The sequence below is a fragment of the Mya arenaria genome, chromosome 3 (assembly GCF_026914265.1).
Source record: "Mya arenaria isolate MELC-2E11 chromosome 3, ASM2691426v1".
In the NCBI taxonomy this organism is placed as follows: domain Eukaryota; kingdom Metazoa; phylum Mollusca; class Bivalvia; order Myida; family Myidae; genus Mya; species Mya arenaria.
The window spans coordinates 15731327-15849549 of NC_069124.1; the positions used below are offsets into that span (position 1 = coordinate 15731327).

At 33.3% G+C, this 118223-nt stretch overlaps 5 protein-coding genes and 1 long non-coding RNA gene across 10 annotated transcripts; all 6 read left to right on the forward strand.

The window, feature by feature from the left end:
• The first annotated feature begins 554 nt into the window (after positions 1-554).
• On the forward strand, positions 555-8674 carry LOC128228394 (uncharacterized). 3 transcript variants are annotated; one of them, XM_052939693.1, is made up of 4 exons: positions 555-582; positions 5106-5189; positions 6119-6404; positions 7068-8674. In XM_052939693.1, exons 2-4 carry the CDS (start codon positions 5139-5141, stop codon positions 8390-8392), a joined length of 1662 nt encoding a protein of 553 aa, XP_052795653.1. In that variant the 5' UTR covers positions 555-582; positions 5106-5138; the 3' UTR covers positions 8393-8674. The 3 variants fall into 3 exon arrangements, with proteins under 3 accessions (XP_052795653.1, XP_052795651.1, XP_052795652.1); XM_052939691.1 differs by lacking the exon at positions 555-582 and adding an exon at positions 609-670; XM_052939692.1 differs by lacking the exon at positions 555-582 and having other exon boundaries at positions 4410-5189.
• Positions 8675-10757: 2083 nt separating this feature from the next.
• On the forward strand, positions 10758-17032 carry LOC128226879 (uncharacterized). 2 transcript variants are annotated; one of them, XM_052936981.1, is made up of 4 exons: positions 10789-10883; positions 14268-14321; positions 14534-14673; positions 15036-17032. In XM_052936981.1, coding segments are annotated over exons 2-4 (558 nt in total). In that variant the 5' UTR covers positions 10789-10883; positions 14268-14319; the 3' UTR covers positions 15452-17032. The 2 variants fall into 2 exon arrangements, with proteins under 2 accessions (XP_052792942.1, XP_052792941.1); XM_052936982.1 differs by lacking the exon at positions 14268-14321 and having other exon boundaries at positions 10758-10883.
• A 9280-nt stretch (positions 17033-26312) lies between these two features.
• Positions 26313-60425, forward strand: LOC128227246 (uncharacterized). The gene is made up of 3 exons (XM_052937596.1): positions 26313-26428; positions 56989-57124; positions 57330-60425. The coding sequence occupies exons 1-3, from the start codon at positions 26363-26365 to the stop codon at positions 58649-58651; spliced, it is 1524 nt and encodes a 507-aa protein (XP_052793556.1). The 5' UTR covers positions 26313-26362; the 3' UTR covers positions 58652-60425.
• LOC128227247 (uncharacterized) lies at positions 31403-47979 on the forward strand. The gene is made up of 3 exons (XR_008259787.1): positions 31403-31586; positions 44084-44190; positions 45089-47979. It is a non-coding gene; the product is annotated as an uncharacterized LOC128227247 (long non-coding RNA).
• Positions 60426-73278: 12853 nt separating the features above from the next.
• LOC128225733 (uncharacterized) lies at positions 73279-76893 on the forward strand. The gene is made up of 3 exons (XM_052935641.1): positions 73279-73329; positions 75721-75841; positions 76598-76893. The coding sequence occupies exons 1-3, from the start codon at positions 73279-73281 to the stop codon at positions 76891-76893; spliced, it is 468 nt and encodes a 155-aa protein (XP_052791601.1).
• An 8462-nt stretch (positions 76894-85355) lies between these two features.
• LOC128227686 (acetylcholine receptor subunit alpha-like 1) lies at positions 85356-95079 on the forward strand. Of its 2 annotated transcripts, XM_052938449.1 has the most exons (7): positions 85356-85704; positions 89160-89204; positions 91078-91187; positions 91725-92676; positions 93006-93186; positions 93398-93470; positions 94250-95079. In XM_052938449.1, exons 1-6 carry the CDS (start codon positions 85489-85491, stop codon positions 93454-93456), a joined length of 1563 nt encoding a protein of 520 aa, XP_052794409.1. In that variant the 5' UTR covers positions 85356-85488; the 3' UTR covers positions 93457-93470; positions 94250-95079. The 2 variants fall into 2 exon arrangements, with proteins under 2 accessions (XP_052794409.1, XP_052794408.1); XM_052938448.1 differs by lacking the exon at positions 94250-95079 and having other exon boundaries at positions 93398-94224.
• Positions 95080-118223: the final 23144 nt, after the last annotated feature.

Sequence of the window (118223 nt, forward strand, 5' to 3'; positions counted from 1 at the left end):
AAATATTTTACACAAATCAGTCTGGCGTTTCATTGCGGCATCATTTTTGATATATATCGGCTGTTTTTTTTGCGTTCAAATGTAGTATGTGGAATTCGACCCAAAATAAACATTGTTTACACTTCTGACCTTGTAAGTTGAATGCGGGGATTACGTCATCACGCGCGCGCTCATTTGCATGAGACCCTGTAAGGATTTTTTATTTTTCATTATGCCTTGCACTATCGGACGACATTATTCATCTGTCACTATAAAGTATAAAACCGGTGTTAAATTATACAAATAGTTTAGAGAGAAATATATGTGAAACAACCTAAGAACAGCGAATTTATGGGGTGTGCGATTAATTGGTACAGTAGGGTGCTTATTTTAGCGAAATTATAGGGGTACTTTGCACGTGGGAATATTCGGAATCCCTATCTATTCTTAAGAACAAATTACACAGTTTTTGTCGGAAGAGCCAACCTGTCTGAGTGTAAAGTTTTATCGTAATACGTAGCTATCTTGTGTCAAAAGTAACATAGGAAAAACCTCCGTTTCCGGCCGAAATGGGGTAGCTAACCAGTACAGTTGTATTTCTCGGTAAGAGTTTCTTTTAAGTAACTTCCCTAGGTCAAAGAAGGTATGCGAGTTACAATCTAAATAAAACATACACGTATTATGCAGAAAGGTATGTCTTAGTTCATTATATTTAACATGTTTTAATTACTTTATGAATGAACAATATCGTTAAAGAAGCCGTGAAATATCGGTCATAATTGCAGTTACACTGATTGCGACTAATATAATTTATGCACAAAATACAGAAACAAGCTCAGTAGCAAAACTTGAAACATATACCCGGTTTAATGGCACTAAGCCTAGAAAGCTTGTTTTCAATACCTTAAAGAAATAATGCCAATACAATCTTATGTATACTGTATGCGAAATATAGAACGTCTGAAATCAACAACCATGCATGTACAATAAGGATATGAATATTGACAATGTGTCACGAAACTGCACAAAGGTTAGCAGTTTTTCTCAGCCATTGCATTTGTTCTTACAATGGAATGCTGGGTCACAACATACTCCATATAGATGTAATAATGATGTTAGTTCATATGCCTTATATTTCTAGGAGTGAAATGAAAACACAAATTTAAATTCTGTAATATTGTTTTAGACTATGGAATGTTTGTAATCATCTGTTGGCAAACCAATTTCGTATTAGGCCACACCAAATTAATAACTTGTTCATCGGATTTTCCGCACCTATATCTTCAGAAAAGCATTTTTTTTTCCTCTCTTGCGCCTGCACCATCTAAAAAACAGTTATTTTTTACGAGCGCTAATTTGTTTAGTAGAATGTAGCCTTTTACCGTGTAAGCACCGGCTAGTCTCAATCATGCAGCCGCTCTAATAAGAGTCAATAAACGATACATTCGGAACTCCTCCATTTTATCGAAAATAACCTCGGATGTATGCCGGTACATCAGTTGAAGTAGTTCGTAAATTTTTGAATAATATCATTCATTAAATGAAGAGTTTAAGAGTTGTATCTATTGATCTCAGTTTAAATTGATTGCCAGTGAAGTGTTTTATTGCAAACAGAGTTAAGTCAAAGTTTAACTGCTAAATAAGATTACTACCCGATCTATTTGCAGCGGACTTAAACGTACCACTTTTTGAGTATGTAAACCGTCCAAATAAATCCGAGGTTGTTTTTGGAAAAAATGGCCGAGGAGCTCCGAATGTGAACGATATATACCCAGATACAAGCGTCTAGATGATCCGCCCGGTTAGCTCAGTCGGTAGAGCGTTGGACTGTTAATCGGACAACCCGGGTTCGATTCCCGGGCGGACCAGGTCACTTCTGTTGTGATTGGTTATGAAATCCTTTCTACGACCATTCGCACTGTACCACTGCCCCTGGCATGTACAGAAGCTGGCAGTTCCTTGCAGTAGTGAAGGCACCTAGTACTGGTTCACCGCCCAGGATAGGTGTGGGTGGTTGAACTGTCACTCCGGGACCCTTCAATGTGCTCACGCCGGGACCCGGAGTATAAACTACTAACACCACCACTCTAGATGATCGAGACTAAGTTGGCAACATGATTATTTCACATCCTGATTCTTGAAAATTACGTGAACAAATGTCAATTCTACCACCATTTTAAATTTGATTAAATTTTGGACAAATGTGTTTGTTTTAATTTGGCTTCAACTTAAAGTAAACGTATATATACTGGGCAAGAATTGTTGAATTTCATCTAGAATGACAGTGATTATCCAAAGTTTGAATTTGGTTCGGACATGTTTGACGGGAATTCGGATGACCGTTACATTGAAAAGACAGTTTCCAATCGGTCATCTATACCTACTACACCTGTCAAGTTAAAAACTTCAGGTCTGTATTTTAACTTCTTTGTTGTTAGCAAATATGATGTATTTTTTGTATAAGATCAGAGTGGTATTTATTTAATGCATATACTATGCATGTACAGTAAAAGAAAAATAAAGTTTGGCCAAAAAAAGCACTACGTTTCTTGTGTTATCATCAAACTGTTTCAGTAATGCATACTACATTATACTACAATGCACATTTATGTATACCCGGTAATATTGCTTATTAAAATTTCAGATTCCTCCAATGCAGCGGATCATGAAATTCCTGTCCCTATGAGGCATCGAGGGCGTGCTCATGGTGGAGGCCGTGCTGGTGGAGGCCTTGATCGCCGATGAGTCAATGTTCATGGACAGTAGGATGACGCTAAAAATTAACCTGACTGACATTCCTATGTGCTTCATGCAATCCAATAAGTTTTACCATTCACAAAAAAAAAACATTAAACAAGCCGGATTGTGTATATTTTTTAAATATTAGTCAAAAAGGATAAAGTAAATGGTGTCAGAATGTGTGATTGGAAAAAAAGGTATTAATCACACTTTGTGTTGCGAAGAAATGTTTGTAGATTTTTTGGATGTTCATGTGTGTATTTAAACTATATATGGAAATCGTTCAAGTGTTAAATATTTATGCAGATTGGTTTTTGTCGATGAAAAAATATTGCATATTCTTGTATTTTCTTGAAATATGTTTGCTATATAAAAACGCAATCAGTAGTTGCCGTACAAAAGAAGTAAAAGTGTCTTTTGTATTTGTATTACTTGTCTAAATTTGAACAAGATATCTAAAAAATTAAGGTTAATCTGCAAGTTTAAAAAAGATAGGCGTTAAATTCTGAGAAAGCCTAGAATCAATCTGGCGCTGACTGGAATTTTCTATGACATATTTGGTGCTGAAATGGTTTACAATACGGTGTAGGATTTTTGTAAAATCTCTTCCAGAACTAAGATGGCTACCAAGGCCAATCGTGTAGTCATTGCAAGAGTGATAGCTGTAGTTTATATTTGATTGCAAATGCCTATATTTATTTTGTGAGTTAAGTCACCTTGTCTAGTCATTTCCATGACATGAGACATGACAGTGTATTTTAATAGAGACTTATTTTTAACCAAGTTGTCCTAAGGAAAAGTGGAAAACCTAGTTAATAGATTTGGATATACCATTGGGCAAGCAGGTGGCTGTGGCCATTGGTGCTTGAGTCCAGGCTTTAACTTAGCCATGCATCTACCGGGTATAGGGTTTTTTGAAAAAAAAATTCAAAAAGGTTTAAAAAACTGGAAAACTGTGGTTTTGAGTTCTTTCATTTATTAAATATTTTAAGGAAATACATTTGCTTGATCTCAAATAGCATTTGTTTGATCTCAAAACTAATATTTGTATAGAATTATCTTTTAGTGTTATCATTTTTTCACTGAATGTTATCCTTGTACTGTTTACAATATCATTGTTTAGTTAATAAGTGAATAAAATGTGAGCAACAGTGAGTTAAATGACTATATATATTTGTTCGCTCTTCGCTCGCTCCTCTTTTTTGCTAAGTGCAAAACAAATATTTTTATTATTATTTCGCTCCCTCGCCCCATTATTTTTTGGAAAAAATCCGATAAACAAGTTATCAATTTGGTGTGGCCTTACTACAGTAGATACAAACTACAAAGTTTGAGGATGATTAATATGGACCGAAGTGAATCCTTTATGTAGCATACTTAGTCCTCACGCCCAGTCCGTAAACCTGCGCTAGGTATTTTTGTCAGTAAGGTTTACATTACATTGCATAAAAGATGTGTTTATTGGTACTTTAAATGGCAGAAGTGTTGAACAGGGGGTAAAAGCATGATTTCTTTTAATGCATTTTATGCAATGTTTTATGTCTGAAATCATCATGTATTATATCCATGTATAATGTACATAGCATATCAGAATATGAGTTCAATAGAGATAGTATACTATGTTAACACATTAAACACAATGACCTTTTTTGATATTTCCAAATGTTTTCATTGTATTAATGAATGTACATATACACTTGCACTGGGCCTGAACAGTTTGGATTGATCAATGCATATCAACAAAGAAAACACGAACATTGGCACAATCTAGTATTACTAGTCACCGTGTGCACATGATGCATAGAGATGCCAAATTTACAAAATACCTGGGTAATAATTATCGTCAAAATGTCTTGTTTATATGAACATTCCGAGGAGTAAGATGCGAAATAAACTTCGCTGTGTCTCGTCTTCGTGTCCTGATTGACAGCAAAAAGTAGATGTGGGAAACAGGATAACGTAGATATCCGTTTGAAACAATATATTGCGCTTAATTTGCCAGTCTGAATAACTGAATTTTGGAAAACGTTTGGTAAATGCTCAATTTATTTTAGTAAATTGTTTATTTTGTAAGAGAGTATAACATTCGAATAATTTTCTGATTATGTACACCAAATTTGGGTAAAAACCAACATCGACAAAATAACGCCAGTTTTATGTTCGTACATATATAACTTCCGTTCAGATTTTAGCCTTTTAATTATATTTAACTCGTTCTATAAAAGTTTAATCCAGGCCTACATTTACTTTAACAATAAACGTGAATATACTTTCATCGAATTATTATTCTAAACTTGCTCAACCGTTTTTTTAAACCACAAACGATTAAAGGAAAGTATGCGATATAACAATAATTGCATGTTAACACTTTTCATGTCAATATTCAGGTTTCCTAGGGTGCATACAGCAGTCCTATAAAGATGTCTGGTGTAACCTATAAAGACATCAAGAAGGCGAATCAATTTTTAGAGGTAAATAACCGTAATCCATGTTATCTTATAATATCCTTCAATCTATGTTTTACTCGTTATTGTACGGTTTCCAGTGTTTATAATGACATATCGCCATGTTCACAGTATTTTAAGTCGTATATTGTTTTTGATGTTAAACGTAAATATATCACAAGTTTTTATGCATTTTTTGTTAAAATTGATGTGATGTTATAACTTGATTCATTGTATTTGTAATTGTTCTTCCCATATGCTAAAAAACCTTATGCTGTTGCATTTGAAAAAACGAGATATTTTCATTCAAAAATACCTATAGATCTATCAATAACATCAGATTGTTCGAGATGAACATTTCTGTGTAGGAAAGTTATTTGAAAAAAAAGTAAGAGTATGTGCAAAAGAAAAAGATGGGTAGTGTATATACAATTAATGTAAATATAAATTGTCAATCTTGTTTAAACATCACCAAAATCAGTAGTGTCCGTGACGCACTATGTATACTACATACTACCGTAATTATTTAAGACTATCAAATGTTTCATCTTGAAAAAAATATTACCGTGTTTAAAGAACATCTTTGAATATTCATTTCATTAAACTATTCACATATTTTTTTCTGTCAGTGATAGTCAAAATACTGATGCAAAACCAGTATGTAGTGTCCGTGACCGTGTGGTGTCCGTGCCACAGCCAACGGCCTTTCGTTCTTATTTTTTTTTTAAGTTTTCAATGTGATATTCAAGGTCTTCGCCAAGTGATCACAAAAAGAACTATTTTTACGAGTGTCACAGATACGTGTGAAAAGATAATTTTCTGTGATCATGAGCACTGTATTATTATAAAGAAACTACGTGTATTTTGCAACATTTAAGACAATCGTATCCAAGATAATTTTGTGTACCTTTTTGTCAAATGAATTTTAAAATTAACACATAATACTCTTTTCAAAGGATGCCCTTAGAACACACATCGTGCTTGATAGAAATTTAGAGTCGGCGCAAAAGGTGTTTCCCGAAACCAAGGGGAGAGAGGGATATATCGCAGCCACGGGTCAAGAGGGATTTCTCTTTGCAAAAGATCAAGAGGGATATGTCACAGACATAGTGCGAGGTAGAGTCCAAGGCTATAGGAAAACACCTGTTGGTAGATACCAAAACCAATGGCAAGAGCCCATCACGATTTACGGAAGAAACAACCCGGATTGGGAGGTGAAGCTCAAGGCTTCCTCATTTGTTGGTAAGTAACCATTTCTGGGCGATAATCCGATGTTTTAAGGATGAAGTTATAATGACATTAAACTGTGATCTATACAAAGTGTTTTCCTGTATTAAAGTCATGTGCGATGTAAAGGAGTTGATAAAACTTTAATATTCATGCAGATAGAATAAACACTTTAGAGGAATATCTAACGTTTTGTAAGGTAAGTGTTCAACAGTTTAAGGATCAAACAAGTTGTAAGAGAAATGATTTGTGTACAGATAAAAAAAAGTAAGGCTTTACCAAAAGAAATCCAATAATACCTGCGTATTGACAATATTTGCATTAAAATGTTTGTGCCCCTTTAAAAAAATTACAAGAAGGCAAAAACTGCCTCGTTACCTTAGTCGAGCAACTCGAGATCAGAAACGCATTACACATAACAAAACTCATATAACCCAAGGGCTTTTCACTCAAAAATGTTGAAATAGGAATTTCATCTATCTTTTTAACATTTGGAACTTAATCTTTAGCGCTTATTTTTCAATACCGAAAGAAATTTTATGATCCGGGAAATAAAAGTTTAAAACGTACAAATGCTGTTTTGAAATTTGCGTTTAATGATCTTTAGCGTTTTTTTTATTGTATATTTTCGATTTAGCTTTGCAAATATCATCTGAAACCAAATTAAACCTATTTCAGGAGACATAGACGTTGATAATATGGACTGGTTTGAGTCTCGGGTAGTAGTCGATTTGGTAATGGACTTACTTCAGATAGAACTGCGCAGTCAGGCTAAAAAATATGAAGGTCTCGTTATCAACTGGTACGTTCGACAGGGTAGCTCTCGAGAGGGATTGAAAGTTGTCAAAGCTGACGAATTTGACGTAATGCTTGAATTCCACTTTGACGGGCTCGACGATCGTATTAAACAAATATATGTCATAGATGGGGATAAACGGATGTTCATTCCGGGTCATTGCTATTTGGAACTGCGTGATGTAACAATCGAATTATTGAGAAAAAATTACGCAAAGTTGTATAAGAAAGGAGTATTTATAGAAAAGGAAGGAAAAATCTTCCTAAGCTCCAAACATCTTCACGTGCAGATTTTCGAATCAATGGTAGATTCGGCTGTAGAGAAAATGAATACAGAGATAAAAATTCACGATATATTAGAAATGAAAAAATGCAAGTTTGCTTTGAAAAGAAAAATGAATCCTCCCTCAATCAATTTGGCTATAACATTTAAAGCGGCTGAACAAGTTTTCGACATTGGACCGCTTAAAGACAAAGACATGGACTTAGATTTTGTTCCTGCCTTTTTGCTACGACATGATCAAACTACCAGCTATGAAGGTGAACTTCTAAAATGTCCGATACATGCGGTGTGCAAGTGGGCAGAAGAAAACAGCTTGAAAGCGCTCGAAATTGCAGATCAAACCCGCATTTGGGATGTCAAATCAACAGGGTACGAGAAACACATACTAGATGTAGCTCGTGAAGATGAAAGGAAACTGTATATTCTGACCGCGCTCAGAATCTTGAAAACTTATTTTGTAAAAACGAAAAAGTATGCGAAAGAATCGGGTTGCGCACCTCCACAGATTGTTACAGTGCTGAAGTCCTACCACCTCAAACAGTTGGCCTTCTACCTTCTCAACTATCTCTGCCACAAATACCCACATTTCGTAGTAGACGGTGTGCAAAAAGCGCTGATGTATTTCATAGACGCCATACGCGTCGCTCTGAAGGAAAAGCACCTGCCTCACTTATTTTTCTCGGATAACAACGTAATTGAAACAATGCTGCCGGGATACCCACTGCTGCCTGGTCCAAAGCTGAGGTTTGATCTATTCAGAAAAATACCAAACGATTCTCTTATACAAGCATTGTTTTCACTGGAGAAACACCTCATACCTAATTTGGGCTTTTCAACAGGAGGTGACAGTGATTATCACGATCATGAGAGGGCACGAGTTCATCAGGACTTCAAAAGCACAGTGTCAGGATCTGATTACTTCTAGGCATTGTCGTTATCTTATGTACGGCGTGCTGCAGCTAAACAAACAACGTTTTAACGTTCGGCACTAAGATGAATGACTGCCTGTTATTTTCTGATATTACCTCATTAGAAGTTTTTTTTATGGAATTTTATGTTAATGATGATTAACATAATATACTACTAAAAAACTTGTTGATGAGAAGTACAATTTGCGTTTACAATTACATTCAGTTATAGCAATTCATTATAATTCAAATCATTATGTTAATATGAAAATATTGTATAAAGTTTGTAACAATACAAATGTTGTTTAGATAGAACTGTTTTTACTAGCCCTTAAGAAACCTCTTAAAGATGCACACTTACTCCCAAACATGATTTACAACAATTTATAGTATTGTTTTGATATTCCAAAACAAATGAAAACATGTCAAAAACAATGATTCTTATGATACCACGTTTAATTTGAAAGAAATGAGCATAAAATATGGTATTTCTACCTTATGAGACTATAGTTAACCCCAGTAAATTTTTAAGCATTTACTAATCATTTAATATTTTTGTTTTTTCTGTTATTAAATACACAGTTACAATCGTGTTATAAGTAATTAATATTTTCCATAAATGCATTTTTTAGTTAGTAGTAAAAGGTTGATCTGTCAAAATTGATGTTTGTTATACTTGTGTATGTATTGATTTTGAATAAGTGTGTCACTTTTACATTTTGAACACTCGCTTTCAATAATTCAATCTATCTTTCTAAGGCAGATTACAAATTAATAATTCTGATTGTGATTAACTATAAAGAAGTTAAATTCAAAGATGTCAAAAGGAATTACTCGCGATGAAAAAAACCCGAATCAATGATGAAAAGCTGATATATATTTATTACTAGCTAGGGATATTAGATTCATAACTGAGCCTTGTATATTACATAAACAACATATTATGGGACATAAAGGTATTTATGTAACTTGCTAGGAAACTGAATTCATTTTTTGGTTAAGTCAATTGTTTCGTGTAAACGACACGCATAGCAATTATTTGTTTCGCGGTCTTTCTTCACTTTCTTTAAACTAGTAGGGGAACCAATCAAACTGTTAGGTGGACATCACGTGCTCTTAACAAACTTAATTGAAATCGCAATCGTCAGTATATCCCTTATATATTAACATTGAAAAAATATTGTACTTGTTAAAGAGCATTATCGAAGGTCGTGGGTTCTAGCCTCACTAGGCACATGTTTTTAGTTTATTTCATGCATATTGCTGAAAGAATAGAAATTATTTGTGAATGATTACTTGATCCTTTCACTCTGATTATTTTTACAGCAGACAACTCGAGACTACTTTTTCCATTTTTGTTAGATTTGCGTCCCTTGTCTTGAAAAAGTACAGGTAGAGTATACATGTTTGTTATTGTCTTAAATGCAGCAATATTATGAAAATAATTATGTAAACAACATTCAGAACGCCAGAGAATAATAACCAACTGGAAATAAACAACAATAGAAAGAAAACGAGGTAGAGCAATTAGGTTTAAACCGTAGATATGGACATTAGCAAGAACACATTATGATTAAAAAGAACAAACAGCGATAGAAAAGTAGTTTATGAGTTTTTATTGTCAGAAAAAATATTCAAGAAATATTTCATTCATATCACCAACTGAGTTTAATGAATGAGTGTGTCAGTTTCTCTTATCTCGTGTTAACACCTCTCGTGAAAATACTTTTTCTGTGACCACGATCTTACACTGAAAACAGCAAATATCCGCTATGTCTCTCAAATGGACAAAACAGATATTTTTACCATTTTACTATTTCAGAACGATTTAGGCCAGTAGCAAGTCTCGAAGGCAACACATTGTGCTATCAATTAATATATACAGTATATAGTCTTCAAGATACAAGTTTATCATACATGATTGCTTTATTTCTAACTAACGGGACAAGTACACTTTATAAATAGTAGATATGCATGGTACCCTTTTGTTTCACAATGCACTAGGGCCTTCAGCTGATGGACGGGACGGAATATTAGTTTTAATATATTTATAGTTGACACTTGTTTGACTTTAACCCGCGCACCAATACGACAGACGCGTAAATTGGAATCAATTCTTTATTTATAACCTGTCCATTTAACCTATCATTTTCAAAATTGAGCCTTAAAGCAACTTTTGTACATATCGATGTAATGTTGATATACTTGTGATTTTATTTTGTAAAAAAGTAAATACAATATAAATGTGTCATTTTTTCTCTAAAAATATAACACAAAATGTATCGGTTTTTTAAAAATATAGTCGAGTTTCGATTTCTAAAAATATCATTCAAAAACGTAATAACGGCGATAAATATAGCAATGGTATAATACGTCAATATTATTGGATGTCGGCTGTATAAAGCATAATTATCAATATTCAGTGTTTGATGAAAATTGACTATTATTTCAACAATGTCTACCGGAGTAAATTGCGAGGACATCATACGGGCCAATGATGAAATAACGGTATGATTTATTGTATATGATGACGATATAACATAATTGAATCCTTAGTGAATTGGGTGTGTTCCAATACTTTTTACGGACATTGACTAGACAAAAAACGTTATAACTTATATTGAATACATTGAATACAAAAATGGTGGTGGTGGAGGCATATTGATGTGTCTTTGTCCATCAGAGCGTACGTGTGTCGTGCGTTCGCTTGTTAAATTGTGTCGCTCAAAATACTAAAACTATTTCACTACAGTTAAGAAACTTTGGTGGACTGTTTTTTAGGTCATTACGTTGTGAACCTAGGGTATCGTTTCCTGCTGCACTTAGAACATCAGGAATTATAACTCTTGATGTAGCAAATATTGGCACTTATATACTTGTGTCCCTTAAAACTCACTAAATTATCTAAAATCATAAAGCCTTTGAGGAATGTTAATGGGCTGATACATGTAGAATTCGTTTCCTGCTGCATTTAATAAAACCAAAGTTACTTCCTTGAATATTCAGTTTTGGACTTATGGTAGCTCAAAATTCCATATATTTCACCTAGAGTATTACAACCCACTGATGTAACGTAATTAAGGTAATGAAGTCGTGCACCTGGGGTTTTGTTACGCGTTGTATTTCATAAAACCAGAGTTTTGGCCTTTGAACTAACAAAAAATGCCATTTCTGGACGTCTGACGCTTAAAAGTCCTACATTACATGACCAAAGAAATGAAAGCTAAGAGGAATATTGTTGTAGTGATAAGGTTGTGCACCTGAAGCTTTGTTTGCCGCTGCACATATATCTAGTTCTAGAGTTATGGTCCCTGAATAAGCATAACATGCATTTGTGGGCTTGAGTGGCTCAAAAAGACAATTTGTGTAACCTACAGTCATATATTCTTTGGGTAATATTGTTTAGGCGATAAAGTTGTGAACATTTAGTTTTGTTTCTCCAAAAATATTTTAATGACCAAAATAGAAAGCATTCTTTATTTCTAACATTTTCACTTAACCTTTCATTTCTTAAATTGGACCTTTGAGCATGATTTTAAATATGGCTGCAAAGTTCATATAAAAGTTATACTATTTGTACAACTACAATATAAATGTGTAACTGTATTCTAAAATTATCACATAAAATGTGTCAGTGAATTTAAAAAATACAATTGGGTCACGATTTCTGAAAATCTATTTCAAAAACGCAATAGTAGCGTTAAGTACAGCAGTGATATCATATCATTATAATCAGCAATATTCAGTGTTTAATGAAAATTAATACTTATATCAACAATGTCTACCGGAGTAACTCGCGAGGACATCAGACGGGCCAATGATGAAATAGGGGTATGATTTATTGTATTTTATAACGATAAAACATAAGTGTATCAATATAAATAATCTTCTTTCCTGAGTGCATTGGGTGTGTTCCAATATTTGTGATACGGACAATAAATAGACAAACAACGTTATGACTTATACTGAGTACATTGAATTAAAAATGGGGTTGGTGGAGGCATATAGATTTGAACTTGAATTGGCAAAAATGGCACTTCTGTACTTGCGTCTCTTAAAAACACTCTATATTACCTAGAGTCATGAAGCCTAATTGTAAATGGGGTGATATAGTTGTGCACATGGGGTTTCGTTTCCCGCTGCACTTTTTAAAACCAGAGTTATGATCCTTGGTTTGTCTAAAAGTAGCATTTCTAGACTTGTGGTAGCTCAATATTCCATAAACTTTTTCACCTAGAGTCGAAAAACATTGGAGGAACGTTTTTTGGCTAATGAAATCATGCACCTGGGATTTTGTTTTCCGGTGCGCTTAATAAAACCAGAGCGCTCGGCCAGTATTCAATATTGAGCGTACCCTTATCCTTAGACATGCCTCAGTGATTCCATTCAGCCTATTGGTCAGCTAAATATATAGGCCAATCAAAACATTTCGTTTCTTATCTTAAATGTAATCAAGAAAAGTTGCTTATTGAATACGGCCCCTGGCCATTGGAATAGCAAACATTGGCATTTCTTGAATTGCGGAAAAATCCAAAACTATAGGACCAAGAGTCATGAAAGGTAAAGTAAATGATGTTTGGGTGATGAAATTGTGTATCTAGGGTATCCTTTCCCGCTCCGCTTAGTAATACTCGAGTTATAGCCTTTCAATTAGCAAAAAATGGAATTTTGGGACATTGTCGATCAAAACTCAAAAACTATTTCACCTAGTCATGAAATTGTGAGAATGTTGTTCATGCGATGAAGTTGTAAACTTTAGGTTTTGTTTTCCGCGTCATATAGTACAACAATAGTTTTGGCCCCTGCACTAGCAAACATTGGACGGTTTGAACTTGTGTGGCTCATGACTTCAAAATTATTAGTCATACACTCGTTTGATCTTTCAAGGAATATTATAATTTGGTGTTTTTTTAACTTGTGGAACTCATTATTTTGATGTACATTTGGTGAGAATGGACAACCAAATGGCCCTTGCTTTTGTAACAAACGCCAACGCCAACTTTCTTTTTCAAAGAGATCTGAAATCTCTTTTTTTTTGTCAAAAACATTCAAAGCAAAACTCGCTTTACCTGGACATTTTCTTTATAAATGTTAATAAAGGAGTTTTATAATAAAAATAAAAATAATGAATTATCTTCAAACCAAAAGACACTTATTCGAAATTAATTGCTCAGTGGATCTTTTGTGTTATTTTAACATTTTCACCCTTATTATTTGTTTTTGTACTCGATATGACCACTTAAATGAACACACAGTGGTTACGTTCAACAACTTGTAATTTCTTATAAGAAACGTTATTTTTTAACCTTGTCGTATGTCAGGTATACAAACGGGGCCTTCTCCCCGTATATGATGATTAGGGTCTTGAAGTAATTTAGTGGTGTCAGACCTTATATTGTACCAGTTATTTTATATTACTATTCAATATAGTTTAAACACTTTTTATTAACAATATTTTAAACGCTTTTTTTTAAATACAGTGATATCCGGACCGATCGACCTTATAAACAAAGCAACACATTAAAGTGTTGAAAGATAGAAAATGACCAAATAGTCCATGCCAGTATAATTATAAACCCTGAAGGGTCTTTTATAAATCAGATTTTGATATTATTTTGATTCTTAAATATGGAAATAAACTTATGGATTGGAAATAATTTTCTTCATTGAATGAATGCAATAAGCTAACACTCATCAACTGTTAACACTAATGGGCTGATTGTTTAGATGTTTGTTTAAGTATAAACGTTGTAAACTTTTATTTGCTTTAACATGTTTATTTCCAAAACAATAGTAGAAATCACGTTTGATTGTCTATGCTGTGAACCCTTTTCTGTTAGAAGCTCATAACAATACAGTATTCGTTATATATTAAAACAGCTTTAATTGCAGTGAAAATGCCCCTGGTGTTTGACTTGATCCAACGACCGTCGGTTTATTGGCAATGTGCTTTACAAACCAAGTTTACTTGTTATTCAAGTCCGAATCTAGAAATGTTAAATCATTCAATACCATTTCAATCATCGAGATAAACAAAATATTTCGTATAATACACCTAGTAAACCATGGTTTTTCACTTCCTTTCATAAACCAGCATCAGTCGTTAAGCCGTATTGGATCATCGTTTATAAATGTGTTTATGATATTGTTTGAGCAAGGGCTACACAGTCAAAGCCAGCAAGAAGCAAGCCCTGTTTGCAACAACCAGAACCAATGGCAGAAACCAATCACCGAATATGGGTGGAACGACTCCCAATGGTTGGACAAACTGAAGGCTTCGCCTTAAAGGGAAAATCTAGTAAGTTTTTTTTTTATCTTAATAGCAAATATGTACGTTCATGAAGGGCTGGTGAACACGTTTTTGCCGGTAAAACTATCTTCTTTTACATGTAAAATGCTTCATTATATGTTTGAAAATTACATAATTTTAATAATTGTGTATAAGTAAGAATATTTACTTTCTATGTGAAATACTTGTTTACTGGTGCGGTGCTTTTATTTAGTTGTTAGCATACAGGTCCGGCCATTCAGAGATCCTTGTTTGATTAACTGCGATTGTTTGCCTCATTTTCTATTAACGTATATTTGATATCGACAAATAACTAAATCCCTGGGATAAACCAAGTTAAGACCAACTAATGTTGATTATGTTTCGTTTAGGAAAAATCGATTTTGACCCAGCTGATTGGGCAGAATCGCGACATGTGGTTGACGCAGTGATGGAACTCCTCCTGACAGAACTGAGGAGTCAGGCAGAAGCGAACTATAAAGGCCTTCGTATCGACTCGTACGTTAGACAGGGTAGCTCGCGAGAGGGAATGAAAGTCATAAAAGCCGATGAATTCGACGCAATGCTTGAGTTTCATTTTGATGGGTTGGAAAGTAAAATTGAACAAACGGAAATCAAGAACAGCGAAGGCTTTAACATTCAGGGACATTGCTTTTTGGAAATTCGGGACGTTGATATGGCTTATCTGAGAGGAAGATATCCAACATTATACGCTAAAAGCGTATTTGTCCAATTTCCTGGAAAAAAATACTTGAGCTCCAAAAATCTTCACACTAAAATCTTTTAGTCAATGCTTGATACAGCAATCGAAAACATCAATACAGCGATCGACCATCACAACAGAATCACAAGTCAAATGCCAAAATTCGGTTTGCGAAGAAAAATGAATCCACCGTCTGTCAACGTTAAAATCAATTTAAAAGGGGGTGTGACGTACGACGAATGGGGCGGTATTAAAACATCCAAGAATAGGGAAATTGATTTAGATTTTGTCCCTGCCTTTCTGATGCGTCGTGACCAAACCACTAGGTACGAAGGGGCATTGCTGCAATGCCCGATACACGCCATATGCAAATGGGCAGAAGAGGACAGTCACAAAGCGCTTGAATTTGTCGACCAGGACCTCAAATGGGATGTTAAGTCCATTTGATACGAACGAAATATCCTAGATGTTGCTCGAACAGATCGGAAAATGCTGATTATTCTGACTGCGCTCAGAATCATGAAAACCTGTTTTGTGAAGACAAAGGACGACGCAAGAGACTCGGGGCGTTCTCCTCCGCAGATAGTTACAGTGCTGAAGTCATACTATCTCAAACAAGTGGCCTTCTATCTGATCATGTATCTTTGTCATAAATACCCACACTTCGAAGTACACGGTGTGCAAAAAGCCTTGCTATATTTTCTTGACTTGATTCGCATCGCCTTGAGAGAAAAGCATCTGCCGCATTTCTTTTTCTCCGACAACTGCAAAACTGAAACAATGCTTCCGGGGTACCCAATGCTGCCTGCTCCTAGGCTGAGGTTTGATTTGTTCAGAAAAATACCCAATGATTCACTCACACAAGCTCTTACATCTTTGGACAACAATATCGTACCGAAACTTTTCTTCACGTTCGGGATAGATGACGATATTGAAAGAGACCAAGTTCGTCAAAACTTCAAACGCACAGTTACCGGGTCGGATTTCTTCTAAACATTGGAGTTAACTATATGTGAGTCAAAGGCTGAATAGAATGACTGCATGAATTTTCATTGGAAAGGTAGAACTGCTCTTGCTGTGATCGATGGTTTTGTGTTTGATATAAATTGTGTAAATTATTACATAAAGCTAAAGACGTTATTATTTCGCACTGATGCATTGATTACTGTACCTGTTTTTGTGATTTCATATTCCCCTGATATTTCAATGTTATGAATTTCTGCATGTTGCACTGAAATTTCTTTCAACAAATGTTATGTACATTTTTAGCCTTTATACAGGTTCATTTATATTGCAAAAGTCGCCGGCCTAGTATAACATGTATATAGTGACATGTTTGTTGCCCGGTGTCTTTGCCTGTTCCGTTACATTTTTATGTCCGCTCTCTGTCTTAAGCATTTCACATGTAATATTTTCCAAACCTGATTATAATTTTTTGGGCATACTATCTAAAACAATACGATCAACAGCCAGACGCACTACCAAGTGAAGTGTTATGTACCTCGATTGGTGAACAATTTACCAAAATCACCAGGAATTGCCAGAATCATCCTTTCCCGCTCGTTCGTTTAAAAGAAAACAAATTTCATTTAAGGTATAGTGGTTATGTTGTGATTCTTACTTATATCGACGTGATATCATTTCCGTATTAATTTTACTTGAAAATAAATTTAAAATAATTTGGTATTATTGTTTTAAATTATTCCGGATATTACATTTATGCAATGCATGTAGCGCAGGAAATGGAAATTACTTGCTGTATTCGGCTCGTCACCGCAAATGAAACGGAAACGTCATATGCATAATACATAATAAAAGACTTCAATAAATTACGTAGTTTTTCACAGCGAATAATACGTCAGTATGAATCATACATGTTACATAATAACAGTCTACAATAAGGTACGCTGTTTCTCACAACGAATAATACGTCAATATGAATCATACATGTTGCATAATAACAGTCTACAATAAGGTACGCTGTTTCTCACAACGAATAATACGTCAGTATGAATCATACATGTTGCATAATAACAGTCTACAATAAGATACGCTGTTTTTCACAACGAACAATACGTCAGTGGGAATCATACATGTTGTATAACAATAGTCTTCAATGAGATACATGTTGCATAATAAAATTCTACAATCTTCAACTAATTGTGTCTTATGTTATGCTGTATATCAGATGCATATTTAAAACATATATATCTCTTAATAAATAACCGCTCACCTGTTAATTAGTTTCATGTAATTGTAAATATTTATAGTTTAATCGATCATGTTTCAATAATAAAAGTCTACATTATAATATGTTTGTTTTGCAGTTAAAGAAAATGCCATTTAAACCATACATATTTCACCAGTATTAAACTAGACTAGTCTAACCGTCAACAAGAAATAACTTGAAACAAAAGTACAGGCCAAACAATTGTTACACCAATTTCCATACACAGCAGGTGGTGCAGTTGTTTTTAAAATTTCTTTAAATAATAACACACGGTAATTGTTTTATTTCTCAAATACCATGATGACAGTCTCGAACCTTTGTTTATGTTATACCAAGATCAAAAACACGGAATTAAGTGTTTTGCTTCGTTCATGGGGACTTATTACTGCTATCCTCAATGTCAGTGCGCAAACGTCTTATTGTTATTGCACTTTGTTGTTTCACTTCTCCAAATACTTAGCTGCAACAAATGAAAATATTCTGTTAATACACAAGCATTCATATTAAATCACCGTAAAATATGTTAAAATATGCCATTGTTTCTCTTTAAAATATGAGTAATATATAATATGAACGATACATTTCTATAGTATGTATAATGATACAAGTCATACATTTTTTATTATTTTTTTAATAAAATATTTTGTAAATATATTGTAATTGTAACATTTAAGACTTAATTATTGATTAAGTGTAAAAAAACACCATCCGGATTAAGTTTGCAAATCCGGATTTTTTGCAAACCTATTTTCTTTGTTTTCCAACCAATGTTTTATTGTTTTGTATCATTGAGATGGGCTCCGTCATACACATACAACACATTTTTGAATTACTCATATTTTATTTAGAAATATGATATTTTGGTATTTATATCCAACCTTTTCAATGGGAATCAAATTGCATGGCATTTAATCTTTCTTTAAAAAAGGCATGAGAGGCAGTGCATCTAAACAACCCGATGGGAAACTGTTTGTTGACCGAGGTTGTTGCCAAAGTAAACAGTATTCCTGTTGGTTGGCTTGATAGATGTATCCGGTATGGTCAATATCATTGGGTATTTATAATCATACATATAACAAGGAAAGTGTCCTTCTAACCTATACACCTTCATCTTTTTAAGAAAAAAGAAGATTTTGACGTTATAATAATGATTTTACTGTGGAGCATTGCTATTACTGATATTGTTGATAACAAAGATGATTTTGTTGTCGACCTATAAGAATGCTAGATAAGTTACTAAAATTTATGATCAAATGAAAATAACATCATTGGTGAAAGTCATCTTAAAGTTAAAATTGCATGAATTGTTTGCACCTTTAACGTGAACAGTAATGTACGAAAGACTTGTATCTATTTTAATTTATCATATGGGAATAAATGTTGAAAAATTAATCATATCAACACATACTTATAACCTTAACGATTTATATATGAAGGTTGCTTTGCTGTTAGCAAACATACATCAAATTATGCAATATAACAAGCTGAGTAGTTATCTAAACATTGTAAACCATTGATATTTTGTTTAGCACAATCATTACCCCTACAACGAAGGTTCGACGGGAAATGAACGTACAAAACAATGAAATAATTAGTAGTGCAACAGTTGATCCGCATAGGAGTCTCACTCAAGGAGACCAAGAAAAAAATCCGAACACAAATCCGGCCATCACAACACCCTCCTTTATCCTTGTTGTGGGCAAGTCCACCAATCATGGATTAAAATTCGTAAAAGCGCGCCAAGAAAATAAGGTAAAAAGTTCGCCGAACGTCTTGCATGGAAACTGCCATTTTTGATTAGCTTTATACCAAAAGTAATCACAATCAGTTTCTAGATCGGCAGCAACTCCTCTTTAACAAATTAGATCACTTGTAATAGTTCCATTTTTTACAGGTTTAACAATTTGATAGGTAAGTCGTCCATCCACAATGCCCTTATCTATATTTGTTTAGCAATGCTGGCTTATATGACCACCGATCATTATGCAAAGAGTGACATAGCGACGTCTAAATTCTTATACTAAATGAACATCAGTCAATAGGGAAACGACTGGTAATGTAACAAATAGGTTCTTATATTAATGTGTCTTGAAAATCAAAATATTGCTCATCTATAACATTCCCTTTTCTATGTTATTATTTCCAAGTTACATATCATCTTATGCACGTGGCCTAGATAGGATATGTGAAGTACTTGACCTTTGTCCCTTTTAAAACGTTAAATTGTAACCAATTTCAAAATTTCATCTAAAGAATTGCCAATACACACGTTATACAGTTACGGGAGTTTGGAACCTTATAAGAAATAAAGTGAAGTTATGGGTATAAGTAACTTATATCCATTTTTCGCCCATTATTTTCAGGTTTAAAAAAACAAACTCATTTCACATATTGGTGAATTTCAAAATTGTTGAATGTAAGAATTTCGACATTATCTCGACTGTAATTCGAAATACCTGTGGAGACAATTATCTTGTCGCTTATAGGACCTCCAGCATTTATACTGTTGCCAGAGCAAACACTCGACATTAGCAGTATCAGAGATGCTTTAAAACCTTCTGCAAGTTTTTGTCAGGTTTTTTATTAACGGGGCTAACAGCGTATACTCGATGTGACAGAGCGGTCTGGGAGTTACTTTTGGGGCTTGTTTCTCGTGTATTTCGCCTGTGTGTGGCAAAAAAAACCCCCACTTCGCTCGATGTCCGAAGTGTTCGTTCTTAAAATGGCGAAAAACATTCAGAACATGTATGAACTGTTGTAGACATCAATATACATATATGAGGAAATGTGATTTGCATTAATTCTGAGGTTTTTAATCTTAATGTGAATTTGATCCATGAGCTAGGGACACTGAAAGTCCTCGTGAATAGTATCAGGCCTCAAATGTTGTGGATTTTCGTTTTAATATAAGTTACATTTTGGAACGGTCTTAAAACTCTTTCGGGTGCTGATTGGCCAATTCTTATTTAAAATGTCATATGAGCTTTAGTGGTGTTCTATATCTTGGAAAAAAATTAATATGAAACAATTAGGCCCGAAGCAGAGTCAAGGGACTTCGGAGCATGTTTAAATTATTGCCAAACTCATTTATGTCCATACTTTTTTTTTAATATGAATGCGTAGCAAATAGCTTACTTCACAAGAGAACAATAGGTGAACGTTTCCAATCCTGATTTCATAATTAAGACTATCCTCCGTTTAAAATAAACAACGATAGGTTTGGCACACTTACTAAAAAATGAGTGCAGACGATATATCAGTATATCAGATGTCTTAATAAAGCGTTACTACATTCAATAATATCATTCTTTGATCTAATAACCAGCTATTTACAAGAGTTACTCAGTCCACAATTATTATTTGACAAACGATAACGCGAAAGACAGACAATTTTTGTTTTAATATTGCGTCTTAAAGTATTTAGATCAGCTACAATAACGAATGTATAAAATAAAAAATAGCATGTAAACAGATGTTCCTAGCCAACTATTGAAATATAATCTTTCCTGCAATGCATTAAGTGTACTACTTATTTTCTGCTGCATATTGCCAAGTGGCTATTGGTGAAAGCATGTCACCAATTAACGAAGGAATCTGTATTTATGCAGTATTATCAGCAGTCTATTCGGATCAGTTAATTAACACCAAATTTCTTCCAAATAACTGAGCTCAAATCTGTTAAATAACATTTTGAAGTAACATTAGACACAGGAATTTAAGATGGACAAAAATATAAGAAAATGCTAATGCTATTCATTTTAAAAATATACATGTACTTTGTGTCCATGTTGTAAATTTTGTTTGTAGATTACTATTATAAAGGTATCTTCTGCATTGTTTAATATTATATCCAATAGTTTGCAATCTGCATTTACATATAACTGCCAAAATAAGTTCCCTCTTTATTGTGAAACAATAAAAACTTCCATACTTAGACTGAAGAGAGATATATTATGATATCAGAAAAGTATATGTAAGAATCTTTTCCAGAAAATAACCATACACAGATTTGTACATAAAGAAAGTCTTAAATAATGAGTTTCAAATTTATTTTATAACTTAATATCGTACGTCATCAGGTTAATTACTTATTGCAAGAGTAATGAAAAAAGAACATTATAGCGGCTATCAATATTATAAATAATCATTAAACGTTGACTTCCTCTTTTAGTCTAAGCTATTGGTCAAACCAATGAAAACATTGATTACATTATAACCGTTTTTATACTTCATTTCTTTAGTCTTACAGAGTTTTGTTGCGATATAGTTTATAGGTTGCCTAAGGGCTTTCAAATTCCATAGAAAGGCAGTGAATAGCACAGTCTAGTTTATTTGCAATTTGTTCTGTATTATTTGTGCACGCATTATATTTTATGATTAATAATGTTCACTTACTCTTAAGTGAATATCACTGAAAATTATAAATTTTTCAGACAATCTCTCATATGAAAATAAAACTACAATAACATTATACATGACATGATTTTGAAAAGCCCGATCTAGTATCTTGATATTAAAAGTAACATACTCATAAATAAACTTGAATGTTTACAAATGGTTATTAATTAGCACGCCGATCTTAAGTTACACATGGACATCAAATGAAATGTTTACAAAGTTCATCAATTATTGATTGACATGGTGTGTAAGCTTTGGTATTGAATTACTCCTATTAGAACCCGAACAATGCTGTTAAACGAAATTCTGTAATGAATACTGGTTATTAGAGCAGTTTACTTCATAACATTCGCATTTTGAAAACGATCCTACTTATTACATAATAAAGTAGCTTTTTAAAGTACAAATATCTTAAAACCTTTGATCTCTCATAGTCATTTACACAAGTTTACAGATCAGTGTGATTTGTTATTCCTTTTCATTGAAAGCAAAAGTAAGATTCAATGGACACACAGAAGATGAGTATCATTCATTGTTTTCTGATAAAACAATATTAAAAGGAATATAACATGGAAAATATAATAGGTAAAGGGAGGCTACCATTAAAACATGTCACAATATGGCCTCCTCGATCTTTGTCTCCTAACGGAGTATGGAGCTTTGATAGCAGAATAGTAATCTTACCACATATATGAAGTATATATGCCTTAGTTGACATTGTATATGTTAAGTTGCTAACTGAAAACCGTTATTAATCATCAATACATTTTCAGACCGATATAAGTAATGTTATCATATAATAAACAACTCAGCATTTCACATTGAACTTACATTTATGCCCTTTAATGTGTGTCATTATACATCCAGTGAAACGACAGGCAAAGCAAAAAAAAACTGGTCGTGATTATGAGCAAATACGTTGTTGGCTTTATTCCCACCAGGATATTGTTCTCTTAGTCCCTAAAAGACGTTATCAGAACTGGTTTAACCCAGGAAACGGGCTCTCATATGTGCTTAAGCTGTCTTCATAATTGAGCTCAAATAGCTAAGTATAACTTAATGAGAGTTCACTTCTTTGAAGCAGCTGTCAAGTTCCATGTAAACATTATTGTAGTTTAAAAGTGACGTAAGATATTATTGTGAAAAACAGTCGAGAACATTTCTAACAAAACGTTGCATTGTCCCCTATCAATGATTGTTGATAGTACGTTTCCAGGAGCTGAACTAAATTAAGCATTTATGTTGATCGAATGTGAAATCTTCTATGTGTATTGGACAGTTTGTTGTGTAGATTGCCGGGGGTTCCTAGACAATAAGTTTGGTATGAAAGAGACCTTTGCAATCGTAGGCAAAGTCACAACAAAGTCACCGTCAGCTCTAGTTATCAGAAAGGAATCATGTTTTAAAGAAAAGGATGTGTCTGGGTATAAGACGAATATGTATTGAATGAGTTTCAATTAAAATAGGTTTGAAGTAATCAAAATCAAATAAAATTCTTAAACAAATACAATGCTAGATCTTACAAATATTATTTAAGAATTAAACTACTAAAATAAGGATTAACTTATATTAAAACGGTCTTATTATTACAGTTTAATGATAGATACAAGTGTAATCCTGTTAATGCCCCTAGCACTGGTTTAAGCGATATTCTATTATCAACAACATACTCAACAGTCGCGAAGGTCCAGATTATACATTGAACATCAGGTCCTACTAGTTTAATAGGATGATGTCTTTCACACTCTAAGTCTCGTCGAGGTGTTAAAGACGAAAGTTAAGTATTGACAAATGCACTTGTCCCTACATTTTCCGTTTTATTAGTAGGCTGGTACTTCTCGTCAAAATAACATTATCAACGCAAGATAATATTCACTTTTTGAATCAAAAATAAGAATACATGTGCGTTGTTGCCGCCATTTGTTTAATTCTTCCCGCTTGTGGAAAAGAAAATGATTGTACCAGTCTATGTATTCCAGTAATGTTTCAAACGTTAACAATCCCTTCCTTATTTCTTCTAAAGCGGATCAGTTGAAATATAAATATAAACAAGATTTCAGTACTTTATTTATGCACAGCACACTTAGGTCAAAAATAACGTTAACAAACCTTCGTGACTTTCCCAACGTAGAGTCTAAGTTACATCCGGTAGCGGACAGAAGCGGGACAGAGGCGGTGCTTATCATATCCGTATTTCGGATTATGGCTAGTTCGGGTTAGTAAGGGTATCGTAGTGGCGTATAGGCGCCGTTTTATATAAACATCAATATAAGAAGGCGTGTCATTTTCGCCTGCTATTACATCTTATGTAGACACCACCCTTTCCTTATAATCAACGACGTTTAAAATACCCGTCGCTGTTTTCCCCAGACGAATTTTGCTAAAAATTTCCTTAATTAAAAATAACAGATATTTATTAAATATTGTAAAAATAAATTATAAAAGACAATGTAACTATAAGTGTAACAGTTTGGCGAAAATGCAGTCATGAGTGGATCTAGGATGTTAATTTCGGGGGCGTTTGCCACATTCCTCGTGAACAGCCAAACCTTGTTGTTGAGGATTATGGGTCCTACACCGAGTATTAATCTATATTTTCCCACACTGACATGAATTTTTACTTGGACAATATGTTTACGGAAGGGCGCACCTCCCCACTCCCGCTCATGTTCAAATCCACTATATGGAAACATCTTGAAAAAAGGTCACTTTATGGATTTCGCGGCAACATCTGGCCCTAACGTGCACATTGCATGTACGCATACAAAAAAGAAGCAATTCTCAATCATAACCTTCTTTTGTTTACAATCTTTTCTAAAATTGAGGCTTACATTACATTAGGATGCAAAGACGTGCATTTAGAGTAATGACATCGAGATCATGTTTATGTTGAATCACGCTACTATTATGATAAACGAGATATTAAGGGAAGTTATAAATCAAAACTTACCATGATTATACAGCGATTTTATTATTTCCTTCTTAGATAACATAATGGTTATATAAAAAACTCTTAGTGAAAACGTTACTTAACCTTATGTAACTTTAAAATGAAAATTTACCAATATAATTTTGTTTCTATAAATGATGGATGGACTACCTTAAATCACCATTTGTACCAATACATATAGCTGCAAATCACAGAATGATGCCACTGTTTTCTGAAAATATTATCTAAGTTGTTACGGTTTTCTAAAATTTGGTTATATCACAATTTTCTAAAAGTCAAAGTAAAAACGCAATAGCAGGAGCGTTAATTATAGCAATGCTATATATGTCAAGGCGGAATTCGGCTGTATATTAACTATTTCACAAAGAAAACTATCAAAGCTTATAGCAATTAATATTCAGTGTTTTATGACACTTGACATTTTTGCAATGTTTACCCGAGTTACTTGACTGATCAATGATGAAATAGGGGTATGATTTCTTGTGTTTGATGGCGATATAACAAAATTGTATCAATACGAATCATAAACTTTGCTCTGACTCTGAGCCATGGGTGTACCAGTGTAAACTGTCACAAATTAAAGATATTTGTAAATTGTGAACAGAAACATGCTGAAAATATTCATTTTCCATAAATAACGAAATTATATGTATCATAATTTATTTAAACACTCCAATAAAATAAGCAGAGTATATTTGAATAATTTTAAACATTGTTTCTATTTCTCTTACATTAATAGTTTGCATGTACATGGATTTCGGTCGCGTCGTTGCAGGAAAGAATCCAAATAGGAAGCAATTTCGAGTTCATTCCATAATTTTTCAGGTTAAACATTTAAATTACTTATTCATCGAGGTATAAAGCTCTTATGTACATAAGCACTAGAATACAACCATGTCATTATATTATAAAAAAAACTATTCATATACGCATAGCCAATATAGCCTTGTTATCATAACGCAAACATTTTCTGAAAGTGAAAATTTATACTTGAAAAATCAACTCGTTTTTCTACGATGCCTACCTGAGTAACTCACGCAAAGGGGCAATGATGCAACAGGGATACGAGTTTTTGGATTTGATAGAAATATAACAGTAGTGTAACCATACGAGTCATGTACTTTGCAGAGAGAGTGATACGATGTACACATTCGAAATAGGAAACATTTCTTACTAGTATTTGTTTTTATTGATACTTCAACTTTTCAAGTCGAACATAACAACGTCTTTTTCATCGATATATAAAACCTTTAAGTTCATAAGCACTGGAAACGCAATCATGTCACTATTTTGTAAAAACTGAATTCACAGGCGATAGCCGAGATAAATATAGCCATGCTATCATTACGTCAGTATTTTCTGAAAATCAGCTGTATCACTATATATATCAGAACTCTTTGCAATACTTCCGTATTTTATGTTTTTTACAATGTCTACCGGAGTAACTCGCGCGGATATCAGCGGAGCGAACTATGAAATAGGGGTATGATTTTTTATATTTGATGAAAATTTAACTTAATTGTATTAATACGAGTCATGCACTTTGCTAAGAGATTGATACGAATATCTTCTAAACTAACTACGTTGTAATTTGAACCTGAGAAAACCCTACTATTGATACATTTTATGATTTAATGTCTAGTACAAATGCTTTGAATATACATAATTTAGCAATGTTTATTTATTATGAATTTGAGGAGAGAAAATATTTTAATTTTATATTTTGTGTTTGATATCATAACATGTCATTATCACTATATATCATGCTTGTTTGATATATGTATGCTTTTGTTTCTGTGTATGGGCAGGAGGCCTTTTGTACAATAAACTTTGAAACTTGAACTGAATATTTTAACTTGATGCGTATAATAGTTAACTGTTCGCATTATCGAGACTTTCAGATATATTTAAACTCTTTGCACTTCCTGTTCATTTGTTGTGTATAGACTATTATTAACTTAGACAAGGTATCGATCTAGATAAAATCATGTACTTGCTTATAGTTATAGTTCAACCTTAACCAATATGTAGTAAATAACTTATATTCTTATTTATTCATAATGCTGATTTAGGTAACATACCGGAAATGTATAACTTTATTGAAAAAAAATTGGACTTTATTATTGCATTTTATATGCATGCAGATTTTTTTATTATCATATCATCCTCTACTCACTATGAAGATAATTGCAGTATCGTTAGGTGTTAATTTAATCAAGATGCGAGCGTATGGCGTCTACTTGAGAGATTAAATGTATACTCCAAATGAACTTTAAGGGAAGATATATAAATAAACATGAATCGGTATGAATCGGTATCCCGCGGCTGAGAGATTTAGCTTTGGAAGAAATGTTTAATTGAATAATGTATATTAGTGGGTTTTTTTCTTTCATGCTTTACGATGAAATATGGGGTTTAAACAGTGAAATAACAACAGTGAAAATATCAATTTGATATTTTCACTGCAAAATAAGGAGTGAAAATATCAATTTTCAGAACTACTTTTAAAATCCTTTGTTGTTACATGTACTTGCCTTGGACAAAACAGAACACTGGACTTCAGTAAATTATGTCAAAAAATGTTTAAAAAAATAAAGAAATATTTTATAAATTTAAATAAATATATAATTGGAAATTAACAACTTACCGTTTATTACCGGGTATCCCGTTTATCAAACATTTTACTGATCTTTGAAGCCGAATGTTCGAACATTTGCTTTCATTCCAAACAAATTACAGACAAAAACAACTGTTCGAACATAAATAAAATTTTATATCATCGTTCAAATGTATTTTGAACTGTTAACCGTTGTAGTACGTAAAATGAGCTTCCTGGAGAATTCACACAACAATTTACAGATAGATCTGATATTTTTTACCCCACCCACATCTCAAAATGTGTCAACAAACTAGCGTGGCATTTACTCTTCCGGAAAACAAACATTTTAAAGCGAAACAGACTGGTCTCTGACAGTAAGTTGACTGAATATTAACTTACTTTAAAAATACACGTATATCCAGTCTTAAATTAAGAAGAATGGTTAAAATCCAATGAGTATCCACATTTGTTTTGCTAACACATTTGACCTTCCAAATTTTCATTCTATAAATAGCGGCGTAGTAATTTGGTTAAAATAAAAAGTGTTTTCATTATTTTTTGGAACAATAGTGCACTAATAATACTTCATGTTTACTTTTCATAAAGCTTTGCAATAAAAAACGAGCGAAAATTAAGCAATAAGAATGAATAGCAGAGAACTATTTCTCAGCAAACCGAAAGTAGAAAAGTTGACAGCTATAATTATGCATGAGGGGCGCCCCACGGGTAGCGGCGTAAAGCCCACCCTTTTCAAAAAAGGGGGTAATTCATAAATAAATAAAAAACAAATAAAACTCCGAAAATAAACATAAAAGAAACAGAAAATTTGTTTATTTCAGTGTAAGATCGTATTTAATTTCACTCGTGATCATAAAAAACTAAATTTTCACTCGTGGCTTCGCCACTCGTGAAAATATGTTTTTCTATGACACTCGTGAAATAAAATACGATCTTACACTGAAATAAACAAATATCCTCTATTTCTTATTGCTTTGTTTGAATCAGGTCAACTGCATTTATCAATACGTTGATATTTGTGTTTTATCAAGTATTGGTTTCGTGATCAGTGATTTCCTTTTGTGAAATATGGATATGTATATAATGTGTCAAAGACTCTACATCTTTCGATTAACCTCAAACCTGATAGATAAACAATGGTTATATTTATGTTATATGCACTGTCTGTATTAATTTGCTCTTTTATATTACATTTTTATTTTTTTTATTTGGTGCAAACTTTTAACAGTGTGTTTATTAGCTAGTTCCGCTAAACACTGAAAGTTTTTTTATGCCAACCAAAATAGATAAACTGTCCCTTTCGATTTTTTTATTTATAATACACATAATCAAGCAGGATGTGTATGCCCCTTTTAAAAAAGAGGTATAGCAGTTTGCAGTGGGCAGTAGGTCAATCGGTCGGTTTGTCTGTTGGTCTTTCTATCGGTCGACAGATAATATCTCGTTCGCTTAATAACTTCAGAACGGGTTTATGTTAAATCAGAAACTTCAGTGATAAGTTCACCAGTTTTATGAAAACATATATCGCTCAATAACATAAGAAATGTTTTGCCTGGGCCTATGAAACTTTGGTTGCCTTTGACCAGTAGACCAAATTATTATAATATTATTGTTATTATAATTCAAATGTAACCAAACACTAAACTAAAAACAGCATCCGGTATAAGTTTGCAAATCCGGTTTACTTGCAAACTTAGTTTTTTTATTATCTTAGATATCAACTTCAAAAGCGACACATAGAAAGTTTGCCCATTAAATAAGAAATATTTTAAGTAAAATTAAAAAAAAAGTGTTAAGAAATATGAAAATTTTAATTCCAAAATTGATTTCTCCCGTTGGCCACCAATTGGATTTTAGGTCCCCCGCGGGGTTTTGGCAAACTCCAATTGGAGAATTTTCGATATGAGCCGAAACGGGGGAAAAAATCAGCAATTTGAAAAAAATCAAATATTACAATTTGGAACAGAAAATTACATTTCTATGTATGTCTGTAGTACTAGATTCATAAACATAATTAAAATCTAATAAATAATCAAAAATTATGATTTTGTAAAAACGGCTCTCCAATTGGGGAAAATTCCAATTGGAGAATTCCACAGTCAATTTCTATAGATAAAAGCCACCAATTGGAGTTCACAGAAGTTGGTGATCACAGAAGTTGGAGGAATCACCAGTTGGAGACTTTCACCGTATAACATCTGCTGGGGAGAAATAAAGTTGTGATACATACATGTCATGATATTATTGCTCATTAATTTAATATTGTAGATTATTCAAGAAAATAACATTGCAAGATGTTACCTGATTTCGAGTATTACATCGGTGTTTTCACTTGTGACGTTGTGTGCAATCTAAAACAGTGATCTTAAATACAACTGCGTCAGATTTGCGAATTATTTATCCTTTTCTGAAGCCTTCTGGTCCTAGATGCTCGAAAATATTAAATACTTTTAAAAAGAATAACTTGCTAATTTTCATTTCCTGGTGGGCTCAATTTGTGTCTTTCAGTTAATCGAATAGGTTAGAGAACACCATCTTATATTGTCAGTAGGTACATTAAACTATGTTGACTTAGTGACAAACTTAATTTGATCACTCCAATTTAAAGAAAAAAAACTTTCGATGTGTATCTTTTATCCTATGCAAAAGTGGCTTCTTTTTATTATTTCGTTTCCATCACTCACGGTATGTTATTTTTCTTGTCATATGAAATGGGTACATATATGTATGATAGCACTATCACGAACATATTATAGGTTAAACAATTATTTGTTATGTCAGTGATATTATTCATAAATGTTCTATAACATTGTGTATTGACTTAATACTTCGTAAAAAAATAAGCTCAACAATCATTCTTTGTTTCAGAATTCATCCATTTCAAATGATTCTTTGAAAAGGAGCCATTATCTCGGTTCACTTATTGTCAGGGTTTAGGAGCTGTAGCTAAAAGCAGTGACGAAATTCGTTTACACTCTTAAATTGTGCTCAGTTAAATTGAACACCTGCCATAACTGAATGATAGCTTTACATTGATAAATAAGAAGTAAATATATCCAAATACTATTGCAAGGGGTATTGTTTTTGCAAAAGTGTATAGCCCTTCACGCAATTCATGATAGTTTAAAAACTCATGTCTTGAATGACATTATCTTTGATCAAGTATACGTTCTAAGCATTAGGAATGATATTGTTCATATTGTTTCATCCTGCTACCTGTTTGCATGTTTTTGTTCGTTTATCAAATATACGCATGTACTTTGCTTATCAATATCATGTCCACGTGTTTGTGAATGGAGGATAAAGATACTGTAATAATGTTTCAAAGATGAATATCGTTAAACACGTTGATTAAATATTAACATATTTTTAAATCACATTTATGAGAGTTAGGCGAAGATTTTGTGATGGATTTTATATTTGCTACTGTACAATAGGGGAGGTTACTGCGTAGGAGACGAACATTTTCTTAAACCGGTTTAGCATCAAATCAAGTAGGACCTACTCCGGTGACCTCAGACGAACATTCGTGTAAAAAATGGATTGAAATGGACAATCATAAAATTTTGGGCTATGGACTTATTGAAGACAACTGTATGGTAAGTCTAAATGCCGTTTGTTTTCATGATGGTTTAAATGATAAGAATTGTTTGTTATTTTTGATCACGCACAGGTATGCCCCCCCCCCCCACATAGTGACATTACTCCGCAAAGCTTTGTCTGCTTTTTCCCCGCAAAATTTCCTCGGGAATGGGCGTAACCTAGGTTCCCTTTGGTGCGAGGACATTTTACCATCAGTTCATTTCTGCAGGGAAGGAATTTAAGCGGGGGTTAGTCCACCTAAATGGCCTTCAGTCTTTTGAAGATTTTTAGACTATGGCAGACTCGAGACAGGGATACATAATGTAGTTAGTGTCGGTTAGAACCAGCCGCCCACCCGGGTAGCCCAGTTGGTTAGAGCGCCATGCTAGTGTTCCGGCGGTCGTGGGTTCGAGCCCCACACCGGGCGCACTTTTCCTCCCAGGTTAACTTTAATAACAAATGTCAAAATAATAAAAAAGTATCCCTGACTGCTAATTATTGTAGCTTTATAAAGCCGGGGTTGGCTGAACTGAAAATCCCACTATTCCTCGGACCTGGGGAGTTCATGGTTACAATTGACTGCAATCATTTTTTTGAAAAAAAAAGGTAAAAAAGTGTTATTGTTTATCCTTCAAACTAAATTCAATTGACGCCAAGTCTATTGCTAACTATTGCACCAGTCAATTGTACATAGAAACAGTGATTCTTCACAATCATGTGCTTATTTGTTTGTCATACTGTACCAAATTATTTGGGAATATTGTTAGCACATGTTTTAATAATACCATTTTACCTCAGGACAATTTTTCAATAAGAACTCAGTCAAGTATGAAATATTTCCATTTTGGAAGAATGCTGTAGATCTTTTACATTTGAAGATTTGGAAATTATTATTGGTTATTCTTTAAAAAGTGTCAAGATTTGAGTAGATCTATGGTAATGCAATTAGTAGCTCAAAATTTTAATCCTTCAATTGTTATTTTAAAAACTGTTTTACTTAATGATAAAGGAAAATTATTCATTTTATTAAACAGATGTACACAAGAAGGTATGCAATTCTAATTTTGTTAATTTTATCCAAAATTGAAAACTTATGGCTAAGTATCTGTAGATGTTGATATATATTATATATATACAATTGACTGTTTTTATTGCTTATTAGTGTTGGGAATCGGACTGAAATATTACTATAGATAATCGGTTTATGAAAACAATCAATGATCGATTATTAATCGTTTTAATCATTATTTAACTATCTTAGGTCATCATATATAAGGCATATAGATAAACTACATGAACCAGTTTAAGAAAAAATGTTCCCTTACAATATTATTTGTACATTTATTTGTATAAATTACATTATTTATTCAGAACGCAACTATACTTTAGTGTTTACAAGTTACTATTACAGATCATGAGACTGCAGGCTCTAAATTTTGTGTACGGTATTGAATACATGTGTAAAGTAAACACAAAGAAAAATATCAATTTCGTTTTGATAATCAGTCAGTAACAAGTAAAACAAACAGTTGAATATTCTGTGTTTTACAAGAACATTTTCTTTCAGAAAACTGAGAAAACTAAATTATTACATGATTTAAGAAGTAAACAATACCGGTAACATTTTAAAACCACAAAAGTGTGATGTTGAGAACCAATCCTTTTGCAGTTAAATTACAAAGAAAATTTGTAATAAGGTACTGTAGTGAGCTACTGACATGATAATATGACTAGATAACACAACATAGTACCACATGAACATTTCAACATTAACATGTATTGACCAGAAACAAAATATATTTTCAAGACAATCTTTTAACTGGTAGTCGGTAGTGGTTACGTCTCTTGTTTCTATAATCGATTGTTCAAATTTCACTATCGATTGTCGCTGATGAAGGCCTTTCCGATCAATTGTCGATTATAACTGATCTTCGGCACAACACTATTGCTTATACTTCAGCCTTTTGAGATTTCATTAAGTTTCAAGTAATATTTTTCATATACTATATCAATATAATTTCCATGTTCTTTTTTTTTAATAATGATATAGATAGACTATACTAATTAGTGATGTTCTGATGATCAATTATAATGAAAAAATAACTGGTATGTTCCTGAAATCAGTTTTTCTTCTTTCATCTTGTCAATTTTGTTCAGTTGTAATCATTAACAATATGGCTAAAGCAACAACAACATTAATAGTGGGGTTTTTTGGTGAAATTTACTGCCTTACTGCCTTCTTCCCTAGTGAAAACTTGTCCATTTTTCACCATATTTTATGTTTTCCAAATTTGATAAGTGGAGATTTCATAACATTAATGAAAAAAAATCTTGAAAAGACTTACTATAAATTAACAAAATAATATATGCATAAAAATCTTTAAAACATGTAGTATATAGAATATTTTAGCACAAGCCCACAATCATGCACTGGTGAAAATTATGTCATCGGGGCTTGTTCTAATTCTGAATTTAATATAGCAGGGCTTGAAAAAAAAAATATGCCAAGCAATAGAGTAATAATTCAGGCTTGTTCATCCCGAACTCCAATTTCGATGATATATTTTGCCATTAAAATCTAAATTAGATATTTAAGCCTGATTTTGTATTTTTCCCAATGTCAACTTTTTTTCCCAAATTGTATTGTACAGGTGGTAAAAAAAATTCCATAAAATACACTAACTAGATATTTTCAATCCTTTACCTAACATAAGTAGAGTAAAGGATGATGAGTTTTTGTACAAGAATAAAATTACAAGTACGGTACCAGGTATTGTCAAAAAATATTTCTTCTATTAATAAACAGCAATGTCAGTGGAACTGATTACCAATAGTCAAACCAGTGTGTGTATACCACGTGATAAATTACGTCATATATGCTACATCGGAAGGCAACATTTTGCTTAAAATGAACACTTAAATTAAAGATACCTTTTCTTTTACACCACCATTATAAATGAAACAAAGGGCAGTCTATGCCGCTTAAAGAGCCCCGCATTTGTTTTATTACCGACATTTGATAAAGTCATTAGTTTCATCAAACGCTTCGCCCGTTTTCAAAATCATGTTTTGACAGTGCTCCGTCTGACGGCCGTATTGTGAAAAGGTTTGTCGAAGTGTTTAAAGCAATTAAACTCGCAATCAAACTCTGGTAAATGGCCGAAAGCAAGGCTCCGTAGGTGGCGTAGACTGCGCTTTGTTTCATTTAAAATGGTGAAGAAATAGTAAAGTTATCTTTGTTTAAAGTCTTTTTAGCTCACCTGTCATTTTGTGACAAGGTGAGCTTTAGTGATCGCCTTTTGTCCGGCATGCATCGTGCGTCGTCCGTCAACAATTTACTTAAAAGACATCTCCTCCTTAACCGCTTGGCCAATATTAATAAAACTTCATAGGGATGTCCCTTGGGTGGTCTTCTATCAAAGTTGTTCAAAGAATTCAATTCCATGCAGAACTCTGGTTGCCATGGCAACCAAAAGGAAAAACTTTAAAAATCTTCTTCTCCTAAACCACAAAGCTTAGGCCGTTGATATTTGGTAGTTAGGATCACCAAATAGTCCTCTACCAAGATTGTTCAAATTATGGCCCTTGGGTCAAAATTGGCCACGCCCCGGGGGGTCATGGGTTTTCTCTATATGTTTATAGTGAAAACTTAAGAAATCTTCTCCTCTGAACTTACTTGGTCTAGAGATTAGATATTTGGCATGATTCATCGTCTAGTGGACCTCTACAAAGTTTGTTCAAATTATGGCCCTGGGGTCAAAATTGGCCCCACCTCGGGGGGTCATGGGTATTTTCTATATGTTTATAGTTAAAACTTCAAAAATCTTCTCCTCTGAACTTACTTGGACTAGAGCTTAGATATTTGGCATGATTCATCGTCTAGTGGACCTTTACAAAAATTGTTCAAATTATGGCCTTGGGGTCAAAATTGGCCACGCCCCGGGGGGTCATGGGTTTTCTCTATATGTTTATAGTGAAAACTTCAAAAATCTTCTCTTTTGAACTTACTTGGACTAGAGCTTAGATATTTGGCATGATTCATCGTCTAGTGGACCTCTACAATGACTGTTCAAATTATGGCCTTGGGGTCAAAATTGGCCCCGCCCCCGGGAGGTCATGGGTTTTCTCTATATGTTTATAGTAAAAAAAATCAAAAATCTCCTCTGAACTTACGTGGCTTAGAGCTTAGATATTTGGCATGATTCATCGTCTAGTGGACCTCTACAAAGTTTGTTCAAATTTTGGCCCTGGGGTCAAAATTGGCCACACCCTGGGGCTGATGGGTTTTCTCTATATGTGTTATCAGGGTTCGACACTAACAGTAGTCCGGTAGTCCGAGACTACCAGATTTATGGTCGGACTACAAGAAATTTTAAGTCAATAGTCCGTCGGACTACTAGAAGAAAGTAAATATCACATCAGTTAATTGAGCATAAAATCTTTATTACGCTTAAACTTGCGTAAAACGTGATGTCAAGAAGCCGATTATCACCGGTAAACACTCATTGTAAAGCTTGCCGAAGATGGCCGAGCAGTTCCGGACAACATGGACTGTTAACCGAATTCCGCGCGCATTTCGTTTAGCCTTTGGATTAATGTTTAAACCAGTCAGTAGAATGTCTTTATTTAGAAAGGGAAAAACCATTTTCACACTCTATGGTGTGTTTTAATCGTCAGACATGTGCACCTCTGCTTAAATGTAGATTTGGGTCCAAGTGGCAGATTTTCTAAATCCCTTGCATTTTCAGTCAAAAACAATGAAAGATACGATGCAGATAAACACTTGACGGTTGTTACTATTTTTAGATTTTCTGAAAATACGTCATGATTATTATGGTTTAGGGTATTGCCAAATGTCGGTGTTTATTTAAAGCAAACAGAAGGAACATTATGTCTGGCTTATGAAATCTTTTAAACTGGCTTTTAGAAGAACAGCTGATAAATTAATCATACTGCCAAAACAGGTATAATGCAGTGTAAGTGCAGACGATGACAGAGTTGTGTGCTTTAATTTTCGCGCCAAAATGTAACATTTTATACATTGAAGCTAGGGCCAATAACAATTAACACCACGCCGATAGCGATAAGGCAACACCTACAGTGTCACATGACCTCTTAATTAAGGACCTCCGACAAATACCCAGAAGCAGACGATAATAATACAAAAGTTATAAATGACAATAAGATAAAAAATGCATGGAACATCGTAAAACAAAGCAATAAAACCAAGTATAACATTAAATAAGTTCATTGTTATTAATTGTATGCAATGTATAATTCAGGTAGAAAAATGTCTAGTCTTTAAAATAATTTATTTCTAAATAACATCGGAATTTTGTTATGTGGTACAATAACAGTCTCTATTTTAAAACTCAAATAAAGGGAAACAAAACATGTATTAATTTCCTATCCGAAAATCAACAAAAAAAGATGTTTGTATAGATCCATTGTCAAACTCAATGGATTTCGCTGTTTTTCTTCCTTTTTCGATTCAGAATCACCTGTTTTATACAAGTGTAATGCATTATTATCATTATTTATATAACTACCTTATTGTTTCTCTCAATGAATAAATTTCCGTTTTAAATGAAATGCAAAACTGTTCTAACAATCAGCATAGAAATTTTGAAACGACCATAGTCATTATACATGTAAAGGTTTTTACTTTGATTTGCATCATTTTAAAATATGATTTTATTTTATCTATACGTATATACTTTTTGTGACCTTAAGCTATATATCAGATATTTAATTGAATTTAATAAAAAATGTAACTCACATAAATTGAGGTGTCTTTTTCACTAATATGTCAAACAAACTCAAATGCAAATGTATATGCCTCGGTTTTAAAACTTTTTGCACAATAAGGAGACAAATTTCAAAATCAAACTAAATCGCAAGATATCATCAATATTGTACACTAATTCTCATAATGACATTTCTTATGCTATTAAAACGGAAATATACATATATTATGTACGTTTACATTAAGACATTTTGAGATTTGAATTAGTCTACTAAACAGTCCCTTGTTATCAATTATAATTTTAGCAGCATAAAGGGAAAATGTCAGTATTTCGGATTTCTTAAACTGTCTTTACTATCTCTCAATTATGAAACATAATTTGTGTTAAATATATATAACAGCGTAATTACACTACTGTTGATATGTGAGGATTGTCGGAGGTCATGGCGGATAGCAACGGCAACTGATAAGCCCTGCCTAATCTGGACGCTAGTTTGAGTGACAGGCAGCATCATGTTAATTGTTATCTTACACCCATACAAAAAATAATTAATAACACTTTCGGAATTTATTTCATCATGTTTTTTTTAAGTATTATATGATATGTTGTTTAGATTAACAAAGAATACTGAATAGTAGGATGCCAATAATCAAATATTGCTTATCAGTAGGATGTCTGTCATTTGTGCCATAACTTAGCAACGATCTCAGTCGAGGTGTTTTAGTGTCAAGTGATTTATTGCAACATTTTCCTGAAAGTGACAGATTATGGGGTATTTTAGCATGGTTTTTATATTTTTAATCTGAGGTATTTTAGCATAAACATAGTTTTTAGCATTTTTTTGGTTTTAAAATTAAATTTAAAGGCCAAAAATTGTTTTGAAGAATGTGGAAATTTTAAGATTGAGACAGATAAAAATCATGACCAATCAAAGGGTTATACTGACAATGTTCTAAGAAGGCTAAGTCTCACAAAACACTGAAGGAATCCGTTGCCGGCTTGCATTTTTATGGACTACCAGAGTTTTTTGCTGGACTACCCAGATTTGGGATCCAGTAGTCCGAGGGACTACCTTGTGAAAAATGTTAGTGTCTAACCCTGGTTATAGTGAAAACTTAAAAAATCTGTGCAATATATGACAGGTGAGCTATGACAGGTGAGCAATTCAGGGCCATTTGGCCCTCTTGTTTTAAATCAAAATATTGCCTTCTGACGTAGCATTTATGACGCAATTTATCACGTGGTTTACACACACTGCAAACAGGAACTGATTCCCAACACTTTAGTTCTTTAAGCATTCTGTGCAACTCTCCAAACTTGCCCCAGGGTCTGAAGTAAAAAAAAAAATGACCTCATAAATATTCTGCTTTGTGGCATGTTATTAAATGCTTGATCAACACATATCCACTGAATATTATATATATCTTAAAATGTCTGACCTCATCAAATGCAAAAGAATCAGTTACTACAATTCAAAAAAAGATTTTGGTATTAATTTTCTGTCACATAGCTTAGACTTTAAAATTCTAATTAGCTCTTAAAACATGATTTAACATAAGTCATATATGCACTTGCCACTTGACCATTACAAGTTAAAAGGCCATAAATCACTGACTGTGTAAATCACTGATGGTGCAATCAATTGGAAACAAATGGAAATATTACTAGATTTTGATTGGATGCCTCCATTCAGAGTTTATTATATATCAGGATTTTGATCCAATCACATTGTGTGTTATACCTAATCTGATGACAAAACAATTTTTAGGCGGAGCTAAATTAGTCCCACCCAATCAAGAAAGGAACATTACTTTGAATTTGTGTCATTAAGAAACAAAACTCTTCCATATTTCTGTATATTTTCTAAGCATTCTCGTTCATTTAGAATGTCAAGTGTCATCTTTGATCCCATTTCTAAATGTAAATAAAATCCCATATTGCTGTTAGCATTTCTTATTACATCATCATATCATTTTATTATGCCCCCTTTTGAAAAAAGTGGGGTATATTGTTTTGCACATGTCGGTCGGTCTGTCTGTCTGTCTGTCTGTCTGTCTGTCGGTCGGTCGGAATACCAAATGGTTTCCGATCAATAACTTGAGAACGCTTTGACCGAGGGACCTCATACTTGGTATGTGTATTGGTCATCACCAGCAGATGAACCCTATTGATTTTGAGGTCAGTGGGTCAAAGGTCAAGGTCAGTGTGACCTTTACATGAAAAACGGTTTCCGATCAATAACTTGAGAACGCTTTGACCCAGGAACCTCATACTTGGTAGGTGTATTGGTCATGACCAGCAGATGAACCCTATTGATTTTGAGGTCAGTGGGTCAAAGGTCAAGGTCAGTGTGACCTTAACATGAAAAACGGTTTCCGATCAATAACTTGAGAACGCTTTGACCCAGGGACCTCATACTAGGTAGGCTTATTGGTCATGACCAGCAGATGAACCCTATTGATTTTGAGGTCAGTGGGTCAAAGGTCAAGGTCAGTGTGACTGTAAGCTGAAAAAAGGTTTTCTGATTGTCCATATTTTTTTTATCTTGTATTTGAGTAGTTTAGATTTAATTTTGTGAATATGTTTTCTCTTGTTATGCCCCCCTTCGAAGAAGAGGGGTATATTGCTTTGCACAGGCATGTCGGTATGTCGGTCGGTCCGTCGGTAGACCAAAGCTTGTCCGAGTGATAACTCAACAATTTCTGGTCGTATGGTCATCAAACTTCACATGAAGGTTGGGCCTGACCAGTAGATGACCCCTATTGATTTTGGGAGTCATCGGGTTAAAGGTCAAGGTCACAGTGACCTTTAATGGTAAAATAATTGAAAAGCTTGTCTGAGTGATAACTCAACAATGCCTGCACCCATGGCCCTCAAACTTGACATGGAGGTTGGGCCTGACCAGTAGATGACCCCTATTGTTTTTGGGGGTCATCAGGCCAAAGGTCAAGGTCACAGTGACCTTCAATGGTAAAAGGTTGTCCGAGTGATAACGTGACAATGCCTGCACCCATGGCCCTCAAACTTGACTTGGAGGTAAGGCCTGACCAGTAGCTGACCCCTATTGTTTTTTGGGCTCAATGGGTCAAAGGTCAAGGTCACAGTGATCTTGAATGGTAAAAGGTTGTCCGAGTGATAACTCAACAATGCCTGAACCCATGGCCTTCTAATTGACTTGGAGTTGCATCTGACTTGTAGATGACCCCTTATGATTTAAGGGGTCATCGGGTCAAAGGTCAAGGTCACAGTGACCTTGAACGAACAAAACTTGTCTTTTGATAACTTGACAATGCCTGCACCCATGGCCCTCAAACTTGACATTTAGGTTTCTGGTGACCAGCTAATGACTCTTGATTTTGAGTTCATACAGTCAAAGGTCATGACGGTCATAACAAACTTTATCCTCACACTTTAATGGTCATAATCTTAAAACAGCAACAAATCAGCGGTCATTTCGGTCCATGATTTCATTCAATTGTCCATATAATCCTGACAACTTGGCGCTCAGGGGGGCATAATGTTTGACAAACATCTCTTGTGTTTAAATAATTGCTTTGCTTATTTATTAGACTAGTTAATAGTGAAACAGACAGTGTTTCTGTAATGAATATGGAATTCTTTACAATTGGAGATTTTGGAAATGGAAATTTAAGGGGTTTGCTTTAAGAATGAAGGCAATGAAAAATAATACATTTTACATAAAAAAGTTGTTAAAATTCAAATCTAAATCATACTCTTTACCTGAAAAAGATTTTATTTATTTATGTTTTTATTCTTGAAGTACAGATATATATATGTCATATTTTCCATTTTAGAATTTTTAAAGAAAGTTGAAGAACTTGAGAAAAAGAAATTTTAGAAAGAAAATTTTCAGTCATATGATTAAGTGAATGTATCAGTTAGTCAGAGACCTAATGTTCTACTTTGCTTTGCAAATGCTTTGTCTTTTTAATTGTAGTGCAGTGAAAGTTGTGTTTCTTTTATGAATATATATGGTACTCTTTATAATAGGAGATTTTACTTAATCATACCCTCATTAAACAATTTCTTATAATATAAGGGAATGGTTTCTGGAGGAAAAATAATTAAAGTAATAGATTTTATAGTATCAAAAAGGCTATTGATTGAAAGTATTAAATTAAATCTTTATCAAACTCTTCACTTTGATAATAATTTAAAAATTGAATGATTCTAAAAATATCGAGCTATATGTAATAATTTAAACAAATTTGAAGAGCTTGAGAACCAGAAATTTACAACTTTTAATATTTAGTGTAGCATCTGTACTAGGTAGTGTCAAGGTTTTTTCTGCAGTCCTACTGTGGGGACATTTAAAAGTGTCTGACAAGTTTATGATATACACAGAATGGTGTCACTGTTTCCCACAAGGATCATAAAAACAATGAAAAGGCCTTTTTTCAAAGAACGAAGTCATTCAATACATAGGAAAAGCAATAAATAAGGCCATTTCATAGTAACTTAAATTTAGACTTAGAAAAAGAAAACTTACAAGTATGGTGGTGCCTAGAATTATGCTATTTAAATGACTTATCAGTATGTGGAAAATGCAGCTATTATAATTTCAACAACTTTAAGGTTTAAATGACAGTATATTAATTATAAATTATTATTCACAAGTAGTTTTAAGGTCAATATGTTTTAAATTTTATTGGGACTTTCCTTAGTGGCGGTGGGGGACAATATTGTGCGAGTGTTCTTCAGGGTTGGAGCTGTGGAGGATGGTATATTAACGTTGACACACTTTAATAATTGTTGACACTCAAATAGGATTATCAAATATATATTTTGATATTTAAAATATCCAATCAAGTTCCATTTCTTGAAACACATATATGCTATGTAAACGTGAATTAATCGCCAAATTATAATAAATTAAAGCTGCACTCTCACAGATTTACCAATATTACAACTGTTTTTTTTATTTTTGTCTTGGAAAAAGCAAATTTTTGGTAAATATAGATCTGCAAATCAATGATTGAAGATTGCTGACAAAAGCTAACATCAAAGATTGGCATATTTCGGTCAGAAATTAATAATTAATGGCTTAAGCCTTACTAACGATTTAAGAAAACTGCATAAAACATTAATATATATGTGTGGCATGTTAGTATTAAAAGTTTAGCAACTATAAAAGAACACAAGTCATGCATTCAGTGACATATAAAACAATAAAATTGTATTGTTCAGAATTTAAGATATAAAGAAGAATATATAGTAAAATTAATGTACATTTTTATTTATTTTTAATTCAATATACATAAATCACAGACCTATAAACCATTGTTTATAGGTCCATGACAATATATCATTGAAGGCTACTGACCCTGATCAAATTTTGATAAGAAATTTTTCAGTAGCAACTCTCTGACTGTTATCTTTGCCTTCATCTAAAAGCACCAAGTATTGTCATGGTAACTGTCTTTACTGTGTATAATTAAGATCTTAGTTGGTCATTTTCCTACTGATATTTATTAAATATAGTCAATTTGCCTGCTAATAGTTTAAATGATCTTATTGACAAAATAAATTGGAATGGTTGAAAAAAGCATATCATTAAAATTTGCTGTTGGAATATATTCTGTGGAATAAATAATAGAATTATATAGAGATATATATAGTTACTTTAAATAAGTTTTGTTTTTAACTAAATTACATAAAAAAATGAATTGAACTGTTGTTTTTTCACACAAAAAATATTTGTTCATTCCTAGATCTTTTGATGAAAAAAATATGTTTTAGATCACCTGCATCATTGTCATAAAAAAACATTAGCCTATTCAGATCACTAAAATTCAAAACATGTTCAAGAAGTGAAAGCCCAAAATTGGCAAATACTGAGACAAATGAACTTGGTTTTGTTATATATCAGTGTGTGTATATCACATGATATGTGCAGTCACAAATGCTGCAACAGTAGGCAATATTCCTTTGAATGACTTAAAAGTTAAAACAGAAGACAACTTTTATTTTTCTTCACCATTTTGAATTAACTAAAGGACAGACTATACAGCTGCAAAGAGCCCTGTATTTGTTTTCTTACCGGTGTTGATAAGATGATTACTTTTCTCAAACACTTTAAAGCTGCACTCTCACGGATTTACCATTTTGACAAATCTTTTATTTTTTGTCTTTGAATGAGCCAATTTTTGCCAAAATATCTGCTATAAGTGATATAAGACTGCTGACATAAGATCTGACTAAACTAATTTTAATGGCATAAAGCATTACTAACAGTTTAAGAAAAATGCACAAGTATCCATTTTTTAAATTAAAATCGGTGATCTGATTTTTTGTCAGCACTCTTATATCACTGGTTTCCATTCATTTTCGCATAAAGTGGCTCATTCCAAGATAAAAAAAAAACTTTTTCAAAACGATCAATCTGTGAGAGTGCAGCTTTAATATACCTGTAAAGACTTGTCATAGTGTGCCAAGAAACTAAACTCTCAATCAAACTTTGGTAAAAGATCAAATGCGGGGCTCTGTGTGTGCGGCATAGACTGTGCTAATTTTTATTTAATATGATGAAGAGCTAGTTAAGTTATCTTCATATGAAGCAAAAAAAATGTTTCAATACCCTGTATGAATTTTCTTCACCGGATATTGATTCATAAAAAAACTTGCTGTAGGGTGCGGAGCTACTTTTCGCTATATGTCTAAATGGAAAAATCTTCTCCTCAGATCCTGCTGGCCTGTTTTCAAAATAATGTCACAGAAATGTTCCTAAGGTTACCATCTGTCAAATTCCTTTACCATATGTTGATCCATAAAAAATATGGTTTCAGAAGGGGGGGATTAGTGGGTGTGGTAGTGGATCTTCACCAAAAGTGTTCAAATGTCCCTAAAGTGAAATATAGCCCTGAGTTATTTACACCCCATAAAGTAGTAGTCTTACACATTTATTTGTTCATGTTCTGTCAACAACTATGCCGTGTTATTTCAATTTTTATATAAATTATATTGTATTATGAAATATCATTGATAATATAATTATGTAGGATTTGAAAAAACAACAACTGCATACTGTTATAAATAAAATATGTATATTTTACCAATATATTATCGATGTTGGCCTGTCCAATGTGAAAGGCACAAGCGGTGAAAATAATTCCAATAAAAGTCACTAATTATTATTATTGTTATTATTATTAATAAACTATTACTGTTTCAGGAGATAAACAGAAACACAGAGGTGCTATACTTTCTGATGGAAAAGACAACAAAAGCATCTCCCATCATTTTGGCGTGGCTCAGATCAAGAGGAGAAATTTAAAAAAGGTAATAACTGAGCAACTAAGAACATGCAAGTTGCACTGGTTAGAGTGTAAGACCCATCTCGCTTCATGAGAATTGATAATCATCAATGTATTAAATCAAGAAATTGAATGTAAGTGTCTTGTCTTTTGCAGTGTTTTTGAAATAGAATTTATTAAAAAAAAAAAACTAAATTATTTTTTAATATGATTGTGAATGTGTGATGTTTTCTTCTGATCATTCTCTCTCAAAACCAGATATAGCAAACATATTTCAAGTTGTAGATGTTTTTGTTTTACTTGTAAATATAGTTCTGAGGTTGTATTTTAGGCAAAGCCTTTTTATTCTGCTCAATACAAACTTATTTTGTAAGAATTATGGCCCTTTGTAATTTTTAAACAAATACATTTTTTTTTATGTTTTTGTAAGCCCATTATAAAGGGACATTTAATATTCACCAGCTGCATTATAAAGTCAGACCGAAAGTGTCCAGTAAGTGTTCAAACAATAACTAATTTAGAATCCTTTCTCAAATCAGGTGAGCAATATATATAGGGCCATCTCTGTGTTTGTCTGACAAAAAAACAAAAATCAATATTTGAGTTAAATTGACAAATATTGTTGTAAAATGTTTTGTGAAGACATACAATTGGATTACTTTTGGGTTAATAGGATTATGGTTTCTGCACATAAAAATATTTAGAATAATATTTGGGTCAGTCGGTTCATGTTCAATATTACTGATAGTATAAGTGGAAGCAGTGACTTAAAATAAATTACCAAACAGTTTATGCTCAATTGCTTTGAGTTAACATACAAGATATGACACTTGGAATACTAGATCTTGGTGGCATAAATAAAAGACCTTGTTTTGTCACATTAACTTGTAATCAAGCACTAACTTCCTCTAAATTCTCTTCAGGTGATGGTTGGGCACAAACAAGAAGACATAGATCACAGGCGTATAGCATATGAGTAGACAGGAGTTTCACACTCTGCCAGACTTACTTCCTCAGACGAGCAGATTTAGGCTTCTCAAGATCACGCACTGCACACTAAGACATAGTCTTTGACTACAACAAGGCCTTAGGGGATGAAAGTACAGAGAGGTCCAATTGAAATCAATTCTGTGCTGCGTCATTTCTTTATTCTAGAGGTTGATGGACATGATTTATGGCATCAAGTGTGCAGTTTGTCAACTAACTATCAACACAGCAGTCTTGTTCACCAGCTGCTCAACTTGAGCTTTTAGCTTTATTGCTTGAAGCCACTGTATAAGAGAAGGGAAGGTGCAGACTCATCAAAAAGTCTCAAGGTTGAAACTAGGAAGAGAAGTTTGTCAAGAGTGTGAATATTTGCTTTGAAAACAATTGTTACAATGATTTGGTTTCCTTTGAAACTTGATACATACTATGTGTATGTTGAATGAATTGAGATGCTTAAATAAAGAACCACTATTCAAATATCAGGAAACTGCATTTTTCATACTAAATTGGTAAATGATGTCACCATTTCCTGTATGTATTTAGATAAGATATGTTTCCACAATTAATATTTTTAGGGACTATTTCTCAACGTAATGAAATAGATTAAATTTGTACAGCGTTATATGAGCTTAATATGTGTTTTCTGTTTCCTTAAAATTGATGAAAAATTGTCAGAAGGTAATGAGACCAGTATCCATTACTGCAATCATACAATAAAAAATACAGGGACAAGCCCACTGCTCATATAATATGATTAAACCTTGTTTAGGGACATGAGGCAAACAGAGTTACTTTCAAATGTTAAAGATGCACTCTCACACTTTGGATGTTTTGACAACTGTTTTCATTTTTAGCTTTACTGGCCAAAGGCCAGAAGAGCTTATGCGATGGTAATGTGTACGTAGTATGTGCGTCTGTAAACAATCCTCGTTTACATGATACAGCCTACAGTTCCTTTCGAAAACCAGCCAGATCCGCCCATGTATGCCTAGTTTATGGGCCTTGATAGTATACAAAAATCAGTGTGTCAGTAGGCAATTGCTCGTTAACATGATACAGCCTTTTTGATTGTATCTCAATGAAACTTGTACAGTATCTACATATCCATATGAGCTCGGTTCCTTTCGAAAACCAGCCAGATCCGCCCATGCATGCCAAGATTATGGGCCTTGATAATAAAAAAAAATAGTGTGTCAGTAAACAATTGCTCGGTAACACGATACAGTCTTCAGTTTTGATTGTATCTTGATGAAACTTGTCCAGTATATCCATTAGAGCTCAGTTCCTTTCAAAAACCTGATCTGCCCAGGTTTCCTGGATTATTGGCCTTGAAATTATTAGATGATGGGCCTTGATAGTATAAAAAATGCTATTTTGTAATAAATGCTTGCGAATATGATACAGTCTTCAGTTTTGAGTATTCAGATACCCATAAGGGGTTGGTTCTTTTCGAAAACAGTGATGTTGACCACACAAACCCAGCCAGTAGAGCATAGGCCCTTTTGGGCCTCTTGTTTGTTTTGGATTGGTACCATCCAGTCTTTGCGAAAAATGCATGGAAACCAGTAATATAAGACTACTGACAAAAAATTCAATTGCAGACTTTTTTATTTAAGTTAAAACATTGATGTTTTATGCACTTTTCTTAAACCGTTAGTAACATTAATCTTTGAAGGAAATATGAAATCTGGGATTTGATGTTTTGTCAGCAATCTTTTACCATTGGTTTGCTGATATTTACGCAAAAATTTGCTCATTCCAAGACAAAACAAAAGTTGTTAAAACGGTATATCTGTGAGAATGCAGCTCTAAATGTTTTGGCAAACATGTTTTTGATTTGGCAGCACAATCAGTCTTGAACATTGCTTGATTTTACTGCTGTATTAGAAATTACAGGGGTAATGGGGGATTTTTTTTAGTGTTTTTATTGCTTTTTGTGATTCATACAGTCATACTTCATTCCCCAGGGCACAACTTACAAATAGACAGAACAGGAAAATGGTCATTTTAAAAGGTCAAGGACAATGCAAGTTGAACAATCATATTGTTCATGGCTTGTATTTTTGGTATATTTTGTTGCATATATGCTATAAAAAAGTTGAAAGTTAAAAATAACTTCATAGTTGAAATGATGGCTTTGAATGGTTTTGTCAGTTGAGAAACAGCACTATTAAGAAATATGTTAATGGTACTTTATTATTTTAATCAATTTTAGATATTTGTATGAAAATTATTATCTTATTTTGTACATGAGACCTTTTAAACAGTTATTTATAATTTAACAAAGTGTAAATGATCAAAACTTAAAGCTGCACTTTCACAGATTGTCATTTTAGACACTTTAAAAAATTTGTCTCAAAAGCTGATTTGGTTATCATTCCTTTAATTCAGTCATATTAGATAATTCACAATAGAACCAATCAAAAATGTTTGGTAAGACTGCCGAAAAGTTCATTTACATTAAATTGTTCGTAATGCTACTATACCCATAAAACATCATTTTAGCCATAAATATGACAAAATGCAATCTGATCTTATTTCAGAAGTCTTATATCACTTAAAATTGGGTCTATGCAAAAAATGGTCTATTTATAGACCAACAATAAAAGAGTGCCGGTAGTCAAAAAGATCAATTAGTGAGATTGCAGCTTTAAATACACCGCTGTAAAGTCCGCTGTAAAATTCCAATGGTTTGCCTCAATCTTTAAAGCTAGCATACTGTTTAATTGACAGCCATACTTTTTGTTTAAAAGTGTCATGATATGTTTGTACAATGTGTTTATATAATTCATTAAAGAAGTCAAAACAAATTTGTTTATCTTGTAATTTGTTTTCTATTATTTAAATGACCCAGACGAAAATTGGGAACGTCAGTGCTAGTTCTTTTACTGCTAATATTCAATGAAGTTTCTATTGGTGTAGCAGCAAGGAGGTGTTACATTAAGGATGCATCATATAAACCAAATTATACATTCATATGCACAACATACAGGCGTGTAGCCACCTATACGTGAATACGCGGCTGAAAAAAACATGGTTCTGAAAAAAAAAACACTGAAGTAGCAGTATGCGAACTTGACTACATGATCCAAAAACTGGTTATTTTCCAGAATGCACTAGATTGCACCATGGTTTTCAAAATTTTCTGAGGGGGGCATGCCCCCGAACCCCCCAGCACATTTATGAATCCACATGAATAGAGGGGTAGCTACGCCCCTGACATTATTGAAACCACAGTGTGGCTAAACAACACTTGTATGATTATCCTACGCAGTGATCTCCCATGGAAAATGCAATCGTCAAAGAATCTAAAGGGGATGTTTATATGGACTAGATTTGAAATACACCAAGTGTTTAAAAATGTTGATTTCAGTCACGAAGAGAATCAACCATACTCCTCACTTGTTGGAGTAAGATGAAAAGTCCACTTACCGCGGGAAAGAAAGTACATTGAAAATATTCATTTGATTCAATTGACTTTATCTTTTTATAAATATGTTGCAATACATAAAATACGTTATTTTTTTTTTATAATTGTTCACCCATGTTGAATTTTATTTGGCAAATTTATTAGAGATTTATATATTAAGAAACTCAGTTTTTTAGTATGTGAATGGTTTGGACCGGCTTCCTCAGCCGCTAAAGGGATATGTTTATGACATACTTTTTTTAAATCTTTCTCACTTGAGTATTTGAGTGAATTTAAGTGAAGCGTACAGGGTTTTGAAAATGCATCTTTTACTTGGATTTTATAGCTTGTTATTACGAAATAAAGTATTGTGAATCAAACTAAGTGTTAAAGCTAAGCTATTGATGGCTGGAACCCTAAATGTTGATATGTGCTAAAATATATAGTCTTTGAAGTCCAAAATTTTGAAATGCGTTACAAACACGATTCAACAAAAGGCTGTTGCACAATCAATTGATTGACATAATCTTCGAGTATGTGTTATCTGCACCGGCATGGGCTTGCTCCCATCTTTTTTTAAAAATGCAATTGAAGTATAAAAGAAAATCAACCTGGTTACTATTATTTCTGCAAATTCAGTACCAAGGAGTAAAATAAATATAAGTGTTCAGATGCATTACGAGAAAAAAATATGTCTGGTGTTAAAACATGAGAGAGTCTCTTTAAACAGAAAAGTTTTGGCAGATAGTCAGTCAGATGATCATAATTGTATAAATAATAGCTTTTAAACGTCGTCATTCCTGTTCATCAGAGGTCGGATGATAAATATAATGCATAGCATCATCGCACTGGAGTACGAGAACGTTGTATACAGAGTATGTTTAAACTGAACATGCGTCTGTTTATTTCGATGTCCTAAAACGTTTAAACTGTTTAAAGGAACTATAACATTATGAAACAACAATTCTGATTACAGAAACTCATTGGCTCAATCTTTCCACATCTGCCCCTCCTTCAGAACAGAAATTGAATGGCTTAAAATGTTGGGCCGGGGTAGGTGTACTCCTCTAATTTACAGTCCGAAATAGGGCATTTTTATCTTAATATTCTTCTGCTTCTTACCCATGACTATGTGGGTTCGATCCCTACCAGGGCTACTATCTCATGGATGGCCTCTCAAAAATGACACAGTAACAGTTTCTAGCCAGGAAACTGACTAGAGAGTGATTTTATCAGCTAATCACCTTTAGCAAAATCGAGCTTGTTTATTTTAGTTAGATTTAACCAATGAAAGTTGTACCCCTTCATCGGTGCTTTGAAAAATAATTAAAGGACCCTGTTTGAAGCAAGTGCTTGCGCTTTCACGGGTAATCCTTGACCGAATGGTCTTAAGGAATACATTCAGTGTTCTCTAACCTTAAAGTCGATTAAAATTTCAATATTATAACCAAGTACCACCAGGAAGTATCTTTGGAAAATGCAAAATTAAGCAAACAGTTTGATTTTTTAGATTTATTAGTGAAATATGCATTTTGATAAAACAGTTTTCTGAAAAGGAATAATAAAACTACACATCTGACGCAGTTGTATATAATAAAACTGCTTTAGATTACACACAAGTTGAAAATGCCGATGGTATACGCGAAATAGGTAACAACTAACATCTTGCATTTGTTATTTTCTTGAATATTCTATCAATATTAAATTAATTAGCAATTATATGATGACATGTATATATCCCAACTTTTTTTTAACCCAGCAGCTGTAATACTGTGGAAATCTCCAACTGGTGATTTCTCCAACTTCTCAGTGTTCTCCAACTTCTGTATTCTCCAATTGGTGAATTTTATCAATAGAAATTGACTGTGGAATTCTCCAATTGGAAATTTCACCAATTGGAGAACCGTTTTTACAAAATCATAATTTTTGATTTTTTTTTTAGATTTTAACCCTTACCATGCGGGGTCCGATTATATTCGGACCGAGTTGTGTGTAACCCGATCCATGCTAAGTCCGGATATTTTCGGACCGGGATATTTACCATGGGATGTTCAACAAATCCACTTCAAATTCTAATCTTGCAGCAAATTACCACATCAGTACATAAAAATCACATAGCAAAATAATAAATCTAGCATGTGACTTAATTTTATGTACCAATAATAGTAAACTGACAGAGAAATCCATAATTATGTATCGGATATTTTTATTTTCTCCCAACTCCGCCATTTTGAGTATGCGTTCACAGGGCATCTATACTTCATGCTTGTTTATTTTTCATTTTAAAGACTATTCCTTGATTACAACAACAAATCTCACTTAAAGTGAAATGTCAAGTTCATTACAAATTGTAATGGACGTATTCAAAATAGTTTTCCGTATTGTTTTATCTAAATGTTATGCAGTTACAAATCCCGGCATCAGTAAATGTCAATGACACTTGTATGTGTTCAACTCTTTCATTGTTTTTACACTATATTAACTCAAACATGAATAAACATGTAATTTAGAATAAACACAAGCTTTACATTGACTCAATGACAAGTATTTCCAAACCATTCTGTGATTTAAAATCCATAAACACCACCGTCCGAAATTGAGATTAAATTGTGAAACTAGGTCACCGGTGTCAACTTAGAAAAATTACTTTCGATTTCACCACTCACACTTAGAGCACTGTTATTTGATATTTAACCATAGAATGTTATAAAATGTTTTTCTTACACATAATTTACAGATATTTGTGTCTACATATTCGATGGCAGCCGCTGACACTTTTATTTTTTATCTATAAACAACAATATTTGCATGACCTAAATTGGCGGGGATAAAACAACAATCACGTGACAGTTATTGTTTACCAGTGTCGGCTGTTACATTTGTCAATGCTTATTGCTATTGTTATTTTAACAACTCCTGCATATTTTAATTAATTATTTTATACAAAGAATGATATGACTGCTATCGTTTAGCCCTAGTCGAAAAAGAACAATAGTTCATTCAAAAATGTCACAAGTTTTTACTTTAATCGGATGCTGTTTTACATATCCGCAAGTCATATGGGGGCCAATTATCCGCATGTAATCTTTTGGTTACTTTACACATGATAGTTATAATTAAATTGGTGAACAGTGCCTATTTGATGAATGTTGACCAATTAATAAACATTTCGACTCATTTTAAACTTAAAACGAATTAACTGGTTTAATACATTTGGCTGCTGTCATCTGGAGAATGTTACAGTAGAGTAGATTTTAATTTTAACAAACCAATTAAGGTACACCTGAATTACAGGCTCCAAGCTTACACATAAGGATGTGGGACAACTTCACCTAAAACAAAACACCATATTAACACTGCTTATTTTTGTAATGTGCCCCCACCCCCCTCCCAATCACCAGGTGGCAAAATACCTGTAAGGTTTTACAAGGGGAAAAAAGGACCAAAGCATGAAATAAACACCCCTTAACCAAAACACCTCTATTGTCACTTATAAATGTATTCCTTATGAGTATGATGTACAATAGTGTTATTTATACAGAAAATGAAACATTACTTTTATCAATAAAAAAATCAAATGTAAAAAATGTAATTGGCAATTGGCAGATTTCACAAAAAAGGCAATTATTTGGCCCATTTGCTTTCATTTATTGTTATTGCATGTCAACGTCATATATACAGCAATTGCCTTTCCCAACCCAATAAGAACACCTAATAGAAGTGATTTGTATTAAAATAATGAAAATATTGTGTTAAATAAGGTAAAAAAATGTAAAAATATGCCGATATTTAGGACAAAAAAGACAGAAAATCTTCCCGGTACCAATATACCACTTTTTTGAGGATGCTTTTCAGTAACATCTGGTAAGTATTTTATTCTTGTCTGTTGAATAATGTTTGCAAGAAATGTTAATTAAAACAATAATATATCTAAAATGATTGCATTTCGTTCGTAATATACTTAAATTTTCGGTAATTGCGCATGGTGATAACGTTACGGTAATCTGTCCTCGAATTTTTGTGTAACATTAGCAGACATGATCCACTGCTAACTGTTTTAAGCCTAAACACACCTTTATTAAATCACTGAAAACAAAGACTACGTGTCGGATAAAAACAGTATTGCATGTAACAAGAAATTGGTCATTCCCGATCATAAAGTTTTTTAGGTCTAAAAATGTGTTAATGTTACTCAAAATCGATTCTGTCCCATTTTAGCATGACGATAGCACCTTTTGTTTTCGTGAATAATTTACACCGACTGAGGGTTAACATCCGGGTAGCGATTACTTTTATATTGGACTGGTTCACAGTTGACATTGAAATGATAAAAATAGTGGTGAATACCGTTGATAAAAACTTAATCCAAGTTTGGCTCATTCTGTCCTTCGATGTAACGTTAACATTATGTCACGCTAGCATTAAGACAAGCGCTTAATAAAGCAAGAAAATCGTTGAAATTTGATGACTTTCCCAGAGTCAATTATTCAAACATAACAATGTCGTCTGTAAACTATCGTTTGTAAGTATTCATTCATTAGGTACGTAGTTTATATTGAATTCATACCGCTTTTGTGTTTGATATCGTTATTTATTGGACAGAATTAAGAATTTTTGTGATTATCAATTGACCGTGTTTATCAATCATTTATATAGTTTGTTTTATACTGTATCAAGCTCAAACAGTCTGTGGTAGGTCTGTATTTTAATTTGTTGTGAAACATTTTGTCCAACTGCTAATGTGACATACTGCTAATGTTACTCATTCTGTTTTGTGGTAACACTAGCACATACTCACAATTAGCAATTTATAATATATATGTTTAATATCAAAGGTAATGATAATTGCACCATACTAGAGACATTTATATTACCACAACAAAACATTTATGTTTATAGCTTATCTGATCTGATATAAAAAGAAAACCTATGTTTGCAGAAAACATTTTCTGTCTTGTTGTCCAATTAGGGTTTGTTTCAATAAATTTATTTGAGAAAAACGAAACAATCTTTATTTTTTGTCTGTTCAATCTGTTTTATAGATAAATGAACCATTTAGTGCAAGACAAAATACTTCTTTGGATCAAAATATTAAAAAAAACAAGTTTTTACCGGCAATATTGTAACACTAGCACAAATGGTATGGTGATACAAAATTCTTTTTTTTATAAAAATGCATGAATAAATCATTGCAAATGTTCTAAAATATGATAGATAAGAAATTGCTGTAAAAGATTATGTTGAAGTTACAAATCTGCAATAAATTTTAAAAATCAATATTCGCCGGGAACTTTTTGGTCACCAAAACGTGAAATCTGCCAATTACCATTCTTTTGAATTTATTTATTATATATGTCATATGATAACAGCTAATTAAGGAATTTTAACACAGAAAAAAACTACCTAACATAATATGGATTTACATGTTTATTTAAAAAAATAAAATAAAAAAAGGAAATAATCACACTCTTTGTCACTAAAATCAATGTTTGTTATTAAATAAAAAAGGCAAAACATGTTGCATCTCATGAGAGCTTTTCATCAACATTTACAATATGAACCAAAATTATGTTTTTGCATACATGCACGTCAAGAATTCTGAGAAATGACAAGTTAAATCATTGCATAAATGGCAAGTAACTTTAAGCAGAGATGTGATTTAACATTCTGCCATAATTGTAAGAAAGGTGGATACATTTTATTTCTTCAAAGTTGCAGTTATTTTTACCAAACTTTACATTGCATTTTATAAATATGTACAAACAGTATGGTGTTGAAACATGAGTATACAGACATGTTAATGTGTGCTTTATTTTGTTGGCCCTTCGGTAACATTAAACCACCTGATAACTAAATAGTTAAAGTATAAAAATTATGATAGTTTGCTTACAACATGTATATCTCTCTATGTATATATCTCTCTCTGTTTTAATGTTATCATAAGATGAAATAATATCAAATGTATTAGAATATACAGTCCTACAATGAAATTATTTATGCACAGCCATCCAAGAACTATAACTATTTGATTTGTTAAGGCAGAGCAAGTATTTTTTAAGCTGTAAATAAAGTAACACTTGCATGTTTAATAATAAGAAAGCTATATGATATGTTATGTATAAAACTATACCTATGGGCTCGATAGGAATTTCCTATTCGCCTCTCTCATAGAGAACCTGCGTTCAATTCCCAGCCTAGGCGAGTGTGAGTTTGGTTAGTGGTCACCAAGTTGGACGAGTGGGCTTCTTTTTCGGGGTTTCCAGTTTCCCCTAGTACACAAGACCCACTCTCTGGTATCATTGTGCCAATGAGAGTTGCAAATACTTGTTTCACAATTGTGAAAATAAATAAGTTTTAACTAACACTCCCTTTATGAATTCAATAAGTTACAAAATTAACTACTTACAATGGTACCAGGGTGGATGGCATAAAATGGGTTCTTCCCCCCCCCCCCCACCCCACCCCAAAAAATGTAAGCAATTTGTAGTCTGAGATGTTGCATTTTGAATGTATAAAATTACTTTTTATCTTATTTCTCTGATATAGAAGAAGTAAATTTGAACAATGTGAGGGGCGTTGCCTGGTGCACATCCCCCACTAGTGCAGTCAGTGGGTACAATGGGCAACTTGTTTTTAAGTATTGGTTCTATCCTGTCAATCTAAAGTAACTGCTTGTTATTGTTTATTCAGTACATATACATTAGAAGAAGCGATAAACTTCTTTTTCACTATTTTAAAGCTCATTTAATTATATACCATATGCACTTTTGATACTGTCCTTATAACCAAGTCTTGAGTACTGCTACTAAAGAAGACTAGTTCAGTCGCTGGTTGGAAATAACAAATATAAACATTTGTTTCCTTTAAGAAACATGATTGTACTTATAATATTTAATTAATACTGGTCAAAAGCATGTTTTTGATTAATTGTCTCATGTTGTGTTTATGCAGTCTCAAATGACTACAACTTAAGAATCGTATCTTATTGGTATACTGTTCTTTTAAAAAAAACATAGTTGATATTTCCATAGCAACCTTTTAAAATTGAAATGAAATGACTGAAAGATACATAATTGTGGAATGTTTATTTATCAATCATGCTCCCATTCAGTAATATTGTAATATCAATTTCATACTGGACTATTGTTTTGTGATCCTTTAAACAGGGTATCAGGTCTGTGCCATTAGTATATTGTTAACTGTTCTTCTTTCCATAGCTAAGCATCACTAAAATACCGTAATGTGAATTTTTATTTGCTGAAAATTATTTATTATGACATTAAATTAGATAAAGCAGATACATATTCATAAAATAATGGTAATGTAGTCAATAAAAAACCTGAACATTGGTCAAATTCTTTAACTTTGGTATGAATATCAAATAAAGAAGATTGGTTGCCATGGGAACATGCAGAATAACTTTCTCACAAAGGTTTTTGTTGCTTCATAGTATTGTATTCTTGATCTGAACACTAAAGCTAGAAAAAACAAATGAATGACCATTGACATATTTGCTTGTTTCTCTCCAATAAACAGCTGTTTTTCAATTATATTGTAGCACACGCCATATAACAAATGTTGTCCAAAATAAACAATAACATAAGTTTTCATTTAATTGCGTTCAATATCAATGTGAATCTTCATTTTACCCAAAAATTCTTCAATTGATGGATTTTATTGATGAACACAAATGTGTTTTTATGAAAAACAATAGCATATGCAAAATAAAAGTATAATTTTTAGACAAGAAATTGTCTCCATGGTTACCGTGGAATCAATTTCAATTACTGATAGCTTAATTAAAACTTTAACATATCAATATCACTGTCTGAAAGTTTGAATGTTGTAGAACAAGTATTATTTAAATTGTATTCTTTTAAAGTCAATGGGTGATATATTTAACATTCACTCAAAACAACTCAGCAGTGAGCACTGAACTACACTTACAACATTGCAGCATGGTAAGGTAAAGTTAATAACTCTAGTACTCAAAACATAAATAGAAATGTAATTTTCTGTTCCAAATTGTAATATTTGATTTTTTTCAAATTGCTGATTTTTTCCCCCGTTTCGGCTCATATGGAAAATTCTCCAATTGGAGTTTGCCAAAACCCCGCGGGGGACCTAAAATCCAATTGGTGGCCAACGGGAGAAATCAATTTTGGAATTAAAATTTTCATATCTCTTATAACTTTTTTTTTAATTTTACTTAAAATATTTCTAATTTAATGGACAGACTTTCTATGTGTCGCTTTTGAAGTTGATATCTAAGATAATAAAAAAACTAAGTTTGCAAGTAAACCGGATTTGCAAACTTATACCGGATGCTGTTTAAAGTGGATAAGAGTTTAGACAATTCCTAAATCGCTGATCATTCGGTTGATTTATATTCTTGCTTTGGTTAAAGTCGGCAGTTATATTTTACAGCAAGAGATAAGATCTCAAAGCCAGCTAGAAGCAAGTCATGTTGGCAATTACCAGAACCAGTGGCAGAAACCTATATCCGAATATGGGCGGAATGATCCGGAATGGCAGGTCAAGCTTAATGCGTCGCCGTTTGTGGGTAAGCAGGCTGGTATTAAAACATGTAGTGTCGAGCGTATATGCGCGTTTCATATACAATTTAGATGTACAATAACATATGTATATATGGCTGGAATAAGTACCTGTCTATATGTTCAAAAGTAGAGCCCGAGAAGTTCACAAATTAAGCTATACATTTGAAGTACATATACATGTATTTTAATGAATGGGATACACTATTAAAGGTAAAATAGATGTTGATGCATCGGACTGGGAAGAATCAAGACGAGCGATTGACGCGGTGATGAAATTACTCCTTAAAGAACTACGAAGCCAAGCTGAGAACTATGAAGGCCTACGTATTGACTCCTACGTTCGCCAAGGTAGTTCAAGAGAGGGGTTAAAAGTTCTAAAAGCCGATGAATTCGACGCAATGCTGGAGTTTCATTTTGACGGGCTCGAGAGCCACATTCAACCAGCAACGACCAAGAATAGGAACGGATATTTCATACCAGGACATTGCTACTTGGAGCTTAAGGGCGTTGATTTGGGCTATCTGAAAGATAAGTATCCAAGATTACACGCTAAAAGCATTTTTATCGTATCTTCCGGAAAGGTGTACTTGAGCTCCAAAAATCTTCACACGAAAGTTTTTCAATCAATGGTTGACACGGCAATCGATAACATAAATCAAGCGATCGAACATCACAACAGGGACACGAATCAACCTTCGAGATTCGGTTTGCGAAGAAAAATGAATCCGCCATCTATCAACGTAACAATAAGTATGAAAGGGGGTGTGACTTACGATTCATGGGGAAATGTTAAGACTTCCACGGACAAGGAACTTGACTTAGACTTTGTACCTGCCTTTCTGTTAGGTAAGGACCAAACTACTAGGTACGAAGGCGTTTTGCTTGAATGTCCGATACACGCCATTTGCAAATGGGCAGAAGAAGACAGCTTCAAAGCGATTGAATTTGTTGACCAGATCCTCATTTGGGATATCAAGTCGGTCGGGTACGAAAGGCATATCCTAGACGTTGCACGAAGAGATACAAAAAAGTTGTACATTTTGACCGCGCTCAGAATTCTGAAGACTTACTTTGTTAAAACAAAGGAGATCGCAAGACAATCGCGTGGCTCCCCTCCACAGATTGTCACAGTGCTGAAGTCCTACCACCTCAAACAGTTGGCATTCTATCTTCTGAACTATCTCTGCCACAAATACCCGAATTTTAAAGTAGATGGTGTTCAAAAGGCTCTGCTCTATTTCTTTGACATACTACGCATCGCCCTGACAGAAAAGTGTCTTCCACACTTATTTTTCTCGGACAACAGCGTGATTGGAGCAATGCTTCCGGGATACCCACCGATACCTACACCAAAACTTAAGTTCAACATGTTCAGAAGAATACCGAATGATTCCCTCACACAGGCTCTTGCTTCGCTGGAGAATCATCTTATACCAAATTTAGGATTTGGATCTGGCAGTACAGACGACAACGAGAGAGAGAGAGTACAACAAGATTTTAAACGCACTGTTGCCGGGTCGGATTATTTCTAGATGCGAAAGAGTGAATGCCTTTTTAAGGCAAAATGATAATTATAGCGAAAATGGTAAGGAACATTTCCCCTATGGTCAATTGCCCTTTATACTGAATGAACGTATTGTTTTTTATGAAATGACATTGATGTGAATTTATTTTGCTTTTAATATAATTATATTTAATTTATGTCCAAATGACAATACATTTTAAGAACAGTTTGCAAAAAGAAATAGAAACCAATTGACTAAATTGTACATATTGGTTATAAAAAGAACACTATGTCCTTCTGCAAAATAGTTAGAACTATCATATACATATTTTTAACGAAACAGAATATTTAACGATACCGTTTTAAGGTGTTTGAATGCTTCATATGGTTTTCACGGTTAGTCATCGCTGTCAGCGTGTAAATAGCCTGCAGAAGTTACTTACTGTATTGTAGAATATGGAAACATGATTGATTAAGAGACACATAATATTAATACTACACAATGATACTTGTTATTAGTTTATTAATTGAGTTATGTATGTGTTCGTAGTCATTTTAAGACACTGGTAAATACATTAAAGTTCTGTAAAACAATTCTGAGACTTAGGCTCATATTGGAAGTATTGTTTTTGTAAGCCTTTGTTTAATTGTAAAATTGTGTTACATTCTTATTTACAAGTATGTCCTTTTTATCTCTTATTTTCACATTCGCTTTTATCAAAATGGTTTACATTTGCTATTCTATTTTTCATGTCTAAATCTTATATAAAGAATGGCCATGAATCAATGTATTATTTCGCTTGTAGTTTTTATAACATAATAATATTTATACGATGAGTCCAAATCATGCTACTGGTTTTTGTTGTCAGTCATCGTTATCAGCGTGGAAATAGACTGCCGACATTCTATATTTAAGCATTGGGAACGATGTAAAAGCGATGAAGTGTTACATAATTGTATATATAAGCAACGTTTCCTAATGATATTATTACTGGTTAAATCATGAATGTCAACGTAGTCAGTTTATAACAGATGATTGGCAACTTATAAAACACATTTTCTGTAATACGAGTCGGCGAATTTGAGCTAAGGCTTAGATATAGTGTTCGTATTGATTTTGTTAATTTATCACTACCTTGTATTTTTATTTTATTGGCTAATGTATGTATTGCTTTATCTATATTTGCTTTTTGATTTTATGTATATCTTATTTAAAATTTAATAGACAATAATATCATTAATCTATTCTTTTTCATTTAAGTTGCTTTAAACAATAAGTCCAAATGACACTAGTAATTGATGACAGCAACAGGTCATTTGTGTGCGTATCAAGCAAAAGTATTGTTGACTGTTTTGGTCAATATTCATTATTTGCACTCCGCATTTTTCAAACACTTACTAACGGAGTTCCTTTACATGGATAACACAATCTTCCTGAAATTTGCTGGAGAATTTTCATTCACTTCATTATTCAAGGAAACTGTCATGCTTTGTTCACTTATAAATACAGTATATTTTCAAACCACCACAACAACAGCCATACTTTATAATAAGGTAGAGAGTTCTCAAAACTGACGGATAAGCGAAGTGTGACATTGTTCAGTAATTATAATATCGAATTGCTGTTTAAGACCAATCAACAGATTCTTTACTAAAACTTGACTGTAAAAAAGTCGTGATTATATATCTTATATATGATTTTGATAGTAAATTATATTAAGATAAATTCATCGTTATTCAAGTTTGTCATTCATTTAATAGCACACTATGTATTACTATTCGCATTTTCAAATAAAAACGTTCAAGATGATTGTTAAATTGAATTACTGTCCCAAATTAAGTAATCAATGATTCACTTACTAATAGGTCACTTTCTAACAAACAGCTTAAATAAATATAAAATGTTTTATCGAAATACTGTGAAATTGAATTAAATATCTTTACTGAAAAGATAAATAAGACCATTTGATGGCATTTGTTTAACCTTTCTTTTAGAATAGTCTTGATTCGAACATTCGATAATATGTAATAAATATTTTCGAATCCAGTCTAAATAAATGGCACCCGGACAGACGAAATACGACCGTAAACTTTGAATAATGTTATCATGATAGGTATAGCTTATGCCCATTTAAGGTCTACACACCGAGCTTGAAGCTTTCCTGGTGGACAAACGAGATGAACTCGACGTTGATTGAACAAAAGGTATATAGCGGGGGGCTTATAGACTGTGAGAATCGTGTTCCTTTTGAGTGAAGCGTTACGAAAAACTCACCGACACCGGAAGGATACCAACATTAAGAGGCTACATCATGCACAGCATGTGTATATACAGTTTTTCATAATCTAGGTATATTTCATGAAGTGCATTTACTAAAAAAAAATTTCAAAATATGTATAGGAACTCCACATCATTTATATTGGCGCAAAGCTACCGATTAATTAATTAGTACATGAAGGCAAAAACATAAATACAGCTTAATGAGTAGTTCTAATATGATGTTTTGCAATTGTGCACACATAAAACGAAGTCTTAAATTTCAATCTTGGAATGCATTTTATAAAAAGGTACGAAATTGAGTATTTTGCAATTTCCAAATTGTGTATATCATGGAAAACAAAGTAATTGCATTCGGGTCAGTTTGACCATAAAAGCAAAAAAAAACAGATTACACAACAGCTATTTCCTCCAATATCATATAAGTTAAACGTCTCTATATCAACTGTTTTGGTGTTGCATTTTAAACAGATGTGAATTATTCCGAAACACTCTTTAAAACGGACGGACATATTGCAATGCAATTAGAAGTCAACAAGTGTAATCACTTTCATGCATAAGTCACAGGTTTGATGTCAATTTGTTTTTCGTTTCTGACTGAAACGCCAGTATGTTATCTTTTATAAACAACACCGATATTACAGTAAACACCACACTGCATAGTATTCTTATCGAAACACTATTTCAGTATAAATTGAATAACATAAGTATGTTTTAAAATATGTTTAATTTTACTAAAAGTAAATAGACCTTACAGCCATGGGGTTTGCTTTGTTTCAATGTAAGAAGTATTGACATTCATTCTAAGGAAATTGATAATTGTGTCACTAATCCTATATTCAGTTCACTTTCTATTTCGGTTAAGACATTTCCATTTCGTGTCATTTAAATGTCAAATCAAAATTGGATGAAAGGTAATAAAAGCAGCTGTATTATCTAATTGCCATTTTGGACAAAATATTAATATATCGACTAGGCATTGCAAAACTTCAAAAAATAGTCCACTGCTTTCATCCTACTCAGTAACTTATTTTAACATTGATGAATAAAATCAAAGGCTACACATCAGTCATCACAATCATGTTCAAATGGTTGATATCACAGGAAAAGATTATCATTGTAAATGGTTGCATCTATGTCTGCAGCGATTAATTGATACGCGGATGGATCAATTTAATTGAACCGCAAGATGCTGTTTACGTGAACAAAAAAAACCTAAACCTTAGCACGTAGTTTGAGGTAGGAGCTTTCCTTTTGTACAACAACACTGATGACTTTTTGATTCCATTGGGTATGAAGATAAGGTGAATATGTTTTATAACATTATCGTATAATCAACATAAAAACAAAACATTTATACGATACACTTCCAGGATAACGCTTAAAGACTGCATTAACGACATGATACGTGGTATATTCAGAAAAATACCGTGTGTCTTTTTTTCTGAAATCAACAACATATTAAATGAAATGCTTGCTATGGACTTTTGAGAAACAGACTGTATTCTATATACGGTTACGAATAAGGAATATTAGTTGTATATTATGGCAGCTAAATTAGTGATTTAATTAGTGTTTTTACATTGACTCTATACCCCACTGAACGGTGAATATTGTACAAAGGATTACGAAAACTTTAGAACAAAGAAGGTCGTAACCAAGTGTTTTCAAATTAAATCTGCACTGTATTTACACAACTGGTTTCCATGGACATATAAGTCTTTTGTTTCTGTAACACCGATGTCTATTGTGGATATGTGTGGATTTACATAAAGATAAAGAATGGACTTTAAATGAGTTGGTAAATGGGGAAAATGAAACAGAGTGGAAACGGTGGTAATGGTCGGAGGAAACGGAAGACGCATCACTGGCCAGTCGAACAGGGGCAGCAAACGTAATATCGTGGCAAAACTTACATTTTTCGATGATAGAGATGCTGTGCGGAGAGCCCAGGACGACCTTGTCAATTGGACACGGGGCCCAATGGGACGGTACCCAAGGGCGTGGCAGAGAAGGACGGGTAGACGGAAGGGACTGTATCCAGGGACGTGCCATATTGAGAGGGGCTGGAGGAACGGGCGTGCAGGACGCGGGGACAGCAGGATGAACGTTAATCAGAGGCACGTTGGCGCAAGGATGGACGACCAAGAGAACATTGATGCGGGGCATGTGGGACAGGGACCAAGGGTCGACAGAAGCGGCGAACAACTCAGGAACGGCGACGAGTAGCGGGGCGTGGAGCTACGTGTAAATAAGGTGTCATGGAATATAAATGGCCTTTTACGTGATTCGGATTTTCTAAACAAGCTATGTAATTAAGAATATAATACTTTTACATGAATCATGGGGCAATCTAGATTCTTGCTATGATATTGAAGGTTATAAATGTTTAAATGTTTAAGCATAAGCGAGCTTAACGATGTAGGGGCGGCCTCCTATTATACATTTGGAACCCGATTGACAAAAGAGTTGATATAGTTTTGAATAGACATACCATTTTGTGGTTGAAAAGATTTATTTAATTTGTATAGAAATATTTATTGAGCCGAGCTTTACATATTGCCTGTAAATTCGCCAGCATATAATATTTTTAACATTGATTTTTTTTATTTACTACAAAAATATTGGTTATTTTTAATCCCAAGGTAGAGTTTTATTAGTAGGTGATTGGAACGCAAGAGTGGGGAAAATACGTGACTTTATAGTGTGGGATGGCTTTGTTAGTTTTATAGATTATGCACCCGATTCAGCCCTCTCTAGAAATTCAGTTTAGAATTTGGCTTCAAATAGTTAGATTTAGGATAATCCATTGCCTTGCGTATGGCTTAAGGTCGACTATGTCACGAGACAGGGTCATTTACAATCATAAGTCACGTGGGATCAAGTGTCATATTTGGTTATGACTGAGCATGATTTTTATTGTATTGATAATTTCAATGTCGACAACTTAAGTGAATGGACTAATCATTGTTCTTTGCCAATTGTTATCAAAACAAATAGTGATGTATGTTTTGATGAGCCACGATCGGAGCGTATATAAGTACATTAGGATGAAACTTTCAAAAATGACTTCTCGTCCTGGGCTGATGGGCAAATTGACCGACTTTAATACCGTGATAAATAACATTGATATGCAAAATGCCGAAAGTATTGTCAATACTGTTCACGATTCTACAAGGGTAATAAGAGGCCTCGCCGACCCGTTATTTCGTAAATATATTCGGGATAGCAATTCCAACCGCTTAAAAATAGTCATTTTAAAAACTCTGATAAGTTTGTAGAGTGTCGTTAGGAAAAATCGTTGTATAAAATGATTTATATGTATTTAACTGTAACAAGAATGATAAAAACAGGCTAATTATGTTAGATTGCAAAATAGACTAAAAGCGATGATTAAGTGTAAACGTAGAATATATGAAAATAAAAATATAATTAAAAAAACTAAGACATTCTAAGCCTCTCGTGATTTGAGAAGTATTTAAAATATCTTAAACAAATATAAGTAACACTGTTTCTATTGAACAGTTGTACAATTAGTTTTCATTTTGCAAAATGATATACCTCTGCTCAAAACTATGAGGCATGCGATTTAACCAGCAATCATGACTTTAAAAACTTAAATTGCAGGTGAGGAACGTGTTTTTCCTATTACATATGATTTTTGTTGAAGGTAATTAAATCACTTTAGAGGGGAAACATTTTGGAGGCGATCAATAAATAATGGATTATTTTATCTCGTAGATTGATATAATGTCGTCGCATTTGTTGATTTGATTTATGCTATTCTCGATTCGGGACATTTAAAGAATTTCTTCTTATTGTTTATGCGTTCATGCAGTATGAACGCTCGGTCGCGATTTTACATATCCATAAACCGCGCTAGCAAAACCGCGGCCGAGCGTTCATACTGCATGAACGCACAAAAAATAAGAATCAATACTTATATCTACATTTTTCCTTTTTATTTGTTTATTTTTTTCGACCTTATAGTGTTTGAAAATAAGTCTTTAATTAAAATAAAGGGAAACAAAACGAATGAAGAGCGAATGTAAATGGTAAGAGCACTTGTTGCCCTTGGTGTTTTAGCTGGGCGTTCTTTTTATCCTTCGTATAATGAATAGTCGATAAGTAATTTGCAGAAAGAAATAATCAAATATTTTAATTAATCATTTGGTAGTTTCTGTAAAATATGTCGATCAAACAATGATTTTTGTTATAATAAGTTACATTTTAACTCCTGTTTTACATATGCATGACCCATGTGAATGGGCATAAAAATGTGATCATTGTGATTTAATGGATCACTTCCAGTTCAAGGTAACAATAACGCCATAACCTCATTTCTGTTGACTTTTACCTTTTTCAAAGATATTGAAGTGTTGTGATGTGCTAGTCTTCTCTAATTGTCAATATTAGGACGTTTGTTCGAACTCGCGAAAATACATGCCACTTTGACAATCTCCAATCAGTTCATGTATTTAAATGTAGACGAAGATATCGCCTAATTATATCGTAGAAAGAAAATCATTGTCTGAATCCGATAATGGATCATACATTTTTCTTAGAAAGAAATCGCCGAACTTAGAATCATCAGCCATGTTTGTTTGGACAGTTGTTGCAGACGATCCGTAGTAAAAACCGTGTCAATTTTAATTTGTTTCCATTGCTTGTTCAATGAGTGTTTATTTGTTATCAAATGCAAAATAAAGGATTTTTCAAATGATATTTTCTAGAAAATAATGTCTTTTATTTGTATTATTCGTAAAACAATTTCATTAACAAGCCGGCATTCAACAGAACATGTGCCCTGCTATATTTAGCAATAAAGTAAATCATAGTAATATCACTACGCGCGGTTATTCACCAGCGCCCAATCAGAGCGTTGCTTTCTTGCCACAAAGGTCACGAAAGGTCGACCGGTTCATGCAAAATGAACTCAATTTTTATCGTTCAGAAAATCAAGTATGGGTGTTCTTAAGGAATTATCTTACCTATCTATGAACGACCCTTGTTATCCAAGAAATTACCAAGGAATAACGTTAGGTTGAAGTTTGGTCACGTGCAGAAATATTGAAGCTCTAAAAGTATTGAATTTATTAATAGTTTTAAATTACAAGAGTTGAGTGCTGTTTTTATTGTTGATTGGTGATAATGGGTCTATTATATAGAATATGTATTCCTGGAAATATGACCTAAAGAAGATTAAAAAGCGTCAAAGACGTGGTTCTGCAGCTCTAGTGAGACGAAGGACGTTGAAACTACAATGCAGGCCTAAAATGTAAACAACATACCTTCTTCTGCTACAACTACTCGTGTATTCTCCGTAAGTAATCCTGTGTTTCTGTGTTTTCTATGGACAATACTGTACTAATTCCAAAATGTATTGTTGAAATCACAAAGCATTGATTGATTTTATTTGAAGTAAAGTTGTTCAAAAAGACACCATCGAATCCCAGCAAACAACAATTAATGATCCATTAAACAGCATTAAATCACGAATAACAGAAAACAAAAGGTGTATTGACTAGGCGAATGATAGAATTAAAAACATTTATAAAACGCCAAATGTTTGTTTATAACCAATATGGCCCGATACTGAAATCGTCCATTGTGGAAACGGATGAAATATACAAACTACAGGGTGAGATAAAATTTTGTTAAATGAAAATAATAATAAACTGCTTGACTAAAATGTGACTTTGCAAGAGGATGTCGTTGACCTTAAATGTCGTTCAGTGCGGGACAACTTGGTATGTACTGGCATGCCAGATGGTGTATTCCCTTCACACGCACCTTGTCGTGATAGTATAGACACTTTTAGTCAGAGTCCTGGCTCATATCCTCAAGCTACAGCTTCTACAGGCAATACATGTGTCAGTAAAGTACTGTTTTGCGAATCTGTTCTAAAAATTGCAAATGTGAAATCAAATATAGTTGAGCTTATATAATTGGCGTCCTATATCAGATACTCGGTTAAGAAAATGGGCGTAATATACCGATATACTGATATAACAAGAAATCAATTTCCGCTTAGACAAAACAAAAAATACAGTTGATCGCATAAACAAAGTAAAACAACAGCGAACCAAAATTATGTGTACATTCGCAGAGTATAAAAAAGCATTTGATCTTGTTAACGGCATATGGTTTAAGCTTCACAATTATAAAATGTCTTAAAATTTGATTAAAAGTTACAATCTATGTACAAGTCTGTACAACTATGTGTTCGATCTTTTTGCAATGTCTCTGATTATTTTGAAAGATTTATGGGAGTTAAACAGGGGGAAACATTATCTCCCCTAGTGTTCATTTTGTTTATAAACCAACATATATGATGATGATAATGATGATGATACTATTACACTTGAACATTGGCTAAATCATGATTTACAATCACCACAAACCCGCTATTGTCAAAACTAAGTTCCTGACCGCATACCTTATAGCTGGTGTGGTCATTCTATTATTATTTTATGTTATTATTAGATATGAAGAAGGATTAGGTAAACTTTTATATTATTGTTGCATGATATTGAGTCGTAACGTTAGTGTTCAAGCTTAGAAACATGTTTGGATAACCTTGAAATTATTTCTTCTTATTATTAAATAAACAATACGTTAAAACTCATTATATGATCATGCTCTTCTCATTCATGTATGTATGTATGTGCATGAAACCGCCAGATGTAAAGTCGATGAGCTTGAGTGTGCTAATTTTGTTTTCAATGCAATTGTGCAAAAATTTCTTACCGATAAACAAAGCTAGCATTTAGTCTTTATTGATATAAAACATTGTTTCAAAGTGTTTGTTTCAATAACCTCTGGTAAAAGGGAGATCGATCAGGAGTTAAAGGGAAAATGCTCAGAATCGTTAAAAAGATAAACATACAAATGTAAATTCTTGTGCAAAAATGTAGATCGCTGTACGCTTTCTTATAAATTGAAACAGGCCGATATGGCCGTAATATAATTGATAGAGCTAATAGTCATTGTTCTTTGTGTAAGTAAACTCTAATGTTATAAAAGATGACTACCACTTCATAATATGCCCTGGGTATAACAATATCAGAAAGGAGTTGATCAAACCATTCTTTATTAGAATCACGAGTATGTACAAGTTTATTGTACTTATGATATTAGCCTTCCAAATCCCTACTTATAATCATGTAATTTCAAATATGTAGCATTCACATTTTGATTAAGAAATTTATCATTTGTATTTTTGAAACAGTTTTCTTCTCTGTCAGGTTTTTATTTGACTTTATATTTTGTTTCCTTGTAATATGGCATGTTTCATTGTAACCATATCAATTATATTCTGATGCATATCATTTTTTGTAAAAAAAAATGTTATTAACATGTTTACGATTATACACACTTCTGTCGGTCTGTCAGTCTTAATAATTAGATGAAAATCGAAACTTGGTGAAATTTAAGAGATTTGGGATAAACTTCTTCAAGTCACGCGACAATATTAAGTTTAAATGTTTTGCATTTGGATATAATTTTCACTGCTCTTCCATTTGGTTAAACATGTCCACTATTCTTATAAATTGAATTTATAATAAAACTTTGTCCAATTGTAGTCAAACATGTTGTTCCCTAAATTGTCAAAAATGGCATGTTCTGATTTTGAAGACTGTTCTAACCCGTAAGCAAAATATGAAAGTTTTTATTATTTGAGGACTATAACGTACTAGTATCTGGATGCAAAATATGAAACGCTTGTGTATATAACATGCGCGGAACAGGTGACATGGCGTTTATCAATGCATTCTTTATTCTTCTCACGAAGTATTTCAACTGCTTATAGATGATCTCCACTTCTCATGATGACTTTGATTAAAATGAAAAGTAAAATTTTCTCAACTCCTTATTTCTCCTACGCATGTTTCAAATGATGTATGTATTTGGCAAACTAAATATTAGACCTCAAAAATATTTAAAAATGGCTTTTAAACATCTAAAGATTCACCCTTAATCCAACATAAAATTTACCACGATTAATACCATTGTTTTATTATTCCAAAAAGGATAAACAAATATAAAAAACAATGGTTCTAATGAAGGATACCTATTTAAGTTTGAAAAAAATGTGCATAAAACACAGTATTTCTACCATTTTAGTTTATAGTAGATCAAAGTAAATCTTTTAGCATTCACCAATAACTTAATATTTTTGCGTTTTTAGCTATTAAATACACGGTTATAATCTTGTTATTAGTAATTGATATTTTCCATAAATACATTATTAAGTAAGTAGTTAAAGGTTTATCAGTCAAAATATATGTTTGTTATACATGCGTATGCATTAATATTGAATAAGAGTGTCACTTTAATTGTTTGGTCCTTCACACCACTTAATATGCACTGTGAAAGGCCCGTAATGACTCCCCAAAAAGATCGTTCCTCAAAACTAAACAAAACATGAACTTTTTAAACGTTTTATCTATAACCTTCTCCACTTTTGCACTGTGGCCGGCCCTTAAATAGATATGAAACTTTTACAAACCAACTGTCGTCGATGGTTACTCAATAACATTGGGACAAAGGATTGTAAAAATGAATAGTTAATAGGCCATATATATAAAATACATTGTATTCATGTATTGACACAACTTATAACTGCGATAAAGTAATATTTATATAGTTATTTTCTCCACTTTCTGAAGATGTACGCGGTATAGGTAATGCATACATGAGAATGAATATTGACAGACACAGTGCAGTTTAGATATTACATAGTAATGAGACAATATTATATAAAGCTACTGTAACAGTAGTTATAACAAATTTGTTTTATACACAAACTGTTTGTTACGTTTGTATTTTAACCTGCGTAGTTGTCTGATTTTAACAAACGTTTAAGAACAAAGTTAATACGTCGGGTTGAATTAAAAGACAGTTGTATCCTACTTATTTAAACATTATTGCTTCGAAACCGAAAATAAAATGTAATGGAAATGAACAGTGTAACAAAACAACAGAAACATGCTAATAAAGTTTATCGGCCTAGCATGATCCCCTATAAAATGAGCTGCACGAGTTGTTCATGCTAGTTGTTTAAATCCTAAAACTTATTACATAAATGTATGTACATGACATTCGATATTGGGAAATAATATTGAGAGTGTATGGGAATATCTGTTCATATAAGTAACAATAGGAATGGATGTCTGTAAAAATATGGATAGTATAATGAACTAAAGAGAACATTGACAAACAAAACTATTAAATTGTTTAAGACATAGTATTTGTGGATTAAGTAGAAAATAAAATGCATAAAAAACATAACATGATTTTCACCTCGACTATTCGAAGAATAAGGAGGGCTATACTACTCGCCCCAGCGTCGGCGTCGGCGTCCGGTTAAAGTTTTAGGGTAAGTTTGGATTGGATTTTCACTTATAAGTCTAATACCCTTCATTCAATTCCCTTAATACTTTACACAGTTGTTCATGGCCACAACATAATGAGGTTAGATCACTCTATACTATCATTTATGCAAAGTTTAGCCCCTGATTGACTGATGGAACTTAGGTTTAAGTTTTAGTGCAGGTTGGGATATTTATTAATAGCTTCTTTACCCTTCATTCAATTGACTTGATACTTCACACAGTTTTTCAGGACCATCACCCAATGAGGTTACATAAATCAATAACTTAAAACAAGTTATGGCCCCTGATTGGCTTAGGAACTTAGGTTAAAGTTTTAGGGCTGGTTAAAGTTTTAGTGCAAGTTGGGATTTTCTCTTATAAGTCCAATACCCTTCATTCAATTGACTTAATTACTTCACACAGTTACTCAGGGCCATTGCATAATGAGGTTAGATAACTCCATATTATCCTTTATACAAATAATGGCCACTGATTGACTTTGGAACCTATGTTTAAGTTTAAGGGCAGGTTGGGATATTTATTAATAACTTCTATACCCTTCATTCAATTGACCTAATACTTCACACAGTTGTTCAAGACCATCTCTCAATAAGGCAACATAACTCAATATTGTTCTGAATAGAAGTTATGGCCCCTGTTTGACTTGGGAACTTACGTTACTAAAGTTTTAGAGTAATACTGGATTTTTTTATATATATATACCCTTCATTCAATTGTTTTAATACTTCGCACAATGAATGACGACCATCTTACAATAAGGTTACATAACTCCATTTAAACTATTAATACATGGCCCTTGATTTACTTTTTTTCAAATTTCTTTTGATTTCTTTTGACAAGCACATTTTTATATTTTTAACCAGTATTTCACAAAAGGAAAACAAGTTATAAGAATGACTTGTGTCACTGTTTGGGTGGTCTGGTGGGAGGGCAGCGTCAAAGCCACCTTATGTATCGAATAAATTTAGCTAGGTTTGACATCCAGTGACCAAACTAGGTATATAGGAAGAGGTTATAAAGACCTTTCATGAGATTGCGTTTGAGGCCCACAGGATCAAGGTCAATGTCAAAGTTATTATTTAATAGAAAAATGGTTAGTATTGAATAAGTCAAGTGTTGACAAATTGCGAGCAAACTTGGAATATATAAAGAGTTTATAGAGACCTTTCATGAGATTGTGTTTCGGGCCCCAAAGAGTTATGGTCACTGTCTACTTTTTAATTTGATTCGTATTGCTTTTGACAGGCACATACATCAATACTGTATTCACTTCGAAGTCAAAGCGGCGTACTCGAGCGCGCTGTCTTACGACAGCTTTTGTTATACATTATTTTCAACACATGATCTAAATACAGACATACAAAACAATTCAGGTTAAATTGTTAAACTAAATGTGATAAGTTTGAAACATGGTATTTGATATAGTTTTACTAGAATTTAAATGAGTATACATTGATACTAAGCAACAACCTAAAATAACATTATATTGTCTTGGATTATTTTGAAATAAGGTAAGAGCTATCATTATTTTCTAAAAATAGGCTTGAAAAAGGTAAAATGGATTATTATGCCCCCCTTCGAAGAAGAGGGGTACTAATATATTGCTTTGCACATGTCGGTCGGTCGGTCGGTCCGTCGGTAGACCAAAGCTTGTTCGAGTGATAAATCAACAATTCCTGGACGTATGGTCATCAATCTTAACATGAAGGTTGGGCCTGACCAGTAGATGACTCCTATTGATTTTAGGGCTCATCGGGTCAAAAGTCAAGGTCACAGTGACCTTTAATGGTAAAATTATTTTAAAGCTTGTCCTTGTGATAACTCGACAATGCCTGCACCCATGGCCCTCATACTTGACATGGAGGTTAGGCCTGACCAGTAGATGACCCCTATTGTTTTTGGGGTCATCGGGCCAAAGGTCAAGGTCACATTGATCTTGAATGGTAAAAGATTGTCCTTGTTATCACTCGACAATACCTGCTCCCATGACCCTCATACTTGACATGAAGGTTGGGCCTGACCAGTAGATGACCTCTATTGTTTTTGGTCACAGTGACCTTGAATGGTAAAAGGTTGTCGGTGTGATAACTCCACAATGCCTGCACCCATGGCCCCCAAACTTGACTTGAAGGTTGGGCCTGACCAGTAGATGACCCCTAATGATTCTAGGGGGCCAAAATTCACAGCGACCTTGAAGACAAACTTGAGAATTCCTGGACCTATGATCATCAAACTTGACATGAAGGTTGGGCCTGATCAGTAGATGACCCCTCTTGACTTTGGGGGTCATCAGGCCAAGTTCATGGTCACAGTAACCTTTAACGCAAACAATTAACAAATCTTCTCCCAGTGATATCTCAACAATGTCTGAACCTATGACCTATCATTGAATTTAGGAGTCATTGGGTCAAAGGTCAAGTTCAAAGTGACTTTGAATGCGAAGATGTTTAGAGTGATAACTCGACAATGCCTGCACCCATGGCCCTCAAACTTGACCTCGAGTTGTGTCTGACCTCTAGGCGACCCCTTATGATTTTAGGGATCATCGGGTCAAAGGTCAAGGTCAAAGTGACCTTGAGCGAAAAAAGTTTTGTCTGTGTGATAACTTGTCAATGCCTGCACCCCTGGCCCTCAAACTTGACATTTAGATTTGTGGTGAACAGCTGATGACTCCTGGGTGAATTTTGAGGTCATAGAGTCAAAGGTCATGGTCATAACACACTCTATTCTCACACTTTGAATGGTCATAATCTTAAATCTGCCTCAACAGCATCCAATGTAAATGACAAATCAGCATCATTTGGGTCCATGCATATTTCATTCAATTGTCCATATAATCCTGACAACATGGCGCTCGGGGGGCATAATGATTGATAAACATCTCTTGTTATATACAGGTTTAATGTAACATAGGCGATAAAATGCCAATTACAGGTTAATATCCAGGTTTCCTAGAGTGCATACAGTGGTCTCGTGAAGATGTCTGGTGTAACCTATGAAGATATTAAAAAGGCTAATCGACGTTTAGAGGTAAATAAACCGTAAACCATATTACGTTATGATAACCTTCAATGTATGTATTACGTGTTCTATTGGTTTTTAGCTCGGCTATTCGAAGAATAAGGAGACTATACTACTGGCCCCGGTGTCTGCGTCTGCGTCAGCGTCCGGTTAAAAATTAAGGGCAAGCTGGCATTTTTACTTATCATCCAAATACCCTTCATTCAATCAACTTCACATTGTTATACAGGACCATCACAAAATGCATTAACTCCTTACACCTTATTGCAATCTATGGCCACTCATTTACTTTGGAACTAAGGTGAACATTTTAGGGCACATTGTTTCAGGTAAACGTGTTAGGATAAGTTGGGATTTTTTAATAACTTCAATACCCTTCATTCAATAAACTTAATACTTCACACACTTATTGTCGACCACCTTACAATTTGGTTACATAACGCCATCTAACTTGAATACAAATTATGGCACCTGATGACTTAAAACCTTCGGTGAAAGTTTCTGTGCATCCTTAGGTTTAATTTAAGATGTCAAAATTATATTGAAATTAGGTTACGGAACTCCATATTTACCCTTACTTTTGTATTGCTTTCGACAGGCACATTTCAATATATAACCAGGTTTGTTAGAATGACGTACGTCGTTGTTCGGCGGGCCGGAAGGAAGGGAGGCGTCAAACTCATCTATGGTATAGAATAGTTTTATTTAGATGTGACTTATTGTGACTAAACTTAGTATATAGGAAGCATAAATGGAGACATTTTCTTGGATTGCGTTAAGGACCCCATCACTTAAACAAGAAAACTTGTTGGTACTGAATGACTTTTGTTAGGGTTGGTGTAGTGCGACTAAACTTGGTACATGGGAAAAGTTTATAGTGACCTTTTATAGGATTGTGTTTGAGGTTCCAAGACTCATCGTCAATATCAAAATCCCTGTTACTAAAAACAGAAAAATAGTACTGGAATAATTTAGTAAGGCTTGACATATTGCGACCAATTTAGGTATATAGAAAACATGATAAAAGAGAGAAAAATGTATACATTACTTTGAACAAAATAATTAATTGAAAGCAGTCTAATTTTTCATTCAAAATTTGGAAAATACCGTGAAGATTTTGTATTTCTTATATATCACTATTTTTAAACAATGCATTGTTGTACCATGTTGGAAAGTGTTTTGTTTGTGTTCGTCTATTCACTAACTCCCACATCAGAACGTTACAAATGCTATAACCCTACGTGCGAACAATTACAACGATGTTTATTTATACGCACATCAGTTATTGAAAACACCACCCTCGTGATTACTATAAAACAATCGCACGAAGCGCTAGTGAACAATTTCAATAAGTCTAGTTGTGGGTGCAGTATATACAGTTATATCATTTGGCGTTTTGTTATGAACATCAAACGTCAGCGCGTACACATATTTGACAGTATATCAATGACGTCATTTCAAAAATGACGTAACGTTTACAATAAATATCATGATAATTTTAATATATATAAATATAATTATAACATATTTTGTTATAACTTTTTGCACGATTAGTTAAAGCATAAGCACCGTTGTTTTAGAGCATTAACAGTTGTATTCTATATGTTGGTATTCACTTCTGAAAATAATGTTTAAAAATATCAATCAGTTTATTTGATACTTAACGGTGAATGTTATGTTATTTCCGCTGCTGTTATCTTTTCAGTTATTCTAAAAATGTATAAGTACTACTCTTTATACATTCGACATGTTCACAACTCTTTAAAACTTTGGTCAATGTTGTGCTTTATAAATGTAGAAGAAAATTAACTAAGCCTGAGTTTATATTTCCTATAATGACGTCACCAACACGACACAATGCCTTATTTCTGTCACGTTTGTTCTCTAATTAACGTTAATAAAGATTGTCGGAAAGTTTCGGTGTACAAAATTAATTTCACCAAATGATCACAGAAAGAAAAAGTTTTACAAGTGTCAATTTCGCGTGCGAAAATATTATTATCTGTGATCGTGATCATTGCATGATTATATCCTTAGCCCTGTAAAATGTTTGAAATGATGTATGAAACATACCTAATAACTATGTGCTACTACGTTTTGTTTTGTAGATTGATATGTTTATATGTAATGATATGTCACATTGGACTGAATACTGCTCTGTTCTGTTCATAGCTATATCGATATTAATTTATTCAAAACGTACACACTTTGAACAGAACTTATAAAAGTATTAATGATTTAATAGACTGCTAATTATTTAATAAATGCATTTGCTTTTACAATATTAAAGACAACAAATTTCCAAATATAGGTTTGTGACTTTCATTAAATGACGTAACACAGATTACTTTTTTAAAGCATGTCCTCGGACCACAGACAGTTAGTAAGTTGCTTTTGCAGTCGCCGCCAGGGGTGGCAGCACCTGTTGGTAGATGCCAGAACCAATGGCAAACACCCATAACGATGTATGGAAGGAATAACCTGGATTGGGAGGTGAAACTCAAGGAATCGTCATTCGTTGGTAAGTAATCATTCCATTGAGATTACCTTACTGAGAAGTTTCATAATATTATCACATATTTATAATCATTACATGTGAATTAAAATCAAATGCGATTTGAAGGAGATGTTGAAATGTTGATATTCATGAAAATACTACTACAATGAGAGTTAACGTTTTGCCACGGTAATAAACACTAAACAATTAAAAGGACCGTATTACTTTCTGAAAATAAATGCTTGGAAGTGTTGAAAGTAGCTTTATTTTGCTGTCAACAAAATTTAATGGCAAAAAGGTACATTCTAGCACAATCTTTTATCTGGAAAATTGTTTGAACTTAATCATGATATTTTACTGATAACTTGTAAATGAGCTATTTTCCACAAAATTTATTTGTCAGATTTTGAAGACAATATATGAAAGTATCAAATTCACCATTCAACGACATTTTTAGACTATAGCAAGGATAAAAGTAACTTGATTTTTCTGTCCAGCAAATAACCTTAAACGAACTATTACAATGCGAAAACAATTTAAAAAAAAACACAAAAAACCAAAGGCCTTTTCTCGTATATATCTGAATAATAATTACATTCATTTGATGAACCTTTATTAGATTTCAAGCCGGATCTTTAGCGCTATGTTTAACAGTATTGAAACACATTATATGATCATTTAAAACACTTAAATCAATACCTATGCATTTTTGAAATTTGCTTTTCATGACCGTTAGCGTAGATTTTCGTTTGCGATTAAAATCAATTGAACTCTTTTCAGGAGACATGGAAGTTGACAGTTGGGACTGGTTCGAGTCTCGACAAGTAGTCGATGTGGTTATGGACTTACTTCAGAAAGAACTGCGAAGTAAGGGTAAAAGATATGAAGGTCTCGTTATCAACTCGTACGTTCGACAAGGTAGCTCTCGAGAGGGATTGAAAGTTTTAAATGCTGACGAATTTGACGCAATGCTAGAATTCCACTTTGAAGGGCTGGACGAGCGAATTGAACAAAAAGATTTCAAGAACAGCGATCTAATGATGTTCGTTCCGTTTCATTGCTATTTGGCTTTTTAGAAAGGAGTTTTTATTGAAGAAGGTGGAAACATCTTCCTTAGCTCTAATCGTCTTCACGTGAAGATTTTCGAATCAATGGTAGATTCGGCTGTAAGTAAAATAAATAAAGAGATGCTTAAACACGATACATTAGAAAGTAAAAAGTGCATGTTTGGTTTGAAAAGAAAAATGAATCCTCCCTCAATCAATCTGGCTATAACATTAAACGCGGCTCAACAATATTTTGGCATTGGACCGCTTAAGGCAGAAAAAGAGCTTGATATAGATTTTGTTCCTGCATTTTTGCTACGGTATGACCAAACAACCAGCTATGAAGGTATGCTGATGCAATGTCCTTTACACGCCGTGTGTAAATGGGCAGAAGTAGACAGCTTCAGAGCCCTCGCAACTGCAGACCAACGCCGTATTTGGGTTGTCAAATCAACAGGGTACGAGAAACACATACTAGATGTAGTTCGTAAAGATGAAAGGAAACTCTATATTCTGACCGCGCTCAGAATCCTAAAAACCTATTTTGTGAAGACGAAAAAAGAGTATGCCGAAGACTTGGGTTGCGCATCTCCACAGATTGTAACAGTGCTTAAGTCCTACCACCTCAAACAGTTGGCCTTCTACCTTCTCAACTATCTCTGCCACAAATACCCACATTTCAAGCTTCACGGTGTGCAACAAGCGCTGATCTATTTCATAGAAGTCATACGCGTCGCTCTGAAGCAAAAGCGTCTTCCTCACTTATTTTTCGCAGATAACAACGTAGTTGAAATAATGCTTCCGGGATACCCACTGCTGCCTTCTCCCAAGCTGAGGTTTGATCTATTCAAAAACATACCAAACGATTCTCTTACACAAGCATTGTTTTCACTGGAGAAACACCTCATGCCTAATCTGGGCTTTTCAACAGATTACAATGATTTCCCCGATCATGAGAGGTCGCGAGTTCATCAGGACTTCAAAAGCACAGTGGCAGGATCTGATTATTTCTAGGCATTGTCGCTTTATCATGTTGCTTGTTTTATCGATCGACACTAAAATGTCTGTTGTTTTCAAGGGGGGGGGGGTCTAATTGGAAGAGTAGTTAAGTGGAATTATATTTCAACAATAATTAAAATAAAATTTAACTAAGAACAACTTTCGATGAGATATTCAAGTCTCGGTTTCAGTTACATTTGGTTATTTTGGCAATTCATTTTTTTTAATGTTAATCATTCTGTTAATGTTAATCTTTTTTCTTGATTAAGCATATCTTTCTAAGTGGGCAAACATTTGGATTGTTTTTAGCTGTTTTGTTTATCAAGGTCAATGTCACGTTTACCTAAAAGAGGTAAACGTTACTTTTTTTAGTGTGCTTTTAGAAGTGGCAGATGTGATAAAGTTAAGTATTGCCTTATTGTTTCTTTAGTGAAGAGGTAAATTTCTTAATAATAAGAAACATTTGTATAATATTGGTCACATTTAAGATATTGTTTAGACGAAACCATATTGACAATCCCTGTAGAATAGCGGGTCCAAGAAACTTTAAATTTGATAAACAGGTTGGCTATGACCAGTACATAAACCTTATTGATTTGAAGTCAGTGGGTCAAAGGTCAATGTCGTGGTGATCTTAAGTTGAAAGGCTGTACCAATTCAACACAACAGACATTTCGTGCATTTCGATTTATTATAAAACAGGCATAAGCCACACCAAACGTCGACTGTTCAGACATGTATGGTATCAACCAAAGCAAATGAACTATGCCAATATAAAATCATAGCAGTGTTACATCGACTAAAATTAATAATAAAATGTCAATTTATCAGATACCATACAGTAACATATAATATACGTTACAAAGGCAGTTGTAAACTGCTCATTAGCGTGTATTTATTATTTGTATATTGCGTTACATAAATCAAGTCAAAGAATAAATCAGATTGTTGTTTGAACCCTTAAAATAAGAGAAGTAATTTAATCTACATTCCATATAACCTTGCATTGGCTTACTAGTGTATGTATACATATAGATGCTTTGGTAATGTATTGTAATTTAACGAAGAGTATGCATACTGTAATAACATTGCTTAATTGAGTAATTTCTAAAGTAAGACATAGTTTCACTTTCACTTCATTCATTGCATCATCGATCACAATATTGCCTATATATGTATTTGCATATATAATTCATATAACATTAAACTCTGCTTATCGACAGAACTTTCGTTGTTTCAAGTATATTTGGTATTTTCACTTTGAATGAGTAATACAGTAGATATTGTAGATATAGTTAAAACGATTTACTTAAAAAAATCAATCAAGTATTAAAGAAATAAACTAAATATTAAATCAGCATTACGTATCTGTTACTTATCATCGATTACTTAACTCAGACTTTAAAAAATGGTAAATTAAATATTTTTTCACAAAATACTATTTAAACATTTATATATTGAATAAAAAGCATCAAATCAAATATTTGGTTCATTGTTTTCATCTCACGTAGCTCTATAGAAGGAAGAACTTTAAACACAATACTTACTGGAAAAAACGACGTTTACGGAAACCACACAAATCTTGGAAGGGGCGTTTTTATAAAAATAGCAGTTTTATCATTCTTAATAAAAGGATAAATGGAAAGTTCTTACCAAATCTGTTATCAATTGTTTGCCCACTGGCCAAAGGCTTAGGCGATAGCGGGATATCCACCATCCATGCATCCGTGAATGCGATAAAGTCTTCAGTTTTGTTTGTATCTCAATCAAACTTTTACAGAAATTAGATAATTATTAGAGCTCAGAGCCCTTTAAAACCAGCCAGATCCACCGATGAACATCTCGAAAATTACCATTGAAATGGTCAAAACTGCTATATACAGCATATCAAAAGCACTTATTTGTGAACGCAATACTGTCTTTTGTTTTAATTTCATCTTTTTTAAACATATACAGTAATTCGACATCCATAAGAGCTAAGTTCCTTTCGAAAATAAGCCAGACATGCCCATGCATGACTTGAATTTGGCCCTTGAAATTGACAAAAAATATATAATTCTGCTTGAGAACTCAATAGAGACGCCATTTCGTATCCGATCGTCACTAAACATGGACAGTAAATAAATATTGATGAGAACTCAGTTCCTTTCGAAAACCAGCAAGATCGTCCAATGACTGGATGGTGGCCCCTAGTAATTGGCAACATATTTTTAATACAGTTAGTTACATTTTTAGCTCGACTATTCGAAGAATAGGTGGGCTATACTACTCGCCCCAGCGTCGGCGTCGGCGTCGGCGTCCGGTTCAAGATTTAGGGCAAGTTGGGATTTTCACTTATAAGTCCAATACCCTACATTCAATTGACTTAATACTTCACGCAGTTGTTCAGGGCCATCACATGATGAGGTTTGATAACTCCATGTTATTCTTTACACAGATTATGGCCCCTGATTGACTATGGAACTTAGGTTAAAGTTTTAGGGCAAGTTGGAATAGTTATTAATAACTTCTATATCCTTGGTTCAATTGACTTAATACTTCACACAGTTGTTCAGGACCATCACACAATGAGGTTACATAACTCCATATTATCCTTAATACAAGTTATGGCCCCTGATGGACTTAGGTTAAAGTTTAAGGGCAGGTTAAAGTTTTAGGGCAAGTTGGGATTTTCACTTAAAACTCCAATACCATTCATTAAATTGACTAAATACTTCACACAATTGTTCAGGACCATCACCCAATGAGGTTACATAGCTCCATACCCTTAATACAAGTTATGGCCCCTGATTGACTAGGTTAAAGTTTTAGGCAGGTAAAAGTTAAAAGCAAGTTGGGATTTAAATAAAAAAAAACTTCTATAACGTTCATTAAATGCACTTAATAAAATTCAAAATTATTTACGACCATCTTACAACAAGAAAAAAACTCCGTTTTAAGCCTAAATACAAATTATGGCCCTTGATTTTTTTAAATTTCCTTTGAAAGGCATATTTGTATATTCTTAACCACATTTTCATAATGGGAAATCAAGTTATTTGAATGACTTGCGTCATTGTTTGGGCGGGCTGGTGGGAGGGCAGCATCAAAGTCACCTTATGTATCGAATAATTTTAGTTAGGTTTGACATAAAGAGACCAAACTTGGTATTATTACATCGTTATTGTATTCTAAGTCAAAGCGGCGTAGTCGAGCGCGCTGTCTTACGACGGCTCTTGTGAGGTATACTGATGTAGTATTTGCAAATATTTTCATCGAACTTTCGTGGAATTTGCAAAACTGTCGAAAATAATCTTAATCTCAGTATTTGCAGCACCACCAATTGAACTGTTACAGTATTATACGAGTTGTAGCGTACGTTAATATCACAGAAATAAATTTATTAATTTTTGTTTACCGCCTTAAAAGCCTCCAAAGCCGTTGAAACTACATCTCACAGACAAGTGCATTGTCAAAGGTTATTACATACACGGAAAACCTAGTATATGTCTCAATTAATTACGTTACCAACTTTTGCTGAACAAAAAATAAGTCTGAATCATTATGTTCATGTAGTTGTAGACGAAATATGTCAGCATTGATCATGGACAACGTTTCAATTCATTTCACATTCCGATCTTGATTGTTTTTAAATTCTTTATTATCTAGAGTATCAGTTACCGCGTGAAACCAAGTGTTTGTGGTTTGCAAGTTGTTTTTCTACGATTATCGACCACTTGTATCTGGAGATGATCAGCTGATATCACGTTAGGGAAGTAATCAACGTGGATTGTTTGTATCATATTTGCCCCTGAACACATAATAGATGACCTAACCTCAGGGCATAGTTTGGTACCTATACAATACATGGAAACCCAAGTATCTAGATTTCTTGAATAAGTAATGTTTAGTTGGTCTGTTTTAACTTTATATCCGGTAAAGTCGATACCATTGGATATTGATTCGGAATACAATCAATATACATGCATGCTCTGATAAAAACAGAAGTTCATGGATACATTGTCAAATTGTAGCTTCCCCAGTGCAATTCCTAACAGTTTATAGTTACCTTTTTTAAGGAAATATGAGATTTTAGAGGAATGATAAGGATTTTTTCATGCAACATTGCTAAAACTGATTCTGTCACGGAAACACGATGCTTTTGTTGATGTGTAAGTACGAAAGAGCGGCGACACAAATAATAAAAAAAAACTTTATTCATTTGGTGAAACACATTTTAAAGCTAAATGCGTCAACTGTTTGCACCTTTAATGTGTTAAAAATGATGCTTGTTATAACACCTATCTCTATTTATCATATATAAATATAATGTTCCCAAATCTTGGCCAAACGATTACGAAAGTGTTCTTTTTAGGAATTCAACAAATTGTTTATTTCGAGCATATTTCTTTCTGTTTTGTTTTTTTGCATTGCAACAATTTTTCACATCATTTTTTTATTTGACTCGTTGAAAAAAGATTTTATTAAAACTATATTGTCATTAAATGAGCATTGTAACAAACTGTGACAGAAATTGATAAAACAATATACGACACAACATAGTCTGATAAAACAATACATTTTAATGGATGTGTGTTTATTAAAGCATTCTTGTAATCTTTACGAAGTCGCATTAAACAACTTATTTTGATTTATGTCAACCAACGTATTTAACCATTTATTTTTTATTCAGAAATGATAGTTAATTTGCTTTTAGAATCTCACTTCAAATTAAACAGTACTACTAGCTGAGTAGTCTTCTTAAAATCATAATCTTTATTGGCCTTTAAGTTTAGCACAGTCACAATCCCTACAACCAAATTGACCATCAGGTCAAGTACGACAGGAAATGGACGTACCTGCAACAAAAATCTGTTGATCTGCCGTCGCCTCACTCTAAGCGAAGAAGACCGACATCCATAACATAAACCCTATCGTGAGGGCATGAACCCTCATCTCCGTCTTCGGCAAATCCGTCAATCACATATAACAATCCTTACAAACGTCAACATAATATAAAAATCGTCTGCCGAAATGCCTAATATGGAAAATGCAATTGTTTATTCGTGTAATACCAAGATCAATCCTAATCAGTTCCTCTCAAACAAACAAGATCATTTGTAATACTTTCATCTTCTACAGGTTTCAGAGTTTGAAAGGTAAGTATTCCATCATTATGCAGAATGTCCTTATCTGTATTGCGTAAGCAATGCTAGTTATATGATCGCTGATCATTGTACAAAGAGTGACACAGCGATGTCTGAATTTGGCAGCGATAGAAAAAAAAAATGTACTAAATGAACAATATGAAAATTGTCTGTTAAGTAACAGGTCCCTTTCCAATATTAACGGTTTTTGAAAATCAGATTATTGCTCAGATATATCATTTATTTGTTTTATGTTCATGTGATGGAATAAAGTGTTTGCATTTCTTTATTTTATATAAAACATTTTGCAATCTGCATTTAAATAAAATACAATGGACTCTCCCTCTATAGTTTGCAACAATAAAACTATCTTTTAATACATAATCTGAAGAGAGAGATATGATGATATCGAAAATATTTTTGATTATTATCCAGAAAATAACCTTAAGATTTTTTTTAAGATCAATTAATATTACAGACTGTTATTCATGAGTTTAATTTAGCAACCCTGATGATAATTACTAGAAGTTTCAATATGCAAACGATATTAAAGAGTGATACTAGACTTCCATCAGAATAGATCATCTACACTAATATAATTAAAGACAATCTACTCAAACTGTATTGCCATGTAGCCTAATTTGCATGCATGATTATACAGCTCCTGAAAAGGATTTCTGCCTGTGGAAACTTGGTCATGCAAAAGAGACGTTCGAAGATATTTCAACTTTAACGATTTGCATACATTTCTTTTACGATATACATATGTACTTGCTCCAGTACAAAGAAAGTATTAAACATTGAGTCTCAAATGTATATTAAAGTGTAACTCATTTGGTGAAAAAAAATGCTCGAATAATGAAATATAAATAGTACAGGATTTATCAATATACTTCATAGTAATAAAACTAGAGCTACCTTTTTAGTCCAAGCATTTCGAAAAAAAATGTGAAAACATTGATGTAGTCATGACAATAAAAACCATTTTATGCTTCATTTCATTATGTTTTAGATATTTGTTACGACATATTTGATCGGTGTCTTGGGTTTTCAAAATCCATAGAAGTTCAGTGTATGGCAGGGACTTATTTATTTTCAATATGACCTTTGTTGATTTATGATGTTAAGACTTCAACTTAATTAAATGAAAAAAAAACTATTGACAAAGAAAAAAAATACTCTACCAACATTAAACATTATATTGTTGTTGCTGTTTCTGCTGCTGCACCGGCTGCTGAAAACCCTTTTTAATCGTCATTGAAATTTTACACCGATATATGTAACGTGATATTAGATTAGTTAAAATTACTATGAGGTTGTTTTTTTTCATTATTTAAATAATCCAGTTAAATATATAAATGCTAATTGACTTACAGTGTCGATAATTGCTCTATTCATGTTCAAACGCATTGTTGATATTGTGGGGGAAAAGAGTCGAATTTACATTTTATTGTTACGTGTCTAGGTGCCTCTCTCTTTTAAAACACTTTACTCATACATTTCAAACACATTGGATACGAATTAACGTGTCTCACTTTCAAATTATTCTAGGTTTATATGCTTGCGCCTTTAAACAATATCAAAGTTATTTCTTGGTTCGTGTCCCTTTTGTTTTCATTGTATCAATGTATTTAAAACTGACTTGCATTACATAAAACTACTGGGACAAGCCCAGCAGCTTCAAGATTAAGGATGATCCGGTTTAGTCATTTAAAAAATACATAAGTGACAATACAGACATGTATGTTAATTTACATAGGTTATTTGTGAAAATGGACTCAGTAGTGATTGAAACCACAAAAAACAAAACATTTTTAAAGAAAACGTCACAGACGTGCATACGCAAGTATGCACTAGTCAATTCTTGAACCAGTCGAAAGATGTTTATATGGAATATGCTGTACATAAATAAGTAATTTGAAGCTCGCTATCAGTCAATGATGCAGTTGGAAATTACAGATAGTTGAAGCAGAAACTATCTACCATGCTCTTCCTTAAAGAGACATACAAAACAAAGCAGCTTAAATATCGACTAGCAATCAGAATTACGGCGGCTTAATTTTTGTTATCAAGTTTTCAATGTGAAAAAATTAATTCATGATTTTATTCAAACGTGATTTATTTCCGATGATAGACATATTTGTTTTATAATTAAACTTCAAACTGTTAATTTCCAGAACAATTTTTACAGCAACATATCGGCGAAAGAAAATATGAAAGCAAGAGTAAATGTTAAGCCCTACAAAAAACCTGTTGGAACGCTGATGAATGCTACCGAGTCCTGCCTTAGCTTGTGGCATCACGGGAATCCTCCAATACGATAGATGGCACAGGAGTTCGGAACGTGAGGCTAAATACAATATCAAACATCTCGTTAGACGCATTTTAATCGCCTGCATATTTCATATTTGAAACAAGTAAATTGGCTAGTTATACGTGACAGAATACAAAGGTTATGATTGGACTACAATAATTTACTGTCGGTGGTAAAAAGAAGGTCATGCAAAAACTAGATTTTTGCGTCACGAGATGTCTTGTGGTGTTTATCATATGCGAAATTTTGAGTTATGCCGATGGCAACGACGATGCAAAACGCTTGTATCACGATCTTCTTATACAGAACAAGTACAATAAACTGATTCGGCCCATCGGAAACAACACACACAAACCGCTTACGGTGAAGATGGGAATTCGGCTGTCACAAATCATCGACGTAGTAAGTATATTAACACATATAAATGTTGTTCTAAGAATATTCAATATTTTTTCAGTGATTAGCAATATGTTTTGCTATTAAACTTAAATGCCATTAATGTTATGTAAAATAGTAAATTGCAAAGACGCATGGACATTTTTTCAGTCAGAATATAAAATCTTGTATGAATTAAAATAATTTTTAAATACGAAAGGGCAATAAAAAATGTCCATACACTTTAAGAATGCTATGGCATACGTTGTTGTTGAACACTCAAATCAACAACTGGTTTTCTCTATAACATAAATATCTACTACCCATGAGTGCCGAAATAAATTATTGAGACACATGTTGCGCTGTTATTATAATAATCTTCAATACTTGCGTATATTTTAAGAACTTTCCTAAGTATCCATATTCAAATGTGTGTGATGGCAAGTGTAAATTGTGTTGTGAACGTATATATGTATGTCGTATTGTAAGCCTTAAGGTGTTTGACTTTACGAAGGTTAATATATTTATATATTAAAAGGCTTGCAGTAGTTTCACTATCATTTCGTTGAAATTAGCAGTTTGCAAGCCCGAACCTATGGCTATGGTTTTCAAAGATTGGTAATTAATTGATCATTGTTGTTTTGTCTTGTTCGATTAATGCAACAATATTGAGATAGTTAATATCAAGGTTAACAAGATCGCCTACCTCTTCGATATGTATTTAATCAATGTCTTCTGCCTATAGATTCGTTGATCCATTAACAAACTTTGGCGATGTAGATCTTAGGTCAATTTGCTCACAAAAGTACTGCAAAATGTTCACATATGTGTAAATCTGAATGATTAAGAACTTTCAAACATCATTCATTTTATAATGAACACGATGCCTGCATTTAGTAAGTTTCGTTAATTCGTTAATGAATGGTGCCATTTGTTTTTAAATAACGATTGCATCAATGTGCACTGAATTTATGGCGGTTGTATGTTCTCGTCTGTATGTAAACATAAGACATGACGGTATTACCTCTTTGACGTGAAGTGAATTCACGCCAATGCTTATTAATAACACATAAAGCAAATAGCTGAGCGATGAAATAAACCAGAAACATGCAAACTTTTCTGAGCTCATAAAAAAACAATAAATCCTTCATCCTTGTATGTTGCATGAAAGCAGAAGCATGATTTTATAAGTCAATGGCATACTAACAAGAACGAGCTATTCTACAAGTGCCAAATTAAGCATAAGGGTAAACATGCATTTCCTGTAAGTTTGAATATCATTGGTGAACAGAAGTGGTTTAAACTTTAAAAAAATAAGTCCATACTAATTTAGTCGTCACATTTTAAACCAGACTCGACTAAAAAATAAAAATAAACTGGTGTCAATTGTATGCGCAAACGAGAAAGGTATAAGGAGTGGAAACCAACGATCTATTTCATGAAAGATGCACACATAAACCATCAGATCAATTAAATCTGATTACCTGGAGTTCTAGAAACAATATGAACACGAAATGTAACTAAAAGAACTGCGTTTGAATGTACTGTATATTAAATCAGCATTGCTTAAAATCATCGTTTGAAGAATTCAGTACAAATAATGGTTAAACGCAGTTGTAATATTATTATTTTTCCACAATGATTGTGATAATAAAAAGACGTGGATTTCAGGTAGTGTTGCTGACATACGTAAATGAAATGATTTTTCTTCCAAATTGGTGTTTGAGTATAATTAATGACGTTTAATTTTGTTAGGTTAAATAGCATTCGATGCAAACATGGAAACAAATAATTCGTGGCAATGCTTATTAACATTCAATCGCGGGTTTCTGCATTGCCAGCATCAATCAACACTACTGGAATATTACATTAGTACATGGACGTCAAATGAGTGCTGTTGTCTATATTGACTAACTTTAGTATATCAAGAAGTTCAAGATGTTAGAAATGTGTATGACATACAATACTACTTTACATTTTAAACGTTTCAAATACTTCGTAAAATCGAATTACAATCAAGTTTTTTTTTAAATGAGTGAAGTTTTACGTTTTGCAATCGACGACTTATTAGGCTACTCGTTACGTGGCCGATAAATTATCTTTTATTGGGCAACTATATCGTTCCAGACATGTAGTGATTGCTCATAAAGTGTTTAATGAACATATAACTGAGTTAAAATGTTGGCTGATTGTCATTTTTGCTTCAAACGAACACATTCTATTCGTAGTAAGCATTTGTTTTCAATAAAGTATCCAATTTGACCAATAACACTCTCAAGTTTCTAATGATTCAAAACTGCTTTGAAATATCTGAACAAATATAACACATTTCCTCAACCCGTCGGAATCATATAAGTCACACCCTACGTCCTCGACTCTGCATATTTACTATTAAATGTTCCAAGTTAACAACATGATCACAGTAAACAACGGACAGAAAATATACTTGGCGATTTGCAACTTTAGACTCCAAACTATCTGGAAAACATCAATATTCATTATTTTAATTTTAGTGGATGAACGAGAGTTTATTAAAGAGTATAAAGGGATGTTTTAGAATGTCAATTTTATTTTGTTAAATTTATTTGTGTGTTAATGTTGTACTTTCATTTATTTCATACTGTAACAGTTACTATTGCTCAATGCAAAACAAACACTTAAGGAGTATAACGCATAGACATGGATGTCTAAACATTATTCGACATTGGTATTAAATGTAACCTGTACTCAATTGTCAACACATAATAGTGGATTGGTTTGATGATGATGACTATTCTTTCTCAGGTTTAACACACTTAATTCTAGCACACCGGATAGGCATTTCCGGTGAATTCAGCCGTGCTGGAAAACTCCATCTGGCATCCCCCCATGCCAGATGAGTCACGCGCTGTGACGTAACACTTTCATTTGCTTTTATTAAACACTACATGTAACCATAGTTATGAGATTTCAATAGATGAGTTCGATTAACATTAACTTTACAAAAATATTTCTTAAAAACAAAACAAAATAACCCTTAAAAGACGTGATATCGAAGGAACTTATTGACGTATGCGGTGAATACAAATTACTACGCGTCATGACGTCAGTAAACATCATCGCACGCGCTTTTTGGTGAAATGTATAAAAACGCGCTTTCTTATGTATTTTCTTCACAAAAAATGTAATTAAAGGTATGCTAGAAAAAATATCTATCATGTGTGTCCGTTCCGGATAGAAAAATCCGACCCTCGGGCACGCTGCGTAGCCGGTAACTCGGCAAGCCTCGTTACCTGGCAACGCAGGTGCCCTCGGGTCGGAATTTTTCTATCCGGAACGGGAACACATGACAGATATTATTAATATAAAATAAAATACACGTTTCTGTAAAGAATATATTGACAATTTAAAACTGAGATGTGTTATTGAAAGTACACTAGCGGTATCCTCATAATATCTCAAAATAATTCCATAACAGTAACGGCCGAGTGGTTTTATTCCAGGATGAGCTGAACCAGGTGATGACGACAAATGTCTGGCTGAGACAGGTATGTACAGTTTGTATAAATTCTTAACTTAACAGAAAATGTCAACTCATTTTAGCTCTTTCAAGACATTCCAAAATGTGCTTTGAGTTTATACTCTAACACAAGCCATGTGATTTTTTTTTTAATCGATCATATCGTATGGTCACTGTTTCAAAGTAGACATTCCACGCATTGGAAGTATTAATATCTGTTGTTTAACAAGTTGTTTGGCTATTAACGTTAAAGACAGCCTCAAGTAGTTTGAATATGCAAGTAACATCTTCAATTCAAGCCGGGACATAAACGCAATATTTTATTTACATTCTTGATCTAACGATATATTTTTTCCGTACTTTCGTTGATAAGACGCCCCAATGCAGTTACATAATCTTGGTTTATATGCAATGTTAAGAACGCACTTACAAATTGTGGAGTAAAACATTTTAGGAAAGCGATAATAAGATGCTTACTAAGTAAATACGTTACCGGATTATGATAAATACCATTATAAAAGAAAATATGCACTTTGTTAAATAAGCGTGTATGGACGCCTGTCAATGATGGACAACCAACGATTCTTAACTCCGTTTGTGAATATTGCCGCCAGACTGATGCATGTTAATGACAATGAAAAATGATAAGAATAGCAGTGCAGCCAAAAATAATTCCCCCGCATGCAAATTACCAATTGATGATATTGATATTCATGAGAGACCTGATTTTTTTCCGACACAATCCAACACAAATATTTTACACATGGGGTTCTTTATTGTTATTTAAATGTGATATCCCAGTAAACTTTTAACGATGCATATAGTTTAATTGTATATTCATATATCTCTTGAGGCGACTGACTTGCTAGTTTATCCGTACATTCTGTTTTGTCGAAAATCTTGATGCACATTAATTTATTCTTGGAACATGAATATCTATAAATAAGTAACTTAAATTTTCTTCGTTACTTTAGACAGGTGCACTTAACAAGAGCAGTGGATCATTTCTTACAGTAAAAGGATAAAACGTTCCGCTTTAATACCTTTGAATATTTATGAATACATTATAAACAAACGTATTATGTTAGTACAGGTTAATCAAAACGCTCGATATGTGCAACGTAAATGATGAAGTACAAACGTATTGAATATTTTTATTGCACTGATTGTTATGTGGCAAAATGAAGACGACGTGTTTAATCAATTTTATACCGACTCAATGGTGTCTATTAAGAAAATAATAATAATAATAATAATAATAATAATAATAATAATAATAATAATAATAATAATAATAAAAATAATAATAATAATAATAATAATATGTGCTTTCTTAACTTACAAGTTCGCGTATTGCTCTCACATTAAATAGTTTTCAAAGCGTAATTTATTTCGGAAATAAAAAATGCTGCTTACTTTATTTATCAATAGTTATATGAAAAGCTACAGAAACGTGCTCAGTAGTCAAACTTTTAAATATAAATCCCGTTAAATGGCACAGGTTAAACGCCAAAGACATCGAACACAATTACAAAAAATCATTTTTCAAAAACCATTTGTTTCAATCATATTTAATACCACAGGCATACATTAAACATCAAACGCCTGGACGTTCAATGTCTTTGTTCCGCGTGCTCACATGTGTATATGTTGTCCTATCATCCAGGCTTATCAGGAGTGATATGAATTCAAGTTGACATTGAGATATGTGTTGCTTTCCTTCTATTGATGCCGTGCTGTATTCTTATTCTTTCGAAAGCAACACGACCTCTTCTTTTATTCGGCATGGAATTTACTCCTAAATATAGTAACAGTGTATGTAGATCCATGGGGTGATGGTAAATTACAGAACCCAATAACCTTCAAAAGTATGTTCCTGCTGTGACCTTTTTTCTCACCAGGAGTGGAGAGATATCAATCTGCAGTGGGATCCGCAGGAATATGGAACAATTAGGCAACTCGAACTGCCTTCCAAAAACATATGGCTGCCTGATATTGTCCTATTCAACAAGTACGTGACGTTTTCATGCTTGTTTAAAGACACAGATTAGTGTTTGCTGAAATTAATTTCGTAAACAAATGTACATCACAAAACAAACTTCAAAAGCAAGTCATTTAATATTAAACATATAACCGCGTGATTTAACGAATAGTGTAATCGTTCATTCTATTCTTTATTCTTTTCCATATTTTCAGGTAAGACGGAATCTAAGAACTCTGAATATTTACTTTTTTGCATTTAAAGATTTATATTTTGTTAAACATCTGGTCACTCGACATGCGCTGTTGTAAACTATCTCTGGCAGATTGCCATTTTTGGGGAATACATATAAAGATAGGGTGAGAGCATAAGAGTACAAATGCAGTCCAATACAGCAATCTTTAAACTTTTATTTTACGTGTATGTTTTTGGCTTTTGAAAACCACTTGTGCCTGTTTCAATTTACCTGAAAATTGCTTGATTATAATACTAAGTTTCGACAGAGTTTCTTAATTAAACACAGTTTTTCAGTTTTTGTTCGGTAGTCTAAATAGGCTTCCTTTTCAGTGCCGATGGAAATTACGAAGTTACCCTCATGACAAAGGCAACTGTTGATTACCAAGGGTGTGTCGTATGGGAACCGCCGGCAATTTACAAGAGCTCGTGTACCATTGAGGTCGAGTTTTTTCCATTCGACATTCAACTCTGTTCCATGCGGTTTGCTTCCTGGACTTACGACGGCAACCAGGTTGACCTCATTCATGAATGCTCTACCAACCCGAAAGCAAGAGAGGTCATATTCAATGGCATCGATCTCCGTGATTTTTACGAATCTGGTGAATGGGACATTCTCGAGGTCACTGCAGAAAAGAATGTGAATAATAACACCGAATACCCAGACATAACATACAATGTGACAATGAGGCGCAAAACCTTGTTTCACACCGTAAATCTGATCATTCCTTCTGTTGCAATATCCTGCCTGACCATTCTTGTATTTTACTTACCCTCAGACAGCTGCGAAAAGATTACTTTGTGCATCTCTATTTTGCTGTCACTTAATTTCTTTTTCCTGCTATTGGCCGAGATTATACCTCCGACTTCAATTGTGGTTCCGCTGATCGGCAAGTACCTGCTGTTTACAATGATTTTAATAACTTTATCAATTATTGTGACTGTCATTACACTGAACGTCCACTTCCGGTCGCCTTCTACTCACACGATGGCACCTTGGGTGAGACGCGTCTTCCTTAACATTTTGCCAAAAATGTTATTAATGAGACGACCAAATTTAGAACTCGAAAACGTCGCCCGAACCATCGTGCGGACTCGGAATGGTATGGTGATGCGAGACCAGTACGTAAACCGAAATGATCTTGACATTTACGAGTCTTTACGGCTTACGGCGCATGAGGATCCAGGGCTAGACGCCAACGTGCTATCAGAGGAAGTTCAGGAGGCAATTGACAGCATTGTGTTCATTGCTGAACACCTCAAGAGGGGCGATCATACAGCTTCGGTAATGAGGGATGCATTACGTAAAAAGTGCTTTGCATATATGTTAGCAAACATATGCACAAAGATTTGGTTATTTTTTCTTATTTCTTCATTTTAGTGTTATGTTTTGACTAATATGACAGCATATACAATCACGCTGCATTTCATTTCCTTGGTAAAGAACTGTACTGATGCCCCAAATAAGATGATATCAGAAACAGTGAGACTCCATCTCATGACCTAGCTTTTTATCTTTTTTTTGGTAAAATGATCTTGATATAATATATAGATAAACATGAACAACCTTTGGGGTTAAAATGGTTGAACAACAACACTCATTCAAAATTACAGATTCTCGAAGACTGGAAATATGTTGCAATGGTTTTGGACAGGTTATTCTTGTGGATATTCACAGTGGCTTGTTTAGTGGGAACGTTTGGCATCATCTTTCAAGCACCAACTCTGTATGACAACCGACAACGTATGACCCCAGTTGATAGCTCCTACAAATGCCTACCACCACATGACCAAGGTTGTATGGTATTTTCCTATCTAGATGTGTGTGTAATGAAGACATTTATAAAGATATCATAATACAAGCTTAGTGAACGTAAGTCGTTGAAACTAATGTCCGTTTTCATCATCTGCTTCACATTAGATCTGTATAGTAATCTCTTTTTAACATACAGACAGCATTTATGCATAATGATGCATCAAAATAACAAACTGTACATTATTTCCAGGATTATTTTCGACTAGTAAGTCCGAAAACTCGTGTTGCTTTTCATCAAGGAATCTGTAAACGGAAGGTCATAGGTACGGATCAAGCTCACAACACCATTTCTATTCTCTATTTTAAATAAAAAAAATTGTAGATACGAACAAACTTTGATTGAATATTACATTGATAATTGCCTTCTTAGTTCATAAAACTGGTTATTATATTGTGTAATAACTCCAGTATACAACGCATTGCAACAAGTTGTTGTGATAGTGTAATATATTTGTATTATTGTGTTAGTGGCGTGACTATGCCCAAAAAAGGGAGGACTCTCTGCAGCATCGTTATTAATGAATTTCCAGAAAATTAGAATACATCTGAGCGATTTCGACCAAATTGCAATTATATATGATTTGAGTTATTACAATTAAGTAGCATGCATAGTTGCATCACTTCTAGAAAATATGAATATAAACATACACACAAGTGGTGGAACTTTCAACTTTTTCGCTTTTCGAGAAATTAAATTCATTTCGCCGGTTTTTAGTTTCAACATTTTGCATGGTCCGTGTCAATTTTAATTCAATAAGTAGTTGCATACTTAATACATATTGTTGATGAATTTTATTAAGGATAAATGACAATAGTGTTTGTGAAATATAGAAGTGTTGACATTGTTATTCAGCCATTTTGCTGTACACGAATTGTTCTAAATCATACAAAATATTGTTAAACACCTTTATCGAAGACATGACAGAAATGCGTGAGCCGATAATCATCATAACGCTATCAATGTTAAAACGGTTTCATTAGTGTCAAGTATGTATATGTCTAACATCTAACGTTTTATATTCTGTATGATAAAATGTTTCAGAGCCGACGGTGACCCCACCATGTATACTGGCCTCATCCTTTGATGAGAACTGATATTGAAATATTGATAATTGTCGCCGTCTTTATCCTAACAATAGATGTCTGTTAACCAGCCATGCATAATATGTTTAGTTGAACGCAAGCTTTGTCTCACCACGTTCTATCGAAAATGTTGTGTTTGAAATATCCTATTATGCGGAAATATAGAGTGATGAATTAAAATAGTGTTAAGCAGAGGAACCACATGCTAGAGCCCAGCTTTATTCGATGTGACGAGGGACATGTAACATATTAATCACGCGAAGGCTTGCATCATTTGGCATACGAAACAAATATCTCCGATTGCAGACATTTCATCTATGATAAAAAGGGTCAAGAGTGCCTTAACCGGTGTTCATCGCCGACCAATAACAAGAGAATGATGAATATTCATCGGTAACAAAACTTACAGGACTTACATGATGCATCACGTTATTGTTATAAGAACATTCTGTTAAAAGGTTTTCTTTTTAATATAAGGCCGTTATACACATACTATTGCTATTTAATCATAATTTTTATGTTAGAAACATTTGTACCAAAAAGAGGAAATTTGCCTAACTGGTTAATTTTCCTCCCCATTGTTAGTTTTTTTTCTCAGAATATTGAATATTGAAAGTTTAGTGCTAAAGTATTTGACCTTATGTTCTTTTGTGCATTTACATAAGCGTTTATCACTGTCACATTCGAAATACTTGTGCATCCAGCGACCAGATATTACGATTAAACGGCCGAAACGGACTCGTGGAGCTATTGCTGATATATTGGAAAAACTATGAACATTAACATTGCGTCATATGCATGTTTTATATGCATTGCTATTAAATGCAGATTAAATCAATAAAATATGATCAAATCATTATTATTATTATAACCATTCTATACTTTATGTTATTATGTTGTTTGAATTGCTTAAAAATGAATCAATTAGGTCTTAAACAAATTAAAAACAAAGCTATGGACGAAACTATACAAAATCAATCTTGTTTCTCACATTTGACATGATCAGAAGTTATTAAGTCACGCAGTTGTTCGAAAACAGCTGATCAGCCAGTTCTATAGAAATGGAATTCTGAATGGAATTAGGAAAGAATCAAATGGCAGTTAACACATTTACGGATTGAAAATAATTTTGGGATAATTGATGCGATCTTGAATATCCGAAGTCAATTTGCCAGTTTAAATTAAGGCATTCAAAATCGCTTGATTGTCACTGAAATTATTTGTAATCCTTAAAACTATTTACATAGTTGTTCTAAAAAAGAAAACGTTCGTTAAAAACAAGGTTAAACTAGAAAATATGTACGTTTATTACGTTTACCAATCGGCAAATGGCTCGCTAAGCGAAACAGCCTTATGCACATATTTGGCGTATACAATTCATCTATAGCGTTCGTGCCAGAGACGAATTGGGAGAGACAGCGGGGATAAAGAGGGGGAATTGAAAAAAGAGAAAGAAGGAAGAAACCGTAAGAAATGAAGAGATATTGGGTAGCCCCCGGTATGAAGAGGGCGAAAGGCTCAATAAGAAAGTTTGTCGGGTAAAAGAGAAGGGAGATTCTGAGAGAGGTTGTATTTAGAAAGATAGGTATAAATATGAAAAGACAGTGAGAGAGAGAGAGAGAGAGAGAGAGAGAGAGAGAGAGAGAGAGAGAGAGAGAGAGAAATAGCGTGAGTGCGAAAGAGAAAGAGGGGAAAGAGAGAGAGAGAGAGAGAGAGAGAGAGAGAGGAGAGAAGGTGTACGAAAGAAAGCGAGGGAACTGAGTGTAAATAGTTACACAGATAACTGATCCATACGTTATTATCGCATGAACGACGGTGGCTTTTTGTGAATCACGAGGTAAAACAAAGGAAAGGAGACTTCATATCGTAATAATATTTTATGAATATATATATATCGTAATAATATTTTATGAATATTATAACATTTTACAAATAACATCAACAAAAATGGTCTTTTACGGATATGAGTTACAGACTATTATTTGAAATAAAACTGAAACACTTTAGAAAATAATTTTTTGTCAGATTGTGTACTTATAGGTGAAAAATGTCACAAGTTATGAAAATGCCTTCTTTTTGAAAGATTACATCTGAATATTTAAAGATGTGCTATATGTATTTTTCTTTATGAAATGTAAATCGAATGTGAAAGAGAATCTGTTCTAAGTGACATAAAATAAAGGAGAAGAACCTTTTCGCTTTAACCCCACGAATTATGTTTTTCGAATGGTTTGTTTCAAATTTACGGTGTTTTTTTCTTCGCCTTAATGGCTAGGCCTGTGTGGATAGCATTTTAATTAATTGACGTGAAATAGACGTAACCGTATCAGGAATTACAACCAGACACCGGTTTTGGAAATACTGCCTCGGTTGAATGAATATTAGAATTTCTGGTTGCATTCTACCAGAAAAGTAACTGAGTTTTGAGACATTCCAACCTTAGCTATACGTCTGATATGACGTGAATCATAATACGCCGGAACTAATCCTTGATTGGAGACATTAATATCCTCTCGTTCAATCACATTTAAATTAAAGTCAGAGCGCATTTACTTTACATGTTCGTAATCAAGTCACCTCTGATCAGAGAAAGGCAAACTGACTTACGCCTTCAAATGATTTGCGTTCTCGATCTCATATGAATGAAATTCAAAATGTGATTAAGACTGAAAATTAGCCGGTTTTGAACTTGATTTTGTATTTTGTGATATTTACTTCAAAGACGTGAATCACACGGCTTGTTCATGTAACAGACTCTTTCACAGAAAAAGCCTTTTTGCTTATTCTCAAATCTGTAGACCCCAAATATGTTACCATAATGATTAGTGAATATTGGTTGAACAAACTGGTTTGCCTTTATTGAGCCTTAAAAACACAAAATTCGTTATCATCTCCTTGAACAGAAGAAGTAGGTCCGTGTAAGTGGATGATAGGGGTAATGGATGGAGGGCGCGCTCAAACAGATAGTCAGAGTCCCGACTGCACAGGCGAAATGTGAAGAGAAATAGGAACAGACGGTCAATCAACATGGCGACATTGTTCCAGTCCAACATTTTTTTTTAAACATATATTCATGAAAACTATATGATCGTTATATAGTGAGTAGTGATATTGAAATAAAAACAACAACACCCAAGTGATTTGTTCTCCTTTGATAAAATACCAAATTAAGCAAAACAAAAACATTCATGTTTATATCCAAGTGCAGGTTCAGGAATTTCATTCGTTCTTAGTACCCGTAAATTTGCATTTTGAACCAAACGCACGATTCAGCACGACTTATGGCAGTTTATCCTTCTGCACTTAAGGTCTAACTGTTCTATGTCAATATTTGTTTTTCTTATATGTATGATATTATTCTTCGGTTGAGAATTTCTAACGTGCGCCAGAGGTTTTCAACGAATGCTAATTAATCGTGATGACTTTCAAAACTAGTGCTCTCTTCTCTCCCAATTATAAAAATTGATAAACGGTGCATCTAATCCAGTTAAGGAAATGTTTAAGGGTGAGTGGAAGATAATGTTTAGATAGGAAAATGCTACCTAAAGACTTGCAAGTATACTCGCAAGTCGTTTTATGTAGCTGTCAACTCATAGTATTATTGCAATGATCAAAATGATTGGTCAATTTCAAATATATCTCAATACCGTCAGAATTTTATTTTAAAAACTGAACGTATAAAATGAAGTTAGTTCATATATTTCCCACTAGTTGTATCAATTTTATGTCGAAAGTAATTTATTTTAGCACTGTTATCTAATTTAATAATAAAATAAGCGGTAGCCCAGGGACTTTGATTTTTTTCTAACTGATTACTCATCTAGCCTTGTTGTGTTTTTTGCCAAAGATTGATATCGGGAACGATAGTGGGATAATTTGAAGGATTGTGTAGGTTTTCCTGTGTTTTTCACAAAAAGATTTCATTCCGAAAATACTGTTCTAATAATATTATATAAATGCAGACCGGGAATTTAATTGAAATTGGTTGAATTTCTGATCATTTTATCGCCGGTTCACCTTTGTTCCTGTGTTTTTTAATGTCATTACTACCCTCGTAGTTTACGTATCGTTGATAAAGCTTTTAACCTCACATATACCATGCAAGGCGGTGTTGGACAATTTCAGAGAACATGTTGACTCTTTGCCGTTTTGACCACTGAAAAGAAGGCGGATTTTTAATCTATTGTGCGTATAAAACAGATGTATATTCATAGAAACAGTAGTCTTTTCCAACAAATAAAAGACGAGTTATATTTGTAATTCTGTTTGATCAGAGCAAATATATTAATGTAAAAGGAATTGTCAGAACCTTTTTACATGTCAAAGAAATAAAGATTTAGGAAAAGCTGTAACATAATACGGCCCACAAATGTTACCGACTAAGTTTTATTGTTGACAAGTCGTATTTATTATAATAGTATTCCGTTAACCATTTGGCTGAGACAGCCGATGTTATAGCATCAACTTTTAAAGAAAGTTCGACATGAACTATCAATATAGTTGATAAACTAATACAATCTACAACAAAATACAGATTTTCAATGCCTTAGCTATGAAATCGATGCTATTGTATGCGCAGTATACCTAGTTCAAGATATCAAAATTCAGAATTATCGTTATTTGCCGCTGGCCACTATCACATACAAATAACCTGGTACCCACAATCGCAAGATCATGCTGTTTTACCTTCCAGCATTTGACCTATTTAAACACTAAAGATATATTTCGCATGGCCTTGAAAATTACTTTATTTATGTACCTTTTGCATATTTTTTAAATATTATTTATTAAATGTTTATATTCAGGCACTTATCAACGCATGCAATCGACGATATAGTTTGTGAGCCACAAAGTGTAAATGGAAGGAAGAGAGTGCAGCTGAAGGTTAAAAAAAGACGAAGTCATGAAGATCAGCAATATACGACCAAGGACAACGGCAATGTGATTCTAAATTATATTCTGCTGAAATACAATACAGTACGACCTTGTAACAGAATTGATCAAAAATTCAAATGAATCTTCGATGGCTTTCAAGCGGCTTTTGTTGGATTACATTTTGTCATGTATTTGTCGAAATTTCGGTGTGCTTACCAGTGTTCTTTCTAATATCTGTTTCATCTCCAGTTCTTATATTTCTTTTTAGCATTTTTTGTTGTTGAGGTCGTTTTATGCAAAAAAAATCTCTGGACGCGTGTCAATAAATATCAATTTCACCATGATGGCATTCTTTGTGTTACCGGTGAATTGAATTTACGTTATTGATTCAACTACACAACGGAATGTGGATGTGTTTTACCTGCTGCCCATCAAATTTCCTGGATCTGAATTTCATGAAGCATTCCTGTTGATCAAACGAAAAATACTCGAACTTATTAGGCAACGAATATTTTATAAAAAACATAAGAAAACAATGTAACATTGCTATAAAACACGCAAAGAACCTGATTGTTTCGTTTATATTGAGACATATCAATAACATATTATAAGTATCATCCACGGCCGCTCGTGTAAGAAAGGTTCATCCCAACCCGAGCGCAAGGGTCTTTGGGGAAAAGAGGTTTACCTAGTGTTATCACTGATAAGGGCATTCATAAAATGATCATAATATCACAACGTCATTGAACTTTCTTCTTAATATGAATATTTGTATGGTCGAAAATAAAAACAGAGAAATTCATTTAGATCACTTGTTTTAATATTACTTTGAATAATTAACAAGTGGAAATAGAAAAACAAAACCGACCGGAGATTAATGATATCACGTTTATGCACGTATAGAAGTTTTGAGATGTAATGGACGTCTGCAGCATCGATGAATAAAAACAGGCAGTTATATTGAACATTTTCAGGACATCCTCCTAGCATTTAGATATCATTAAACTGTCAGGGAACTATTATGTCCGTCGTGTTGTAACATCGCTAGGATGTGGCTCATTTTATGTTATCGTTTGATTTTACTACAGAGACAGGTACAGTCGTCAAACATTTACACATAAAACCTGTTTAGTGGCACAAGACTAGGGCCAAAACGACTATGAAACATTCTACATATGTATCACACAGCTTTATTGATATATGACGTGATTATCGCCTTTGAACTGTCAGTGAAACACGAATCACTGGAATAGGAGTCTACTGGAGGCTTAAACTATTTTGTATGGCCGTAACCTTACAATTGTTATTTTATCCTAAAATATTAAACCTCACATAAATTTGTTCCTTCCTTGTATATATAAAATCGATCGGTCCGTATATCATTGTATTATGATTAAAATCCAGTTTAATGACGTCAACGGTCCATATTATATTTTTGGTCGGTCCGGACCTCGCCAAAAATGTAATATGGACCGCTGACGTCATACAATTGGTAAGTGCGGCTTGCTATTTTCACAACGGCGAAAACATTATTAGCTTTGTTTGATAAAACACATCTAAATCGCTTTTTTAAATATTGAATGGTAATGAGAACTGTTCGGTATAATATAAGAAATATAACACACCACTTCGGGCCATATGGCATTATAAGGACCGTCCAGTCAGCCCCCGAAGGTGAATGAACCTAGGCTAACGCCTCGGTCCATATACACTTTCGGTGGCTGACTGGCCGGTCCTTATATTGTCATATTTACATTCACACTTCATTCCTTAACGATGGTTGTTGTTTATCAATTGCACTTTATTTCTGTTATAAGTGCAATGGCATTTCCCATCAATATCGCGTGCGTTTGTTCGATACTTCTGTCCTGTCATTGGGCGCAATAATACCAAGGGGCTGGGCATATTTACTACGGAACTATTTTTTTAATGAAATCGTAGTAAAATTATTGGCAACATGCAAAACTGTAATCTGCAGTAAAGCAGTTAAAACAAAATGAGCAACGATAATTTGATTGATTTTAATGTAGATAATTTTATGATGGCTGGACAGTTGAAGAAACGTTTGTGATTAAAAATACTGTTAAATGTCACGAAAATGCAAAAACAGTTAGTTTAAAATAACGTCTATAACGGGTGCTTGTATGACGTCATTAGTGATGTCATTGATTCGGGCCGCAACATTACTCGACAGCTGCATTTTGTTTCGACGCCATTTTTTGCAGTGTTCATTCGATTTGAAAGTGTTGTTTTTTCGAAAATTGACTGGATTACTGGGATTATTTACACACAATACCTATCGGGTAATCAATTAATTACCTATTCAGTTCTACTTTAACCATTATTTGTTTTGATAACTAATTTAAGCCTGAACATTTTGTTAACATGTTCTTGATAAAATGTACAGCATCTTCAGCATCATAAAAAAAATATTTGAAATTTCCTTGTTCATTGCATACGACGTAATGGAATCATGTCAATATAAGTCGTATGTTCTAAATAAAATCGACAGAAATAACTAAAGTTCGGAGGAGTGAGTCGTTTTAGACATAATTTAGTGATTTTAATAGCCTAAACAACTGCAGAAAAAAACTATTTGGTAAACACATCAGCTTGCCAGGAAAAGACAACTCAGCAGAAAATATGTAAGTTATATGTGGTTTATTTCATGTTTTGGTATTTAAATGCAGCTACATTATATATTCTAAAATATGTTTTTGTGCAAAAGTTTGCATCGTTGACCAACTTTCGGTCAGAAACCTGGTCGCTCAGCCTTCATTGTTATGATGCGGGCCCTGAAAGAGCATATGTAAAACAAAACACCGGGCATTAACGGCACGTGAATTTATTGAATAATGCACGTTTTCTACCGATTACGCCCGGGTTTTTGCGTTTTAATACACCACGATAACGGACCGAAAACACACATTGTATGCAATAATACGTATTTATAATATTCTTGACCTTGAAAAGAAAACATATAAATAAGGAACTATTTTATGTGTGCATTCATTGTCGTATAAAATTAGGTTACGATAGCTGTTCTAATTTACCCACCGTTGAGAACAACGAGAGAAAGAAAAGAGAAAATGCTCTTGAATAATCAATTTATCTTAGCAGAAATGTAGATTTAAATGAATGTAAATATAAGTATTAAAATTCGACATGTTGCATTTTATTGGGGTGTAGTATGCAATGGGGCTGTTCAAAATGGGTGGAGTCCACCAACATTTTGAAATGCGCCATTACATACCATACCCCAATAAAATGCAACATGTCGAATTTTAATCCTTAAATATGACCCTCAGTGGTGTGTTATATTTCTTAATTAAACAATTAGATATGTAAGCATCTAGTAAACCAGGACACACATATATTTCATCTATCAGTCATTTAAAAGATCCGGAAAAATCATAAACTTATAAATTTAATACGTAAAACATTTAATACAAAAAAGTTAAACGCAAACTCAATAACAATAGGTTCCTGAGTCAATGTTGAAGTCAATGGTATTTCCCTAAATTCTTCTGTTTTGTTTACCAGGGAACTTAATCATGCATCGGCTATCTTTATTGGATCGTTTGAATGTTTCTTACCGGTTTTCGAATGTTTAATAGATCCCCTTAAACCGTTTGATTTACGTCCAAGTTCTTGTTATTATTGACGGATAACGGAGCATTTCAGATATAAAGATATCAAAGGCCATTATTCACTTATGTCTAAGTTTTAGTTTTGAGGTCCTAAATATAGCACTTCTTATCATACATTTGCTGCTACGAGTAGATTTGCCGACGAAAACATTTTCATTTTACAAATAAATTGTTTGAATATAATTTACAAACATTTAATGGAAAAATTCAAATCATTAATGATTCGCGTTATATGAAGACCTTTGAGTCAAACTGAGACTCAATACTTAGTTTTATGGACCAAGGGCCGGTACATCTTAATTAAGTCATTTCCTATCTGTAGTTCGTAAAAATGGTATTGTCAAATAAAATCAGATCAATCAGTATAAAACAATGTATTTTCATTAAAGTCAATGATAATTATGTCCCATTTGACATTTTCAAAAGATAATATTGCATTACCAATAAGATAATCAAATCAAGCTACGGAAACGACCTTGGCTACGGGATGACTTAATGTTTTTTTAATAAATCTTGCCAAGAGCTTCCTATGGAGCTTCGTACAAAGTTTGACTTTTTTGACGCTTCACGGATCGATATAAAGTGGTACCTTCATATCTTGTTGGTAGTTTTATCGGTATTGGTGTGAATTATATGGTAAGTGTCTGTAGTATGATTGAGTTTGTATCGCATCCTTTTTTAAAATATCATTATCCATTGAAATCATAGTAAAAAACTATAAAAAAATGACCATAACAAATAGCACATATACAAGTACAATAATCTTAATGTAGCCTTTGTACCAGTCTTTTTGTTATTTCATGACCTACAACTAGGTAAGCATGAATTTTGCGTGAAAACCCGGTACACGCCGTATAAATATTGGACACAAAAACATTAAATGTCACTCGGTTACGTTCATTTTCATAACTTTAAGTGATTATTATGTTGGCAACAACTAATGCATTCATACATATATTCGAGTTATGGTACGTTGAAACATAAATTATTATTTTTATAATTAGATGATGAATTGATATCTTGGATTACTATTGACCTGATATTTTAGATTCGTTCACTTACATACACTTCGTCATCTTTTTAAGTTGTTCAGCAATGTATTTCACGCAAGAGATTCCCTTATCTCCGTTGGATATTTAGGAAGACTTTATTGTAGTCGTGTGTATCCTTTGTCTTACAAGTTTAAGGGACGAGCGGTCTCATTTTGGGAATATTTGTGAAGTACATAAATTAAAATCTCCGATTTCTAATTCGTTCACATTTCTCATTTCAATGTGTTTCTCATTCACAGTTGGACGGTCTTTGCAGAGTATCTTTGGTAATATTTCTTGAAATAAGCATTAAATCCAGGGAGACATTTTGTGCGTTGCAGGTGACCGGAAATGGTGGTAACCGTAAAAATATCGACATTGAGCAATGGAATGAAAATAGAACTAGTTGGAATTATGTCAGACAAAATCAAGAAAACACAGCGCGAGCAAAATATAAATGAGTAAAATATTGTTCACAAGAGTCGCTAGGCAAAACAAAAAGAGTAAAAGTGCAAAAAGAAAGATAACTCAAACAAAAAATAGCATCACAAGGCATAATAAGATTAAAACATATAGTTTAAAACAACGTCCGCCAAACAGTGATATTAAGGATGATATAAAAATGGTTCTGACAGTATTTCCTCTTGTGCCTGACAATGACATAGATGATATCCAACTGAACGTTCTGGGAGTAGTCACACAGGTCTCTCCGTTCTGATTATGCACCATAACGCCTCGCTCTTCCCTTCACCCAATCCTTTGAGTAGAGTAGAAGTAATTTGGCGTATTCAATAGTTTAAGAATAAGGCAAACAGGTTGGAGGTTGATTGAATGATTGGATATGTTTGAGAAAGTACTTGAACAACGGATTTATCACGCTCGTATGTGAATATATCAGCTATTACACCGACCATTTAATTATTATAAAAGTCACCGCAGTATTGGTCCACTGGTTTCATAGAAACTAACAACGCATTGCCAATTTATCGTGAATGCATAACATTATTATTTTGTAATAAAGCTTTAAAAATATTACTCCTGATTGTAACAATTTTGAAGAAAATCAAGTGACAATGCTAGAAAAAAGAGGAGCAAATGTTAGCCGCAAGAATGTAACTGCCTATATAAAAGTTGGCGGCAAGGCCTAAAAAATTACAAACATACAGGCACATCTACTTATATACAAGTCGCTAACATAAAACGGTGACAATTTGAACAACTTTAAAACTGCTTATGTTTATTAAAATAAATTCAAATAACCTATAATTATGGTTAAATGTCATCGATTCAAATACATTGTACAAGTATATGCCAATGTGTAATTAAATGATGTTTTAGATGGATTATTCAGCAGTTTGCACACGCATGCTAGCTAGATATAGCTAGTTAGATATAGTATAGATACAATCGTGCCAAGACTTATATGTAAGCCAAGCTAAGATCTAAGCCCATCTTATTCTTGCAAAAAAACAATATTTAGAAGTAATTTCTGGAATTAAAGGCTCAAATTTAAATCATGAAACGAACTTCACGTGAACGTATGAAATTAAGAACAGTGCAGTTCCGAAATGCCTCGGTTATGCTTAAACTTACATATGCATCTTACATATGCATTTGGGTGAGTTGGTTATGTGCACTAAAATAACATAAAACAAAAAGTATTTTCTTTAAAAGATTACAACAATTATGCATTAAAGTATTTGTTATGGTATTTTCGGTTCCAAAACAATCTTTAAAAAAGGACGGACATGTGACAATTCAATTCGTTGTCGACAAGTACAGCCAAAGGTTGGTTGTCTAAATCTGGTTCTTTTTCCGACTACAACGACATAATATAACATATGAACGACACCGATATAAAAGTAAAAAAGCAAAGCCAATAAGGAACAATGTCTCATTTTAGCGAAAAACAATGAAATGAATTGAATTACAAGGTTATGTTTGATGATAGGAGAACATAGCCTCCAGCCATGAAAGCCCCCAGCCATGAATCCTGGGATAATTCTGGTTTAGGCAGTACTGTTATCGATTTTAAAAAAACTTAACTTTTAAATGTTTTCATTCAATTCAAATTATCATGCCGTTTTCCATATCTTATAGACATTTACGAGCAATGCCTTTGAGCATTGGATTAAAAGGCAATACAAGCAACTGCATAATGTATTCTTAATAATGACGAACAACTGCTTGGTGTTAAACAGCCAAACAGTAATCCATTGTCTATTTCTTACCAAAATTTAATGCTTTTCAGTTAGAGAAAATCTGATAGTTACATGCCATTCATCAAATGCTTAGAAAGGTAAGACATTTTAATCATTTTAAATTCTAATTCCTGGAATAATTTAATGTTCTACAGCAATCAAACACTTTTAATATGGTTACATATATATCTGGTGCGATTAATCGAATAAAGAGTGTCTTTACAATTCTTATTATAGTAATGTTTTCTGTCAAGGTGCATGTACTTTTAACGGATTTCTAGTGGTTTCAGGCTAGTGTGTGATACAATGTAATCTATTTGATAAGTATTAAACAATTTATCTATTTACAATCAAGATGAGACAGAAACTCTGTTTGAATTATATTTCAGAACACAGTCGTAGATACGATTTATGATTTATTCAGCAAAATTGTATGGTTTATTGTGTGTGCTATTAACATTATAAATGATATGCGTGCTTAGAAGTAATGGGTATTCTGTGAAAGGTAACACAATTATTCAAATAATTGCAAAGCGCAAGCGAATGCATTAATTCTCAATCATTAGATGCCAAACAAAATATAAGGAAGTGATAGATCTGGAATAACTTCTTATATCTATTCAAAATGCCGCAGTGGTTTGTATTTGTTTATTATTTAGCCTAACTTTCTTCCAAATTGTTAAGAAGTTTATGCTCACCTTTCGTAAAGCTTGTTACTAAAAAAAAAATTTCCCATTGCTAAGGGACGTTTTCTTCAAAACTCGTATTTAAATACAACACGTTCTGTGCGACTGTGTATGTTTCCAACATAGGCATGAATGGTTTTCAAAACATTTTATAAAAGAATGACATAAGAGGTTGATCTAGTAAGTATAATCGTGTTCTCTCTTATGATGAAATCATGAGAATAGTAAACCATTCGGTTATTCAAAATTACAGGAAACAGTTAAAACAGCATCAGTTAACTTTACCCGATTCGTTCTGAGAAATGTTTCAATCTCTATTTACTGCTATTATACGTCCTCAGGTTCTTTTAATGAGAGTTCACTTTGATTTTTGAGATTGAAATTAATGCACCATTACTGTTTGAAACGAGTGATAAATTATGTTTGTGTAAAAGAATTAATAGTAAAGAGTAAATTTATTGTCCATAGTGCATTTCTGAGACACTTACATTGTAACAGGAAACATATTACAATAACCTCGTTAACTTCCTAAATAATCACATCTTACAGTGACCAATTTGTGCTCAATTTTATTCAGTTTTCCATGTTTATCAATTTGTGGACGAAATAAAGCAGTAACATACACTTAAACTATAATTACCTAACGTGTGTTAAATACTCCTTATGATAATTTCATCGCAAAAAGTTAAATCAATGCACGACATTAATATCTTAGTACTAAGGAAAGCAGTTTTGGCGTAAAACGCGCATATGTCTGACTCGATCTTGCAATGAGGGATACCAAACCCCAAAATGACGTTTAATTGTGAACGATAACGATTGAAACAAAATATGAGATATCGAAGATGGTGTGTAAATAAATTAATTTGCACTAAACGTACGAGAACGTCAGATTTTCGAGGATTGGTGCGATTTATGGTTTTCTTGATTTTGTGTGTTATTCAAATGCATCTGTGTTCAATCCCCGTGGATTTTTCCTCTTCTAAAATAGTTTATTACCCAGAAACTGCTAAAATCATCAATATATTCCTGTTTAATCAAGAGCATTTTGTGTGAGATTTAATTTTTGTCTCATTATACTACAGCCTAATTACAATAACACCTGTTGCCATTTTTATTCACTTGAAAGAGAGATGTGACTTAAAAACGAGATATATCAGCATTGATCACGAAATGTTTCTGAATTTATTTAACTACAGTTTGAAAGAAATATCAATCTATGGAAGCACACTGTTCGCGTAAAGCAATATAAATCAGGTTAAAATTGTTGTCTTAATTTGTTGCTTTTGGTATTTTTATGATTATTATTATAATAATACAGTGAAAAATACAGGATGAAGCATGTTCCTTTATTTCATCGAAGTCGGGTACACGGTGTGTTGTCATGCTGGTCTATTCCGAGAGGGTGCCAAGCAAACATCAGCGCACCAATAACCACTAGGTCACAAGGCTAGGTATTTAGTTCAGAGGAAACTTGGCAACTTCCGACGATGTATACGGATAAAGTAAGTAAGAGTTAATATAAACAGTGCTCAAGGATATATTCTTATATTAGTGATGCCCTTTGCACTTATATTTGAGTTTTCTTGATTGGAACTGTTGTTCTTTCAACTCATTTATCAAATTTATTAATTTTTTCACAAAGTGATCATGTTTTTTTTCCAATTGACTTTAGCGTCTTACGTCACATGCAAAACATATATTAGTTATAAATAAATATCCATACTACTGCTTCGGAAATCACACTAATTGCAATTTGTTGATGTATGATTTACCACTCAGTCTGCGATCAAACAAGTGATACATGTATTGACTGACCAAGAAACAATCCCAGAGTCTGAAATGTAGCAGCAACATTTGTCTGTGAAGTTGTTGTTTATTATTTCGCAGCAAAGATTTCAATCGTTTATCATTTTGTCAATATCAGTTTCAATCTTGAGGACTTACATTGGTGTACAAAAGCGTTTTTGGCAAAGAAACCTTATGATTGCAAGGATATATTTGTACATACTTAAATAGTTGATAACTTTTAAAAATCAAAATATTCAACACCTGAATAGTGTTTGTGACTTTCTAATGGTAGTATACAGTTTATGTACTGTTATTTTATCCCCGAACAGTAAAGTCTTGCTTCAAATTGTCCAGTTTTTAAATAATTTAAATAAAAATCCAACGTTATTCCAGCCAGGGCATGTGATTCGTTGATCTCATTCAGAGTGTTCATTTAATCTAAAATGCCTTAAGACCAAGTGCATGTATTTTAAAATAAAGGAATTAGATATAATCTTACATCACACATGACTTCTGAGAGTTGTAAACGTAATGCAGAACATGTTTTCTTATTTTTTTCTCATTTATTTTTCCCATATATATATATATATATATATATATATATATATATATATATATATATATATATATATATATATATATATATATATATATATATATATATATATATATATATATATATATATCAGTACAGTTTTAAATTCTCAACATGTTTTCTTATCCCGACTCATATATGGAGTATAGATACATATGTAATCAAACAGATTCAAAAACTCCATACTTATTTTTCCTGTATCAAAAAATAAGGTTTTTTTCATGCGTAACGTGCACTTCTGCTGTATGGTTGCCTTTTAGATCGTTTCGGTTACCAGTTTTAACCAAGTACTTGCGCCACGTAATTGTGTTTGTCTACAATTATCTTGGACTTGTATCTGGAGATGGCCAGCAGATATCATGTAAAAGAAGTAATGAACGTTGATTGCAGGTACCGTCTATGCCCTATAACACATAATTGAAGATCAATGCTTAAGGCATGGTTGGATAATTATACATAAGTTGGAAACCCAAGTATCATCAGCACGATACAATTTATCGGTTTAGTTGGGAAAGTATATATTGCGTATGCATTTTTGGTGGGCTGACGAAGATATGCATACAAAGCGAAAACAAACAAACGGAAAGACTTTTGCCACTATTATAATACTGAAATATTCATTGATATATTTTTTCAACAACATAATATTTGTTTTGTAAAAAATATTAATAGTGAAAGTTTGCCAAATCTCTGATAATGACATTGTCGCTGATAGCAATGTTAGTTGCTGAAAGATGCATAAAGAAATTTAGACAAATGATTGAAAATATATGCATTTGTTATGAATTGAAAATACTTTATGTACAATCCCTGTCGAGCGTAATTTTATGAACTATTTTTGTGCACACTTATGATCTAAATCATATAATTTAAATCATTCCACCTGTCCTAGTTTAGCATTCCTATGTTTCAACTTCTCTTCAAAATGCCCTGCATGAGTAATTATGAAAGTGCGCTTCTTGGGAATTCGACAAATCGTTTTTTCGAGTTAATTTAATGTTTAATAGTCTTATTCATTTCTGCCTACTGCAATGCAAGAAATCTGCACAAAGTATTTGTATTTTAATTGTATCGCTACTAAACGAGGATTGAATCGATGCCGAATTGTCAAATTATATTCGTAACAATCTACTGAGAGTTAAAATTGATTTAAATAAACTTCGATCAATTGTTTAAATGGTCTATTTGAGATGGACACCAACTATCATAACGTGTCATGATTTTCAAACAATGTAAAACAATAAGTGATTTGTCATCTTATGAAATATTTACAAGTCCAATACACATTAAGGGTAATGAAAATGAACGTAACTTTGCTGTCTCCTGCTAAACAACATGCAATCTGAGTAGTCATCAAAAATCTTTGACCTTTGCTACAAATTACATAACCCAACAAACCGAACTTCGGTATAAGGTCACGACGCATTACCGGAAGCGGACGTGCTTGCAACACGAAATAGCGCAGTTGTTGCTCCGCCGGCAGCTCACTCGAGGCAACCAAAAACACAATCCAAAACACAAACATAGCCGTAGTGACATGGCCTCCGGCCTACAGACTCAAAAGTATTATTTATAAGCAAAACTGGATTTTTTTTATCGAAGTTATATGTATTAATATGATTTAACTATATAAATATATATTGTAACAAACGGTTATCTTGATATTTACAGGAAACAGTTTACTCAACAATAAGCTGTCTGTAACTTATTGGTCCACTTAATCATTATTCTCGATATACCTACAAAACCAAGAATTGGTCCTAATCAATGAATGTTATGTAATTCACTGCTTTAGAGCACATTTGCAATAACCAGTCAGCAATTTCACATTGGATACATTTCGGCTTATTGTTGAAACGTCGGCAAATTGGTCCGATGAAGTCTCAAGTGTCATATCAAATCCGATATTAGCGTACACTCTCTGTATGTGTTTGGTACATATTTTTTTTAAACATAGTGCTGTAGTTGGTAAAAAGCAATTGAGGTCCAAAATCAGAGTTATAGATTTCAAATAACGGATATAAATCGAAAACAATATTGGGTCTATATGATTTACCCATCGTAAAAAAGTTGGATCGATATCTTGTCGGCTTCATATCGGACTAATATAAAATTTATGTCAGCAAAATGATATCTAGTCAATATTACATATATATTGGAAATATTTCGAAAATATATTGAACCTATATTACCCTGCACATTGGATTAAAGTCGAACAAATATCTTCCAAATATCGGATAGATATTAAACGATGTTGGATCAATACGTTTTGGTGAAATAGGACCAACACCATATCGGTTTCACATCGGAAAGATATCGAAAAGAATATCAGATTTAAATTAGTTTTCCAATAATAAACAAGTTGGATCAATATCATATCCAACACGCATTTGGCAGATAAACGATATCCCATATGTAAATAATATTTATCCATTATCGGCTGTGTAGGATTTTGAGTAGGTATGCCCATAGTCAAGACAACTGATCGAATGTTCGCGAAACCAGGTGTCATCTAGTGAATTCTCAGTCTCAAATAATAGTGTACACATTGCTTAGATTAAGAGTTATTCAGTTATAAATACCTCTGTGACCATGACCTTTGTAAACATAATCATGATATGATCATGGATAACCTATATCCAAATTACACTAAGCGTTGTCATAGTTTAAGAAAACTTATTCAAATGATAATTGTATCAATGAAACTGAAGGATGCAAGATTTGAGACATGTGTAAAATGTGGGGACATTTTTGTGTTGCTTATTGGACCTTCATCAAGGTTGGTGCAACCGGTGAGAGTCTCGAAGAGTCATACTTAAGGTACTTAAATATATTTTAAATCAGTACTTCTTATCGATTTTTGAATTACGTTGTTCAGAATCAGAACGAATGGGCACGTCCGTTCATTACAGGGCTTTTATCAGTTTGCTGGTGGTTACACAGTGAACGCCATGTGGCAATATCTACCCCGCTAGGTAAACAATCATGCCGCTCGACATCTGCAGAGTATGCTCTTAAAATGTCGGGAAAATCACACTACTAGGAATCATTCTTATCATTTTCAAATACACAATAAGCAGGATGATTAGAGATGCAGGAATATCATGAATAATACACATTTGGCAATCCACACACGGAGAGATAAAGTTACTTTTGACTCGGTCCATATACAATTTAGAGTGCTGACTTATTAGTCATTTTATTGCCATCTGACCCTTAGTGGAATGTACTACTTTTTGAATAAGTTAAAATGATATCAACAGCTTACTGGCTTATTATTTTGTATTATCATTTATTATCCTACCGAAATTGATTTGCAAACCCCTGCGTACTAGAGTTCGCAAAGTTACGTTCTTAAAATGTATATACAAATTTAAATCCTACTTAAATCCTGCTTCAAAATGACTGCAGGTGGGAATAAAATACCAATTTACTTAAAAAGTAAATTTATATCATATTTTTAGTATATAGGTCTATTTGACAATGTTAATACGTTAACATCAAATTCCTTCAATAGCTAACAGCTGAACATTCATATGACCAATTGCATTATGTCGGAAAACAGGATTCGGTTATTCAAGACAGATAAGAAAATATTAATGATAATGATATTAAACACTTATATATTATAGGTTGGAGAAAGTAGTTGCCTTGTCTTATAACCTAAAATTGCAATTAGCAAAGATAACTGCAAATATACTTTAAATTGGGTTAAATCAAAACACGTGCCATTCGGAACAAACGAATTTCCTTCTATAGTATTCTAAATGAAGACAAATATATTAAACCGGAAACATTATTGGAATATATTTCCAGAAAAATACCTTCTTAAGAAATAAATTAAGTGCTATAATGATAGACTGTCATTCATGAATGAGATTTAGCAACGGTGTCTGCAAAAATTGTATTCCAGAATCGTTTTCAATAAGTATGCAGTATCTTAAAGAGATGAGACCGCCTTCAGAACACAGCACTTACATTCATATAATCACAGCCAATTTACTCAAACCGTATTTGCATCTGTGATTATACAGCTCCTATTAATGGGATTCTGCCTGCGGAAACTTTACCATGCAGTACGATCATTCCAAGAAGTTCCATGCAAACGATTTCCATATATTTCGACATATATGTATTTGTCCCATTCAAAAATTTGGTTATAAATCCATTATTTTTTACAGTATAAATGATCAAGTGAAAAGCTGCATGCAAGAAATATAAAGAAAACGCCTAATAAATGTGAATCAAAATCAGTATTAATCATTATACTGTAACTACTTGATTCAGTCTAAGCAATTGGCATGATCGGTGAAAACATATATAAAAATCACAATAATAACCGTTTACATGCTATACAATAATTACTGTCTAAAAGCTTCATTTTATCGCGCTATAAAGTTTTGTTCCCACATAATTTTAGATTACATCTGAGTTTTCAAAAATTACATACAGTGTATTGTTTAATCTAGTTAACTACCAGAACGTTTTTACTTGCCCATGAAATTTTTCTACAAGCATTTAAGAATCAATCATGTTAAAACTTTACTTAATTGTACGTCATAATCACTTACAGGAAAACTTCCCATAACATAAGAAAGCACAACGTAGCATAAACGTACGTTTGGAAAAAAATGTTTTTATCTTTAAACTTGAATATTTCCAAATATTGAATTAATTCTTCTCAGCATTGTATCAACGACAATGAACTAGAGACTGTTATTCATTGCTTGCCTGATCATGACAAGCGTTGACGTGGGAAACTGATGATAAGAAATACACAAAACGATTTCCAGAATTAACTCACAAAACAGCGATATACGCGTAGCCCAATACACAAATAAATCATATTGCTTAATCTATTGTTTGAAGTTGACTTAAAATTGTAATAGGGAGGCATTAACCCAATTGTAGGCTGACAGACCGACTTTTTTCCTTTTTCCTTACACAACACAGACAGAAAATGTGTCAGTGGATGTACCTAGCATGCAACGGAAGTATTCGAGGCTGCTGATCAATATAATTTATACAGAAACATCGAAACAAAAAAATGAATATAAAAAAACAGACATAGTATTGCTGATTGAGAATATTTTGACAAAACGCATTATCTAGTTTTCTTTCCGAAATATTGCAAGTGCATTTTGAACTAAACTATGAATAATATTTCACAAAATATACTGAACACCTCCTTCGAACGTTTGTATCATGTTTGCTTAATATTAAGCCTCAAAACTAAATTAAGTTTTAAACACTTTGTGCGTTGATCGTTAAAATCAACTTTTGCAATAAAAAAGCATTCAAACTTAAAACACAATACCCGTACATTCCAAATACATCGGATATTATATTGTGTGTTTCCCTTTGACTTTCTGTAACGATAACATGCGTGTGCCTTTCAATAAGAGTATATGTATTCCCTGTAACTGGTCGTGTCCCCGTAGTTTACATTGAATAATTGTACAAATATACATAACACAGTTTTAAACTGCTTCAAACTTAATAAGTTTGAAAATCTGAGATTCGACAGATGCAAAACTCGGCAAATATGCAAGAGGATTTCCATTATTCCACCGTAGACATAATTTCCCCTTATCATTAAAAACAGATTAACATTTGTATTGGTACAGGGATTTTATCTGGCAATGGAGTTGTCATAACAGGAGATAAGTTTGCATGCGCCTTTTTATTATTTCTGGCTTCTTCATTATTCCGAACAATTGCGGTGTTCTGGAATAGTAGGCAAAATACGTGATTTGAGTGACAAACAACCATGTCTGCAGGAGATGTATTTGCCTTGTGGAGACAAACGCCGGTCTGCCAATACACTGATTCTTATGTTAAATGCATAACGTTATCAAAATAAGTCTTTGCATTTTATTGGATTATATCATATGTAATGATTAAAGATTTTATATCTGCTTAATTGAAGCCATTATGTGGCCTCGGCAAACGGCTTTAGCGCACAGTCGAGGGTAAAAAGCACAACTCCTTTCTTAATCTTGACATTTTAATGTTTATGTAGAAAGAAAAACAAGTAGTTCAATACCTTTCAAGCATTTACTAAGATAACAGTCCTAGCTGAAATAAGGCAATGGAAAATTAATCATTTCAAGGGAACGATCATTAGATTTCGTAGATGCAATCAAACAGCATCAAGTATTGAAATAACACTTCTATCTTTCGTTTTATTATACCAAATATGGTTAATATCAAGACAGGAGCATATATGTGAATTGAGAGACATCACACATTGGAGGCAAACGGCGGCCCCGTAATTTAACTTATCAAATGTTTCATGTTATTTTTATCATTGTTATATCAATTTTCCAGGGAAACTGAATTTTTTGAAACGTTAGGTTTTTTAATACTTTTCACGCTTCATATTAACTATAAGATAAAAGTTTCACGTTATTTAAAAAATGTGCAAAAACAATAATATAATAATTTTCTGAACACAGGCCAAATTTTCATTTACTGCAATGATAATATTCCTCAATGGCATGATATCGATTATTGTCATGCGATGCAATCAAACTTAACTTTTGATCATCATATTAAATAAATTCAGCTGTAGCTCCTAATTTAATGAAATAATGCAATTTTAACATATTTGGATTGTATTCTTTGCAAATTTGTTCCCTCGAGCTAGCAAGTGTGCGGATATTACTTTAAAATTGAAAGGTAATGAAACTTTGTTTTGTCGTTTGTTTTAAATAAAATGTGTATGTTTCGCTGTAGGACGAGTTGCATTCAATATATAAAGCCAGAAGTTGCCCATTAAACATTTGAGTCGGTTTTCATTTAAAACATGCACAATCAAGTTTTATGTAATAAACGAAAGATAAAATGGAATTGCTTTAGATTATACAAACTATTTGTCAGTAGTAAAAAAACAAAATCCGAAAATTAGTTCATACGGTCCCAGATTGAAATAAATACTAAAAATAATTTTAATAGAAGAGATAGATGGTCTTTGATTGCTAGGATTGAAACGACGTATGACTATGAAAGAAGAAATCAGTCATAAATTGGATGCATTACCATTGCATCTATTCATAAAACAGTAAATAAGTATAGTTTAAATAGTTAAAACAATTGCATTGAGAGGGATACATAGGCCAGATAGACACGCTGTCAATTTATTTGTTTGTCAATATTTGTATTCATGAACTACTATTATATTTAGACTTTTCCAACAGAACATTCTGTTAAAATTATGATGCCCTAATTTGATATGCATCAAAAGTATGTTGAACTTAGATCATTGGCTTGATCCTGTACAAGGATGATAACTATTCAAATGTTTGGATTTGATATTCATCGAAAAATGTGGCGAATATTTGCTTGGAAAAATGTCTATTCCGTTTTGTCGAATACAGTTATGAATGTGATTATACTATTTATTTATTGATATATATTTAAATGAAGCTTGGACTTTGCTCTTGAATAAGCAGGGACTTTCACAGTATTTACAGACGGGTGCAATTAACAAGGGCGGTTGAGAATTTTCCGCGATCAGAAATAAAACAAGCAGAATCAAAAGATGAACCATTGTTACAGTGCTAACCAATGTGTTTTGTCTTTCATAAATAATGAAGAAGGGAAGTTCGCGAGTCAACCGCTATTTCTTTCGATTACTCGCATTCGCCTTCTTCTTTGTATTCGCAAACTGCTCATATTTTTATAGTAAACATGTATAATGCAACAATTTATGAAGCTCGAAATGGCAAACAACTGGTTCACAGAAGCATGTGTGAAGTAGCTGTCTAGATAGATTGTACGTGTTATCTTTTTTGTGCTTCTTAGAAGAACATGAGGACCATGATCCTGAATATTGACATGCTTCTGGAGCGTGAGTAAAGTTAGTTACTTTAATGTATTTAAATGTTGACAGGTTTTAACAGCTTGTTTGGTCGGGCTATTTTTAGCAACGCAGAAGGAGTTCGAAGATTACACACGGTACTCGCATGATACGGAATCAGAAAACGACAGTATCATGATACGGATTTTTCAATACGGCGGGCTGTATTTTCACAATAGGATATGGAAAAGGAATTTGATAGGCATATAATAACATTGATCATTGATGTCACTATATTTATTTTAATAATGGCTTGGACTATATCTTTGATGCAAAATGTCGTCCCGCTGATCTGTTAGTACCTGCCTTTTAAAATGATTTCAGTCACATTATCAATTATTATAATTGTCACAGCACTAAACGTCCACTTCCGATAGCCAACTTCCCACAATATATCGCCCTAGGTGAGATGCGTCTTCCTTGACATTTTGTCAAAAATGTCGTTAATGAGACAAATAATGTTAGAGCTCGAAAATATCCAGGGACTATCTTGCTATGTTGATATAGGATCTGTATGTAACCAGACACAAGTTTGAGATAACTAGACGTTACGGCTTACGGCGCAAGAGGAATTAGGGTCAGACGTCAACGTGTTATCAGTTAACGTGGAGGATGGCAGTCGACGGCAGTTTTCATACCTGAACACATCAAAAAGGGGGAGGGGCATACATCTTCGGAAATTAGAGATGATGAAGTTTTTGTGGTACTATAACTTTATAACAACTTAAGCAAATATATGAAATTCATTTCATATTGTTTTATTGGGGCAGTTCCCGGTGTTTTCCTTTTCGTAAGTTTGATTCTGACGGAAATTGATGTATAATATTGTTTCAAACACGCTGTCCATGTCCTGTTTCAATCCACGTAATTTCTATTGTTGTCTTTTGAAAAAGGTTATCAGAACTGACAATTGTGAGACTCGACTTTCAGACCAAGCTTTGTTGATAGTTGTTTGATCGTTCTTGATAGATTAAAACTGCATGGATTGCATAAATGATGTCAATATTTTTCGTAGAGCTAATGTCATTTCTCAACTTTTGACATATATATTTTTAATAATTGTTGTGTTCATGATTATCTAATGCCTACAACATTTATTGTAAAACTTGATTCAGAACATGATAAGTATGCTTTTAACCTGTTATAGCGCCAACGTAGATTTTGAAACCAAATTTCTTATAACGGCGACAGACATGTATTCGGGCCTCATCATTTGGGAGCCGCCAGCTATTTACAAAAGTGT

Bases quoted from the DNA above. Each gene is read 5' to 3' on its own strand.
- LOC128228394 (XM_052939693.1), top strand. From the start codon at position 5,139: ATGTCTGGTGTAACCTATAAAGACATCAAGAAGGCGAATCAATTTTTA. The intron at 5,190-6,118 runs GTAAATAACCGT...CTCTTTTCAAAG, and splicing joins AGGCGAATCAATTTTTAGAG to GATGCCCTTAGAACACACAT. The intron at 6,405-7,067 runs GTAAGTAACCAT...AACCTATTTCAG, and splicing joins CAAGGCTTCCTCATTTGTTG to GAGACATAGACGTTGATAAT.
- LOC128226879 (XM_052936981.1), top strand. The intron at 14,674-15,035 runs GTAAGTTTTTTT...TGTTTCGTTTAG, and splicing joins CGCCTTAAAGGGAAAATCTA to GAAAAATCGATTTTGACCCA.
- LOC128227246 (XM_052937596.1), top strand. From the start codon at position 26,363: ATGTTTTTTACAATGTCTACCGGAGTAACTCGCGCGGATATCAGCGGA. The intron at 26,429-56,988 runs GTATGATTTTTT...TATATTTTACAG, and splicing joins GAGCGAACTATGAAATAGGG to CAAGAGATAAGATCTCAAAG. The intron at 57,125-57,329 runs GTAAGCAGGCTG...ACACTATTAAAG, and splicing joins TAATGCGTCGCCGTTTGTGG to GTAAAATAGATGTTGATGCA.
- LOC128225733 (XM_052935641.1), top strand. From the start codon at position 73,279: ATGTCTGGTGTAACCTATGAAGATATTAAAAAGGCTAATCGACGTTTA. The intron at 73,330-75,720 runs GTAAATAAACCG...TTGCTTTTGCAG, and splicing joins AGGCTAATCGACGTTTAGAG to TCGCCGCCAGGGGTGGCAGC. The intron at 75,842-76,597 runs GTAAGTAATCAT...AACTCTTTTCAG, and splicing joins CAAGGAATCGTCATTCGTTG to GAGACATGGAAGTTGACAGT.
- LOC128227686 (XM_052938449.1), top strand. From the start codon at position 85,489: ATGCAAAAACTAGATTTTTGCGTCACGAGATGTCTTGTGGTGTTTATC. The intron at 85,705-89,159 runs GTAAGTATATTA...GTTTTATTCCAG, and splicing joins TGTCACAAATCATCGACGTA to GATGAGCTGAACCAGGTGAT. The intron at 91,188-91,724 runs GTACGTGACGTT...CTTCCTTTTCAG, and splicing joins GATATTGTCCTATTCAACAA to TGCCGATGGAAATTACGAAG.